This window comes from Cherax quadricarinatus, chromosome 49 (genome assembly GCF_038502225.1).
Source record: "Cherax quadricarinatus isolate ZL_2023a chromosome 49, ASM3850222v1, whole genome shotgun sequence".
Lineage (NCBI taxonomy): Eukaryota > Metazoa > Arthropoda > Malacostraca > Decapoda > Parastacidae > Cherax > Cherax quadricarinatus.
In genome coordinates, this window is record NC_091340.1 from 15405703 (window position 1) to 15549881 (window position 144179).

At 42.7% G+C, this 144179-nt stretch overlaps 1 protein-coding gene across 2 annotated transcripts; it reads left to right on the forward strand.

The window, feature by feature from the left end:
* Window positions 1-6042: 6042 nt before the first annotated feature.
* LOC128696932 (Y+L amino acid transporter 2-like) lies at window positions 6043-117995 on the forward strand. Of its 2 annotated transcripts, none has more exons than XM_070095204.1 (9): window positions 6043-6711; window positions 27350-27571; window positions 32974-33199; window positions 46133-46177; window positions 62653-62776; window positions 78315-78515; window positions 87148-87297; window positions 96627-96804; window positions 117813-117995. In XM_070095204.1, the coding sequence occupies exons 1-9, from the start codon at window positions 6216-6218 to the stop codon at window positions 117872-117874; spliced, it is 1704 nt and encodes a 567-aa protein (XP_069951305.1). In that variant the 5' UTR covers window positions 6043-6215; the 3' UTR covers window positions 117875-117995. The 2 variants fall into 2 exon arrangements, with proteins under 2 accessions (XP_069951305.1, XP_069951306.1); XM_070095205.1 differs by lacking the exon at window positions 6043-6711 and adding an exon at window positions 15486-15623 and having other exon boundaries at window positions 117813-117994.
* Window positions 117996-144179: the final 26184 nt, after the last annotated feature.

The following is a 144179-nucleotide window of genomic DNA, read 5'->3' on the forward strand; positions in this document are numbered from 1 at the left end:
CCTATGGAGAGGGAGCATGGACACAGGGGTCATCCCACAGTTACTAAAAACAACAGACATAGCCCCACTCCACAAAGGGGGCAGTAAAGCAATAGCAAAGAACTACAGACCGATAGCATTAACATCCCATATCATAAAAATCTTTGAAAGGATCCTAAGAAGCAAGATCGCCACCCATCTAGATACCCATCAATTACACAACCCAGGACAACATGGGTTTAGAGCAAGTCGCTCCTGTTTGTCTCAGCTACTGGATCAATACGACAAGGTCCTAGATGCACTAGAAGACAAAAAGAATGCAGATGTAATATATACAGACTTTGCCAAAGCCTTCGACAAGTGTGACCATGGTGTAATAGCGTACAAAATGCGTGCTAAAGGAATAACAGGAAAAGTTGGTACATGGATCTATAATTTCCTCACAAACAGAACACAAAGAGTAGTAGTCAACAGAAGAAAGTCTGAGGCGGCTACGGTGAAAAGCTGTGTTCCACAAGGCACAGTACTCGCTCCCATCTTGTTTCTCATCCTTATATCTGACATAGACAAGGATGTCAGCCACAGCACCGTGTCTTCCTTTGCAGATGACACCCGAATCTGCATGACAGTGTCTTCCATTGCAGACACTGCAAGGCTCCAGGCGGACATCAACCAAATCTTTCAGTGGGCTGCAGAAAACAACATGAAGTTCAACGATGAGAAATTTCAATTACTCCGATATGGTAAACATGAGGAAATTAAAACTTCATCAGAGTACAAAACAAATTCCTTCCACAAAATAGAGCGAAAAACCAACGTCAAAGACCTGGGAGTGATAATGTCGGAGGATCTCACCTTCAAGAACCATAACATTGTATCAATCGCATCTGCTAGAAAAATGACAAGATGGATAATGAGAACCTTCAAAACTAGGGATGCCAAGCCCATGATGACACTCTTCAGGTCGCTTGTTCTATCTAGGCTGGAATATTGCTGCACATTAACAGCACCTTTCAAGGCAGGTGAAATTGCTGACTCAGAAAATGCACAGAGAACCTTCACGGCGTGCATAACGGAGATAAAACACCTCAATTACTGGGAGCGCTTGAATTTCCTGAACCTCTACTGAGTAGAGTCTACTCCCTGAAACGTAGGCGGGAGAGATACATGATTATATACACCTGGAAAATCCTAGAGGGACTAGTACCCAACTTGCACACGAAAATCACTCACAACGAAAGCAAAAGACTCGGCAGACGATGCAACATCCCCCCAATGAAAAGCAGGGGTGTCAATAGCACGTTAAGAGACAATACAATAAGTGTCAGGGGCCCAAGACTGTTCAACTGCCTCGCAGCATACATAAGGGGGATTACCAATAGACCCCTGGCTGTTTTCAAGCAGGCACTGGACAAACACCTAAAGTCGGTACCTGACCAGCCGGGTTGTGGCTCGTACGTTGGATTGCGTGCAGCCAGCCTGGTTGATCAGGCTCTGATCCACCAGGAGGCCTGGTCGCAGACCGGGCCGCGGGTGCGTTGACCCCCGGAACTCTGTCCAGGTAAACTCCAGGAACAGGAAGCACTGGTATGCCAGCAACACAGTAGGACGTATACGGAGACGTCCTGGGGATCAGGACAGTTATAACTGCAGGCTACCTTAGTTTGTCCTGATTGGTTGGAGTGCTGCTTTCAAGTCTGCTTGAATGTGCTTGCTAAACCCGCGTCAGCCACTTGGATATTTGATTGCAGCAGGCAGATAGGCACACAGGAGACACATTCGTAAGAAGAGTGAGGAACAAATCGTGGAGTGCTGGCAGGAGGACTGACACGGGCACTCAAACACCTTTGTGGACTGGCAAAAACCGCCTCTAGAGGCGAATGGCTGAGTTCCAAATCGAGGAAGGAGAGGAGGCAGGCGAGGGGCAGTGAAGGTAGGCCTTCTAAAGCCACTTCAAATCAACATGTTTGTTTCACTAGGTATGTCACTAGTCACAGTTCACACATAAGAGTTCCAGCAGCAATGCAGCTGCGATACCACGATATGAGCCGCATGATGAGTTATCAGTCGGGTAAAGTAAGCAGTTCTGAGACAGAAGGCCTAGGACCTCACTCAACACACACACGTCCTCTTTCCTCAACCACTCAGGCCTTACGGAGAATTTGAGAGAATAGAAGATAACACACAATTCTCTGGGAAGTAGGCTGCCACCACCTGCTCTTTTAATAGCAGAAGAGATAAAAGTAGCTGCAGTCATAGGAGAAGGGGGAAGATACCAAGTTAGTGTTAGAGCAGGAGAAAACCCAGAGAGAAAATAATACAGGATAGTTATAAGATAGTGGTCCTGAAAAGTACTGGCTCTAAGGGTAGTTTGGCCTGAAAATTGAGCAGTAGGCACCTTTCCAGGGGCTTGACTCTCCTAAGAAACAATATTAGTATATTATTCAATTTAAGATAGGACAAATGGACCTTATATACATAGCTCAAAGGGGTAAGTAAAACATACCCAGATAAAACCACTTACAATATAATAAACACATTACAAGGGTATCTGAAATTGTTGGCACCAAAGAAAAAAAAAATACTATCAGCATATACGAAAGGTCTTAGGATCATCCCCAGTATTATAGCAGAACCTGCTTGCTGATATTAAAACTCCCTCCCCACACAGTTGCCAAGGAACTCCCTTGCTGTACCATGCTGTCTGGGGTTACCTCCCTTGTTTTAAGTGCCTTGATGCAGCCCTTCTTCGGGCTGCTACTGAGACCCTCCAAATCCCAGATTACAAGTTGGTGTAGTCTCTGCTGGTATACACTCTGCTGGTGTAGTCTCTGCTGGTGTAGTCTCTGCTGGTGTAGTCTCTGCTGGTATACACTCTGCTGGTGTAGTCTCTGCTGGTGTAGTCTCTGCTGGTGTAGTCTCTGTTGGTGTAGTCTCTGCTGGTGTAGTCTCTGCTGGTGTAGTCCTGGCTGGTGTAGTCTCTGCTGGTGTAGTCTCGGCTGGTGTAGTTTCGGCTGGTGTAGTCTCTGCTGGTATAGTCTCTGCTGGTGTACACACTGCTGGTGTACATTCTGCTGGTGTACACTCTGCTGGTGTACACTCTGTGGTGTACACTCTGCTAGTGTAGTCCCTGCTTGTGTAGACTCTGCTGGTATAGCCTCCGTTGGTGTACACGCTGCTGGTGTACTCTTTGTGGCGTAGTCTCTGCTGGTGTAGTCTCTGCTGGTGTAGTTTCTGCTGGTGTACACTCTGCTAGTGTACACACTACTGGTGTACACTATGCTGGTGTACACTCTGCTGGTCTACACTCTGCTGGTGTACACTCTGCAGGTGTAGTCTCTGCTGTTGTACACTATGCTGGTGTACACTCTGCTGGTGTACACTCTGCTGGTGTAATCTCTGCTGGTGTAGACTCTGCTGGTGTACACTCTACTGGTGTACACTGCAGGTGTAATCTCTGCTGTTGTACACTCTGCTGGTGTACACTCTGCTGGTGTACACTCTGCTGGTGTACACTCTGCTGGTGTAGCCTCTGTTGGTATAGACTCTGCTGGTGTAGCCTCTGTTGGTGTATACTCTGCTGGTGTAGACTCTGCTGGTGTAGTCTCTGGTGGTGTACACTCTGCTGGTGTACACTCTGCTGGTGTAGACTCTGCTGGTGTAGTCTCTGGTGGTGTACACTCTGCTGGTGTACACTCTGCTGGTGTATACTCTGCTGGTGTAGACTCTGCTGGTGTAGTCTCTGGTGGTGTACACTCTGCTGGTGTACACTCTGCTGGTGTATACTCTGCTGGTGTAGTCTCTGTTGGTGTATACTCTGCTGGTGTAGCCTCTGTTGGTGTAGACTCTGCTGGTGTAGCCTCTGTTGGTGTAGACTCTGCGGGTGAAGACTCTGGTAGTTAAGACTCATAGGCAACATTTAGGCAACTTTATTCCGAAACGTTTCGCCTACACAGTAGGCTTCTTCAGTCGAGTACAGGAAGTAGGCAGGAGCAGAGGTTATACAAGACTCTGCTTATATAGCCTCCGTTGGTGTAGACTCTTCTGGTGTACACTCTGTTGGTATACACCCTGCTGGTGTACACTATGGTGGTGTACACTCTGTAGGTGTACACCCTGCTGGTGTACACTCTGCTGGTGCACACTCTGCTGGTGTAGTCTCTGCTGTTGTACACTCTGCTGGTGTAGTCTCTGCTGTTGTACACTCTGCTGGTGTACACTCTGCTGGTGTACACTCTGCTGTTGTACACTCTGCTGGTGTAGTCTCTGCTGGTGTAGACTCTGCTGGTGTACACTCTGCTGGTGTACACTCTGCTGGTGTAGTCTCTGCTGGTGTACACTCTGCTGGTGTAGTCTCTGCTGGTGTACACTCTGCTGGTGTACACTCTGCTGGTGTAGTCTCTGCTGGTGTACACTCTGCTGGTGTAGTCTCTGCTGGTGTACACTCTGCTGGTGTACACTCTGCTGGTGTAGTCTCTGCTGGTGTAGACTCTGCTGGTGTACACTCTGCTGGTGTAGTCTCTGCTGGTATACACTCTGCTGGTGTACACTCTGCTGGTGTACACTCTGCTGGTGTACACTCTGCTGGTGTACACTCTGCTGGTGTACACTCTGCTGGTGTAGTCTCTGCTTTTGTACACTCTGCTGGTGTAGTCTCTGCTGGTGTACACTCTGCTGGTGTACACTCTGCTGGTGTACACTCTGCTGGTGTAGTCTCTGCTGGTGTAGACTCTGCTGGTGTACACTCTGCTGGTGTACACTCTGCTGGTGTAGTCTCTGCTGGTGTACACTCTGCTGGTGTACACTCTGCTGGTGTAGTCTCTGCTGGTGTACACTCTGCTTTTGTACACTCTGCTGGTGTACACTCTGCTGGTGTACACTCTGCTGGTGTAGTCTCTGCTGTTGTACACTCTGCTGGTGTAGTCTCTGCTGGTGTACACTCTGCTGGTGTACACTCTGCTGGTGTACACTCTGCTGGTGTAGTCTCTGCTGGTGTACACTCTGCTGGTGTACACTCTGCTGGTGCACACTCTGCTGGTGTACACTCTGCTGGTGTACACTCTGCTGGTGTACACTCTGCTGGTGTAGTCTCTGCTGGTGTAGTCTCTGCTGGTGTAGTCTCTGCTGGTGTACACTCTGCTGGTGTACACTCTGCTGGTGCACACTCTGCTGGTGTACACTCTGCTGGTGTACACTCTGCTGGTGTACACTCTGCTGGTGTAGTCTCTGCTGGTGTACACTCTGCTGGTGTAGTCTCTGCTGGTGTACACTCTGCTGGTGTACACTCTGCTGGTGTAGTCTCTGCTGTTGTCAGTATTGCATCAAGTGGACCGAGTGTGATCTGAGGCTTCACAGTGTTGACATATGTCGTCTACAAAATGGGTTTATTCAGTTGTTTATTTGCACTAAAATATCTCCTCCAGAGTTCACAGACACAGACCTTCAGCTGACGATTACTTTTACCAATATACATAGCATTACAGCTATGACAATTATATTTGTACACTGCCGAAGACTGTAATTCAACACCTTAGAACTTAAAGGCGTTGTACGGTGTATTTAGGCTTAAATATAACTCCTACTCACTCCTGGAGATAAAATTTTTGTATCAGTTTTGTTAGCTTATTTTTTTTTAAGTAAAGGCAACGATTGTTTAAGAAAGTTATTGGGAACTATATATCTTTTTTGATATGTGGAATGGGGGGTTAGCTCTAATTCCTTGGATACAGAGCTACTCACCAGCATCAAGAAACCCTCTTTAAGGAAGGTGACCTTATAATGTTCTGATAAGCCATCCTAAGTAACATAATAACTCACTACTACATTCTCACAGTTTACATCTTGTTATTATTACACATCACAATCACTTTTATAATTACTCCAGTTTCATTACTAACTTTTTTTTTGAATCATTAAGCATGGGACACTATATTATAAAAACAAAACTCTCCTGTGCTCAAATCTCCTACGTCAGGCAGCATCGTTGGTGACTGGAATACATTTTGTTAGTTAATATGAGGCAGGAGTGAGAGAAGATTCATGGTGAGGCACCAGACAGACAGTGTCAGCTGCTACGTGAACATCATCTCAGGTCCTGACGATTCCGCACCTCCCGAGAGTCCTGCTTCATACCTTAGAAGACTCACAGAACATTAATTGACGAAAGAAAGACAGAAGTCATTTGTGAAAAAGAAGTCATAGAGCACCAGCCAGTTGAGTCTAGTTCTGGGGCCAAAATGAGCAATGGAGATGAACTCAGGATGAAGAATAAAGAACCGAATTTGGCGGGTCCAGTGAGAACGACAGATCTCATTATGGAGAGTAAAGAAAGTGTCCACGCCGAAGGTAGCACTTGCCATCCTCGTGAGCTACACACAACACAAAGCCTCTCAAAACACAGAGCAGAGCAAACAGAAAAGGAATCCCCTGCGAAAACGGAAAGTAAAGCTGATGTACATAAACGGGAGCCATCGGAAGAAAACAATGTTGCAGAAGTTGAAGATGTCAGCAAGAAGTGTAGTGAAGAGCTTGGAGGCTGTGGGATGAAACTCAAGAGGGAGTTGGGATTGCTCGACTGTGTGGGATTCACCTTGGGAGGTATGATAGGCTCAGGTATCTTTGTGTCGCCCAGGATGGTGCTGCAATATACTGGCAGCGTGGGCATGTCTCTGGCGGTGTGGGTAGTCTCTGGGGCTGTTGCCATGTGTGGAGCATTCTGCTACACTGAGATGGGTGAGTACTGCCAACTGATTCTTATTTCCACTCTAGTGTATTGTATCAGGTGGTTAAATTCCCGCTATGGTGGACATTGGGCATGCTTCCTTACACCTGCTGTCCGTGTTCACCTAGCAGTAGTTGCCTGGTCTGGGTCACATCTTGGGGAACAAGATTAAAGAACCACAATAGAAATATGAGAGACAGTCCTCGATAACGCACTGATTTTCTTGGGTTACCCTGGGTGGCTAATCTTCCCCGGGTTACAAATTCAAAGAAATCTTAAATATTGACATGTGTTTATGTGATGAATGGTTTGAAAAAACGACAAGTTGAAGATTGAGACACTTATGCAGCATGAATAAAGATTCCCATATGCTGCATAAGTGTCTCAATCTTCAACATGTGTTTATACACTTGGTTTAACGTATAGCCTCCACTGATTGGCTTCAAACTTTCAGTGCATGAATATCCAACTGAAAAGTTTCCGATTTTTATTGTTGTGTAGTTTACAATTTGATAATTTTATTTTTAAAATGGCTTGTTATAATATTCATCTTAATACATCTTATAAGGACTCGTAGGTTATGCCATGCAGATGCTAATTTGCCAGTTTGCTGATAGTTAATAATAATCATAATTATCTCTATTTGTATAAATACATGATACAACTTATACAGACCAGACGAAGCTGACATTAGTGACATACTGTATAGAAAGCTTCTGGTCATGCAGAGCATGTCGAACACTCAGTGTGTGAGATAAGTGCGCTACCAACCAATAACTGGAAAATGCTTTTTTCTGATAACATTAAATCTTTTTGTAGTGATGTGCTTTGTGAAAGTTAAGACACATGTGCAACATCTGGATATCTTTATTGTAGACGTTTCGCCATCCAGTGGCTTTATCAATACAGATTCTAGGACATAATAGGAAGACAGTAGAACTATATACAAAAGATGAGGTAATCAGTCCCTCGGCCTTGGACTCTTTTGTATATAGTTCTACTGTCTTCCTATTATGTCCTAGAATCTGTATTGATAAAGCCACTGGATGGCGAAACGTCTACAATAAAGATATCCAGATGTTGCACATGTGTCTTAACTTTCATAATGTCGGTATTTTATACCTTTAGTGATGTGCTTTGTTGATCAGGTTCACATTTTACCTGGGCTGTGTAGGTTTCAACTCTCAGTTATATTAAAGAAACTAACATTGCTTTCAGTGCAACATGATCGGCTTCAGGACTTATTTATCTCGTTTATTTTTCCTGGAGGAAGCAAAGAAATCATGTAAATATGTTAGGGAACCTCCTCTGGGAGATATATAATTATATTATTCCCAACTGGTCTTAAAAACTGAAATAAAACTATACAAGTTTCAATCTGCCTTGGACTTACATGAAGTCTTGGACCTACTCAAAGTTTTGGACCTACACAAAGTTTTGGACTTGCACAAAGTTTTGGACCTACTCAAAGTTTTGGACCTACACAAAGTTTTTGACTTGCACAAAGTTTTGGACTTGCACAAAGTTTTGTACCTACACAAAGTTTTGAACTTGCACAAAGTTTTGGACCTACTCAAAGTTTTGGACCTACACAAAGTTTTTGACTTGCACAAAGTTTTGGACCTACACAAAGTTTTGGACTTACACAAACTTTTGGACCTACACAAAGTTTTGGACCTACACAAAGTTTTTGACTTGCACAAAGTTTTGGACCTACACAAAGTTTTGGACTTACACAAAGTTTTGGACCTACACAAAGTTTTGGACCTACACAAAGTTTTGGACCTACACAAAGTTTTGGACCTACACTTTGGTCACACTTCACAGACACGCACATGCATATATATATACATACATCTAGGTTTTTCTCCTTTTTCTAAATAGCTCTTGTTCTTTATTTCTTCTATTGTCCATGGGGAAGTGGAAAAGAATCTTTCCTCCGTAAGCCATGCTTGTCGTATGAGGCGACTAAAATGCCGGGAGCAATGGGCTAGTAACCCCTTCTCCTGTAGACATTTACTAAAAAAGAGAAGAAGAAAAACTTTATAAAACTGGGATTCTTGAATGTGCGTGGATGTAGTGCGGATGACAAGAAAGAGATGATTGCTGATGTTATGAATGAAAAGAAGTTGGATGTCCTGGTCCTAAGCGAAACAAAGCTGAAAGGGGTAGGGGAGTTTCGGTGGGGGGAAATAAATGGGATTAAATCTGGAGTATCTGAGAGAGTTAGAGCTAAGGAAGGGGTAGCAGTAATATTGAAAGATCAGTTATGGAAGGAGAAAAGAGAATATGAATGTGTAAATTCAAGGATTATGTGGATTAAAGTAAAGGTTCGATGCGAAAAGTGGGTCATAATAAGCGTGTATGCACCTGGAGAAGAGAGGAATGTAGAAGAGAGAGAGGGATTTTGGGAGATGTTAAGTGAATGTATAGGAACCTATGAACCAAGTGAGAGTAATTGTGGTAGGGGACCTGAATGCTAAAGTAGGAGAAACATTTAGAGAGGGTGTGGTAGGTAAGTTTGGGGTGCCAGGTGTAAATGATAATGGGAGCCCTTTGATTGAACTTTGTATAGAAAGGGGTTTAGTTATAGGTAAAACATATTTTAAGAAAAAGAGGATAAATAAGTACACAAGATATGATGTAGGGCGAAATGACAGTAGTTTGTTGGGTTATGTATTGGTAGATAAAAGACTGTTGAGTAGACTTCAGGATGTACATGTTTATAGAGGGGCCACAGATATATCAAATCACGTTTTAGTTGTGGCTACACTGAGAGTAAAAGGTAGATGGGATACAAGGAGAATAGAAGCATCAGGGAAGAGAGAGGTGAAGGTTTATAAACTAAAAGAGGAGGCAGTTAGGGTAAGATATAAAGAGCTATTGGAGGATAGATGGGCTAATGAGAGAATAGGCAATGGGGTCGAAGAGGTATGGGGTAGGTTTAAAAATGTAGTGTTAGAGTGTTCAGCAGAAGTTTGTGGTTACAGGAAAGTGGGTGCGGGAGGGAAGAGGAGCGATTGATGGAATGATGATGTAAAGAGTAGTAAGGGAGAAAAAGTTAGCATATGAGAAGTTTTTACAAAGTAGAAGTGATGCAAGAAGGGAAGAGTATATGGAGAAAAAGAGAGAGATTAAGAGAGTGGTGAAGCAAAGTAAAAAGAGAGCAAATGAGAGAGTGGGTGAGATGTTATCAACAAATTTTGTCGAAAATAAGAAAAAGTTTTGGAGTGAGATTAAGAAGTTAAGGAAGCCTAGGGAACAAATGGATTTGTCAGTTAAAAATAGGAGAGGAGAGTTAGTAAATGGAGAGTTTGAGGTATTGGGAAGATGGAGGGAATATTTTGAGGAATTGTTAAATGTTGATGAAGATAGGGAAGCTGTGATTTCGTCTATAGGGCAAGGAGGAATTACATCTTGTAGGGGTGAGGAAGAGCCAGTTGTGAGTGTGGGGGAAGTTCGTGAGGCAGTAGGTAAAATGAAAGGGGGTAAGGCAGCTGAGATTGATGGGATAAAGATAGAAATGTTAAAAGCAGGCGGGGATATAGTTTTGGAGTGGCTGGTGTTATTATTTAATAAATATATGGAAGAGGGTAAGGTACCTAGGGATTGGCAGAGAGCATGCATAGTTACTTTGTATAAAGGCAAAGGGGACAAAAGAGAGTGCAAAAATTATAGGGGGGATAAGTCTGTTGAGTATACCTGGTAAATTGTATGGTAGAGTTATTATTGAAAGATTTAAGAGTAAGACGGAGAATAGGATAGCAGATGAACAAGGAGGCTTTAGGAAAGGTAGGGGGTGTGTGGACCAGGTGTTTACAGTGAAACATATAAGTGAACAGTATTTAGATAAGGCTAAAGAGGTTTTTGTGGCATTTATGGATTTGGAAAAGGCGTATGACAGGGTGGATAGGGGGGCAATGTGGCAGATGTTGCAGGTGTATGGTGCAGGAGGTAGGTTACTGAAAGCAGTGAAGAGTTTTTACGAGGATAGTGAAGCTCAAGTTAGAGTATGTAGGAAAGAGGGAAATTATTTCCCAGTAAAAGTAGCCCTTAGACAAGGATGTGTGATGTCACCGTGGTTGTTTAATATATTTATAGATGGGGTCGTAAGAGAAGTAAATGCGAGGGTCTTGGCAAGAGGCGTGGAGTTAAAAGATAAAGAATCACACATAAAGTGGGAGTTGTCACAGTTGCTCTTTGCTGATGACACTGCGCTCTTGGGAGATTCTGAAGAGAAGTTGCAGAGGTTGGTGGATGAATTTGGTAGGATATGTAAAAGAAGAAAATTAAAACTGAATACAGGAAAGAGTAAGGTTATGAGGATAACAAAAAGATTAGGTGATGAAAGATTGGATATCAGAATGGAGGGAAAGAGTATGGAGGAGGTGAATGTATTCAGATATTTGGGAGTGGACGTGTCAGCGGATGGGTCTATGAAAGATGAGGTGAATCATAGAATTGATGAGGGGAAAAGGGTAAGCGGTGCACTTAGGAGTCTGTGGAGACAAAGAACTTTGTCCTTGGAGGCAAAGAGGGGAATGTATGAGAGTATAGTTTTACCAACACTCTTATATGGGTGTGAAGCATGGGTGATGAATGTTGCAGCGAGGAGATGGCTGGAGGCAGTGGAGATGCCTTGTCTGAGGGCAATGTGTGGTGTGAATATAATGCAGAGAATTCGTAGTTTGGAAGTTAGGAGGAGGTGCGGGATTACCAAAACTGTTGTCCAGAGGGCTGAGGAAGGGTTGTTGAGGTGGTTCGGACATGTAGAGAGAATGGAGCGAAACAGAATGACTTCAAGAGTGCATCAGTCTGTAGTGGAAGGAAGGCGGGGTAGGGGTAGGCCTAGGAAAGGTTGGAGGGAGGGGGTAAAGGAGGTTTTGTGAGCGAGTGGCTTGGACTTCCAGCGGACATGCGTGAGCGTGTTTAATAGGAGTGAATGGAGACAAATGGTTTTTAATACTTGACGTGCTGTTGGAGTGTGAGCAAAGTAATATTTATGAAGGGGTTCAGGGAAACCGGCAGGCCGGACTTAGAGTCCTGGAGATGGGAAGTACAGTGCCTGCACTCTGAAGGAGGGGTGTTAATGTTGCAGTTTAAAAACTGTAGTGTAAAGCACCCTTCTGGCAAGACAGTGATGGAGTGAATGATGGTGAAAGTTTTTCTTTTTCGGGCCACCCTGCCTTGGTGGGAATCGGCCAGTGTGCTAATAATAAAATAAAAACAAAGTTTTGGACCTACATAAAGCCTAGGACCTACATAAAGTCTTGGACTTTAAATTACGATTCATATCTTCTTAATTAGTCAGGATTAACTAACAAGTCGTCTAGTTTCAACTCTAACAAATTGGTCGTAAATTTTTTCCAGTTCCAGTATTATGACTTAAATTCTCTTTATTCCTGAGTATAGTGGGAACGAAGACCTTTATTTGACCTTAATATTGGTCAAATAAAGAGTAAGGAGCAAGTTTCGGCAGGGGGCACATGAAGAGTAGGTAGGCAGATGTTAGTGCTCAATGACTGCTCGACCTTTGATCTGACAGGATGTGCGTGTGTTTTCTCTCTCTAGTTCAGACAACACATCAACCATAGCCTCACAACAGTTACCAGTGAGAAGCATTGTAGCCCAAAAGAGTAAGTAAGTAAGTTTATTCAGGTATACACAAATACATTTATATAGATAATCATATATAGCAGCATATGTGTAGTGAACCTGGGATAACCCAAAAAGTCAGATAGAGTGACTTGTTTCCATTGGGGTCCTTTTACCTTATTATTATTATAATATAAAGGAGATAATATCTTATTATCATACTATTAAGACTATCTACTACGCGAGGGTCATTAAGACTATCTACAATACGAGGATCATTACTAGGAATATGGTAAAATTACACGTGTGTTAGCTACATTCATCAGACACCTTTTGGCACTCTTCTTTAACTGGTTCATGTTATGACTGGCATTGACATGTGCGGGCAGTCTATTCCATTCCTTTATTGCTGCACAATAAAAGGTGTTTGAAGCCTGGCCACTGACTGTGGCTACTACAAAGTTGTGCTCTCTCCCCCTAGTACTATGATTGCTTTGGTTCTCAGCTTCGAGAAAATTGACAGCAAGATATTCTGGACACTGTTTGTGAGCAATTTTATAAACTTGATTTAGATTCAGTTGTTTTACTCTGTCTTCAACATTCAGCATATACATTTGTTGTAATTCATCCTGGCCTACATGTTCTCTTGGACTCAGGTCCAGGATGAATCTTACCATTTTATTCTGGGTGATTTGCGGTCAATCTTTCAGTTTTTTTTTTGTCAAGGCAGAGTACCATGAAGTGCAAGCGTAGTCCATAAGTGGAAGAAGACACTTATGTACAGTTCAGGACATTTATTAAAGGAAACGTTTCACCACGAGTGACTTCTTCAGTTCTAATACAGAGAAAACTAAGAAAACGCGTATATATAGTGGCAGGAGTCAGGAGAAGTGTCGTGTGGGTAGAGGTGGTGGTAGTAGTAGTAGTAGTGGAACTAAGGAGGTGAGACAGATGGTTACAGAGGGACCTGTTGACATCATGTAACAGCAGTTTCCAGAATAGGTAATATCCTGTTGATTAGCAATTTTGAGATACTGTAACTACCGGACTTTTGTTTTATAGTGTTCCTGACAGCAATTAGGGCAGCTTCTATGCATTTTCTTTAATCTTCTTTAGTCTTCTTTAATCACTAGTTTAGCCTCACTGAATTTCATGAGGTGTCCAACATCGTCCCTATGTTGAACACATGCGTTTTTGCGGTCATCATTTCTGCAAGCATTTTTGGGTTCGGTGATCCAAATGTCCAGAGATCTGGCTGTTTTCCCTACATATACTTTGTCACACCCCCCACATGGTAGTGTAAATTCCTGCACTTGTGCCAGAATCATGCTTGGGGTTTTGTATCAGGTTCCTAAGAGTAGTTGAAGAGTTGGTAGATATTTTAGCCAATTTTCTGTCAAACATTTTTGAAACGTTAGTGGCAACGTTGCTGACCGGTAAAACGATGTAACTTGGAGGCTTTTCTTCAACTTCATTGGTGTTGGTCTTGTTGAGGATACGTGTCGCACGTTTCCTGCAGTCACGCATGAAGTGTAAGGGAAAGTGTAGTGAACTAAAGGAACTGGTGATGTATGTGCATTCTTCTTCCAGGAACTGCGGACTGGAAATTCTGTAGGCTCTCAGAAAGAAGCCAATAACTACCCCTCTTTTAATTCTGGTGTCATGGTGAAAGAAGAAATGTGGAAGATCGTTCTTGTAGGTAGGTTTCCGGTAGACTTTAAAAGAAAGTCTGTTTTCGCCAGTCCGTAGGAGAACGTCGAGAAAAGGTAATTGGTTGTCTTTCTCTTCCTCTAGTGTAAATTTAATACTAGGTTCCATAGTGTTGATGGTGTTGAGGAGGCCACGTACATCTAGATTTTTGGGTACAATGACCAAAATTTCATCAATGTACCGCATCCATGTAACTGAACTAGGGATGTTACTGAGGATCCGTCTGGCTTCCAGGTCCTCCATATATAAATTGGCTAGAACGGCGCTAAGGGGGGATCCCCTGGCTAGCCCGAAGAGTTTGTACTTCTTGTCTTAAAACCTAAAGCAGTTATAACGAACACAAAGTTCGACAAGGCTTACAGAATCTTGGCGGGGTACAGGTAACTCTGTATCATCGTCAATCGCCCTGCGAAGATCAATGGCTTGATCAACTGGGACATTGGTGACTAAGGCAGTCCCGTCGAAACTTGCAAGTTTCTTATCACTCATGTCGAGATCCCTGATACGGTTAAGGAGGTCACCCGAATGCTTCAGGTGAGCTTGACTAATTGTACCCAAGAGCTTAGATAAATATTTCGCCAAAACTCCTGCCAGGCTGTGTGGGGCGCTGCCGATTCCAGGTGTAATAGGTCTCATAGGCACATTTGGTTTGTGGGTCTTCGGTAAACCATAAAGCCTTGCTGATTTGGGGTTGGTAGGGACGTTAGTAAGATGCAAGATTTATTAAACGACGCAAGCACATACACTTCCATCCCCGAGCAAACATGGAAGAAAGAAACAGATTCCTTTCTCAGTAAGACCAGCAGCATACTCAGGAAATCAGAAGGCGAAAAGCTCTTGCGCCTCGTCCCTACTAACCCCAAGCCATATAGATATATATATATATATATATATATATATATATATATATATATATATATATATATATATATATCTGGCACCTCTGCCAGAGAGAGGCTGTGAGCATCCTGCTCTGTGTTTTTGGCACAATATCGTCTAATCAAGAACACCTACCAGGATTATTATCAACAGGCTGGTGTGTGAATATCTGCTGCTCGTGTTGGAAAGGGCCAGAAGACTCTGCGTTTCGTCTCTTCCTTCAGAATCAAGAAAAGTGTTGTGTATGTGAATTCAGTGAGGGAACATAACGGTCACCATGGGTAGGTGAGGTCAGTGAGGGAAGGCCTAATGGAGGAGGAGGAGGAGGCGGAGGTTGAGGGGTAATACTGTGTCTCCCCCTTCCCCAAACAGGCGCGCATACACCGTGTGCTCGTGTTACAACAGTGGAGTGTTTGTTCACCGTGTGTCTAGTGTACATAGTGTGTAGTGCGTAGTATGAGCATGGTATGCGCATAGCACGTGTAGTGTACAGCGGCGTCTCGTTTATAGTGGGGGCTGTGCACAAAGCATAGTGGTGTATAATAACAGGTGCACAGAGAATAGTGGCGTATAGTAACAGGTGCACAGAGCATTGAGGTGTATAATGACTTGTCCTGGGAGAGAGTGATTTCCCTACTCCGCCTCATCACACATCTTCCACTCCTCCCTTTCCTCCACCGCCCACCACAAGGAGGGGAGACCCTTCTCCTCCCCCTACCACCACCATGAACTATATGCGGTTAGTTACCATTTTGTCCTAGGCACATGTCGATTAGACACTAGGCCTGTGTGTGTGTGTGTGTGTGTGTGTGTGTGTGTGTGTGTGTGTGTGTGTGTGTGTGTGTGTGTGTGTGTCTCTCTCTCTGTCTCTGCCTCTCTCACAGGTACTCGTAAGTAAAGTTATCATACATAGTATAAATTACCTAGGATAACCCAAATAATCCAGACAAAGTGCTATACAGTGGATCTGTGCTCCAGTGCCCTAAATTAATAATAATATTAATAATTATTATTATTATTATTACAATAATACATATGTACTACTAATAATATTATTAAACTATAATATAATAATTGTGTCCACTCATTACTTACCTTAAAATATCTGTAGTCTTAATGTAGAGTGAGAGGTGAGTAAACAAGATTAAATGAATAAACGAATGAGTGTGTAGAAGGTTGGCGAGTTATGTAAACAAACGTTGTTGTTGTTGTTGTTACCAGTCCGGACACGAATGGTTTCTGTTCACTCTGTCAAGCCGACCAGAAAAACATCTCATATTTGTTAATTTATACGTTATATGTTATGTAGCATGTTTATTATATGATTTTGAAAAAGAAATCATAGATGGATTAAGCAAAATGTCTATATCAACGTTTTATACACATTTAATGTGCCTCAGTGATTATTATTTTGTTATTATCATTATTAATATGGCATCTTCAAGACCAATTGCACTCTTAATGAGTGGCTCTGAGACAGATAAGCAGACAGAAAGACAGACAGGCAGACACAGGTAGACAGACAGACACTCAGGTAGACAGACAGACACTCAGGTAGACAGACACACAGGTAGACAGACACACAGGTAGACAGGCAGACACAGGTAGACAGACACACCCAGGTAGACAGAAAGACACACACAGGTAGACAGAAAGACACACACAGGTAGACAAAGACAGACACACAAGTAGACAGACACACAGGTAGACAGAAAGACACACACAGGTAGATAAAGACAGACACACAGGTAGACAGAAAAACACACAGGTAGACAGAAAGACACACACAGGTAGACATAGACACAGGTAGACAGACAGATAAACAGACACACAGAGATACACAGATACACAGGCAGACAGATACACACAGGTTTATGTGCAACAGTGAAAACAAATAGAGAGTTCGAGAGTAAGAGCCTTTCTTGCCACAATCTCCAGTGCAAGATTCAGACATCTTAGGGGCCATGGTGAAATTTACTGTCCAGTTAGTACAGTTAATACAGTATGATGCTGCTGATAGGACAGGGTTACTCAAACTGATGCTGCCTGCATGATGCATTGCTGCCGCGAGTATTGTCAAATATTGTACAGTGGTGTGCATCAGCCGGCCCAGCCCAGCTGCCAGATGCAAGGTCATAAGTCGAGTGGACGTATGTCAAGCAGGTCGTAAGTCGGATGGTAGGTATTTTGTATTTTGTGCACTATTACGCCATGATCGCACTTGTCAAATGCTTTTACAAAGTCTGTGTATATTACATCTGCATTCTAATTTTCTTCCAGTGCATCCAAGGCCATATCATAGTGATCCAGTAGTTGTGAGAGGCAGGAGCGACCTGCCGTGAACCCATGTTGCCCTGGATTGTGCAGTTTTTGGGAATCCAGGTGGTTTGCAATCCTGCTTCTTAGCACTCTTTCAAAGATTTTTATGATGTGGGACATTAGAGCTATGGGTCTATAGTTCTTAGCTAATGCTTTGCTGCCACCTTTATGGAGTGGGGCTATATCCATTGTTTTAAGTGACTGTGGAATTTCACCCATACACAAGGTCCTTCTAAGGTCCTTCTCCATAGTATATTTAGGACATGCGAGAGGGGTTTCTTGCAGTTCTTAATGAACACAGTTCCACGAGTCTGGATCTGGGGCTGAGTGCATGGGCATGTTGTCAATGGCTTTTTCAAAGTCTATCAGAGTCAGGGTAATGTCGGTAATGCGGTATGTGCCATCCGCCATTTTCTCTTCAGCCTGGGCTTACCACAGAGTTTGAGGTATGGCAGATGATGAAGCCAGCCAGCCACAAAGCCAGGGAAACAGTGCACCCAACAATGAAAGAAGAGGCACATGTCAGGTGTGCAGAGAGTTTCGAGCACGCAACAGGAATGGTCGCATTCGTGCACACAATGGGTATGCGGGATCACATATGCCCCCAGCAGAGAGCAGCCCACAGCCTCCACAGGCAGATGGCAATTCCAATGGCAACCTCCTCACTTGCGATAACCTTCTGTTGGCATTCAAATCCACTGCTAACAGTACCCTATCCCACATCCCTAAAGCGGCTCGCCCATATGCAGCAGGGAAATTCACAGACCTTCTTAAGCAGGTGAATGGAGGTTCCACCAACTTAGAAGCCCGAGGCACCATCCAAGCAGGGCGCAACCTGCTCCTGTTCGGCAATGTCTGTCTTGCAGTTCCTGAGAGACGAGGCAAACTGCTAACCACGTCAGTTATCAAGGCAGTGCGCAACTACCCAAGAACGGATAATTGTGTCCCTCTGCCCCATCATCGCAGGAATCACAAAGGTAGACCCAAGAAAAGCCCCACTGAAAACGAGAAAATTTGCGCACAGGTTAGCAAAAAAATTGAAGAAGGTAACACAGTGGGAGCAATCCGAATAATTACAAGTGACGACACTGTAGCCCCCAAAGATGAGACCACAGCCCAAGCACTAAGAGACAAGCATCCAACCAGGGACACCATAACCATCAACAACAACCCTGAGGAAGACCCCATCATTGAACAATTAATTTTGCCTGAATCGGAAGTCTATAAGGCGATCGTGTCATTTCCTGCAGGATCTGCAGGAGGTTACACTGGAATTCGACCTCAGCACCTCAAGGAGATGGTAAATCCAGTACTCGGTGCATCTGCATCACTTCTTCTCACCGAGTTAACAACTTTCGTCAACAACTGCCTGGCTGGGCGAATCCCAGAAGAAGTTAAACCTTTCTTTTTCGGAGCCTCACTGTGTGCGTTGAAGAAGAAGGATGGGGGAATCAGACCCATTGCGGTTGGAAACACTCTTCGCCGTCTCGTGGCCAAAGCTGCAGTAAGAAACATTCGCCTAGAAGCTGCCAGTTTTCTCCAGCCACACCAACTGGGCTTTGGGGTCCCTCAAGGCAGTGAAGCTGCAGCTCATGCGGCAAGGGCCTACATCAGGGACCTACCAGAAGACAAGGCTGTAGTCAAACTTGATTTTAGAAATGCCTTTAATATGGTAAAGAGAGATGCTGTCTTGCCAGCTGTTCGGGATCGCTTCCCCAGTCTTTTTCCCTTCATCTCAGCTGGCTACAGCAAACCCTCAATTCTTTTGTTTGGATAACATGAAATTCAATCATCAGAAGGTGTTCAGCAGGGTGACCCACTAGCTCCGCTTCTCTTCTGCTTGGCAGTAAGAGAACTAACTTCCAGCCTATGCAGCGAGCTCAACATCTGGTACCTGGATGATGGCACTCTGGCAGGTACTGAAGAGTCCCTGGTAGGGGACCTACAACTGGTGAAAACACAGGGAGAAGACTTGGGACTCATCCTCAATCCCTCCAAGTGTGAAATCATCACAGCGAACCAGGAAATAATCAATGCTGTGCGAAGAATCCTCCCAGAAGTCTCTACTACCACTCCGTCCAACAGTACCCTCCTGGGAGCACCACTGGGTCACCAGGCCATCGACACAGTCCTCAAGGACAAATTGAATGACCTGATGAGAATGGAGGAGAGAATAAGCAATCTTGATGCCCATGATGCTCTGTATCTCCTCACAAGGTGCCTTACTATTCCAAGACTCACTTACTTCCTGAGGTGTGCGCCCTCTTTCGACAACCCAACACTCGACGAATATGACGCACACCTGAGGTCAACCCTTAAGAAGGCACTGAACCTGTCACTAGAGGATCAGCAATGGGATCAGGCAACCCTCCCAGTGCGACTGGGAGGTATAGGGGTGCGCAAAGCAACGCATGTTGCTTTACCTGCTTTTCTGTCTTCGTGTTTGGCTTCCAGTGCATTAGTCAAGAAGATTGTTCCCGAACGCTTGAGAGATGTGGCAGGAGCTCAAGACCCCAGGTTTACTGAAGCAGCGATTCGGTGGGACACCCTTACAGATTCCTCCAGTAGACCAGCTCCTCCCAAAGAACACAAACAGTCCCACTGGGACAAACCGATCATGGAAAAAATCGCCAACACAATGCTCTCCAATGCCTCAGGAAAGGACAAAGCTCGTCTCCTGTCAGTGAAGGCACCACACTCAGGAGATTTCCTGTTAGCTGTTCCCAATTCCTCCTTGGGCACTCGACTAGACCCACAGGCCATTCGGATTGGTGTTGCTCTTCGCCTAGCCGCCCCCATCCTCACCGAACATAGGTGTATTTGCGGCAGGGCGACAGCTGATCAATTCGGACTTCATGGTCTCGTGTGTCACACAGCAGAAGGGAAGTATGCCAGGCATGAGGAGGTCAATGACATCATAAAGAGAAGCCTCGCCACAGCCCGTTGCCCAGCTCAACGGGAACCCCAAGTGCAGAGGTCTGACGGAAGTCAAAAGCGTCCTGATGGAGCCACTATGCTACCTTGGAAGGATGGAAAGCAGATTGCCTGGGACTACACATGTGCTGCCACATTGGCAGACACCTACTTGCCATACTCCGTAGTGGAAGGGGGTGGAGCTGCCAGCCACAGGGAGACCCAGAAGATCCGCAAATATGAAGACCTTCCCTCTTGCTATAACTTCATCCCAATAGGGTCGGAGACCCTTGGAGCATGGGGCAAGTGTGCTCTAAAGTTCCTAATAGAGCTGGGTGAAAAGCTCATCATAGAAACCAAGGACCACAGGGCGACCAGCTTCCTCTTTCAGAGACTCAGTGTTGCAATCCAGAGAGGAAATGCCTGCAGCATTCTGGGCACGCGGCCCACCGCCGGGGAGCTGGACGAAGTATTCGAGATGTAGCTCTGAGTTACCTATGTTGTTTTACTTTCTATCGTATTTTTTGTGAATGTTTTGTCAATGTATTTTGTCTTTAAATAAAATATATATAAAATATAGGGGGTGGTAGGAGAAAATTCTCAAACAGCTTCAGGAAGAACCTTGAGTTTTCCCTGAAGCAAGTTTATTCTTTTCTCTGAGGATGAGGGTCCCTATTACAGTTCTAGAGGTGGTACCTCCCTATATATATATATATATATATATATATATATATATATATATATATATATATATATATATATATATATATATATATATATATATATATATATGCAAAACAACCACAGGGGGGATTAGAATTATAGCTCTATGCCTTTCGTGTTGCAATCAACACATCATCAGGAGCTTGCAAAATTGCCGAAAGGAGGAGGATGTCCAATCAAGTACGTTCCTAGAGGACCGTCTTCTCACCGAACAGGTAAAACTTGCGATTTTGGCTTAAATAGCAACACTCTTTTTGCCGAATAAGGCAATTTATGTCTGCAATAATTTCGCAATAATTGAAACCATTCAGAAAAGGCAGACTCAATTTTTTTTTAACGTGATTTAATAAAATTATAAATACCACACTATTTTACACGTAGATTTAAGAAGGACCTGCACCAGTATGAGCCAGGTCCTTTCTTGTGTTCTTATTTTTACACGAAAATTTGGTAAATGTGCACTAACATATTTTAATTTCACTCTGTCTACATCGAATTAAGAGAAACCATTTCCATCTTTGAGACAAAGTCGGAGAGGATTTTCAAGTTGTCGGAACTGTTCCAGAATGTTAGAAATGGATTCTTCAAGTTTAGTCTTAAGGTTCCTGCACATGAAAAGAGTTTCAAGAATCTTTGCCTAGTTACCGTACACCAACGTGGAAAATTTGAAACTGATCGGATGTCCTTCTCGTGTTATGAACGAAATAGAAACGAAATTAGAAGAAAATTAAATCTTGGCAACCAGTTAAAGGAAGACCTTCTGGAATACCTAACATATATTTATATTCATTCTTTAACTGTATCAAAAACCCACGATGATCATTTACTTAGTTTCTTCGTGCCTCACCACTGGTAGTTTCTTCGTGCCTCACCACTGGTAGTTTCTTCATGCCTCACCACTGGTAGTTTCTTCGTGCCTCACCACTGGTAGTTTCTTCGTGCCTCACCACTGGTAGTTTCTTCATGCCTCACCACTGGTAGTTTCTTCATGCCTCACCACTGGTAGTTTCTTCGTGCCTCACCACTGGTAGTTTCTTCGTGCCTCACCACTGGTAGTTTCTTCATGCCTCACCACTGGTAGTTTCTTCATGCCTCACCACTGGTAGTTTCTTCATGCCTCAACACTCGTAGTTTCTTCGTGCCTCACCACTGGTAGTTTCTTCGTGCCTCACCACTGGTAGTTTCTTCGTGCCTCACCACTGGTAGTTTCTTCTTGCCTCACCACTGGTAGTTTCTTCATGTCTCACCACTGGTAGTTTCTTCATGCCTCACCACTGGTAGTTTCTTCGTGCCTCACCACTGGTAGTTTCTTCGTGCCTCACCACTGGTAGTTTCTTCATGCCTCACCACTGGTAGTTTCTTCATGTCTCACCACTGGTAGTTTCTTCGTGCCTCACCACTGGTAGTTTCTTCGTGCCTCACCACTGGTAGTTTCTTCATGCCTCACCACTGGTAGTTTCTTCATGCCTCACCACTGGTAGTTTCTTCATGTCTCACCACTGGTAGTTTCTTCATGTCTCCCCACTGGTAGTTTCTTCATGTCTCACCACTGGTAGTTTCTTCATGCCTCACCACTGGTAGTTTCTTCATGCCTCACCACTGGTAGTTTCTTCATGCCTCACCAATGGTAGTTTCTTCATGCCTCACCACTGGTAGTTTCATGTCTCACCACTGTTAGTTTCTTCATGTCTCACCACTGGTAGTTTCTTCATGCCTCACCACTGGTAGTTTCTTCATGTCTCACCACTGGTAGTTTCTTCATATCTCATCACTGGTAGTTTCTTCATGCCTCACCACTGGTAGTTTCTTCATGTCTCACCACTGGTAGTTTCTTCATGCCTCACCACTGGTAGTTTCTTCGTGCCTCACCACTGGTAGTTTCTTCATGCCTCACCACTGGTAGTTTCTTCATGTCTCACCACTGGTAGTTTCTTCATGTCTCACCACTGGTAGTTTCTTCATGTCTCACCACTGGTAGTTTCTTCATGCCTCACCACTGGTAGTTTCTTCATGCCTCACCACTGGTAGTTTCTTCATGTCTCACCACTGGTAGGTTCTTCATGTCTCACCACTGGTAGTTTCTTCATGCCTCACCACTGGTAGTTTCTTCATGTCTCACCACTGGTAGTTTCTTCATGCCTCACCACTGGTAGTTTCTTCATGTCTCATCACTGGTAGTTTCTTCATGCCTCACCACTGGTAGTTTCTTCATGCCTCACCACTGGTAGTTTCTTCATGTCTCACCACTGGTAGTTTCTTCATGTCTCACCACTGGTAGTTTCTTCATGTCTCACCACTGGTAGTTTCTTCATGCCTCACCACTGGTAGTTTCTTCATGCCTCACCACTGGTAGTTTCTTCAAGTCTCACCACTGGTAGTTTCTTCATGCCTCACCACTGGTAGTTTCTTCATGCCTCACCACTGGTAGTTTCTTCATGTCTCACCACAGGTAGTTTCTTCATGTCTCACCACTGGTAGTTTCTTCATGCCTCACCACTGGTAGTTTCTTCATGTCTCATCACTGGTAGTTTCTTCATGCCTCACCACTGGTAGTTTCTTCATGCCTCACCACTGGTAGTTTCTTCATGTCTCACCACTGGTAGTTTCTTCATGTCTCACCACTGGTAGTTTCTTCATGTCTCACCACTGGTAGTTTCTTCATGTCTCACCACTGGTAGTTTCTTCATGCCTCACCACTGGTAGTTTCTTCATGCCTCACCACTGGTAGTTTCTTCAAGTCTCACCACTGGTAGTTTCTTCATGCCTCACCACTGGTAGTTTCTTCATGCCTCACCACTGGTAGTTTCTTCAAGTCTCACCACTGGTAGTTTCTTCGTGCCTCACCACTGGTAGTTTCTTCATGCCTCACTGCTGGTAGTTTCTTTATGTCTCACCACTGGTAGTTTCTTCATGTCTCACCACTGGTAGTTTCTTCATGCCTCACCACTGGTAGTTTCTTCATGCCTCACCACTGGTAGTTTCTTCACGCCTCACCACTGGTAGTTTCTTCATGCCTCACCACTGGTAGTTTCTTCATGCCTCACCACTGGTAGTTTCTTCATGCCTCACCACTGGTAGTTTCTTCATGCCTCACCACTGGTAGTTTCTTCACGCCTCACCACTGGTAGTTTCTTCATGCCTCACCACTGGTAGTTTCTTCATGCCTCACCACTGGTAGTTTCTTCATGCCTCACCACTGGTAGTTTCTTCACGCCTCACCACTGGTAGTTTCTTCACGCCTCACCACTGGTCTGTAGTGTCCATCTCTGAACTTTAAATAATCTCCCCCTAACATTCATGAGATATTCTGAAATATACAAGAAAACAATCTGTCTCCTGATCACAAATTATTCATTTTTCCACTTCTGTGATTACCTGGTCTTCTGTTTACTGAAGATTTATTACTGTTTCCTCTACCAACACTTTCCCAGTTTCTTTATCCTGTTCCATGTTCCTATGACAGTTGACTTTACTTTGTCTTGGTTTTGTCTCAGAAAACTTATGACTATATTGTTTTGGGTTCACCGAAGACTTTGTTGTTAATTTTCTACATACAACGAGGCTCTTCTGAACGGCTGTAGACAATCCCTCAAGGAAGGTTCCTTGATGCTGGTGAGGGGAGGCTCTTGATCTAAGGAACTGGACCTGTGCTTATATTCCTTGAATCGAGTCTGAATGCTCTCCATTCCCCCAGGCACTGTATGACTCACGGGTTTAGCGCTTACCATGAATGTAATAATAATATAGACAATCTTTCTTGTACATACTGCATGTGTCCTTCAAAACACTGAAGACAGTCATTCAAATACCTGTGTACTTGGAAACAATGTACACAGCCGATCGTGAACCGGCGTCCTTTGAATTAATGTAGGCAGCTAATTATGTACCTATGTTCTTTGAATCATTATAGACAGTCAGTCATATACCTGCGCCCTTTGAATCATTATAGATAGTTATATACAAACGTTCTTTGAATCAGTATAGATACTTAGTCATGTACCAACCTCTTTTTTTTTATTATCACACTGGCCGATTCCCACCAAGGCAGGGTGGCTCGAAAAAGAAAAACTTTCACCATTATTCACTCCATCATTGTCTTGCCAGAAGGGTGCTTTACTACAGTTTTTAAACTGCAACATTAACACCCCTCCTTCAGAATGCAGGCACTGTACTTCCCATCTCCAGGACTCAAGTCCGGCCTGCCGGTTTCCCTGAACCCCTTCATAAATGTTACTTTGCTCACACTCCAACAGCACGTCAAGTATTAAAAACCATATGTCTCCATTCACTCCTATCAAACAAACTCATGCATGCCTGCTGGAAGTCCAAGCCCCTCGCACACAAAACCTCCTTTACCCCCTCCCTCCAACCTTTCCTAGGCCGACCCCTACCCCACCTTCCTTCCACTACAGACTGATACACTCTTGAAGTCATTCTGTTTCGCTCCATTCTCTCTACATGTCCGAACCACCTCAACAACCCTTCCTCAGCCCTCTGGACAACAGTTTTGGTAATCCCGCACCTCCTCCTAACTTCCAAACTACGAATTCTCTGCATTATATTCACACCACACATTGCCCTCAGACATGACATCTCAACTGCCTCCAGCCTTCTCCTCGCTGCAACATTCATCACCCATGCTTCACACCCATATAAGAGTGTTGGTAAAACTATACTCTCATACATTCCCCTCTTTGCCTCCAAGGACAAAGTTCTTTGTCTCCACAGACTACTAAGTGCACCACTCACCCTTTTCCCCTCATCAATTCTATGATTCACCTCATCTTTCATAGACCCATCCGCTGACACGTCCACTCCCAAATATCTGAATACATTCACCTCCTCCATACTCTCTCCCTCCAATCTGATATCCAATCTTTCATCACCTAATCTTTTTGTTATCCTCATAACCTTACTCTTTCCTGTATTCACCTTTAATTTTCTTCTTTTGCACACCATACCAAATTCATCCACCAATCTCTGCAACTTCTCTTCAGAATCTCCCAAGAGCACAGTGTCATCAGCAAAGAGCAACTGTGACAACTCCCACTTTATGTCTGATTCTTTATCTTTTAACTCCACGCCTCTTGCCAAGACCCTCGCATTTACTTCTCTTACAACCCCATCTATAAATATATTAAACAACCACGGTGACATCACACATCCTTGTCTAAGGCCTACTTGTACTGGGAAATAATTTCCCTCTTTCCTACATACTCTAACTTGAGCCTCACTATCCTCGTAAAAACTCTTCATTGCTTTCAGTAACCTACCTCCTACACCATACACCTGCAACATCTGCCACATTGCCCCCCTATCCACCCTGTCATACGCCTTTTCCAAATCCATAAATGCCACAAAAACCTCTTTAGCCTTATCTAAATACTGTTCACTTATATGTTTCACTGTAAACACCTGGTCCACACACCCCCTACCTTTCCTAAAGCCTCCTTGTTCATCTGCTATCCTATTCTCCGTCTTACTCTTAATTCTTTCAATAAAATAACTCTACCATACACTTTACCAGGTATACTCAACAGACTTATCCCCCTATAATTTTTGCACTCTCTTTTGTCCCCTTTGCCTTTATACAAAGAAACTATGCATGCTCTCTGCCAATCCCTAGGTACCTTACCCTCTTCCATACATTTATTAAATAATTGCACCAACCACTCCAAAACTATATCCCCACCTGCTTTTAACATGTCTATCTTTATCCCATCAATCCCGGCTGTCTTACCCCCTTTCATTTTACCTACTGCCTCACGAACTTCCCCCACACTCACAACTGGCTCTTCCACACTCCTACAAGATGTTATTCCTCCTTGCCCTATACACGAAATCACAGCTTCCCTATCTTCATCAACATTTAACAATTCCTCAAAATATTCCCTCCATCTTCCCAATACCTCTAACTCTCCATTTAATAACTCTCCTCCCCTATTTTTAACTGACAAATCCATTTGTTCTCTAGGCTACCTTAACTTGTTAATCTCACTCCAAAACTTTTTTCTTATTTTCAACAAAATTTGTTGATAACATCTCACCCACTCTCTCATTTGCTCTCTTTTTACATTGCTTCACCACTCTCTTAAACTCTCTCTTTTTCTCCATATACTCTTCCCTCCCTGCATCACTTTTTGAATCGGTATTAACAGTCATGTACCTGCGCCCTTTAAATTATTATAGACAGTCCGCCATGTACCAACATTCTTTGAATCTATACAGACAGCCAGTCATGTACCAACGTTCGCTGAATCAGTATAGACAGTTAGTCATACACCAATGGTTTTTGAATCAGTAGAGGCAGTTACTCATGTACCTGCGTCCTTTGAAATGCTTCGACCAACATTCTTAAAACAAATTCCTATTTCCCAAAGCATTGCAACTAACTAGTCTCCACCGCCAAAATCCTCTACCTCTCTCTCCCTTAAGCATTTCCTCGTAAATGTTTCACTACTCGAAAAAAAAAAATTACTCCATCCTGATGTCGTGCACTTTCTCTCTCAGCCATGATGATTCAGGAGAGCGGAGGAAGCTATATGTACTTACAAGAGGCGTTTGGTCCCATACCTGCATTCATCTACCTGTGGCAGTTACTTATGATCAAAGTGCCAAGCAAGAGAGCCATCGGGGCACTAACCTTTGCTAACTACATCCTAAAGCCCTTCTTTCCAGACTGCCAGGAGCCTCCACAGTCCGCTCTCAGGATCGTGGGAATTCTTCTCATTGGTGAGTGTAAGAAGCGTAAGAAGAGTGTATTGTTTTTGTGAATGTAAAGAGTGAGTAAACCTGCTTTGTAGTCACAGTGGGATCTATGCTAACCAGAGGCTTATATTTTGGGTGTGCTTGGTGAGCGCCGCACACCCACTGAAGTTAGTAAATTCGTCATAAATATTAAATTCACTTAATAATATAATCGTGCATTACAATAGGAAACGATTTTTTGTCCCTTATTATGAAATATTATGGCAGTTCTGAGATTACACTTCACACCCCCATAGCTAGTTGTATCATGATATGACGCTGGGTGGATGGCGGGATAATTGGGAAAGTGACAGAAATAAGGGCCGAAGGGTGAGCGACATTCCACCAGCACACATCCTGTGTTCGTTTCCGTGGTGAAAAGATGTATGCACAAATTCAATGAAAATTCATTACCTGAAACTGATTTTCATTATAATAATTCTGTTCTTGCAGCATCGTGATATAATCTGGTCATAATTTATTTTCAAATCTAATAATACATTCAAACAAAAATTAAGTCAGGTCGAAGTCTGGGCTGTTGACGTTACAATATCAGCTGTTGTTTACAGTAGTCGACGGTAACAGTTTAGCCAAGGAAAGACTAAGGGACCTCAGTTTACTCTCTTTTGAAACAAGTTTACTGAAGCAAAGATTCATTGTATGAAGACGTTAGGTAAAGTTTGTCAGGAAACAGAACAAGTGTTTCCTGACGCGGGTCTTAGATGATGAGCCGCCGTTGGGGCTTTTGGCCATCTGACCGAGGCCTTCTGCTGGCTTACCAGTCCATCCCTTTAAAAATTATAGTCACAGTTATAACCATAAAAAAGGTAGTAGCTTGTACGATGAGATCATAGAACAGTTTACATCTCAAATAAGAAAAGAACCGACGTACAAGTGAATTAAGTAAATAAAATTATCTGGTGCTTTTATTTTTAAATTTATACATAAGATAAAATTTATCTATCATTTTGCAGTTCATACAAGTTATAGAATATTAGGAATTCAGTTTATGAATTCATATCGTTTGCAATTTGCAATTCGCATTATTTATAGAAATAGCCTAAAGTTTGTGTGTTTATTTTTGAGTAATACTTACGCCAGAATAGTAAGGTTGATCACGGTAACAGAGTGCACAGTGCACACACTGTGACAGTAGTAGGTTGATCACGGTAACAGAGTGCACAGTGCACACACTGTGACAGTAGTAGGTTGATCACGGTAACAGAGTGCACAGTGCACACACTGTGACAGTAGTAGGTTGATCACGGTAACAGAGTGCACAGTGCACACACTGTGACAGTAGTAGGTTGATCACGGTAACAGAGTGCACAGTGCACACACTGTGACAGTAGTAGGTTGATCACGGTAACAGAGTGCACAGTGCACACACTGTGACAGTAGTAGGTTGATCACAGTAACAGAGTGCACAGTGCACACACTGTGACAATAGTAGGTTGATCACGGTAACAGAGTGCACAGTGCACACACTGTGACACTAGTAGGTTGATCACGGTAACAGAGTGCACAGTGCACACACTGTGACAATAGTAGGTTGATCACAGTAACAGAGTGCACAGTGCACACACTGTGACAGTAGTAGGTTGATCACGGTAACAGAGTGCACAGTGCACACACTGACAATAGTAGGTTGATCACGGTAACAGAGTGCACAGTGCACACACTGTGACACTAGTAGGTTGATCACGGTAACAGAGTGCACAGTGCACACACTGACACTAGTAGGTTGATCACGGTAACAGAGTGCACAGTGCACACACTGTGACAGTAGTAGGTTGATCACGGTAACAGTGCACAGTGCACACACTGTGACACTAGTAGGTTGATCACGGTAACAGAGTGCACAGTGCACACTGTGACAGTAGTAGGTTGATCACGGTAACAGAGTGCACAGTGCACACATTGACACTAGTAGGTTGATCACGGTAACAGAGTGCACAGTGCACACACTGTGACAGTAGTAGGTTGATCACGGTAACAGTGCACAGTGCACACACTGTGACACTAGTAGGTTGATCACGGTAACAGAGTGCACAGTGCACACACTGTGACAGTAGTAGGTTGATCACGGTAACAGAGTGCACAGTGCACACACTGTGACAGTAGTAGGTTGATCACGGTAACAGAGTGCACAGTGCACACACTGTGACAGTAGTAGGTTGATCACGGTAACAGAGTGCACAGTGCACACACTGTGACAATAACCATCATACGCCACTGATGCGAACCTAATTGTGTTAAGAAATCTACCTTGTTGGTTGAATATTATTAGTTGATTCAGGAGGTGTGGGTGAAGGTGAGGTGATGGGGAAAGTGACGGTGAGGGAGTGGGTGAAGGTGAGGTGATGGGGAAAGTGACGGTGAGGGAGTGGGTGAAGGTGAGGGTGAGGGAGTGAGGTCAGTCGCAGGGATCAGCGTGGGAGGGATTCATTGTGGATATCAGGTTTTGGGGATATCAGGCTCTAGATAGGAGGGAGTGACGCGGGTGGAGGGTCATTGTGGGGAATTAGGTAATCACTCAGAAAATATTTGTCCCGAAAACAGTTACTCTGAATCAGTCATTGTAAGTATATATCACAACTACTACCATGTCCTGTAAGCAGCACATGTAAGACATATATAACATGTTAGGCCAATCACTGAGTAAATGACACCTGTCAGAGCCTCCAGAAAATGTTGAAAGCCTTGTACAGAGATTTGTCCCAGAACACAGTGTTGCCTTGCACAGAGATTTGTCCCAGAACACAGTGTTGCCTTGCACAGAGATTTGTCCCAGAACACAGTGTTGCCTTGCACAGAGATTTGTCCCAGAACACAGTGTTGCCTTGCACAGAGATTTGTCCCAGAACACAGTGTTGCCTTGCACAGAGATTTGTCTCAGAACACAGTGTTGCCTTGCACAGAGATTTGTCCCAGAACACAGTGTTGCCTTGCACAAAGATTTGTCCCAGAACACAGTGTTGGCGAGATAGAGATAGACTGATTTAATAAGGACAACCAGAGTCAAGGTGACATACGTGGAAGATGAAAAAGAGATGACCCAATGTTGGAATGGAATTGTTTAGTCTCAGGAAGGTTGACTAATGGACAGCACAGCATCAAGAGTAACATATATATATATATATATATATATATATATATATATATATATATATATATATATATATATATATATATATATATATATATATATATATATATATATATATGTCGTGCCGAATAGGCAGAACTTGCGATCTTGGCTTAAATAGCAACGTTCATCTTGCCATATAGGACAAGTGAAAATTTGTGTATGCAGTAATTTCGCCAAAATCATTCTGAACCTAACGGAAAAAATATATTTCACTGTGTTTGTTTAGTATTATTTTAGTTTAGTATTATTATAAACAAATCTAAAATATATTTAGTTGGGTTAGGCGAAAATAAATTGTTCTTGTTATAATAAGGTTAGGTAAGTTTTCTAAGGTTCTTTTGGTGCAAAATTAAAAAATTTTACATTAACATTAATGAAAAAAATATATCTTTAAACGTTTAAAAGAAAACTTCAGAAAGAACTTAATTTTACATGAGTTCTTGCTAATTGACCAGTTTTACATATTCGGCACGATATATATATATATATATATATATATATATATATATATATATATATATATGTGTGTGTGTGTGTGTGTGTGTGTGTGTAAGGTATATAAGACATAAAATTAGGCCAGAAATCAGTGATGGTGTTCAGAGTGGTCCTGAAGGTAGGAAAGGATCTGAGTCTCAACCACACAAATACGTCTCTGTCAGAACAATTTGGTAAGCAAGCACACTGATTTTTGTAGAAGAGTTTGTATAAAAAGTAAATATGCAAAACTCAGATGGCAGAAGCACTTTTGGCCCATACCAGGCATGTTCAACTTAAACCAAACCATTCCTTCTCATGTATTTATCAAGTCCTCCCTCAAAGTTATCCAAAGTGTTGGATTCAATAACATTATTATAAAAATTCACAGCTAATCCACAAACTGGAGATGATAACTAGACGACGTTTCGGTCAATTCTTGACTATTACCAATATACTGGAAAAGGCAAGTAACTACGGAGAAGAAAGATTTATGTTAAGATTCTGTATATTATGTTCTACTGAAGATAACATTGTCTGTGAAATATTTGTCTCTTCTTGGTGTGAACACTTTGTTTACTAAGTCTATCAGAAACAGAACAGTCACTTTCACTAATTTATTAAACAAGACAAGAGAAACAGGAGAGGAAGTAACTCCTGTAGTATCACAATGTCAGAAAGATGGCAATTGCATTAATTAGGCGACATGCAAATTATTAAGATTCTAGTAGTCAAAAATATATAATTAAAACAAGGCGCAGGTGTTTTCTCTGAAGAAATTTTTTAAGATGAAAGAAAATCCTCTCATTATGAGAGGGTAATTATGAGAGAGTAATTAAATGAGAGACAAACATGTAGAGAATGATACTCATTTGCAGTGACATATTAATAAGACTAGCTTATTGTTACGACTTTGATGTCGTAACTTAAATAAATATTCCTGGTTCCTAAAGGCTACTCACACTGCTGTCTAGGGGTTATAAAATTACTCTGGAAACACAGCAAACCTTGGGCCAGCATGTACTCATATATTTAACAATATTAATTATTATTAGAAAGGAAGGACAAAAACTCACCTATATAAAAATATACATATAATAGTAAATTACATACAACTTACAATCTACTCCAAAAAACCATCACATCCCAGGTCACATTAACTCACTAGCACACTGCTACTATTGAGTCAAAGAAAATAAATGAACATTTATGAACAGGGAGGCTCCGTGAGATCCTCCCCCCACCCTTTCTGCAGGCTACTTAGCCTACAGTGGAAACGTTAAATACTCTCCAAAACACTGGCCCCTGCATACTAGGGCTTTACAAATAAACATTAGAGCACTTAAACACACTTATAGTATACACTAAAAAACTTACCAAAATTACCTACTCAGATTATCGTCCAAACATAATGGCTTCACCCTGTCACCACCCGTCTGGTACTGAACTAAACACACCACTCATCTGCTCCTGTCCTGGGAACTGCCTGACTGGCAGGAATAAAATGCGTTCGCTTACAGGGAATAATACACGTCCACTTTCCGTATACTACGCGGAAAATGACATTATATATGGAGCGTTATTTTATAATATATTTTTCTGTAACACACTGCGTAACACTAATTACATTCATGATTCATGTGTTTTTTTTTCTAATCCTTGATTTAATTTACCATAATCAGTTTACTACTTTGAGAACTGTTTGTAACGACTGTAATTGTGTGTAATTTGTCTACTTTCAATGTGTATTGTGTGTCCTCAGTAACATTAGCATGGGTCAACTCCAGGAAGATAAAATGGGCTGCCAGAGTGCAGAACATTCTGGCACTGACTAAGGTATTGGCACTCATCATGATCATCACAATTGGTATCTACTATCTGGTGTTGGGACGCACGCACAACTTTGATGATGTCATGGCTGGCACCAACTGGGATCCTGCCTTAATAGCCACAGCCTTTTATCAAACATTTTATACCTACAGTGGCTGGTAAGGATGGTGTTACTGCCTCTTTGTATTTACACTCTCAGCCTTGCCTTAAAAAGTTTAGAATTACTTGCCACGAGATATTTTCAATTTATATGTTGTAATTATTAACAACTATACTGGTTTAAAAATCTTTCTTAATTTCTCTACTTATCGTGTCTTTTTATTTTTAATCTTCAATATGTGTCGTCAAGTGTGAGATGCATTATTATTTTCTTACCATAGTTCATCTAGAGTACTTTGAAACTTTTGGTCTTAAGATTGATGTTGAAAGCTGCAAAGAAACAGTTTCAGCTTCTCAAGGAAGAGAATAAAAAAAAAGATTTAGAAGAGAAAAGGAAGAAGTTGTAGAGTAACAGGTAGAAAGTTGTGGGTGGAAAACTATTGTAGCAATAGATGAAGAAAGTTGAAGAAGTAAGTGAAGGGAGCACATACATCTTCCCTCAGTTTGCTTTATAATGAATGTAGTTTAGTTAAGAATATGGAGAGACACAGGATATTTACATGTCAAGACTGGAATATATTTACTGTTGGAGACCTACAAGTTAAATGTATGGGCAGAGCAGTTTGTAACAGTGATAATTAAATAAAATATAGACTAATCCTGAGATTTTGTATAGCACTCCTTCTTATACAGCTGTACCTCAATACACTTACTGCTACTGATAAATATAACCAATACTATACTATACTATACTGTACTACCACTAATACTACTGTTATTCTTCTACTATAGTTGTGCAATCTGGGGAGAAACGATAGAGAGGCGCTAGAAGGGGCTATCGAAGAGGAGGAAATCTGGAAGGTGCTTACGGAGATGAGCATGGGAAAGGCGCCGGGTATCGATGGTCTACAGTGTGAATTTTGCGTGCAGCATAGGGAGCTGATGCGGGGATTTCTGGTTCAGTTGATGAATTTGACGAAAGAGAGGGTTACGTTGGATGAGATGCAGGCCAAGGTGGTGGTGGTGCGGGTGCTGAAGGGGAAGCAGCAGCCTACCCTTCGGGATTACCGAGTCATTTTGTTGTTGTACACTGACTACAAGCTGTTCGCGAAGGTCTTAGGGAACCGCGTCAAATGCTTCGTAGGGAGGGTGGTGTTGGAGAGTCAATTTGGGTTGCCAGGGAGGTCGATGGTCACAGGGCACAGGATCCTTAAGGGGTTCGTGGAAGAACTGGAAAGGGGGAGGGGGGGTTGTTAGCATTTGATTGGCAGGGGGCATATGATAAAGTGGAAAGGGGGTCTTTGAGGAGCATCCTCCTCCAAGTGAGTTTCAAGGAGGAAATCGTGGGGTGGGTAGAAACGTTGTACAGGTGTGTGGGTGTGGCGGTCAGCAGGGCTGTCCGATGTCGCACCTCTTGTTTGCATGTGTACAGGACCCCTTTTACAGGTTGGTTGAGGATTGTATATGTGGGGGAGAGGTGTAGGCGACAGACTGATCTGGCCTGGTTTGGTGGGATATGGTGATAACATGACTGTTCTGGCGAGGGAGGGGACACGGTTGGGGGAGTTAGAGGAGGTTGTACCCACGTTTGGGGGTGCTATGGGCATGGAAGTGTACTTTGAGAAATCGTCGATCATGGGGTTGGGGAATGGATGGGAAGAGTGGAGTGGGGATGTGCCGTGGTGCAGTGGCAGGCCGGAAGTTTAAAGATCTGTAACATCATCTATGAGGGTGACCTGGGGGCAGCAAGAGAGGCCAACTCAGTTCAGATGGTGGAACGGGTGAAGCAGCGTCTTTACCATCTGACCCTCGTACAACGAGCTATCATGGTCAATGTCTTACTTTTTAGCACCCTACACCCACCCTACACCACCACCCACATACTGCAAACTTGGTTCGTATAAATACATCTTGCATATTACTGGCACCAGCAAGAGAAAGGTAAAGTGGAAATCAGTTTTCTTCCGTGGCATACAGTGTAGTAGGATACAGACAGGATGTCAGCACAGCATATCTGTGGGACATGTAAAAAAATCCTTGGAAGGAAATCCAGAATCACATGCAACCTATGCTCTTCCAAACACCATATCTCTTGTACTAGACTAAATACAGCCTCAAAAAATGACCTCGAACTAGCAAGGTGCTTCTGGTTGTGCAATAAAGATGTAGAACTTTGGGCAGGTATCAGAAAGGTACTAAGGAGAGTAATAAATGATAAAAATAATCAAGAAAACAAGGATGACCTCTTGGATAGTCTACCAAAAATATATAAAACATGGGAGCAAGAGATAGTGTATCAAAAAATGCAGAATGTCCATACCACAACAGATGACTCGAAACTATCTAGTCACCCACATGGTGCTAAGCCAGGCCCATCCCCCAGTCATAGCACTAATACCCACAGTGCTGGTGCTGGCCCAGGCTCCCCCAGGCATAGCACCAATACCCACAGTGCTGGTGCTGGCCCAGGCTCCCCCAGTCATAGCACTAATACCCACAGTGCTGGTGCTGGCCCAGGCCCAGCCGCTGACCCAGACCCAGCCCCACCCCCCAGCCCCAGTGCTGACCCAGACCCAGCCCCCAGCCTTACTGCCAGCCCAGACTCTCCTAGCGACACTACCCAAACCACCACAAAAACAGTAAATATACAACCATCATTGCACAAGACCGTGGCCCACAGTACAGATGTTGGAGAGGAGTCTCCTCCTTCCTCTACTGGGGAAAGTAGATGGAATCCAGGACGGGGTGGCCCTGGCTTGGATACTGAGGATTATAGTGCAGTCCCAGAACCTGCAGAAATTGACAACACACCTCCCAACAATTCTCAACCAAAGGTGAATTTGTGCAAATATTATGCTTGGGGCATCTGTAAGCATGAAATAACAGGGGAAAAAATGGGACATGCAACTTTGACCATCCCAAAAAATGTAGCGACCTCCTGTCTAAAGGAGTGTGTCGTTCTTCTTCCTGTACTTTCTTTCACCCAAAAATGTGCCACTCCTCGGTCCTCCCGAAGCAGTGTTACAACATCGAGTGCCCTGCATACCATCTAAAAGGGACCAGGAGGCACAGACTCCACAAGACAAACAATAGTAGCTACGACAACCCAACTCCAGGTGATTTTTTAGTGGCAGGAAACGAAAAAAGAAAATGGAAGGAAATAACAAAAATAGTCCACCACCTTGGAGCCTTGTTGGACTGGAGGCGCAGCCAGTGGCCACCCATGGCCCTCCAGAATTACAACTACTGATGCCAATAACAAAATCCCCCCAACAAACACAGAATACAACCTCGTTCATATTTGCTAATATACAGGGCCTTAAGCCATCCACCAACAACAAAATACCTTTTATCAGTGGACTTCTAGTGGAGTCTAATGCAATGTTTGCAGCCTTCACAGAGACTCACACAAAAGATCACTTTGACAGTAAAATATGGATAAGTGGTTACAACCTTTTTAGATGTGACAGAAAAAACAGGCAACAAGGGGGGGTTGGCCTGTATGTCAAAGAGTCCCTTATCTGCATGGAGTTGCTGAACACCACAAATGAGGTAGTTGAAGTTCTATCAATAAAGATCGAGAACCAAAACCTAGTCATTGTGGTTGTATACAAGCCACCAGATGCAACCTCCCAACAGTTCAAGGAACAGCTACTGAAAATCGATTACTGTTTGGAAAACCTTCCAGCTCCATCCCCAAACATCTTACTGCTTGGTGATTTCAACCTAAGGCATACAAAATGGAAGAATGTAGCAAATAATGTTATAGCTGAAACAATCCCTGGAGGTAGCGCAGATGAAAGGTCACACACACATGAGCTACTAAGTCTCTGCGAAAAACACACCTTAAGCCAGCAGATAGTGGAGCCAACAAGACTAGAAAACACACTTGACCTTATCTTCACAAATAATGAGGACCTGATAAGAGACATAAGAATATCAAAAACAACTGATTCCGATCACAATCTAATCGAAGTCCAGACGTACATGCATAGGGGTCCTGAACAACAGAATGCATGTACCTGTGAAGGTGTCTTCACAAAATACAATTTCAACAACAAGAACATCAACTGAGACCAGGTAAACCATGTCCTAAACGAAACATGTTGGGAAGATGTCTTAAATGACATGGATCCAAACCAGTGCCTTGAAAGGATCAACTTCCTGGTAGCCGAAGCATGTTCTAGGCATATTCCCCTAAGAAAGAAGAAGAGCAGGAGTAAACTGGAGAGAAAAAGACGCTCCCTCTACAGAAGACGACGAAGAGTCACTGAGCTCCTCAGGAGTGCTAGAATATCTGATACACGAAAGGAGGCGCTGACCAGGGAAGTGGAAACTATCGAACTTAAGCTAAATGACTCTTACATGAACCAGGAGAGGCAGGAGGAGCTTAAAGCTATTAGTGAAATTGAAAGAAATTCAAAATATTTCTTTTCATATGCCAAAAACAAGGCAAATACCACATCTAGTATCGGGCCCTTACTCAGACAGGATGGGACTTACACAGATGACAACAAGGAAATGAGTGAAATATTGAAATCCCAGTACGACTCTGTGTTTAGTGAACCACTAATCGGTCTGAGGATCGACGACCCAAATGATTTCTTCATGAATGAGCCTCAAAACTCCATAAATGTATGCCAGATTTCCGACATTACCCTAACTCCGATAGATTTCGAAAAAGCCATTGACAACATGCCTATGCACTCAGCCCCGGGCCCAGACTCGTGGAACTCTGTTTTCATTAAGAACTGCAAGAAACCCCTCTCGCGTGCCCTAAGTACACTATGGAGGAGGAGCTTGGACATGGGTGAAATTCCACAGTCACTTAAAACAACGGATATAGCCCCACTCCATAAAGGTGGCAGCAAAGCATTAGCTAAGAACTATAGACCAATAGCTCTGACGTCCCACATCATAAAAATCTTTGAAAGAGTGCTAAGAAGCAGGATTGCAAATCACCTGGATTCCCAAAATCTGCACAATCCAGGGCAACATGGGTTCAGGGCAGGTCGCTCCTGCCTCTCACAACTACTGGATCACTATGACATGGCCTTGGATGCACTGGAAGAAAATCAGAATGCAGATGTAATATACAAAGACTTTGCAAAAGCATTTGACAAATGCGATCGTGGCGTAATAGCCCATAAAATACGTGCTAAAGGAATAACTGGGAAAGTGGGGAGATGGATCTTCAACTTCCTAACAAATCGAACACAAAGAGTAGTGGTCAGCAGAGTTAAATCGGAGGCTGCCATAGTGAAGAGCTCTGTTCCACAAGGCACAGTACTCGCCCCCATCTTATTCCTTATCCTCATATCAGACATAAACAGAGATATACACCACAGCACCGTATCATCCTTTGCGGATGATACTAGGATCTGCATGAGGCTGTCATCTGCTGAGGACGCGGTTAACCTCCAAGAAGATATAAACAAAGTTTTCCAGTGGGCAACGGTAAACAATATGATGTTCAATGAGGACAAATTCCAACTACTCCGTTATGGAAAACTGGAGGAGATAATAACTAGAACAGAGTATACTACTGACTCCGGCCATACAATAGAGTGGAAAAATAATGTAAGGGACCTGGGAGTAGTAATGTCTGAGGATCTCACTTTCAAGGATCACAACAGTGCCACGATCGCACGTGCAAAGAAAATGATAGGATGGATAATGAGAACTTTCAAAACGAGAGATGCCAAGCCCATGATGATCCTTTTCAAATCACTTGTTCTCTCTAGGCTGGAATACTGCTGTACATTAACATCTCCATTCAAAGCAGGTGAAATCGCAGATCTAGAGAGTGTACAGAGATCCTTTACTGCACGTATAAGTTCTGTCAAGCACCTTAACTACTGGGAACGCTTGGAAGCACTTGACTTGTACTCGTTGGAACGCAGGAGGGAGAGATATATCATAATCTACACTTGGAAAATCTTGGAAGGAATGGTCCCAAATCTGCACACAGAAATCACTCCCTACGAAAGTAAAAGACTGGGCAGGCGATGCAAAATGCCCCCAATAAAAAGTAGGGGCGCCATTGGTACACTAAGAGAAAACACCATAAGTGTCCGGGGCCCAAAACTGTTCATCAGCCTCCCATCAAGCATTAGGGGAATTGCCAATAAACCCCTGGCTGCCTTCAAGAGAGAGCTGGACAGATACCTAAAGTCAGTGCCGGATCAGCCGGGCTGTGGCTCGTACGTTGGACTGCGTGCGGCCAGCAGTAACAGCCTAGTTGATCAGGCCCTGATCCATCGGGAGGCCTGGTCATGGACCGGGCCGCGGGGGCGTTGATCCCCGGAATAACCTCCAGGTAACCTCCAGGTATAGCGGCAGTGTTTCTGTTGATAGGGACGGCAATTACGCATATTCTCAGGCGAGTGTTCAAATTCTTGTGGGGTTCGGGGTGTGATTGGTTGCATAGAGTGCTAGTGACATTGCCTGTATGTTCAGAGTGGGTTGGGTTTAGTGGACCTGTTTTAGCACATCAACTGTGTGTTTATTTGGTGGGAGGTGTTACATGTAGGAGGTTCTCATGGGAGCAGATGGGCAGGGTGCATGACTGGCTGTGGGGATTTTGTGTAGAATGATTGTATGTAGGGTAGTGGTGCCGGTGGAGGGGATTTTCCCAATGTACACATGGGGGTACATACAGCACTGTTTCAGCAAATTGCGGTTGCATCCCAGGGCTTGCAAGGTCATGTATCATTTCCTGCATGGTATTTTGCCGACGGGAGCGGTAGTTACAAACAGATGGGTCGTGGAGGGAGGGAGGTGTGGGTTATGTGGGGGGGGGGGAGGAGACAGCGTATCATGTGGTACATTTTTGCCAGGGTTTGGGGGGCCATAGGGAATGGATGAGTAGGGTGGTGGTGAGGGTTGGATGGAGGGGAGGTGTCGGTGCTGTGAGCGCTTATTCTTGACGTAGGGGGGTGGACGTGGGTGTAGCCAAGGCCCTAGCATATGTAATGGTGGATTTTGTATATATTTCGTGGGGAATGTGGGGGAGGAGGGTGGGAAATGGTGGGGGGTAGCATTTTCGGAGGGTTATAGAGCTCTCACTGTAAGGGACTTCCTGGCATTGTGAAAGGAGAGGTAGAGTGTAAGGGGGGGGGGTCTGCTGAAGTCATGAGGGAGGGGGGTTCTCAGAGGTTGCAACGATTTCACCTCCTGGGGTGTGTGAGGTGTGATATGTGGTCGTGCATGAGCGGAGGTGTGTTGTGTGTACCGCGAGTGGTCCGAGGACCTAATATTTCTCATTAGTGGATGTTGTTACATGGTATATTGTATTTACATGTCTGTACCATTTTTTTCTGATATTTTGCTTTCACCTTTCATTGTTACTCATGTCAGGATGTGAGTAGGTGGATGGGTGGAAAACACAACTGGGGGGTGGGGGAGTTTTCCCGCCTGGTTGTGCAGGTGTGAGTTTAGATTACAAAAGATTTTCATATCTGCTGAAAATCAGTTATGTGTGATTTATGTATTTCCATGTTGTTGTATTGTATTGGTTTCAATAATATGTACCTAAACCAAGAATGGTGGCTGAGGCTTGTGCAAGCGGTCTGTGACCACATATTGCCCAACGGTGGATGGCAAGCTAACTGGACTGTTACTGTATATATGTAATCATTTATGACGGTTAGTTAGTTAAAGATTAGCCGGTATTCTCCCGGCCCGGGCCTTGTCCAAGTGGTGGCCCGGCCTTGGCTCCCTCTTTAGGGAGTGTCTGAGACCTAAGTCTCCCATGGGAGGAGGCACAAGTACCTCCTCATCTTTGGGACCAACTGTCCCCAGGCCTAGCCACAAGCTAGGCCTCTCTGGTCTGCCATCCCCGCCCCAAGGGGACTAATGGGAATGACAGTCTTATGAGCTAAAGGCTCGGGCTCAGGCACCTACCCTACCCTAGAAGGGTTAGGCATGGTGTCGATGATTTTTTATGACGGTTGTTATTTCACGTTCCTTTGTAAACCATGTCAGGTTTAGCACAGTTGTACGGGTGGGGTCCTAGGGGGGTGTAGTTCCCACAGGCAGTTGTGCGTCTGGTGTGTTTTTAGGCAACAGACGGTTATCATACCTGTTGTAGGCCAGTTTATGTGGAGTTTTATTTTTTTTTTTGATGCATTGTAATGTTTTAAGTCAAATAAAAAAACTACTACTATAGCAGTAAGCCTGTTTAGATACAGCTGCTTAAGAGCGTCGTATGGGTACGGAACAATGAAACAACTACTGAAAGGCACAGACGAACTAATTAAAATATTCATTGCCACCAAATATTTTATTAAAATTACTGTTAACAGAATCTAAGAGATACTTTCTAAGTTTGGAATAAATATCTGTATCACTTAGATGATTATTCGTTTTACCTTGGTAATCGGTTTCTTTCAAAATTACTACTGTATTTATTGTATATGCTTTGATAATGTGCAAATTTGTATTACTAATAAGTTTTTCATAAGATTTAACAAAATCGTTGAGAGTAATTGGGAATATTCTGTTAAATTATAGAACTATAAACCATCCCGTTATTCATGTTAATTTTATCACTGGATGAGTTATTAGATTTTTCTAACTTACAAAAATGCTTTTGCAATTTTCACAGATTGTAGATGAAGATATCATGAAGATTTATGAAATTACTAATGATTTAAAATACCTAAAATACTCAATTGATAAATATTTTAAAATTGCGAGAAATACTTTCTGCAATCCAAACAAGGACAAACAATTTTATTCAACTAAAAATATGTTGGTTTTCCCTCACCATGAAAACTTTCTTCATATACCTTCTTAAGAATTTTAAAAACTCGATACAGCAAAATAAAAAAAAATATTAAAAATTCTCCAAAAAAGGCTGAGGGCTGGGTCTACAAGATCCCTTGTAAAAAATGTGATAAAGTTTATTTTGGTCAAACTGGGAAAAGTCTTGAACTAAGATTAGAACATAAGAACATAAGAAAGAAGGAATACTGCAGCAGGCCTACTGGCCCATGTAGGGCAGGTCCGTATTCTGGGCACCTCTGCAAAAACAGTGATTATGTGTGAGTGAGGTGAAAGTGTTAAATGATGAAAGTATTTTATTTTGGGGGATTTTCTTTCTTTTTGGGTCACCCTGCCTCGGTGGGAGACGGCCGACTTGTTAAATATATCTATATATATATATATATATATATATATATATATATATATATATAGGGAGTGGTAGGAGAAGAGGTACGTTTATTGTCTTCTCTGAGGATGAGGGTCCCCAGTCCAGGTATAGAGGTGGTACTTCCCTATATATATTGTAATATATATATATATATATATATATATATATATATATATATATATATATATATATTATATATATATATATTTTTTTTTTTTTTTATTATCACACTGGCCGATTCCCACCAAGGCAGGGTGGCCCGAAAAAGAAAAACTTTCACCATCATTCACTCCATCACTGTCTTGCCAGAAGGGTGCTTTACACTACAGTTTTTAAACTGCAACATTAACACCCCTCCTTCAGAGTGCAGGCACTGTACTTCCCATCTCCAGGACTCAAGTCCGGCCTGCCGGTTTCCCTGAACCCCTTCATAAATGTTACTTTGCTCACACTCCAACAGCACGTCAAGTATTAAAAACCATTTGTCTCCATTCACTCCTATCACACACGCTCACGCATGCCTGCTGGAAGTCCAAGCCCCTCGCACACAAAACCTCCTTTACCCCCTCCCTCCAACCTTTCCTAGGCCGACCCCTACCCCGCCTTCCTTCCACTAATCCCATTTATTTCCCCCCACCGAAACTCCCCTCCCCCCTTCAGCTTTGTTTCGCTTAGGGCCAGGACATCCAACTTCTTTTCATACATAACATCAGCAATCATCTGTTTCTTGTCATCCGCACTACATCCATGCACATTTAAGCATCCCAGTTTTATTAAGTTTTTCTTCTTCTCTTATATATATATATATATATATATATATATATATATATATATATATATATATATATATATATATATATATATATATATATATACATGCAAGATTTCAGGTACGTCTTGCTACTTCTATTTACACTTTGGTCACGTTACACATGCATGTACAGGCATATAAATAAATACACACACCCCTCTATGTTTTCTTCTATTTTCTCACTAGTTTCTGATCTTGTTTATTTCCTCTTATCTCCATGGAGAAGAGGAACAGAATTCTTCCTTCGTAAGCCATGCGTGTCGTAAGCCATGCGTGTCGTAAGCCATGCGTGTCGTAAGAGGCGACTAACATGTCGGGAGCAAGAGACTAGTAGCCCCTTCTCCTGTATACATTAATTAAGTTAATATGAGAACATTTTATTTTTCATTTTCGACCACCCTGCCTCGGTGGCCCACCCTGCCTCGGTGGCCCACCCTGCCTCTGTGGGCCACCCTGCCTCGGTGGGCCACCCTGCCTCGGTGAGCCACCCTGCCTCGGTGGGCCACCCTGCCTCGGTGAGCCACCCTGCCTCGGTGGCCCACCCTGCCTCGGTGGGCCACCCTGCCTCGGTGGGCCACCCTGCCTCGGTGGGCCACCCTGCCTCGGTGGCCCACCCTGCCTCGGTGGGCCACCCTGCCTCGGTGGGCCACCCTGCCTCGGTGGGCCACCCTGCCTCGGTGAGCCACCCTGCCTCGGTGGCCCACCCTGCCTCGGTGGGCCACCCTGCCTCGGTGGGCCACCCTGCCTCGGTGGGCCACCCTGCCTCGGTGGGCCACCCTGTCTCGGTGGGCCACCCTGCCTTTGTGGGCCACCCAGCCTCGGTGGGCCACCCTGCCTTGGTAGGTCACCCTGCCTCGGTGGGCCACCCTGTCTCGGTGGACCACCCTGCCTCGGTGAGCCACCCTGCCTCGGTGGCCCACCCTACCTCGGTGGGCCACCCTGCCTCGGTGGGCCACCTTGCCTCGGTGGGCCACCCTGCCTCGGTGGGCCACCCTGCCTCGGTGGGCCACCCTGCCTCGGTGGGCCACCCTGCCTCGGTGGGCCACCCTGCCTCGGTGGCCCATCCTGCCTCGGTGGGCTACCCTGCCTCGGTGAGCCACCCTGCCTCGGTGGGCCACCCTGCCTCGGTGGGCCACCCTGCCTCGGTGGGCCACCCTGCCTCGGTGGGCCACCCTGCCTCGGTGAGCCACCCTGCCTCGGTAGGTCACCCTGCCTCGGTGGGCCACCCTGCCTCGGTGGGCCACCCTGCCTCGGTGGGCCACCCTGCCTCGGTGGCCCACCCTGCCTCGGTGGGCCACCCTGCCTCGGTGAGCCACCCTGCCTCGGTGGCCCACCCTGCCTCGGTGGGCCACCCTGCCTCGGTGGGCCACCTTGCCTCGGTGGGCCACCCTGCCTCGGTGGGCCACCCTGCCTCGGTGGGCCACCCTGCCTCGGTGGGCCACCCTGCCTCGGTGGGCCACCCTGCCTCGGTGGCCCATCCTGCCTCGGTGGGCCACCCTGCCTCGGTGAGCCACCCTGCCTCGGTGGGCCACCCTGCCTCGGTGGGCCACCCTGCCCCGGTGGGCCATCCTGCCTCGGTGGGCCACCCTGCCTCGGTGAGCCACCCTGCCTCGGTAGGTCACCCTGCCTCGGTGGGCCACCCTGCCTCGGTGGGCCACCCTGCCTCGGTGGGCCACCCTGCCTCGGTGGGCCACCCTGCCTCGGTGGGCCACCTTGTCTCGGTGGGCCACCCTGCCTCGGTGGGCCACCCTGCCTCGGTGGGCCACCCTGCCTCGGTGAGCCACCCTGCCTCGGTAGCCCATCCTGCCTCGGTGGGCCACCCTGCCTCGGTGGGCCACCCTGCCTTGGTAGGTCACCCTGCCTCGGTGGGCCACCCTGTCTCGGTGCGCCACCCTGCCTCGGTGGGCCACCTTGCCTCGGTGGGCCACCCTGCCTCGGTGAGCCACCCTGCCTCGGTAGCCCATCCTGCCTCGGTGGGCCACCCTGCCTCGGTGGGCCACACAAACACACACACACACACACACACACAGTGTGTGTGTGTGTGTGTGTGTGTGTGTGTGTGTGTGTGTGTGTGTGTGTGTGCGTGTTGAATTTTTATTATTATTATTACAATTATTATTATTATTATTATTATTATTATTATTATTATTATTATTATTATTATTATTATTATTATTAGAGGAAATTACCTGCAGGAGGTTTACAGGACATCACCCGAATTATTGCCTGCAAGTAATTTGGGTGAGGTAAGTGGGACTTACCACAGTACGTCACTGACCTGCAGATCCTTGGACTGCCCACTTCTTCACCACTATCACAAAAGGCTAGACCTGACATTAAATTAAAAATTATAATGTCAAAACCAGCTACTCTGGTGCACTTTAGTGGACTGTATGGTATTTTGGTTTACTTGCTTGTTGGTTACACAAAAACATAATTATTAGTGCAAAGAATTTTGTATTACCACTTACCATGTAATTACTGTAGATGGATCGCACCATATCACCTGCCTAACATCTAGGCTCTACACTGGCCAACTAGTGATCTAAATGCAAAGACTATGGTGCACTTCCTTGTTAGCGATGACCACATTTATTTCACCATCCGCACATAATTCTTGAGGTCCCGCAAATTTCCTGTCCTAATTCTTCAGCAGAGGACATTAACACTGGTTCCTATTACAACTGCAGACCGACACACCCCATTATGGCCTCGATGACGCAGGATTGCCACAACCAGTGTACACACATAATATTCAATATGTCGTCTCTCACCCCGGCGTCCCTACTGGCTGTTCCACACCTCCCCTTCACTTAAAATTTCTCGAAGGTTCCAGACAGCATCATATTTTATTAAACTATTATATTATTTAGGAAATTATGTAAAAAAATTGCAGATTATTATTATTGTCATTATCAGTAGTAGTAAGAATCTTCATAACCATCATCATCATCATCATAATCTTCTTCATTATATAGACACTATAATATTTGACATGTAACTCACAATAAATTAATGTTTCAGGGGAAGCACCAACGTGATCTTAGAGGAAGTTAAAGATCCAGTAAGGTAAGTTTTTCTACTATTTTCTTATACATTATGTCCTGGAGTTTACCTGGAGAGAGTTCCGGGGGTCAACGCCCCTGCGGCCCGGTCTGTGACCAGGCCTCCTGGTGGATCAGAGCCTGATCAACCAGGCTGTTGCTGCTGGCTGCACGCAAACCAACGTACGAGCCACAGCCCGGCTGATCAGGAACTGACTTTAGGTGCTTGTCCAGTGCCAGCTTGAAGACTGCCAGGGGTCTGTTGGTAATCCCCCTTATGTATGCTGCGAGGCAGTTGAACAGTCTCGGGCCCCTGACACTTATTGTATGGTCTCTTAACGTGCTAGTGACACCCCTGCTTTTCATTGGGGGGATGGTGCATCGTCTGCCAAGTCTTTTGCTTTCGTAGTGAGTGATTTTCGTGTGCAAGTTCGGTACTAGTCCCTCTAGGATTTTCCAGGTGTATATAATCATGCATCTCTCCCTCCTGCGTTCCAGGGAATACAGGTTTAGGAACCTCAAGCGCTCCCAATAATTGAGGTGTTTTATCTCCGTTATGCGCGCCGTGAAGGTTCTCTGTACATTTTCTAGGTCGGCAATTTCACCTGCCTTGAAAGGTGCTGTTAGTGTGCAGCAATATTCCAGCCTAGATAGAACAAGTGACCTGAAGAGTGTCATCATGGGCTTGGCCTCCCTAGTTTTGAAGGTTCTCATTATCCATCCTGTCATTTTTCTAGCAGATGCGATTGTTACAATGTTATGGTCCTTGAAGGTGAGATCCTCCGACATGATCACTCCCAGGTCTTTGACGTTGGTGTTTCGCTCTATTTTGTGGCCAGAATTTGTTTTGTACTCTGATGAAGATTTAATTTCCTCATGTTTACCATATCTGAGTAATTGAAATTTCTCATCGTTCAACTTCATATTGTTTTCTGCAGCCCACTGAAAGATTTGGTTGATGTCCGCCTGGAGCTTTGCAGTGTCTGCAATGGAAGACACTGTCATGCAGATTCGGGTGTCATCTGCAAAGGAAGACACGGTGCTGTGGCTGACATCCTTGTCTATGTCGGATATGAGGATGAGGAACAAGATGGGAGCGAGTACTGTGCCTTGTGGAACAGAGCTTTTCACCGTAGCTGCCTCGGACTTTACTCTGTTGACGACTACTCTCTGTGTTCTGTTAGTGAGGAAATTATAGATCCATCGACCGACTTTTCCTGTTATTCCTTTAGCACGCATTTTGTGCGCTATTACGCCATGGCCACACTTGTCGAAGGCTTTTGCAAAGTCTGTATATATTACATCTGCATTCTTTTTGTCTTCTAGTGCATTTAGGACCTTGTCGTAGTGATCCAATAGTTGAGACAGACAGGAGCGACCTGTTCTAAACCCATGTTGCCCTGGGTTGTGTAACTGATGGGTTTCTAGATGGGTGGTGATCTTGCTTCTTAGGACCCTTTCAAAGATTTTTATGATATGGGATGTTAGTGCTATTGGTCTGTAGTTCTTTGCTGTTGCTTTACTGCCCCCTTTGTGGAGTGGGGCTATGTCTGTTGTTTTTAGTAACTGTGGGACGACCCCCGTGTCCATGCTCCCTCTCCATAGGATGGAAAAGGCTCGTGATAGGGGCTTCTTGCAGTTCTTGATGAACACAGAGTTCCATGAGTCTGGCCCTGGGGCAGAGTGCATGGGCATGTCATTAATCGCCTGTTCGAAGTCATTTGGCGTCAGGATAACATCGGATAGGCTTGTGTTAATCAAATTTTGTGGCTCTCTCATAAAAAATTCATTTTGATCTTCGACTCTCAGTCTGGTTAGCGGCTTGCTAAAAACTGAGTCATATTGGGACTTGAGTAGCTCACTCATTTCCTTGCTGTCATCTGTGTAGGACCCATCTTGTTTAAGTAGGGGCCCAATACTGGACGTTGTTCTCGATTTTGATTTGGCATAGGAGAAGAAATACTTTGGGTTTCTTTCGATTTCATTTATGGCTTTTAGTTCTTCCCGCGATTCCTGACTCCTAAAGGATTCTTTTAGCTTAAGTTCGATGCTTGTTATTTCTCTGACCAGTGTCTCCCTACGCATTTCAGATATAATGACCTCTTTTAGCCGCTCTGTTATTCTTTTCCGTCGCCTGTAAAGGGAGCGCCTGTCTCTTTCTATTTTACATCTACTCCTCCTTTTTCTTAGAGGAATAAGCCTTGTGCATACATCGAGTGCCACCGAGTTAATCTGTTCTAGGCATAAGTTGGGGTCTGTGTTGCTTAGTATATCTTCCCAGCTTATATCGGTTAGGACTTGGTTTACTTGGTCCCACTTTATGTTTTTGTTATTGAAGTTGAATTTGGTGAATGCTCCCTCGTGACTAATCTCATTATGTCGGTCTGGGGCTCCGCGCATACATGACTGAACCTCAATTATGTTGTGATCTGAGTATATTGTTTTTGATATGGTGACATCATTGTTAGTGAAGATGAGGTCTAGTGTATTCTCCAGTCTAGTAGGCTCTATTATTTGCTGGTTTAAATTGAATTTTGTGCAGAGATTTAAAAGCTCGCGTGAGTGTGAGTTTTCATCAGAGCTGCCTCCTGGTGTTATTACTGCAACAATATTATTTGCTATATTCCTCCATTTTAGGTGCCTTAAGTTGAAATCCCCCAGGAGCAAGATGTTGGGTGCAGGAGCTGGAAGATTTTCCAGACAGTGGTCAATTTTTAACAGCTGTTCCTGGAATTGCTGGGATGTTGCATCCGGAGGCTTGTAGACTACCACAATGACTAGGTTTTGGTTCTCGACCTTTACTGGTAAAACTTCCACTACATCATTTGAGGCATTTAGCAGTTCTGTGCAAACAAGTGACTCTGCAATGTACAGGCCAACCCCCCCCCCCTTTTGCCTGTTCACTCTGTCACATCTGTATAGGTTGTAACCTGGGATCCATATTTCGTTGTCCAAGTGATCCTTTATGTGGGTCTCAGTGAAAGCCGCGAACATTGCCTTTGCCTCTGCAAGCAGTCCACGGATGAAAGGTATTTTGTTGTTTGTTGCTGGCTTTAGACCCTGTATATTTGCCAAGAAGAATGTTATCGGACTGGTGGTATTGTTGGTACTGGGGGGGGGATTTTTTTCCGGCATTAGTATCTGTATCTGTTGGTTTGGAGTGGAGGCCATCGACTGTGGTTCCACTCCAGGAATGACTGGATTTGGTGTACGATTTCTGCCATTTCCTGCCAGTTTTTTTTCCTTCCTGGCACTAAAAAACCTCTCCGTCTTGAGTGGCTGTCGCTACCCAGGTTTTCCCATGGCCTGGATGTTTTGTATCTTTTTGTCCCCTTTAGATGGTATGCCTGTCAATTTAAGTTATAGCACAGTCTTTCCTGTACTGAAGAGGTACACAGTTCAGGGTGAAAAAGCTTACAGGAAGGGAGTTTGCATTTTCCTGTTGTCATATGGGCATGGCATTTTCTAGGGTGGTCATAGTTGCACGTCCCATCTGTTTTTCCAGATTTCCCATGCCAGCAGATAACGAGTGCATAGTATGTGCACAGGCTTGGTTTCCGTTTGCCTTGGGTTTCTGTGACTGTATTCCCTGTTGGTGCATGTTTCCCTGTCTTACTTCTGTCCTCCCTAGCACCAACAATGGAGCTCCCACCAGTTGTTTTTGGTAATATATCCTCACTATTGCTAGTGGAGTCCTCTTGTTTGCTATTTCCTGCGGTATTTCTAGTTTGCAATATTGGTTTTATCTTATCTTTGACTACACTTGTTTCCCTACTATGGCTCCTGTCCCCTATGAGGTCATTTATATGTATTCCTTCCTGCGTATAATTTCCGACTACCTGGACAAAATCTCCAGCTTCACCATTACTGTCTCCCAGGACAGCATCTCCAGCTTCACCATTACTGTCTCCCAGGACAGCATCTCCAGCTTCACCATTACTGTCTCCCAGGACAGCACCTCCAGCTTCACCATTACTGTCTCCCAGGACAGCACCTCCAGCTTCACCATTACTGTCTCCCAGGACAGCACCTCCAGCTTCACCATTACTGTCTCCCAGGACAGCACTATCAGCCCCACATTTACTGACTACCAGGACATCATCTCCAGCCTTACAGTTTCTGACTACATGGCCAGTATCAAGGGCAGTACCATTCAGCCCAGACTTTTTATGTTCCCATCTGTTGTAGAAAGCTTCCAGGTTTTCTATGAAAGCAGCTTTGATGTTGACCTCTTTTAATACCCTTGTGATTTTAGTCCACAGATTTATCTCATTTGGGCATACCCAAAAACACTTCCCTGTTTTAATACTGCTTGTAGATAGTTCTTGGATATCTGCACAAGGGGCGTGACACCAATTTCCACAAAAATGACAATTTATGCATGTAGAAGCTCGTTTGTTTGACTGACCACAGACTACACACAGCTTCATAATGATTTGAATGGTTGATTTACTGCAATTCTACTAGCAACCTCTTGAATATTCTATTAATAACCTCCTTAAATGAAGCTCTAGCTATTTGTATTTCTGTTTCTAACTGTTTTTGTATATTGGACAGCTTACCGTGCACGTTCCTGGTATATATTTAATGTTTGTGTTTATAAGGGCGCCTACAACCCCATCCGTTTACAGTCTGCTTTATTGTCCAACGAAACCGTTTGAAACCAGTCAAGGGTTCGGACCAGTCAAGGGTTCGGACCAGTCCAGGGTTCGGACCAGTCAAGGGTTCGGACCAGTCGATCTGATCTGATCAGTGGGTCACTTATTTAAACCATACTGGTCGGTGATTTGAGCTAACACATGAAGGATCTACTGGAAATTATCTACCTGAGTAATCGGTGATTTGATTGATACAAAAGTATAACTTGCGTGTTGAAGAGCCGGTGATTGCTGGCAGCTCCTACAATGACGAACGGTCGACCCTTGTTTATCATTCTCTGTATCTAGCTTTTCTATTTTTTTTCCGTCTCCACCACAAAGTTTCAAATAAAACTGTTAATTAAATGCTTTTTAATTATTGCCTATTTTTTAGTTAAATACTTTAACATTTGCAATTATTTGTTACCTAATTTTGTATGTATCTATTTTCAGTTAAAAATACAGACGTGTTCATGGTGTTGTATCTATACCATTTAATATATAACTAGATCCACCATATCATATAACTCTCGTTCCTGAAAACTGATACCTGGAGTATACCTGGAGTATACCTGGAGTATACCTGGAGTATACCTGGAAGATGTTTTTGGGGGAGGGTCAACGCTCCTGCGGCCCGGTCAATGACCAAGCCTTGCAGTGAATCAGGGCCCGATCAAACAGGCTGTTACTATTGGCCACATGCAAGCTGTCGTACAAACCAGAGACTGACTGGCCAGGTAGTGACTTTAGGTGCCTGTCCAGCTCCCATATCCTAATTTGATAGATAAAATTGACAAATTTACACATACGAAGTCCAAAAGTAACTCGCATTATTAGCTTAGTAACTCACAATATAGTAACTCACAATATAGTAACTCACAATATAGTAACTCACAATATAGTAAGTCACAGTATAGTAAGCCACAATATAGTAACTCACAATGTAGTAACTCACAATATAGTAACTCACAATATAGTAACTCACAATATAGTAACTCACAATATACTAACTCACAATATAGTAACTCACAATATAGTAACTCACAATATAGTAACTCACAATATAGTAACTCACAATATAGTAACTCACAATACAGTAACTCACAATATAGTAAGTCACAATATAGTAACTCACAATATACTAACTCACAATATAGTAACTCACAATATAGTAACTCACAATATAGTAACTCACAATATAGTAACTCACAATATAGTAAGCCACAATATAGTAACTCACAATATACTAACTCACAATATAGTAACTCACAATATAGTAAGCCACAATATAGTAACTCACAATATACTAACTCACAATATAGTAACTCACAATATAGTAACTCACAATATAGTAACTCACAATATAGTAACTCACAATATAGTAACTCACAATATAGTAAGCCACAATATAGTAACTCACAATATACTAACTCACAATATAGTAACTCACAATATAGTAAGCCACAATATAGTAACTCACAATATAGTAACTCACAATATAGTAAGTCACAATATAGTAACTCACAATATAGTAACTCACAATATAGTAACTCACAATAGAGTAACTCACAATATAGTAACTCACAATATAGTAACTCACAATATACTAACTCACAATATAGTAACTCACAATATAGTAACTCACAATATAGTAACTCACAATATAGTAACTCACAATATAGTAACTCACAATATACTAACTCACAATATAGTAACTCACAATATAGTAAGCCACAATATAGTAACTCACAATATACTAACTCACAATATAGTAACTCACAATAGAGTAACTCACAATATAGTAACTCACAATATAGTAACTCACAATATAGTAACTCACAATATACTAACTCACAATATAGTAACTCACAATATAGTAACTCACAATATAGTAACTCACAATATACTAACTCACAATATAGTAACTCACAATATAGTAACTCACAATATACTAACTCACAATATAGTAACTCACAATATAGTAAGCCACAATATAGTAACTCACAATATACTAACTCACAATATAGTAACTCACAATAGAGTAACTCACAATATAGTAACTCACAATATAGTAACTCACAATATACTAACTCACAATATAGTAACTCACAATATAGTAACTCACAATATACTAACTCACAATATAGTAACTCACAATATAGTAACTCACAATATAGTAACTCACAATATACTAACTCACAATATAGTAACTCACAATATAGTAACTCACAATATAGTAACTCACAATATACTAACTCACAATATAGTAACTCACAATATAGTAACTCACAATATAGTAACTCACAATATAGTAAGCCACAATATAGTAACTCACAATATACTAACTCACAATATAGTAACTCACAATATAGTAAGCCACAATATAGTAACTCACAATATAGTAACTCACAATATAGTAAGTCACAATATAGTAACTCACAATATAGTAACTCACAATATAGTAACTCACAATAGAGTAACTCACAATATAGTAACTCACAATATAGTAACTCACAATATACTAACTCACAATATAGTAACTCACAATATAGTAACTCACAATATAGTAACTCACAATATAGTAACTCACAATATAGTAACTCACAATATACTAACTCACAATATAGTAACTCACAATATAGTAACTCACAATATAGTAACTCACAATATAGTAACTCACAATATAGTAACTCACAATATAGTAACTCACAATATAGTAAGTCACAATATAGTAACTCACAATATAGTAACTCACAATATAGTAACTCACAATATAGTAAGTCACAATATAGTAACTCACAATATAGTAACTCACAATATAGTAAGTCACAATATAGTAACTCACAATATAGTAAGTCACAATATAGTAACTCACAATATAGTAACTCACAATATAGTAACTCACAATATAGTAACTCACAATATAGTAAGTCACAATATAGTAACTCACAATATAGTAACTCACAATATAGTAACTCACAATATAGTAACTCACAATATAGTAACTCACAATATAGTAAGTCACAATATAGTAACTCACAATATAGTAACTCACAATATAGTAACTCACAATATAGTAAGTCACAATATAGTAACTCACAATATAGTAACTCACAATATAGTAACTCACAATATAGTAACTCACAATATAGTAAGTCACAATATAGTAACTCACAATATAGTAAGTCACAATATAGTAACTCACAATATAGTAACTCACAATATAGTAACTCACAATATAGTAACTCACAATATAGTAAGTCACAATATAGTAACTCACAATATAGTAACTCACAATATAGTAAGTCACAATATAGTAACTCACAATATAGTAACTCACAATATAGTAACTCACAATATAGTAAGTCACAATATAGTAACTCACAATATAGTAACTCACAATATAGTAACTCACAATATAGTAACTCACAATAGAGTAACTCACAATATAGTAACTCACAATATAGTAACTCACAATATAGTAACTCACAATATAGTAAGTCACAATATAGTAACTCACAATATAGTAACTCACAATATAGTAACTCACAATATAGTAACTCACAATATAGTAACTCACAATATAGTAACTCACAATATAGTAACTCACAATATAGTAACTCACAATATAGTAAGTCACAATATAGTAACTCACAATATAGTAACTCACAATATAGTAACTCACAATATAGTAACTCACAATAGAGTAACTCACAATACAGCAGAATCCCAGAATCAGCAGATTTGGTTCGCAAGTTCCAGTTATCGGCGGCGGTTTTTACCACAACTCAAAAATATCAAGGAGGTTTCAATTTGAGTTTTCTCTTTAATATTTATCATCCATGTTTATTATTATTAGTTTTTACTTTATGAATAAGGATACACAAAACATAATGCTGAACTGGATATGAAAGTTGTCAGAGTTCATTGTGATAATGAAAGTTGTTGGTCAGTGAGTCTCTGTCTGGAATGTAATGTTGAAGTTTAAAGACGTTAAGTAAAAGGACATAAATGTAACTAATGTGATATTTTATTGTGGCGAGAGCGAAACGTTGCCACAATAAAATTTCATAAGTTGCATTTGTGTCCTTTTACTTAATATTGGTAGAATTACCGACAATATGTTAATACAAGGTGAAAGTCGTCAGAGACGAAAGAAGAGAATGACTGATGAGAACTCAAGAGACGCTGAGTTGACAGCAAAGTTGGCAGCTGAGTTGATAGCTGAGTTGACAGCTGAGTTGGCAGCAAAGTTGGCAGCTGAGTTGACAGTTGAGTTGACAGCTGAGTTGGCAGCAAAGTTGGCAGCTGAGTTGACAGTTGAGTTGACAGCTGAGTTGGCAGCAAAGTTGGCAGCTGAGTTGACAGTTGAGTTGACAGCTGAGTTGACAGCAAAGTTGGCAGCTGAGTTGACAGTTGAGTTGACAGCAAAGTTGGCAGCAAAGGAGGAAATAGAAAGTCATGAAGGGAACACTTGACCACCATCACAGAGTCATGAAGGGAACACTTGACCACCATCACAGAGTCATGAAGGGAACACTTCACCACCACCACCACCACCACCACCACCACCACAGAGTCATGAAGGGAACACTCGACCACCATCACAGAGTTATGAAGGGAACACTTGACCATCACAGAGTTATGAAGGGAGCACTTGACCATCACAGAGTTATGAAGGGAACACTTGACCATCACAGAGTTATGAAGGGAACACTTGACCATCACAGAGTTATGAAGGGAGCACTTGACCATCACAGAGTTATGAAGGGAACACTTGACCATCACAGAGTTATGAAGGGAACACTTGACCATCACAGAGTTATGAAGGGAACACTTGACCATCACAGAGTCAGGAAGGGAACACTTGACCATCACAGAGTTATGAAGGGAACACTTGACCATTACAGAGTCATGAAGGGAACACTTGACCACCATCACAGAGTCATGAAGGGAACACTTGACCACCATCACAGAGTTATGAAGGGAACACTTGACCATTACAGAGTCATGAAGGGAACACTTGACCACCATCACAGAGTCATGAAGGGAACACCTGACCACCATCACAGAGTCATGACGGGAACACCTGACCACCATCACAGAGTCATGAAGGGAACACCTGACCACCATCACAGTCATGAAGGGAACACTCGACCACCATCACAGAGTCATAAAGGGAACACTTGACCACCATCACAGAGTCATGAAGGGAACACTTGACCACCATCACAGAGTCATGAAGGGAACACTTGACCACCATCACAGAGTCATGAAGGGAACACTTGACCACCATCACAGAGTCATGAAGGGAATACTTGACCACCATCACAGAGTCATGAAGGGAACACTTGACCACCATCACAGAGTCATGAAGGGAACACTTGACCACCATCACAGAGTTATGAAGGGAACACCTGACCACCATCACAGAGTCATGAAGGGAACACCTGACCACCATCACAGTCATGAAGGGAACACTTGACCACCATCACAGAGTCATGAAGGGAACACTTGACCACCATCACAGAGTCATGAAGGGAACACTTGACCACCATCACAGAGTCATGAAGGGAACACTTGACCACCATCACAGAGTCATGAAGGGAACACTTGACCACCATCACAGAGTCATGAAGGGAACATTTGACCACCATCACAGAGTCATGAAGGGAACACTTGACCACCATCACAGAGTCATGAAGGGAACACTTGACCACCATCACAGAGTCATGAAGGGAACACTTGACCACCATCACAGAGACATGAGGGGAACACTTGACCACCATCACAGAGTCATGAAGGGAACACTTGACCACCACCATCACAGAGTCATGAAGGGAACACTTGACCACCATCACAGAGTCATGAAGGGAACACTTGACCACCATCACAGAGTCATGAAGGGAACACTTGACCACCATCACAGAGTCATGAAGGGAACACTTGACCACCATCACAGAGTCATGAGGGGAACACTTGACCACCATCACAGAGTCATGAAGGGAACACTTGACCACCATCACAGAGTTATGAAGGGAACACTTGACCACCATCACAGAGTCATGAAGGGAACACTTGACCACCATCACAGAGTCATGAAGGGAACACTTGACCACCATCACAGAGTCACAGTAACGACCTAAGAAGTGCGAAAATTTGGGTGAATTGTACAGTTGTGGTACTGATGGACAGCAGCTATAGGAAGAAATTTTGGATTGAAGAATGCTGCTATATAGTCGGATCAATATGAAAATATCAAAATGTTAAGAGCTTCTTGAATTTATTTTTCAATATGGAGATAAGAATGTCTTCCCCAATCTTCATGTTACTATTCAGATAATGTTAACCATCGCAGTTTCCATCGTCAGTGGTAAGAGATCATTCAATAAGTTAAAACTAATATAGTCATACTGGAGAACCTCCATGAGTCAAGACAGACTCTGTCATCTTGCTTTGCTCAGTGTACAAACAAAAGAAAATGAAAAAAACTGAATTTGAGCGCATCATAAGCCAGTTTGGATCAGTGAAAGCAAGGAAGGTGCAGTTGTAATTTTAACATAGTGCCGTAATTTGTTAATTAAAATATTAACCCGCTTGACTAGTATTTTTGACCTGATATCATGGTAAGAGTTATCTAAAAGGTAAGTGTCAGATGCTGTGACAGGGTTCCAGTATCAGTGCTTTCCATAGGCACTATTTTCCAGATATGGTCCTGTTGGTGTAGTACTTTTAATATCCTGCAACATTTTCTCATTTAAAGTAAGAGCCTTAAGATTCCTCTTTTTATCACAACATTCCTTAGATGCCACTGTAACACAAAAATAGTATATGTAATATACATAATAACTTTAAACACTTGAAATTTTGGAAAGTTTCCAGTCAGAACCAAGACGCAAAGTGCTGACGGCACAACACCCAGGTTCACTTTTATTATTATTATTATTATTATTATTATTATTATTATTATTATTATTATTATTATTATTATAAGACGCCGTGGGAAGGTTCTCCATAAATGTGTATATGATGTCAGTGTTTTGAGTAGGCAGTCGTATTTACAATTATTTCATACGTGTGCACCTGCCGTTATTATGTTCGTCTCTCTGTAAACATAAGTTTGTGAAGTGTTTATCTATCTTGGTAATGTGAATCATCTAAGCAAGAAGTTCAGTAAGGTATTGAACTGATGATGGCAACATAGCCAGAAGATGTTCACCTCAAACTTACTGGTGAACTTTTGCACTTCACTTGTTCATGAAACAAAGTCATAGGCCTACAATTAAAATTATATACAAGGAAAGAATGGACTTCCATAATGTTGAAGCAATCTTGCAGCTATTTCTTAGGTTAATGGTCACTAACTGCCAGAGTGTGTTAATGGTCACTAACTGCCAGAGTGTGTTAATGGTCACTAATGGCCAGAGTGTGTTAATGGTCACTAATGGCCAGAGTGTGTTAATGGTCACTAACTGCCAGAGTGTGTTAATGGTCACTAACTGCCAGAGTGTGTTAATGGTCACTAACTGCCAGAGTGTGTTAATGGTCACTAACTGCCAGAGTGTGTTAATGGTCACTAACTGCCAGAGTGTGTTAATGGTCACTAACTGCCAGAGTGTGTTAATGGTCACTAACTGCCAGAGTGTGTTAATGGTCACTAACTGCCAGAGTGTGTTAATGGTCACTAATTGCCAGAGTGTGTTAATGGTCACTAACTGCCAGAGTGTGTTAATGGTCACTAACTGCCAGAGTGTGTTAATGGTCACTAACTGCCAGAGTGTGTTAATGGTCACTAACTGCCAGAGTGTGTTAATGGTCACTAATTGCCAGAGTGTGTTAATGGTCACTAACTGCCAGAGTGTGTTAATGGTCACTAACTGCCAGAGTGTGTTAATGGTCACTAACTGCCAGAGTGTGTTAATGGTCACTATTGGCCAGAGTGTGTTAATGGTCACTAACTGCCAGAGTGTGTTAATGGTCACTAACTGCCAGAGTGTGTTAATGGTCACTATTGGCCAGAGTGTGTTAATGGTCACTAATGGCCAGAGTGTGTTAATGGTCACTAACTGCCAGAGTGTGTTAATGGTCACTAACTGCCAGAGTGTGTTAATGGTCACTAACTGCCAGAGTGTGTTAATGGTCACTAACTGCCAGAGTGTGTTAATGGTCACTAACTGCCAGAGTGTGTTAATGGTCACTAATGACCAGAGTGTGTTAATGGTCACTAACTGCCAGAGTGTGTTAATGGTCACTAACTGCCAGAGTGTGTTAATGGTCACTAACTGCCAGAGTGTGTTAATGGTCACTAACTGCCAGAGTGTGTTAATGGTCACTAACTGCCAGAGTGTGTTAATGGTCACTAACTGCCAGAGTGTGTTAATGGTCACTAACTGCCAGAGTGTGTTAATGGTCACTAACTGCCAGAGCGTGTTAATGGTCACTAACTGCCAGAGTGTGTTAATGGTCACTAACTGCCAGAGTGTGTTAATGGTCACTAACTGCCAGAGTGTGTTAATGGTCACTAACTGCCAGAGTGTGTTAATGGTCACTATTGGCCAGAGTGTGTTAATGGTCACTAACTGCCAGAGTGTGTTAATGGTCACTAACTGCCAGAGTGTGTTAATGGTCACTATTGGCCAGAGTGTGTTAATGGTCACTAATGGCCAGAGTGTGTTAATGGTCACTAACTGCCAGAGTGTGTTAATGGTCACTAACTGCCAGAGTGTGTTAATGGTCACTAATGACCAGAGTGTGTTAATGGTCACTAACTGCCAGAGTGTGTTAATGGTCACTAACTGCCAGAGTGTGTTAATGGTCACTAACTGCCAGAGTGTGTTAATGGTCACTAACTGCCAGAGTGTGTTAATGGTCACTAACTGCCAGAGTGTGTTAATGGTCACTAACTGCCAGAGTGTGTTAATGGTCACTAACTGCCAGAGTGTGTTAATGGTCACTAACTGCCAGAGTGTGTTAATGGTCACTAACTGCCAGAGTGTGTTAATGGTCACTAACTGCCAGAGTGTGTTAATGGTCACTAACTGCCAGAGTGTGTTAATGGTCACTATTGGCCAGAGTGTGTTAATGGTCACTAACTGCCAGAGTGTGTTAATGGTCACTAACTGCCAGAGTGTGTTAATGGTCACTATTGGCCAGTGTGTGTTAATGGTCACTAATGGCCAGAGTGTGTTAATGGTCACTAACTGCCAGAGTGTGTTAATGGTCACTAACTGCCAGAGTGTGTTAATGGTCACTAACTGCCAGAGTGTGTTAATGGTCACTAACTGCCAGAGTGTGTTAATGGTCACTAACTGCCAGAGTGTGTTAATGGTCACTAACTGCCAGAGTGTGTTAATGGTCACTAATGACCAGAGTGTGTTAATGGTCACTAACTGCCAGAGTGTGTTAATGGTCACTAACTGCCAGAGTGTGTTAATGGTCACTAACTGCCAGAGTGTGTTAATGGTCACTAACTGCCAGAGTGTGTTAATGGTCACTAACTGCCAGAGTGTGTTAATGGTCACTAACTGCCAGAGTGTGTTAATGGTCACTAACTGCCAGAGTGTGTTAATGGTCACTAACTGCCAGAGTGTGTTAATGGTCACTAACTGCCAGAGTGTGTTAATAGTCACTAACTGCCAGAGTGTGTTAATGGTCACTAACTGCCAGAGTGTGTTAATGGTCACTGCCAGAGTGTGTTAATGGTCACTAACTGCCAGAGTGTGTTAATGGTCACTAACTGCCAGAGTGTGTTAATGGTCACTAACTGCCAGAGTGTGTTAATGGTCACTAACTGCCAGAGTGTGTTAATGGTCACTAACTGCCAGAGTGTGTTAATGGTCACTAACTGCCAGAGTGTGTTAATGGTCACTAACTGCCAGAGTGTGTTAATGGTCACTAACTGCCAGAGTGTGTTAATGGTCACTAACTGCCAGAGTGTGTTAATGGTCACTAACTGCCAGAGTGTGTTAATGGTCACTGCCAGAGTGTGTTAATGGTCACTAACTGCCAGAGTGTGTTAATGGTCACTAACTGCCAGAGTGCGTTAATGGTCACTGCCAGAGTGTGTTAATGGTCACTAACTGCCAGAGTGTGTTAATGGTCACTAACTGCCAGAGTGTGTTAATGGTCACTAACTGCCAGAGTGTGTTAATGGTCACTAACTGCCAGAGTGTATTAATGGTCACTAACTGCCAGAGTGTGTTAATGGTCACTAACTGCCAGAGTGTGTTAATGGTCACTAACTGCCAGAGTGTGTTAATGGTCACTAACTGCCAGAGTGTGTTAATGGTCACTAACTGCCAGAGTGTGTTAATGGTCACTAACTGCCAGAGTGTGTTAATGGTCACTAACTGCCAGAGTGTGTTAATGGTCACTAACTGCCAGAGTGTGTTAATGGTCACTAACTGCCAGAGTGTGTTAATGGTCACTAACTGCCAGAGTGTGTTAATGGTCACTAACTGCCAGAGTGTGTTAATGGTCACTAACTGCCAGAGTGTGTTAATGGTCACTGCCAGAGTGTGTTAATGGTCACTAACTGCCAGAGTTAAGAGAGGTTGTTCACACTGAACATTCTGTGAACTGAAAGTTACGAACTTACACAAATTTTGATGAACTTTTGGATGATTTTCTATGAGGAAGGATAGGAAAAAAAACTTTTTTAAGTCCTAGTGCATTTCTTCATATATATTTTAAAAGAATATATATATTTAAAGATTATAAAATTAAACTTACAATTTTATTTTCTCCCAAAAATCCTGTTTAATCTATAAAAAGTTTTATGAAGTTTTTCGCTGTTAATTTTTAACATTAATGTTTTATTCAGTCTCTACGATATTTAACAATAACATGTTATGCACTTTACAGGAGGAATTGTTAATTGTGTAATGTTTAACACCCGTCATCATCCTCGACTTTACTGAATGTTGTTTAAAACATTCTTCCTCTAGTGGGGGGGGGGGAAGGGGGAGGTTGTGAGGCGCCTCACAAGTGGAACAACCTAGGGCACGGGTGGGCACGGGTGGGCACGGGTGGGCACGGGTGGGCACGAGTGGGCAACCTTTGTAAGTGTACGTGCCAAAGTCGGCCATATCTTTAATACAAAATCTCTGGAAACATATGGGGATTATTTCCCCGCTTTTCTTGGAACGAATACGTGATAAATGTCGCATTTTTCTTTTTTGGGGATGAAACCAGAGGTTAGTGTGCCGGAAAGAAGTCGTTGGCGTGCCAGGTTAGGCACTCGTGCTAATGGTTACCCACCCCTGGCCTAGGGCTTCTCTTCATCTAAATCCGTCACTGTGTGTAGATGTCAGTTTTATCGGAAAAAATACATTAAATTTTACTCCTTTAAAAATATACAATAAAAGAGTCCTATTTTTTTTAGTTTATTGAATTTTAAATATTACAACTTCTTGAGCCTATCACAGAGTCCACTATATTTTTCACTATTGTTGTTAACTTCCACAAAATTTCCTCCAAGGCTTTTAATTTTAACTTGATAACATCATAAGTGATTAGCTACAAATTTTCAACCTTTGTGAAATATATCAAGTGGAAGGTTTATGGACGACTTTACAAGTGCAGGTTCCATCTATTTAGTTTCATATAGACTCTAATAACCTTAGAATACCTCTTGTGTATTGTTGCTGGAAGATGATTCTTATTGTTGAAGTGTGTAGGTGTTATTTTGCCACTTTTAATATCGAAATTTTATAGTTCTGTTTTGGATTAAATAACCTGAGTTTACATCATGTTTTGAGAACATACCTAAAACAAGTATATTCTGCAACATGTATCTCAATCTTCACAATTCACGGTAATATGCCATTTTATCCTAGTTGATGTTTCGCCCTTCCGGTAACAGGAACGTGCCGAGGGCCATTGCTATCTCGCTCATCAGCGTCACAGTGATCTATGTCCTCACCAACATCGCCTACTTCGCTGTGCTCACACCCAGCCAGATGCTCTCCTCTGCTGCTGTGGCTGTAGTGAGTCTCCTGTTTTTGTTTATTAAACAAAACTATACCATGTCAAGGAAAACACGCGGTATAGAAAAACCTTATATTGCGACAACGCTTTTCTCTGTATAGAGCTTTATCAAGACTTGATAAAGAACAACACAGAGCAAAACTGTGTCCCAATAAAAGTTTGATCCACAGGTGCCTTTCCTTCTCTATTGTCAGCAGCACGCCACTTTGATCTTGCTGACAGTCTATTATTTGTGATACACAGTGAAAACAAAATCTAGATATAATTCCCTGTCTTATTCTATCACGCGGGTTAGGTATTTTACGTTACGTAATAAAGTCTTCCAACCTGAGATGGGTGACGTCAGTAGAATACTTCCAAGGTTTACACTAAGTGTTAGGAAGCCATGGGATCTTCAGAATTTTCGTTCTAGGGTACTTCAAGTTATCCTTGTTATCAACCCTTAAATTGTCAGTGTTGGTTAACAGCACAGAATGCGATGTATACGGAATGTATATGTATGACTGTGACATCGACACCATGCCTAACCCTTCTAGGGTAGGCTAGGTGCCTGAGCCCGAGCCTTTAGCTCATAAGACTGTCATTCCCATTAGTCCCCTTGGGGCGGGGATGACAGACCAGAGAGGCCTAGCTTGTGGCTAGGCCTGGGGACAGTTGGTCCCAAAGATGAGGAGGTACTTGTGCCTCCTCCGATGGGAGACTTAGGTCTCAGACACTCCCTAAAGAGGGAGCCAAGGCCGGGCCACCACTTGGACAAGGCCTGGGCCGGGAGAATACCGGCTAATCTTTAACTAACTAACTAACTATGACTGTGATATTCCTTGTCTTACCCACAGTACGTCAATACACTTCTTGTATTTAATTTTAATAATAGGAGGTTAGTTCTTCCCACACATGTGCCTCATATGTTAGATATATTGTGACGCTCAGGTACAAGCCATAAATATTTCCTCTTATATATTTTACTAATGTATGTGCATATAATGCCATCGACAATTCTTCCCTTACAGTCAAGTGGAGACATTAGAGATTGTAACATCCTATGGCAGTCTCAAACATGATGCGAGATAATAACAGGAATGCAATATATATATATATATATATATATATATATATATATATATATATATATATATATATATGTCGTGCCGAATATGTAAAACTTTTCAATTAGCAAGAATTCATTTAAAATTATGTCCTTTCTAAAATTTTCTCTTATACGTTTAAAGATATATTTTTTTCATTAATGTTAATGTAAAAATTTATAATTTTGTACCAAAAGAATCTTAGAAAACTTACCTAACCTTATTATAACAAGCGCAATTTATTTTAGCCTAACCCAACTAAATATATTTTAGATTTGTTTACAATAATTTAATACTAAACAAACACAGTGAAATATGTTTTTTTCGTTAGGTTCAGAATGATTTTGGCAAAATTATTGCATACACAAATTTTCACTTGTCCTATATAGCAAGATGAACGTTGCTATTTAAGCCAAGATCGCAAGTTCTGCCTATTCGGCACGACATATATATATATATATATATATATATATATATATATATATATATATATATATATATATATATATATATATATATATATATATATATATATAAACTTATTCTGTTCAATCTACTTTGTTTTATGAATAGATGAGATATACAAAATAAAATGGAATTTGGAAATGCTGAAAATATCACAAAAATAAATATTAAGAATTTAGATTCAATAATGTACCAGCAGCATTTTCTCACGCATCACCACCACCACTACAACTTTACCTCCCAATTGTTTGTCGACTTAATAAGGTCTCCCGACTGTCTGGAGCCACAGGGATAAATAGAAAAATGCAATAATAAAGGCTTTTATTCATAGAACGTGTTCAATGTGTCCAGTATTATAACTGATATACGAATACAGATGTATCCAGCCAACAAGTACACGGTGAATGGTATTAGTAATGATGGAGTTACATGCATCGCTGATATAAAGTAATTTGTAACTTCGCTACTTACAACGATGCATGATGCAATCTGTTCTACAATGGGATGTCAGTATTTCTATGCAGTTGTCTGAGATGGCACTATGGTTTATCAGGATTAGGGATACATTTCTCATCATGATTAAGTGTCCATACATAGTTCCACGCAAAGTAAGGTTGTGTTTGGACTCTTTGAATATTTACGGTCTATGCTTTGGTAGCGTGCCCTAATTATGAGGAATTTCAGGGCATCACCCGTTTCTGGTAATAGGTCCGGCTTCCTTGCTCTAGAGAAAAGTAAATATCGAGCACAGTTGCTTGTTTCCACGGAATTTGGCACATTTCACTCCTTGTATAAAAAATTTTCAACCAAGTCAATATCTTCCTGTGTTAGAGCGCCTTCACTTTGGCCACAGATGCTGTTTCACAGTCGTGATCGCAAGAAATTGAATAAGATCCTGTGACCATGCAAGCTGTAGCTGAGAATGCGCCTGTTTGATCAGAATAGCTCACAACAATCCATCTCATAACAATTCATCTCATGAACGCAGTGAACAGTATGAGGCAGCTTGTATTCTTTGCCTTGACAACAAGTGTCTGTTTCATTGTGTGTGGCTTCCAACACATTCGAAGAAGCATGCCCAAGGAGAGGGACTCATTGTAACATTGTAACACTGGTCTTCACCACCAACAATGACAGTCTTGTTGAAAGTGACCTTGATTATCATATCTTTGGACAGCAACACAACCAGAACTGCCGTTTCTGTCAGAAGGTTCTCAAGTTTTTCCACTTGATTGATAAAGATAGGCCATGGGTTTTAATAATGCTGCAGGCAGTCTTAGTTGTTCTGGTCCTTCTTTAGCGCAGCCATAATGGAATCATTCTTATACCTATCAAATACAGCAAACTCTGTCACGCGCCTTACTATTATAACTGTAGCAACTAAATTATCTGCCAAGTCTCCAAATGACTTGTATTTTGGTGGCTAACCCTCCGCAGGTACTAGTGCCTGACCATCTATGCCGGCTATTCGGTATAATTCACTAAATATTCAACAAGAACGGCGCTGGAAGCAGTTCTAAGGGATCCATTTTTCTCACCAAGTGAAAGTGGCACTGACATTTGCTCGTGTTCAAATGTTGGATGCTCCGGATAACTTTTATAGTTGTGATGAATGGTTTGAAAAACCGACAAGTTGAAGACTGAGACACTTATGCAGCATATATAAGCATATATGCTTATATATGCATATATAAGCCACGTCTACGGCCCTATGCAGTACATTCTACAAGATTGATGGACTGAACACATCGACTCCAGGTTGAGGGACTGATTACCTCATTCTCCTCCTCTCCTTACGCCTTCCTCTTTGTATTGGACTGATGAAGCCACTGTGTGGCGAAACGTTTCCTGAATAAAGATTCCCATATGCTGCATAAGTGTCTCAATCTTCAACTTTTATAGTTGCATACTATGTCTTCGACATAGTATGCATTATTCTTCCTGATTTTATTATGGAAGAGTTTCATGGTTGGGCTCTCACTTTCTTCTGTAGCTTTGATATGCCTATGTTTAGCAATATTTGTTATAATTCACGAAATCTTAGTAAAGCCAGCTGGCCGAGTGGTTAACGCACTGTCCTGTGAATTTTAAGACTCACTTGCCATGGGTTCAAGCCCAACCTGTTCCCTGATTTGATTAATATTGTTTTAATAAACCTAACCTTGAGGCATTCAGTAAAGATTCACAGATTTTTTCCTATGACCAAGTTTTCCATGGCATTTCTTTGCAAAACATCTAAAAGGTCTGCACCTCAGAAAAAATGAAATCACTTTAAAACAGAAAGAATGATGTTTTCTACTGTATTTCCTTCTGTCTGCTTGAGGAATCTTTACTATGAGCTGATGCAGCAATATGAGACCTAATATAGCAGTAAAACAACAAGTGAAAATATTTAAGAATGAAGGAAGAGAGATAAAATGTAACAGCAGAGACGAATATGAAGGACTATACAGGAGTTTCAAGGTGTTTAAAGAGATAATACAAGAAGAGCCAGATTTAATGGGTGATAACAGGGGTAATTGACCAGGGACATTCCCCCCCCGCCCCCACACACATTAGGGACTCCAGGGACATTCCCCCCCCGCCCCCACACACATTAGGGACTCCAGGGACATTCCCCCCCGCCCCCACAGACATTAGGGACTCCCTTTGATGAGTAATCTATACTTCTAAAACAAATATTAATTTATAATGGATAATAATAATAATAATAATAATAATAATAATAATAATAATAATAATAATAATAATAACACCAGGAAGGAGTACCTTCAAATGACTACCTGACAATAAAAAAATCGTCCTCCTAAACCGTCGTTTATAACTTAATGCCACATTTGAGAGTTTCTTCTGAACAGCTATATTAATACATTCAAGAAAGATGTATTCTAATTAGAAAAGGGTTAGGACTGTCTTTTTTTTAGTGTGTAGGTTAGGTTAGGTTAGGTTAGGTTAGGTTAGGTTAGGTTAGGTTTGTCCGGAAACAGGACAAGTGTTTCCTGACGCGGGTCTTAGTCATATGATGACCCACAGCTGGAGCTTTGACCATCTGACCGAGGCCTTCCGCTGGCTTACCGGTCCACCCCTTCAAAAATTACGATATATATATATATATACATATATATATATATATATATATATATATATATATATATATATATATATATATATATATATATATAATGTCGTGCCGAATAGGCACGTCTCCCACCGAGGCAGGGTGACCCAAAAAAGAAAGAAAATCCCCAAAAAGAAAATACTTTCATCTTCATTCAACACTTTCACCACACTCACACATTATCACTATTTTTGCAGAGGCGCTCAGGATACAACAGTTTAAAAGCATATACGTATAAAGATACACAACATATCCCTCCAAACTGACAATATCCCAAACCCCTCCTTTAAAGTGCAGGCATTGTACTTCCCATTTCCAGGACTCAAGTCCGACTATATGAAAATAACCGGTTTCCCTGAATCCCTTCACTAAATATTACCCTGCTCACACTCCAACAGATCATCAGGTCCCAAGTATCATTCGTCTCCATTCACTCCTGTCTAACATGGTCATGCATGCTTGCTGGAAGTCCAAGCCCCTCGCCCACAAAACCTCCTTTACCCCCTCTTTCCAACCCTTTCGAGGACGACCCCTACCCCTCCTTCCTTCCCCTATAGATTTATATGCTTTCCATGTCATTCTACTTTGATCCATTCTCTCTAAATGACCAAACCACCTCAACAACCCCTCTTCTGCCCTCTGACTAATGCTTTTATTAACTCCACACCTTCTCCTAATTTCCACACTCCGAATTTTCTGCATAATATTTACACCACACATTGCCCTTAGACAGGACGTCTCCACTGCCTCCAACCGTCTCCTCGCTGCTGCATTTACCACCCAAGCTTCACATCCATATAAGAGTGTTGGTACTACTATACTTTCATACATTCCCTTCTTTGCCTCCATAGATAACGTTTTTTGACTCAACATATACCTCAACGCACCACTCACCTTTTTTCCCTCATCAATTCTATGATTAACCTCATCCTTCATAAATCCATCCGCCGACACGTCAACTCCCAAGTATCTGAAAACATTCACTTCTTCCATATTCCTCCTCCCCAATTTGATATCCAATTTTTCTTTATCTAAATCATTTGATACCCTCATCACCTTACTCTTTTCTATGTTCACTTTCAACTTTCTACCTTTACACACATTCTCAAACTCATCCACTAACCTTTGCAATTTTTCTTTAGAATCTCCCATAAGCACAGTATCATCAGCAAAAAGTAACTGTGTCAATTCCCATTTAGAATTTGATTCCCCATAATTTAATCCCACCCCTCTCCCGAACACCCTAGCATTTACTTCTTTTACAACCCCATCTATAAATATATTAAACAACCATGGTGACATTACACATCCCTGTCTAAGACCTACTTTTACCGGGAAGTATTCTCCCTCTCTTCTACACACCCTAACCTGAGCCTCACTATCCTCATAAAAACTCTTAACATCATTTAGTAACTTACCACCTATTCCATATACTTGCAACATCTGCCACATTGCTCCTCTATCCGCTCTATCATATGCCTTTTCTAAATCCATAAATGCAATAAAAACTTCCCTACCTTTATCTAAATACTGTTCACATATATGCTTCAATGTAAACACTTGATCTACACATCACCTACCCATTCTGAAGCCTCCCTGCTCATCCGCAATCCTACATTCTGTCTTACCTCTAATTCTTTCAATAATAATCCTACTGTACACTTTTCCTGGTATACTCAGTAAACTTATTCCTCTATAATTTTTACAATCTCTTTTGTCCCCTTTCCCTTTATATAAAGGGACTATACATGCTCTCTGCCAATCCCTAGGTACCTTCCCCTCTTTCATACATTTATTAAACAAAAGTACCAACCACTCCAACACTATATCCCCCCCCTGCTTTTAACATTTCTGTCATGATTCCATCAGTTCCAGCTGCTTTACCCCATTTCAGTCTACGTAATGCCTCACGTACCTCCACCACACTTGCATTCTGCTATTCTTCACTCCTAAAAGATGGTATACCTCCCTGGCCAGTGCATGAAATTACCGCCTCCCTTTCTTCCTCAACATTTAAAAGTTCCTCAAAATATTCTCGCCATCTACCTAATACCTCCCTTTCCCCATCTACTAATTCCCCTACTCTGTTTTTAACTGACAAATCATACTTTCCCTGGGCTTTCTTAACTTGTTTAACTCACTCCAAAATTTTTTCTTATTTTCATTAAAATTTCTTGACAGTGCCTCTCCCACTCTATCATCTGCTCTCCTTTTGCACTCTCTCACCACTCTCTTCACCTTTCTTTTACTGTCCATATACTCTGCTCTTCTTATAACACTTCTGCTTTGTAAAAACCTCTCATAAGCTACCCTTTTCTCTTTTATCACACCCTTTACTTCATCATTCCACCAATCACTCCTCTTTCCTCCTGCACCCTCCCTCCTATAACCACAAACTTCTGCCCCACATTCTAATACTGCATTTGTAAAACTATTCCAACCCTCTTCAACCCCCCCACTACTCATCTTTGCACTAGCCCACCTTTCTGCCAATAGTCGCTTATATCTCACCCGAACTTCCTCCTCCCTTAGTTTATACACTTTCACCTCCCTCTTACTTGTTGTTGCCACCTTCCTCTTTTCCCATCTATCTCTTACTCTAACTGTAGCTACAACTAAATAATAATCCGATATATCAGTTGCCCCTCTATAAACATGTACATCCTGGAGCCTACCCATCAACCTTTTATCCACCAATACATAATCTAACAAACTACTTTCATTACGTGCTACATCATACCTTGTATATTTATTTATCCTCTTTTTCATAAACTATGTATTACTTATTACCAAATTTCTTTCTACACATAGCTCAATTAAAGGCTCCCCATTTACATTTACCCTTGGCACCCCAAATTTACCTACTACTCCCTCCATAACATTTTTACCCACTTTAGCATTGAAATCCCCAACCACCATTACTCTCACACTTGATTCAAAACTCCCCACGCATTCACTCAACATTTCCCAGAATCTCTCTCTCTCCTCTACACTTCTCTCTTCTCCAGGTGCATACACACTTACTATAACCCACTTTTCACATCCAATCTTTATTTTACTCCACATAATCCTTGAATTTATACATTTGTAGTCCCTCTTTTCCTGCCATAGCTTATCCTTCAACATTATTGCTACTCCTTCTTTAGCTCTAACTCTATTTAAAACCCCTGACCTAATCCCATTTATTCCTCTCCATTGAAACTCTCCCACCCCCTTCAGCTTTGTTTCACTTAAAGCCAGGACATCCAGCTTCTTCTCATTCATAACATCCACAATCGTCTCTTTCTTATCATTTGCACAACATCCACGCACATTCAGACTTCCCACTTTGACAATTTTCTTCTTCTTATTTTTTTTAGTAATCTTTACAGGAAAAGGGGTTACTAGCCCATTGTTCCCGGCATTTTAGTTGACTTTTACAATATGCATGGCTTACGGAGGAAAGATTCTTATTCCACTTCCCCATGGATATAAAAGGAAAAGTAATAAGACCAAGAACTATTAAGATAAAATCAAAAGAAAACTCAGATGAGTGTGTATAAATAAACGTGTACATGTATGAGTAGTGTGACCTAAGTGTAAGTAGAAGTAGCAAGACATACCTGTAATCTTGCATATTTATGAGACATATATATATATATATATATATATATATATATATATATATATATATATATATATATATATATATATATGTCGTGCCGAATATGCAAAACTGGTCAATTAGCAAGAACTCATTTAAAATTAAGTCCTTTCTAAAATTTTCTATTATACGTTTAAAGATATATTTTTTTCTTTAATGTTGATGTAAAAATTTATAATTTTGCACTAAAAAGAATCTTAGAAAACTTACCTAACCTTATTATAACAAGAACAATTTATTTTAGCCTAACCCAACTAAATATATTTTAGATTTGTTTACAATAATTTAATTTAAACACAGTGAAATATATTTTTTTCATTAGGTTCAGAATGATTTTGGCGAAATTTTTGCATACACAAATTTTCACTTGTCCTATATGGCAAGATGAGCGTTGCTATTTAAGCCAAGATCGCAAGTTCTGCCTATTCGGCACGACATATATATATATATATATATATATATATATATATATATATATATATATATATATATATATATATATATATATATATATATATAGGTATATATATATATATATATATATATATATATATATATATATATATATATATATAGGTATATATATATATATATATATATATATATATATATATATATATATATATATATATGTGTGTGTGTGTGTGTGTTTGTACTCACCTATTTGTACTCACCTATTTGTGGTTGCAGGGGTCGAGTCTTAGCTCCTGGCCCCGCCTCTTCACCGGTTGCTACTGGGCCCTCTCTCTCCCCGCTCCATGAGCTTTATCAAACCTCGTCTTAAAACTGTGTATGGTATGTGTGTGTGTGTGTGTGTCGTGCCGAATAGATAAAACTTGCGGTTTTGGCTTAAATAGCAACGCTCTTCCTGCCGAATAAGGCAAACGAAAATTTGTGTTTACCTGGAGTTTACCTGGAGAGAGTTCCGGGGGTCAACGCCCCCGCGGCCCGGTCTGTGACCAGGCCTCCTGGTGTATGCAGCAACAATTTCGCAAAAATCATTCTGAACCTAACGAAAAAATGTATTTCATTGTGTTTGTTTGTTATTAAATTATTGTAAACTTAACTAATATATATTTAGTTGGATTAGGCTAAATTGAATTGCGCTTGTTAAAATAAGGTTAGGTAAGTTTTCTAAGGTTCTTTTGGTACGTATTTATTATTTTTTATATTAACATAAATTAAAAAATATATCTCAGAATTTGTAATGAACTCAAAAACAAACTACAAAGAAAATTAGACATTTTAATTGAAAACAATGATTGGACAAAGCATGTTAATAACAATTTTGCAGTTAACCTATCAGAAGAAATATTAGATAAAAATACAACTGCTGCTATAGGTTTTCCAACTTCAAAAAAACTTAACGATGTTGAAAATTGCAGAAGCCTTTTGTAACTTAGAATAATTCTCTGATTTATCCACTGATGAAATTAATATTAGGAAGTGGATGGTATATTGCTCTATGTTAAAATATTCCCAATTGCCCTCAAAGATTCTTTTAGTCATAAAAATTTGCATCTTACTAGAGCAGATAAAATAAATGCAATAGTAATTTTGAAAGAAACTTGTTACCAAGATAAAATTAATAAACTCTTACACGATACAGAAACTTAGAAAGAATTCCTTAGAATCTGTTAACAGTAATTTCAATAAAACTATAAAAAGTCTACTCAAAGGCGAAGATGAATTAATTAAAAAATTTACGTCAACTAATCCATCTTTACCCTCTATGTATAGATTAATAAAAACACACAAACCAGGCAATACAGTTAGACCAATTATTAGCTCCATAGGTTCAATTTTCTATAAATTATCTAAATGGCTTGTCGACATTTTGAGCCCTATTGTTGGCAAAATTTCTAACTTTAATATTAAAAACAACATACATTTAGTGGATAAATTAAGCACCTTGACTGACTTCAATGGTTTCAACATGGTTAGTTTTGATGTTACTTCCTTGTTTACAAAAGTTCCAGTTGATGATTCATTAAGTTTCTTATCTGGAGAACTTGTTAATTACGATTTACCATTGCCAGTTCCTACTAGCATTATATATATATATATATATATATATATATATATATATATATATATATATATATATATATATATATATATATATATATATATTTACTGTTGAGTTCGAAGCAAATAACTCATTGACTTTCCTAGATGTTTTAATTATTAAAGGTAACAATGATTTTAAATTTAAAATTTACAGTAAACCTACAAATAACTGTTCCTATGTACACTATTATTCTTCACGTCAAGAGTTAAACTGTCTGTTTTCCATCACTGTTTTTGAGAGCTTTGTATATTTGTAGTCCAGAGTTCATAGATGAAGAAATCTCCAAAATTTATCAAGTAGCTAATGATCTAAAATATCCAAGAAACATCCTTGATAAATCCTTTAAAAAAACTAGAAAAACTTTTTACGCTCCAAAAAGGGACAACCAGCCTTATTCAACTAAAAATCTGTTGGTTCTCCCTTACCATGAAAACTTGCTTGATATGCCTTCTCTTCTTAAGACTTTTAATATCAAAGTTGTATTGAAAAAACTTAATAGAGTAAAAAAAAATTGATAAAAAATTCCCCCCAGAATCCTAACGGATGTATCTATAAGGTTCCATGTAAAATATGCAATAAATTTTATTACAGTTAAACTGGTAAAAGTCTCGAACTACAGTTAATACAACATAAATTTAGCATTAAAACTGGACAAGATCCTAATGCTCTATTTATTCATGTGAAAGATTTTAACCATCCAACTGATTTTTAAAAGACTGTGAAAGTTGTATCACGCAAGTCGATGGCTGCAGGAATATAATAGAATCATGGTTCATAAAAAGCAGTTTTTAAAATAATATGAATATTTCTTTTGGCTTATATAAATTGGATTCATTTATAATTAATAAAATTTAAAAAGAATTTAACGATACATTAGACAGGTAAAAAAGCTTAATGCTTGGGTAGAGTATCAGGTGTGTTTCACAGAGTCGGGTGCTGTCACACGACTGTGAGGTGTAGTCTTGTTGTGGTGACGTGATTGTGAGGTGTACTCTTGCCCTTTATATCCCTTCCTGTTGATGTTTTGTTTTTTATAGTTCCTTGATAATGTTAGAAATCACGAAACGCTTGGAATTTCGCTCATTGGTTGTTTTTGCATATTGTGATATCACCTGTTTACTGTGATCTTATTGTTTGTATATATATATATATATATATATATATATATATATATATATATATATATATATATATAATATTTTATTATTAACACACTGGCCGATTCCCACGGAGGCAGGGTGGCCCGAAAAAGAAAAAATTTCACCATCATTCACTCCATCACTGTCTTGCCAGAAGGGTGCTTTACATTACAGTTTTTAAACTGCAACATTAACACCCTTCCTTCAGAGTGCAGGCACTGTACTTCCCATCTCCAGGACTCAAGTCCGGCCTGCCGGTTTCCCTGAATCCCTTCATAAATGTTACTTTGCTCACACTCCAACAGCACGTCAAGTATTAAAAACCATTTGTCTCCATTCACTCCTATCAAACACGCTCACGCATGCCCGCTGGAAGTCCAAGCCCCTCGCACACAAAACCTCCTTTACCCCCTCCCTCCAACCTTTCCTAGGCCGACCCCTACCCCGCCTTCCTTCCACTACAGACTGATACACTCTTGAAGTCATTCTGTTTCGCTCTATTCTCTCTACATGTCCGATCCACCTCAACAACCCTTCCTCAGCCCTCTGGACAACAGTTTTGGTAATCCTGCACCTCCTCCTAACTTCCAAACTACAAATTCTCTGCATTATATTCACACCACACATTGCCCTCAGACATGACATCTCCACTGCCTCCAGCCTTCTCCTCGCTGCAACATTCATCACCCATGCTTCACACCCATATAAGAGCGTTGGTAAAACTATACTCTCATACATTCCCCTCTTTGCCTCCAAGGACAAAGTTCTTTGTCTCCACAGACTCATAAGTGCACCACTCACCCTCTTCCCCTCATCAGTTCTATGATTCACCTCATCTTTCATATATATATATATATATATATATATATATATATATATATATATATATATATATATATATATGCGTGGTAAGTTTTTTCAGCTGATGTCATTCTGTTCTTGCTCTGTCTCGGTGTTGGAACACCCTCTTGTATGTTGATGATTCATTTGGCAATGGTTTCTCTTGCAGGATCCTGTTTTGCTCTGTTTCTGTCTTGTAAATCAGCTTGACCAGCCAATTTCTTCCCTTTAGGTACCCCTCTATTCTCTGAAAATTTACTATCTCAGTCCTGTCCTCCTTGCCTATGCCTTTGATGATGTTTTCAATCTCCCGTTTTCATTCATGCCATCTTTCATTGTATATCTTCCCCTCACCCATGAATAAACACTGATTTTTCCTCTCCTCCTCCCATTGCCTTTCCCTCTGTGTCTCTGTGTCTCTGTGTCCCATTTGTACAAGGCCATTATTTTATGCTATAACTCTTGGTGGCATGGGCATGCCTCTGCAAGGGACCCATTCCCCTCTCCAAATTTTCCCACTCTCTTACTGCTATCCCTGCTCCCAACTGCTCTCCCCCTAAACTTCTTAGCCCAGCTTGGTGAACTGATAGGGCCTTAGCTTAAGTCATGTCTTCTTACTTTCCCTGTAACTCACTTCAGCATATTTACCTTACATTCTAGGGCCTCCATCCTGGCTTTTGTGGCTTCAGCTTGTGATTCCCATTTCTTCTTCTCTGCCTCCATCCTCTTCTCCATTTTTTGCAGTAAACTCACCTAGTTTGCTCTCCCACTCTTTTTCCATCCTTTTACATTGCTCTTCCATCCATCCTTCCTTACCAGAACCATTTTGCTTTGATCCCCTGAGCCTTTGACTTCCCTTTTGAGCCACCATTTTTTTTGTGTGTGTGAGTAGGTCAGTAGATATCATTTTATTAATTTTGAGTAAAAATAAGGTGAAATTTATTTTCCAATAAATTATATAAAATAAAATTGAAAATACCTCCTTGGAAAAGTTTTAGTATTTAATATTTTATGTAGGTGTAAATTTGTCAGCTTTCTTAAACAATTGAAAATCTTTGGTATAATAACTGGAGAATGTCTCTTCTGGTGGGTTTTAAACTTTTTAGCACTGATGTGTTTTATATAACGATACGTTTGTATTATTACTGCATTACATTGGTCTCAGTTTTCCCATTTCTCAGGTAATTATATTGATGGTCATTCAATAAGCAATCAATGGATCATTTGAATGACTTCATTATATAATACTGGTGGAATTAATATAATCCTGATGAATTTAATATAATACTGATGGATTTAATACAATGCTAATTAATTTCATGCAGTGCTGATGGATTTAATACAGTGCTGATGGATTTAATACAGTGCTGATGGATTTAATACAGTGCTGATGGATTTAATACAGTGCTGATGGATTTAATACAGTGCTGATGGATTTAATACAGTGCTGATGGATTTAATACAGTGCTGATGGATTTAATACAGTGCTGATGGATTTAATACAATGCTGATGGATTTGATTAGAAAGATAATATCCACCGAGTTTAGTCTGCGTAGGTGTAAATTTGAAATTTTACTGACATTGTTAAAAAAAAAAACTGGAATAATTGGATACTGACTCATTTCTGGAGAATGTCTTTTCTGAAAGACTTAAAACTTTCAGTGATAGCTGGCTTCATTAAAAGAGCGCTTAATATTCACATTTGCATTGTATAAATTTTATTGTGACAATTTTAAGCAAAAAATGTTTTCCATGTATTAAAAAAGTAACAGCAGTTCTCATCAGTGTCATCTTATTTGGAAGTATTTTTGTAATGAATTTATGCGCTGTTGGAGCCAAGTTGACAATTTTACTGAAAACAAATATCAGATTCCATAGCAATTGTACATTAATTCCTTTGTCCCTAATTTTTGAGTATCTATACCTGGCTTCCCCAATGAGCATGTTGTTGGAGTCATTATATGAGCCAAGAGCCTTCAATGATGACATAGAATCAGTAATGATGATAGAGTCAAGCTCAGTGTCATAGGTTAGCTTCAGCGCCATTAGGATTGCAAACAATTCAGTTTGCAGTGTAGACGCCCAGTTGTTAATTCTTATGCCTAACTCAACAAATTTATTATCGTTCTTAACTAGGGAGGTGGCAACAAGAGCAGATTGGACCTTCTTATAAAGTTAAATATTTTCTCTCGTAGAATTGTAAAGGCTTTTAAATATATAACCAAGAAATGAAAACTAAGAAATACAGTATAGAAAAGTTGTGCTTTTATAAGTGTAATGAGCCCTTAAATACTGTATTTTTATACGATTTTACACTGAAGCCGGCACACTATCTTTCTCCAAGTCTTTCGTATATAATTAAAGAACAACTTATCCGATTGGCTTGAAATTTTCAACCCTGATGAATTATAACCAGGAAGGAAAGTTCATGGAATACTTGGCAAGTGAAAATGTTTGTGATAACTTCAGAAAGCCTCTTCAGATTGTCTTCAACCTTTCATATTCATGTTTCCTAGTTAGAGGAAGATTGGTGTTGTTATTGAAATTTGGAGTTGCCATTTTGCAAATTTTAATTTCGAAATGGTAAATTATTGCTTAAAATTTAACATAGAAGCAACATCCATAAAATAAATAATACAATCAGGTCCTGCTTATACAGCAAATTAGGTTCCAGATTAGTGCTGTAATGTGAAAATTGATGTGAAACAGGTTTTTTCAATTTCAAATGAATATAAAAATCTTAATAATATGTTTACACTATCATATATTAAGTGAGCAATAGAGCTAGGCCTAAAAATGCAAATACAGTACACATATTACTTACCTTAATATATTTTCTTCCTTAGCTTATAGTGAGGGGAGATTATATTTATTGTAGGAAGTCTGAATAAATGAAGAATGGGAATAATTGAAAACCGCTGCATTAATGAAACATTGTAAAGCAAAGCGCTGTAAAGCGGGACCTGCCTGTATTTTATTTTTCGTGTCATTCAAAAAAAAATTCAGCATTTTAAAGGTAAGATGTTTCTTTTATGTATAATCATAACTAATTTAATTACTAAATTAGAAATGCTAATGTTTTCCAGAAGGAAAAATATCTAACAAACAGATGGCGGTTATTAAATACACACAGATAATTTAAGTAAAATATCCACAAATACCTTCTCAACCGCAGGTTTTCGGCAACCTAACTATGGGTGTGATGGCATGGACAATACCCTTCCTTGTGGCGTGTTCTACAAGTGGTGCTTCCAATGGTGCCATCTTTACCAACGCTAGGGTGCTGTTTGTTAGCTCGAGGCGCGGCCAGATGCCCCAGATGTTCTCCCATCTCCACATCCACAACCACACTCCTATCCCTGCCCTCTTCTTTGTTGTAAGTTGCTTCTCTTTCAGTGTTGTGATAAGTATTCTGTAGGTTGAGTGTCCAGAGTAACAATGTATCGGAGTAAAGAAGTAAGACTGGGAAACAGTAGACCGTCATGATCAGACGATTAAGTTACAGTTCCAGAGGAAGCATGTTTAACTGCTACAGTCAAATCAAAAGTTGCTGTAGTAGGATTTAGGGCTCGGACGAACTTAGGACAGGTAACACTCTTCTGCAGAAATCTGTAACCACAACCGATATTAAGCGTCACATGGAGAGTAAGAGTCCCAAGAAGGCAAGTCCTGGCAGAGAAAATCTAGAACAAGAAAGTAGTTGGCCGTCCTTGTCGAGCTGGTAGGGATACTATTGGCAGGAAATGATGGGCAACCATCTTAAATTGATAAATGTGAGCCTTAAGTCACTGCCATATACAGACTCGGTTTCGGCGTCACACATATGGACAGGGACCGTCAGTGAAGGAAAAGAAGAACCTGTGTTGGTCGGTCTAAGTCCAGTGGCATGACTCACGAAGTCGTGGTGACACGATTGCAAATAAACCATACCACGAACGATAACGCGTCGGTCTGGAGTTTTACAACTTTCTGACCGCAAGTTCAACCCCCACCCATGGTACGGTTTCCAGTGGCATGCTAAAAGTTAGAGTGAGTAGGGAAGGCCACTTTGTCTTTAATTTCATTTCATTCCCAGAACCTATTGCAATGAGATGGACTAGCCTGGGATAGAGATCAAGAAAGTGAGAAGTTCTGTACTGAGAATTAAGAAGTAGAGAGGTCGAGATTTAGAAGTGAAAAAAGTCAGGGAAGATTGCGAGTTAGTACAGAGGAGAAAAGCAAAAAATTTTTACTGAGAGACAAATGCAAGAATATAAAGAAAATAAAGCCTGATGGATGAGAAAGAGCTCTGCCTCCCTTCCACGCACAAGAACGGAGCAGGAGAGGTCCAGCCTCCTGATCTGCCAGAGGAAAACTTCTGACAGAAGGAAGTGGAAGTAAGAGTGAGATTTCAGAGATCTTTTATTATGAGCATTATAAGGAAAGCTGCAAGAGGTAAAAAAAAATATATCAACCTATGAAATGATGATGATATGTGTCTTATAGTTTTGGTGTCTAAACTGAATAAAAAAAGTAATAATCTAAAAAGAGTGCAAAGAATTTTCAACAAAACTTTTTTCTTTAAGAATCAAAACAATCTAGGTTAGAACAGGACTCACGAAATCGTAATGACACGATTGCAAACAAACCATACCACGGGCGGGGATAGAACCCGCAATCAGAGAGTCTCAAAACTCCATGTGGCTAACGCGATGGTCTGGAGTTTTGAGACTCTCTGATCGCGGGTTCTATCCCCGCCCGTCGTATGGTAGGTTAGAACAGGTTACATTAAAGACTAGCTAAATATACAGCTTTAGCCAGGCATTACCACTTAAACCTAGACGTTAGTTCCGGAAATACTTCAGGACATTTACAAAGGAATTTTGAGCACATCAGAGGTATCTGCTACGTCTGAAAATTATCAAGCACGAGTGATAGATATGATAACAGATCATAGAAAGTGGATAAGGAATATCACTGCTGAGTAAGGTGCACAGCACATTGTAATTGTGCCAGTGGGTTTAGGTATGTATATCTGACAAAAAAGTTAAATCACTTCATGGAAATGTTTCACATATCCACTACAAATGCTTTTCCTATCAACACATGACACAGTAGTGAAATCTTTTAACTACGATGAGGCATCGTAATTAGTCCTTGATTACCTCAAAGTACAAACACTTATTAGCAAGATGGTGGCACTCAAACTACACGAGATGGCAGACGCTGATGACTATGGTAGCAGGTTAGACGGCTCTGGACCTGAGTAAGCAAAACACATAAACAGTAGGGCCTCGTTTATACGGCGGATTAAACTCCAGACTACCGCCATAAAGCGGTAGCCTGGAGTTTAATCCGCTTATTTACTTATAAATGCCTGATAACATAGAACTAGACCTAAAAAAATTAATAAAAAAGTAATATGCACATACAGTACACTCATTACTTACCTTAAAATATTTTTGGCCTTAACGAAGGGTGAGAGGCGAGTAGTATTTATTACAGGAAGTCAGGAGATGAAACCATCCTCTGCTAACTTCGAATTTATCTTCAGCAGCTTCCTCACCTCTCTCTCAGCATTCAGAGAATTGTAGAGACTTAGGGCCTTGGACTGGATAATTGGCTCGGAAGGCAAATTGTGACTAGCTGGATCATCAGTCCACACCAGTAAAACAATAAGGCTATTATTTTTTTCTTATAGCTTTAGTGTTCACTAGTGTAGCACTCTTAATTTCCTGCAACAATTTCTCCTGAGAGTTCATTTAAAGTAAGAACCATACGACATAATAACTTTAAAACACTTGAAACTTTGGAAAGTTTCCATATGAAACCGAGAGACATACAGAGCTCATGGCAACACACCCAAGTTCACTTATTATTATTATTATTATTATTATTATTATTATTATTATTATTATTATTAGTAGTAGTAGTAGTAGTAGTAGTAGTAGTAATATTCAATTCAATTCAAAGTTTATTCTCTATAAGGATTACAATGCTGAGTTTACAGAAATTTGGTTATTGTGAGGTTTACATGTAGTAAAATTGTGATTACAGAGTGTACCACTAGAACGCTTAGCATGGCTAGGCATTTCGGGCATACTTAGTTTTATTCTTAATTGTAAAATATTACAAATTATGAGGTAAGTTGGTATTATGGCTAAGTGACTAAATACTAGTTTGTAAGTTTAGCAATGTGAATGCTTTTGTTTTGGCACAGTACATAGTTTCAGTGTTGGAGTATCACAGGATTCATTATTTTAAGATTGAGATTAATATTTCTGTTTATGGTCAAATGAGTGAGTGAGTGTAAGTGTGAACCACCAGGTGGTATTCGTGTAGTTAGTTGATGGGGTGTATCAGGGAGATAAGATGTTTTCTAATGGTAGTTTTGAAGGTGATGAATGTGTCTGCAGTTCTAGAGTTCTCAGGTAGGGTATTCCAGATTTTAGGGCCTTTGACATACATTGAATTTTTGTAAAGGTATAGTCGGACACGGGGAATGTCGTAGAGATGTTTGTGTCTGGTGTTATGCCTGTGAGTTCTGTCACAACTATCAAGAAAGCGTTTTAGGTCAAGGTTGATATTAGAGTTTAAGGCCCTGTAGATGTAGATTGCACAGTAGTAAGTGTGGATGTACTGAACTGGGAGTAAGTTTAGGTCTATGAAGAGTGGGGGGGTGTGTTGCCAGGGATGGGATTTAGTGATTATTCTTACTGCAGCTTTTTGTTGGGTTATTATTGGCTTTAGGTGTGTTGCTGCAGTTGATCCCCAAGCACAAATAGCATAGGTGAGGTATGGATAAATAAGTGAGTGGTATAGTGTGAGAAGGGCATTTTGCGGCACATAGTATCGTATCTTGGAGAGGATCCCAACCGTTTTGGATACTTTTTTGGTTATATGCTGGATATGGGTGCTGAAATTCAGGTTGTTGTCAAGGTATAAGCCTAGGAATTTTCCCCCATTATTTCTGGTAATTAGAGTGTTGTCAATCTTAATGTTAATTTGTGCATCTCCTGCTCTGCTACCAAACATAATATACTAGGTTTTGTCAGTGTTAAGCGTAAGTTTATTGGCTGTCATCCAAGTCGATATTTTAATCAGCTCCTCATTCGCAATGGTGTTGAGGGTGGCAAGATTAGGGTGAGAGATGACATAAGTCGTGTCATCAGCAAAGAGAATGGGTTTCAGGTGTTGGGATACGTTTGGAAGGTCATTGATGTATATGAGGAAGAGCAGGGGACCAAGGACACTTCCCTGCGGAACTCCAGTATCAAGTGGCCATGTTGCTGATGCTGTGTCTTTAATGGTGACGTACTGATACCTATTAGTAATGTAAGATTTGAAATAAGCAAGCGCATGGCCTCTTATACCGTAATGATCAAGTTTGTGGAGTAGGATGTCGTGGTCTACTGTGTCAAAAGCTTTTCTTAGGTCAATAAAAATTCCTAGTGGATATTCCTTATTTTCCAACGCTGTGTAAAGCAGATCTAGCATTCTTATGATTGCATCATTAGTGCTTTTATTTTTCCTGAATCCAAATTGGCAGGGGTTGAGTATGTTGTGAGACGTTATAAATGAATACAGTCTCCTGTGCACGAGTTTCTCAAAGATTTTGGATAGCAATGGTAAGTTAGATATTGGCCTATAGTTGTTTAAGTCTGTAGGGTCACCACCTTTATGTATTGGTGTAACCCTTGCCATCTTGAGTAGTTTCGGGAAGGTGCTAGTCTCTAGTGACTTGTTAAAAAGTAATGAAATTGCATGCAAAAGGACATGGGCCGCTCGCTTGTACAGTAAAGGTGGGACATGAGACAGATTCCCAGAGTTATTTTTAAGTGACTTTATAATCTCAATGACTTCTGTGGGCTCAGTTGTTGCAAGATAGAAGGAATTAGGGAAATTCCCATCTAGGTAGTCCCCGGCATGGGCATTGGTATGTGGGATTTTACTGGCGAGATTAGATCCTATGTTTGAGAAGAAGTCGTTTATCTTGTTAGCTGTGTCATTGGGATGTAGTGGTGTTTCATTAGGTTTAGTTAGGACAATATTCTTGGTTTTTCTCAGTTTGTGGGTCCCTAGAATCTGAGAGAGTGTTTTCCAGGTCTTTTTTATATCTCCTCTAGTGTCTGTGAATCTACTGGAGTAGTATAATTGTTTGGCTTTCTTTATTACTTTGGTGAGAGCTGATGAATAGTGTTTAAGAGTCTCTTTGTGTATTAAGCCCTGTCTATATTGCTTTTCATATTGGTGTTTCTTGTCAATGGATTTCAGAATGGTGCTGGTTAGCCATGGGCAACCAAGCCGTTTGTTTGTGATCTGTTTTGTTTTTATAGGACAATGTTTGTTGTATAGTCTAAGTAATTTGTTAAGAAAAATGTCTGTCCAGTCATTAATACCATTGGCCTTGGAGAATTCTGTAGGCCAATCAACAGTCTCTAGGTCAGCTGTGAACTTCCTTACTGAGGCCTCGTCATGGAGTCTAAATGAGACTTTGTTGTATTCAAGTGGTGGTTTACTAATGTTTGTCAGGAGGAAGGTAGGGTAGTGGTCTGTAGTGCTATCTGTGATTATCCCTGATTTAAGGGGGGCTAGTATATTGGTCCATATGTGGTCTATTATGGTTGCACTTGTCTCAGTGAGCCTGGTTGGTTTAGTTATTGTTGGTATGAGAAGTGTGTTGTTCATATTGTTGATGAAATCAGTTACAGGCTGATCATCTAGTAAGCCAAGGTTGATGTTGAAGTCTCCAGCTAAGAGAAGGTGGTGCTTATTCATTTGTCTGTTTGTTATTAGTGACTTTAATTTCTCACTGAAATTTGGGATGTTTGTGTGAGGTATCCGGTAAATGGCACCGATTGTTATAGGCGTCTTAAGGTTTTCTACAGTAAAATTAGCAAAAATGTATTCCCCATATTCATCACTAAAGCAAGTGGTGCTAAGACAAGATAATTGGTTAGAGTAATAGATTGCAATACCACCCCCAACTTGGTTTGGTCTGCAGTTGTGAATTGCTGTGTATCCTGGTAGAGGGTAGATATCTATTGTGTCCTGTTTAAGCCAGGTCTCAGTAAGAATAATGCAGGAGAAGGGTGTCTTTAGTGATTCAAGGAGTGCTAGGAGGTCATCATAGTGTTTGCTTAAGGACCTGATGTTGTAGTTAAGTACTGATAGACTTTTAGCATTGTTTAGGATAGTGGTGGCTTGTGATGTTGTGTAATAAAGGCAGTTACTTTCCAATAGGTTTTGATTGGGTGTCAGATTATGGAGGTTTAGATCAGGGTCAACGTGATCAATCATCTTCTAGGTTTAAATTATGGTTATTTATATCCTGAGTTGTGTGTTGAGTTCTAGTACTGATATCTGTAGTGGTAGGAAGTTTGGACAAGTATATAGCTAGAGTATTTTGGTCATGTAGGGTATAGTCACTACTACACATAATGAAGTTGATGTTGTCTATGTGTTGTGCTGGAATGAACTAAAGTACAACTAGGTATAAACTAGTAATATAAAAATACAAATTAAAAATAGAACAAGACTCTCACTTGTAATTGCACTAAGGTCTAATAATGACTTTTGTGGAGTCTATGTTTTGAGCTAGAATGAGCTAAAGTACAATAGGTTTAATCTAATAATATAAAAATACAAATTAAAAATAGCACTAGTCTCTCACTAGTAATTGCACTATGGTCTAATATAGTGAATTTGGTATTGACTATGTCTTGAGGTAGAATGAGCTATGGTACAACTGAATTTAATCTAATAATATAAAAATACAAATTAAAAATAGCACCAGTCTCTCACTAGTAATTGCACTATGGTCTAATATAGTGAATTTGGTATTGACTATGTATTGAGCTAGAAAGGGCTATAGTACAACTAGGTTTAGTCTAATAATATAAAAATACAAATTACAAATAGCACCAGTCTCTCACTAGTAATTGCACTATGGTCTAGTATAGTGAATTTGGTAATGACTATGTATTGAGCTAGAATGAGCTAGAGTAAAACTGTGATTAATTTAATAATATAATAAAGGAACAAGACTCTCAATTGTAATTGCACTAAGGTCTTATATAAGTTGTTTACAAGAATTAGAGTATAATTAGATTTAAATTGACTGGATAAAATACACAAATTAAAGGTAGCAAAATAATAATAAATAAAATGATAAAAATAAAGATGGCAATGACTTGGTTATAATATGCTAGTAAGATGGTAGACAGGATAATATAAAAGTTGTAGTTGAAAATACTAGTTTAAAAAAGTATGGAATAAAAATGGTCAATAAAAGAAGTTTACAATAAGTTTGATCAATATAGTTTAAAGTAAAATTGGGCAATAATAGGGATTTAGAATAAAATTGGGCAATTGAGTATTTTTTAAAGTGAGGTAGAATTATTGAGGAAAAGTTATGGTTAGTTTATAATAAAATAAGATAGAACAGTGATGTGGTAAGTTGTAAAAAAGGAGATAGATTCTGTAGATATTAAACACAATTAAGACTATGAGGTAGAATGGTCGTTGAATACAATGACAATTAAAAGTAGTTGGGGTATTAGAATTTTAGGGGGGCACAAATTTATGACAATATAACACTAACGGTGGACTATGGGTATTATCTGCACTTTACTCTGATTCTGTTAGTCCAGCCTCACTTAGGAATGTTTTAAGGTCATGTTCTGTAGAGATGAAGTATCTCTTCCCAGTGGGCTGTTTCCTAACTGCGATTTTTCCATCCCTCACAAAGCACTAGTGGATTTTTTGGGCATAGCGCAATTTTCTTTTTCTTCTTATTATTATTATTATTATTATTGTTGTTGTTGTTAGTATCATTATAAAACACCGCGGGGAGGGTGCTCCCTAAATGTGTATATAGTGTTAATGTTTTGGGTGGACGGTCGGATTTATACTTGTTCCATACTTGTGCACTTGCCATTGATACAAGTTCATCTCACATTATGCATACGTTTTTGAAACATTTTACCCATAACACAAGCAACTTACACTGTGTACAAGTTGTCTTCACGTTGTTGCAGTAGAAGACGTAACAGCAACACTCTCATTCTCTTGCAACACAGAACACACCCTTTTATAGAGCGAATGATGCTACAAGTAAAGGCATAAGAAAGAAACTTTTTTTCTATAGTTATTCCCCAGTAACATTATACACAGATTCTTTAGTGGTGTTGTACTAAAGAAAACGCATTTTAGTAATTATTATCATACACTCTTTTTAATCTCTCCCGGCTACCTACCTCACAATTATGTTAATTTGTTCTAGTATGGTTGCCAGAGACATACCTTACTCACTGTGTTTTATCATTTCTAACTTTGCTCTTAAAGTGTCTTACGACTTTTGTTTTTATCACAACTACCCATAGATGTCATTGTAACATAAGAGAATATATATATATATATATATATATATATATATATATATATATATATATATATATATATATATATATATATATATATATATATATATATATATATTTATATATTATGCAGTAACTTTAAACACTTGAAACTCTGGAAAATTTCCAGACAATTGAGAGAGACGCCGAGCTCATGCAGGATGTAAAGAAATAAGGTGGCGTGTGTAAGCCATAATAGCAAATCAGGGGCCGTATAAATGAATTCTTGGGTATAATTTATCCATAATAGCAAAGCACAATAAAACGAAGTGCTGTAAAAAGGGGGCCTGCCTGTAGCACAGCTCGATGTGTCCAGTACCGTGTGAGTACTACGTATAGTTTCCACAACAACATTTTTCAGACATCGAGAGGTACGGTACAGCTGTTTCGGAAAAAGTGCAAAGGCCGCACTAAATTGCATTTCTGTGCCTCTGAGCTACCCGAGTGTGAGAATGTATACTTGTCTGTACGTACTTTTTTATTTATGCATGAGTCTATACGAATTTGTATACGTTCACAAGTATGTACACTTTAGTATAGTTTGGTGTGTGTGTGTATGTATACAGTACGTGTGCGTGAATTTATTTCATGTATTCATGTACTCTTCAGGCTACCATCACCATGGTGATGTTCGTGACTTCAGACATGACAGTCCTCATTAACTACTTCTCCTTCGCCAGTAATCTATTAGAATTGGGGACCATTGGAGCATTCTTCTGGTTCCGCATCAAGCAGCCGGACCGTCACAGACCCATCAAGGTTAGTGGAGCACATGTTCAGTTCACGATGATTTGCTCTTGTAATTATTTCTGTTGTGTTTATTATTATTATTATTATTATTATTATTATTATTATTATTATCATTGGGAAGAGCTAAACTGAAAATTATTGCAACTCACTTTGGAACTGGGATGTCTTCGGGCTTGATCCAAGTAAAGGGAGGTTGGTTGGTTCTGACCTGAGGGTTGGTGAGGATGGGAAGGAAGAGGGAGGGGAGGGCTTGAAAAATGGAAGAGGTTGGGAGGGTAGAGTAGGAGGTGGGGTAGCAGAGGTGAGTGGCCCGTCCACTTTGGAGCGTGATGTGTAGGGGTACTGCAGGAGGTTGTGCTGGAACGAGATGTGCTGGTGGCAGCAGTGTCAGTAAAGTGGGGCTGGTACTCAGGCGCCTGGCGGGAGATGGCTGGTGGTGCCCAGGAAAACAGGGTCATTTTGGAGCCACACCCCAGCTTTAGCTAAATAGCAAAGTGCTGGGGGACTTCAGCTTGGTGGTGGTTGGTTATACACATGATCCGTGGCAGACTGCATTGAATCTTGTTCTGGAGAGGTGTAGCAAGGTGAAGGGGGAGTTGGAGTCATGTGAGCGGTTGTTGAGTTTGTGGATTATCTGTGTGGAAATTTATTTGGTCCCTAAAGTTCCACAGGACAGATCTGGCATGGCCGTAATGGAACGGCTGAGCTGGGTGGCTCTTAAACCCACCCAAACAAAGCATTCTCTCGAGTTGGTGTGGATTGTTGGTAAGCTTATTTAATTTATAGATTTACCCTTCAGGGAAGGAGTAGGTAGTTTTACTGGTAGTACACTAATATTAGGTTTACTAAGGCAACTGTAGATAATAATAATAATGTAGACCTGAGACCTTAACATAGGTAGTAATAGGCCGATAATGTAGGCAAACACTAGGACAAGTTAGCTAGGGAGAACTGGCAGCCCTAGTTTGAACGAAGAAATGAGGGTCTGGAAGAGAGACCAGCTCGTTCGTCTTAAGACAGACACCAACTGGACAAGACGTGCCGTGATCAGCAGACGGCGCCCCCCACGTGTCTTCACATTTGAGACCTAGGGAAATCTGGTAGAGGCACCTCGATGTACCGTAGATGACCTCCGTCAGGCCCATACAGTAAGACAAGACCTCCACTCTATCTCGTAGATTTCTGGCCAGTGTCTGGGGAGAATTGTGAGTGAGTTTGAACTGTGTGCCCGGTGTGCAGCAGGCAGTGCATGCCCAGTAAGTACCAGTGTCTCTTGGCAGTCTGGAAGCTAGTGTCCATGTCTGCATAGTTATACTAGGGGATACACACCCTCTTGGATATAGGAATTTCTGAGGTGCAGGCAGGTCACTAATAATGATTGAATATTGCAGGAATTAAGGCTCCCGGTTGCACGTGGTTTCTGAGGGGAAGTCCAAAGGGGCTAAGGCTAAGCTTAGGGAAGTTGAAGATCAGGATATATGCTGCAACACCAAGCAAGTTAGTCCTTTATACGTGTATGCAGGCGAGTTTCTTGCAACATCAATCATTTGTGAAAATCTGTCCTATAAGCCACTTGTGAGGCTGAGGTACCCACCTCAGAGCTCGGTGTCAACAGAGTTTGCCAGGGTAGGCGACTCACTTGGAGGCAGTCCACACAAATTTTTACAAAAAGTGGTCCTTCGCAACCATGATGTGGAATAGCTAGGTTAAGCTATCATAGCTAGGCCACAGTTAGGAACCAGTTTAACAGAGTTAGGTTAAGTTAGCACACCTAGGCCCAGAGTTACACAGAGGCTAGGCCAAGCTGACTATACACAGAAGTTGTTATTTGCAGTAATTTACAGGCAGGCCAGGTAGGCTAGAGAAGCTTGTGAATTTAATTATTTACAGTGATTACAAGTAATCCAGAGTAGGAGACTTGTGTGTTAATTACTTACAGTGGATTTGCAAGGTAGCCACAGTTAGGCTAGGCTTGTAAAATATTTACAACAGTTATAGTAGCTAGGACAGATTTAACTTAGTTATTATTTACAGGGAGTTCTAAAGCCAGGTTAAATTAAGCTATAGCACACTAGTTAGGTTAGGATTTACCTTATCCAACCATCCACGCTAGACTGAGTAAGCTAGGTCAAGCTGTTTACACACATTATTCATTTACTGTTTCACAAGTTGAATTGTTGAATTTATTTGTGTTAACCAAGTGATTTTAATTTGTATACTGCACTTTTTATTGTGTGATTTTCATTGTCTTTGATTCATGTTAATGTGGGATTTGTGAATTGTACCTGAGACTAGGTTAAGTCCTGTAATTATTTGCTGGCATTGTACAGGAAATTGCTAGGTTAAGCTTTCACACCAATACACATTTTGATTGGGATTTGAGAGCTAACAGTGTACATTTTTTATTCATAGTAGAATCAATATAACAAAGGGAATTGTTAAGCTTGTTGAGAAGCCTTGAGACTCGTTCATTCTTACCTAACACCGTGACGTGCTGTGGGGTGGACTGGGTAAAGTACATTTAGTGTCACACTCCTCATTAAACTTCGACAATGGCAGATGGAAGTTCAGGAGAGTCTGGTTCAGTGTTAGCAAAATTAAAACAATCAGTGGCGGCATACAAAGGGCATCTGAACAGAACGCGTAACAGGTGCAAGGCTACTTGCCAACGCAGTAACGTAGACTGCGATGATTTGCAAGACTGCTTGAAGAGTTTGGGGGAAAAATGGGAAGCCTATGAACAAGCATTCTCAGCATATGAGCTACAGGCTATTGAGGATAATGAATCCCAGGGTAGTCTTCAGCAGGCTCTGGACGAATTCACTAAGGATGATGTAGATTGTCATCAGGAGATGAATACGTACAAAGATAAGTTAAGTACATTAAAGGCTAGTTAGTATTCCAAGGGTGGTGTCGAACACCGTAGGTACCCCAAACAGCCACACACCTGTCAATATGTTGCCCAGGTTGCCCCAGTTGAATTCACCGACATTTGACAGAACCCTGAGTACATTGCTTTCTGGGATCAGTTTAAAGCCCAGATAGATGACAGGAACGATTTGTCAGATGCCGTCAAATTGCAGTATTTGCGGTAGCAGCTCAAGGGTAAAGCCTTAGACCTGGTCCGGCACTACCAGATTACTGACACTAATTACCAACATGCCAAAGACCAATTAGAAGGCATGTTTGGCAACACTGAAGAGATAAAGGTAGCTATACTTTATCGGTTGTTGGATCTAGAGGCTTGCCGACATGACCGTCAAAACCTAGAGAAGTTCCGTATTGAAATTATGAGCTTGACAAATAGTTTCAGAGATTTGCATGATGAGGATGATTCAGAATGGGTCCTTAGCCAGGTGATTCAGAGGAAACTGGCTAGCACTACAATGCATGAGTTACACTTAAAATATCGGATGAATAGTTTCACGATAAAACAAATTGTTGAGGGGTTGGGAGATCTCGTTTCTCATTTGAGTATAGGTGTGAGAGAAGAGTCACCACCATCGCCACATAAAAACCCAGAAAGTTGCTCAAAGATCTCGAGAGATCAGTCTAAAGCTCATACGACTAAGGTTGGAGTGTACTATGGTAAAGAAGTGTCTAAGGTAAGAACCTCTAAGCAGAACCTCAGAGGCACTCATGCCAGAATATGCATGTTCTGCGAAGGCGAACATGCTAGCACGAGTTGCCCGGAGTATATAACACTGAGCAGTAGGCAACAGAGACTAAGGGAGTTGAGACTCTGCTTCAAGTGTTGTGGGGAACACTTTGCGAGAGACTGTGGCACCCAGCTCAGTGAGTGTCGAGTCTGTTGCAAAGGTAAGCACCATACTGCACTATGTCCCAATAATTTAAGGGAACCCCAGGCTAGTAGGGATATCTCTCAGGTAGAGATAGAAAGTGAGTCTGAGCCTGAAATGGTAGCCAGCGTGATTAGTGGGAGTGAAGTCTCTAATCTGAGTGAGAAACACGGAGGTGCTGCCCTACCTACAGTCATGGCAAAGGTTGTGAATGGGCTCAGGTCCGAAACAACCCAATTATTCTTTGACCCAGGAGCACAAGTATCCTTGATAACAAAGAAGTTGGTGGCTAAATTAAAGTTGAAGGCCACAAGGCAAGTTAGTATGATGTTGGGAGCGGCTATAAGTCAGGCCCCACGCAAATCTTATGATGTGGTTGATGTCACAGTCAAATTAGGTGGACATCACAGAGACATTACAGCCTTGGTGGTAGAGACATTACCCACGGCAATTACAGCAAGAGGTCTTGCTGCAGCAGCTAAGCGATTGAAAGACCTTAACGTGAAGCTGGCAGACCAGGGAATTACCACTGACACAGTCAGAAATATAGGTATCCTGGAAGGAGCCAATCATATAGATGACTTCCTGTCTACATGACGGACGTTTAAGGAAGGAATTGGTTTATACAGATCCCCAGTAGGATACATCATAGGCGGCAGGATTCCACCTGAATTCCCTGCCACGCCAGATAGAGGAGAAGCTGTCCCCATGATAGCTGGGGGAGTAGTGATAATGAATACCAGTATACACTATGAACCGCCAGGGAAGCTGAACCAGGCAGGTAGTGACGAACACTCCGCCACCTTGGGAAAACACTTTTACAGGGTACATAAAGAGGGAGATAGATTGCCATTAAATCTAGGGAACCTTGTAACAGTGGGAGGAAAGGCTACCAAGGCATGTGGGCCACTGGGTGGGAAAGTACAGAGCCACTCAGTCAAGGCTAGACATATGAAAGACGTTAAAGTTAAAGGAAAGGGTGCTAAGACCACCGGAACCAACAAGTTTACACCCCCAGAGGTCCACACAGGAGAAACTGGACGGTTGAAGTTAGACCGGAGTCTGCTCGACGAGAGTGGCCAGACGGCACTCGTGTCCAGGGTCCGCTGTGGGGGCTCGCGGAAGGTGAACTTGATTTAGACTTAGTGCCTACCTTCGCCGGCGGTAGGATGTGGAAATTTATTTGGTCCCTAAAGTTCCACAGGACAGATCCGGCATGTCCGTAATGGAACGGCTGAGCTGGGTGGCCCTTAAACCCACCCAAACAAAGCATTCTCTCGAGTTGGCGTGGATTGTTGGTAAGCTTATTTAATTTATAGATTTACCCTTCAGGGAAGGAATAGGTAGTTTTACTGGTAGTACACTAATATTAGGTTTACTAAGGCAACTGTAGATAATAATAATGTAGACCTGAGACCTTAACATAGGTAGTAATAGGCCGATAATGTAGGCAAACACTAGGATAAGTTAGTTAGGGAGAACTGGCAGCCCTAGTTTGAACGAAGAGACGAGGGTCTGGAAGAGAGACCAGCTCGTTCGTCTTAAGACAGACACCAACTGGACAAGACGTGCCGTGATCAGCAGATGGCGTCCCCCACGTGTCTTCACATTTGAGACCTAGGGAAATCTGGTAGAGGCACCTCGATGTACCGTAGATGACCTCCGTCAGGCCCATACAGTAAGACAAGACCTCCACTTTATCTCGTAGATTTCTGGCCAGTGTCTGGAGTTTACCTGGAGTTTACCTGGAGAGAGTTCCGGGGGTCAACGCCCCCGCGGCCCGGTCTGAGACCAGGCCTCCTGGTGGATCAGAGCCTGATCAACCAGGCTGTTGCTGCTGGCTGCACGCAAACCAACATACGAGCCACAGCCCGGCTGATCCGGAACTGACTTTAGGTGCTTGTCCAGTGCCAGCTTGAAGACTGCCAGGGGTCTGTTGGTAATCCCCCTTATGTGTGCTGGGAGGCAGTTGAACAGTCTCGGGCCCCTGACACTTATTGTATGGTCTCTTAACGTGCTAGTGACACCCCTGCTTTTCATTGGGGGGATGGTGCATCGTCTGCCAAGTCTTTTGCTTTCGTAATGAGTGATTTTCGTGTGCAAGTTCGGTACTAGTCCCTCTAGGATTTTCCAGGTGTATATAATCATGTATCTCTCCCTCCTGCGTTCCAGGGAATACAGGTTTAGGAACCTCAATCGCTCCCAATAATTGAGGTGTTTTATCTCCGTTATGCGCGCCGTGAAAGTTCTCTGTACATTTTCTAGGTCGGCAATTTCACCTGCCTTGAAAGGTGCTTGAAAGGTGTCTGGGGAGAATTGTGAGTGAGTTTGATCTGTGGGCCCGGTGTGCAGCAGGCAGTGCATGCCCAGTAAGTACCAGTGTCTCTTGGCAGTCTGGAAGCTAGTGTACATGTCTGCATAGTTATACTAGGGGATACACACCCTCTTGGATATAGGAATTTCTGAGGTGCAGGCAGGTCACTAATAACGATTGAATATTGCAGGAATTAAGGCTCCTGGTTGCACGTGGTTTCTGAGGGGAAGTCCAAAGGGGCTAACGCTAAGCTTAGGGAAGTTGAAGATCAGGATATATGCTGCAACACCAAGTAAGTTAGTCCTTTATACATGTATGCAGGCGAGTTTCTTGCAACATCAATCATTTGTGAAAATCTGTCCTATAAGCCACTTGTGAGGCTGAGGTACCCACCTCAGAGCTCGGTGTCAACAGAGTTTGCCAGGGTAGGCGACTCACTTGGAGGCAGTCCACACAAATTTTCACAATCTGGTTGAGGGTAGTTGGTTTTTCGTGGCAGGTGAATTTTGCAGTGTTGCTGAATTGTTTCATGGTGTAGAACGTGACTCCTCTGAATTTGAGGGTTGGTTGAGAAGGTGGAGGAGGTGAGGAAGGTGGAGAAGGCGATTGTGGAGGTGAGGAAGGAGGAGTGGATGGTTGGTCGTGGTGGATGTGGGAGAGGCTGGAGGTGGGCTCTCATTGGTGAGGTTCTGCTGTGGTTCAGTGGTCTCTGATTGGTCGAACTCTTGAGCGGTCGGTGGTAGTGGAGGAGCAGATGCGATGTTGATTATATTGTTAGTGGACGTCACAATGTCGCTTGACGGTGGTGATGCAGGGAATATAATGTTGGGCATGTTGTTGAGTTGGAAGAGTTCGTTGATCGTGGTGTTGAAGGAGCCTGGTGCCGCAGTATTGTGGACGTGGGCATACATGATGCAGTATAGGATTTTGGTGGAGTCACCCACGGACAGTGGTGATGTAGTCGTGGAGGCCTGGAGGACTCGGGTGGAGTCAAGTAGATTCCTGGTAACGGTAGCGTATGAGGTTGCTTGGGTAGTTGGAGTCTGCTGTTGTTCAAGCTGTTTTTTCAGTAGTTCCCGTCTGGTGGGGCATCTGGCCGCCAAGGTGTGGTGGTCGTTTATGCAGTTGAGGCATTTGGGTGGTGTGGTGGAGGTGCATGACTTGAAATCGTGGCCTTCTGTGCCGCAGGTAGGGCAGATCTTCTTGTCTATGGAGGGGCAGTTCCTCGTGGTATGCTGGTAAGAATAGCAGTTGTAACATTGAGAGATGTATTTAAATTTCTCTGCTTCAGTGAATGTTGGATGGATGTGGAAGTAGAAAATGGCCAGGCCCTCCTTGAGAGCTTGGGTTGCCATGCTGACGTCACTGAAGGTGACCTTCAGCATGGAGGAAGCATTGAGAATTCTAGTGATGTGTTCTATCTTGGCCCAGGTGTTTTTTCTTCGATTGATGATTTGGTTTCCGAGATGTCTTGGGTTGTGATGAGTTTGTCGAGCTTTTTGAGAAACAGTTCTCTTGGCTTTCAGGGCTGGGGATGTCAGGACTTGGAATCCACGTTGGTCGAGAGTGGAGATAGCTTCTGTGATGGTTAGTTTTTCCGCCTCGAAGTCATCTGTACAGATGACCACAAAAGCGTCCTTGAGAGAGAGGATTGCGTTGCACTTGACTCGCAGAGTACCACTGATGGTAGCTGCAAGGGCTAGTTTGGACGAGTCGTTGACTGTCCCACTCACAGGTTTGATCTTTACCCTGTTAGAGTAATGCATCGTGAGTAAGCAGTGTTTCCCTCCCCAACGGGGATCGTCTGTGTCTGTGTCAGTAAAGGCAGGGTAATTCCAATTCCTTGGATCAATGTTGTCTAGACTTTTACCTCCTCGTTGACCGGGTTTCTGAATAAGGTTAACGATGATGGCTACATTGAGCTGATCAGGTGTGTCGTCTGACATGAGTCTTCACCAGGTGATAACCCAGTAATTAACGCTGATATACCGGTGTTGAGTATCTTTAATAAAGTAGCCACTTAATTGTTGAGTCTAATAAGTAGCCACTTAAATGATGAGTCTAATAAAGTAGCCACTAAATTGTTGGGCATCAGTAATAAAACATTTGTACCTTACAAAAGACTGTTTGTATCTCACAAAAGATTGTTAAGAAAAGTGGCAGCACATTGTATAGGAGGTAAACTTTTAACAGGTAAACTTCTTCAGTCCAATGCAAAGAAAAGTGGAGAGTGAGGATGAGTTTGAGGTAATCAGTCCCTCAACCTAGAGTCGATGTGTTCAGTCCACCAGTCCTGATAAAAGTGCATCATATTCATGGAGACGGAGCATATATACTGCTGATAGATGAGGTGCAGCAGTGTCAGGCGGAGTCATCAGTGGAAATATCCACTAGTGGAAGAATATGTGAATGTCTACCTTGGAGAAACATTGTTTCTATTATCAGTTACGGCTACGGACCTCTGTACAATGATTCATTTACTTAACTTCTGGTAATTTTTCACAGTAAATCTAGTCACATCCATGGCAACGGAATTTCATAAACCCAAACTTCTTCATCTGTGTTATGCATATATTTTTTCTTAGTGAGTTCACAGGTGGTAGAGGAAGTTAAGCCAGCTACTGTGTTCTCACCTTGTTTCAAAATTATTATGATATTGTAGGCGTCGTTATATGTAGGGAAAAATTATGTATCAGCTTACATTCTTTTCTGTTTAAGGATGAAGGATGTTGGATAATACAGTTTACTAAAAATAATTATTTGGTTTCTCACCCATCAAGGAAACACAGGTTTCACATCCTGTACTGACATAAAAAACACCTGATCATTACATCTTTGCTTCTGTACTGTACGTAAATAATCAAGTACGTTAGTAAGTATTAAAGAAAGATATTAAGGAAGTTTTTTTTTTAAACTTTCTGTATACTGTATAAAATACATTTTTTTTACAATAATATTAAAGTAAACAGATGTTTTAGACATACAAAAGTACATTATGTAGATTTAACTTTGATTAATCAGATAAAGTCAAACACTGTGACTTTTTTCTGATCAGAAGAAACATTCTGAAATAACTTTAAAAAACTAATTTGATTAATAAAAATTACACATTAAAACTTACACAACCTAAAATTAAGATAAACCTGAAACATCTCACTTTCTTTTCATCACAACATGACTGATAATTTAACGATTCTCATTTTAGTCATTTTCATCCCTTCAAGGTGTGGATCATCTTCCCCATAATATACTTCATAGTTTCTGTGTTCCTGACGGTGCTTCCAGTGATCCGTCAACCTCTGGAGGTGATGATGGCAGTGATCATCATCATCACAGGTCTTCCAGTCTATTACTTCACCATCCACAGACACAACAAACCACACAAGTTGCTTCACGTTATGGGTAAGTCAGCCAGACACTAATATAAATTTTTTTTTAACTCGGATTATTTTTTCTTTTTCACATTCTAAGGCTATGTACAATGAATAATTATTATAATTATTTCAGAGTATAATACTCATCAAAACATGGAAATTATTCCCACTGACTTTATTGGGTTATCCTGCGTTAAATATACATAATATACTTCGTGGCTGAATTCCACTAAAGAAAAAATGGCACAATACCGTGAGTGGAACAATACACAAATAACCCACACATAAGCGAGAGGAGCTTACGATGACGTTTCAGTCTAACTTGGACCATTTACAAAGTCACACTAAAAGAAAGGTGATGAGGCAGTATATATAGGTGAGCTGGCAGGGACGGGACAAGAGAAGTGGGAGTAGTAGAGTAAGGCAGGAAATGTAAATAGTAGTAGTAGTAGTAGTAGAGTAAGGCAGAAAGTGTAAGTAGTAGTAGTAGTAGTAGTAGTAGTAGTAGTAGTAGTAGTAGTAGTAGTAGTAGTAGTAGTAGTAGTAGAGTAAGGCAGGAAGTGTAAGTAGTAGTAGTAGCAGAGTAAGGCAGGAAATGTAAGTAGTAGTAGTAGTAGCAGTAGTAGTAGAGTAAGGCGTGGTGGTGGTGGTGGTGGTGGTGGTGGGTGTGCGGGAGTGTGAAGTGGTGGTGGTGGTGGTAGTGGTGGTGGTGGTGGTAGGTGGAGCAGGAGTGTAAATTAGTAGTGGTAGTAGTGGTGGTAGTGGGAGTGGGAGCGGGAGTGTGAAGTGGTGAGTGGTAATTGGTGGTAGTGGTAGTGGTGGTGATGGTGGGGTGGGCGGGGGTGTGAGTGGTGGTGGTGGTGGCGGAGTGGGGCGGGAGTGTAGAGTGGTGGTAGTGGTAGAGTGTTGGTGGTGAGTGGGCGGGAGTGTGAAGTGGTGGTGGTGAAGTGGGCGGGAGTGTGAAGTGGTGGTGGTGGCAGGGAGTAGTGGTGGTGGTGGTGGGAGTGGGGGCGGGAGGTGTGAAGTAGTGGTAGTGATGGTGGTGGTGCTAGTGGTGGTGGTAGTGGTGTGGAGTGGGGCCAGGAGTGTGAGTAGTATTAGTGGTGGCAGAGTGGGGCAGGAGTGTAAGTGGTAGTGGTGAGAGTGTTAGTGAGTGGGGTAAGGCGGGAGTGTAGGTAGTGATGGTGGGAGTGGGGGCAGGGAGTGTGAGTGGTGGTGGTAGTGGTGGTGTGGTGGTGAGTGGGAGCGGGAGTGTGAGTGGTGGTGGTGAGTGAGTAGTGGTAGTGAGTGGTGGGTGGGCCCAGGAGTGTAGTGGTAGTGGTAGTGTGGAGTGGAGCGGGAAGTGTGAAGTGGTATTAGTGGTGGAAGTGTTGGTAGTAGAGTAAGACGGGAGTGTAAAGTAGTAGTAGTGGAGTGGACGGGAGTGTGAGTGGTGGTGGTGGTGAGTCGATGGTGGTGGTGGGTGAGATGGGGGTGTGAGTGGTGGTGGTGGTGGTGGTGGTGGTAGTGGTGAGTGGGTGAGGCGGGAGTGTGAGTGGTGGTGGTGGTGGTGGTGGTGGGAGTGGGGATGGGGGCGCAGGTGTAGAGTGGTGGTGGTGGTGTGGTGGTGGTGGCAGTGGTGGTGGTGGTAGTGGTGGTGGTGGTGGTGGTGGTGAAGTGGTGGGGTGGACCCGGGAGTGTGGTGAGTGGTAGTGGTGTGGTGGTGGTGAGTGGTGGTGGTAGTGGTAGTGGTAGTGGGAGTAGGGCGGGAGTGTGAAGTGGTGGTAGTGAGTAGTGAGTAGTGGGTAAGGCAGGAGTGTGAAGTAGTAGTAGTGGTAGTAGTGGGGTGGAGCGGGAGTGTAAGTGGTAGTGGTGGTAGTAGTGGTAGTGGTGGTGGTAGTGGGAGTCAAGGCGGGAGTGTGAGTGGTGAGTAGTGAGTGGTGGTGGTGAGTAGTGGTGGGGTAAGACCCAGAGTGTAGAGAGTAGTGAGTAGTGAAGTGAGTATTGGTAGTGGGTGGGGCAGGGTGCAGAGTAGTGGTGGTAGTGGGAGTAAGGCAGGGAGTGTAAGTAGTAGTGGTAGTGAGTGGGGCAAGGCGGAGTGTAAGTGGTAGTGGAGTGGAGCCAGGAGGTGGGGGGTATGAAGTAGTGAAGTAGTGGAATTAGGGCGGGAGGTGTGAAGTAGAGTGAGTAGTGCTAGTGGTAGTGGAGGAAGGTGGGCGGGAGTATAAGTAGTGGTAGTGGTAGTGGGTGGGCGGGGTGTGAAGTGGTAGTGGGAGTGGGGCGGGAGGTGTAGAGTAGTGGTGGTGGTAGGTGGTGGTGTTGAGTAGTGTGGCGGTGGCAGTGGTGGTGGGTGGGCCAGGGTGTGAGTGGTGGTGGTGGTGGTGGTGATAGTGGTGGTGGGTGGGACGGGAGTGTGAGTGGTGGTGGTGGTGGTGGTGGGGTGGGTGCGGGTGTGAGTGGTGGTGGTGGTGGTGGTGGTGGTGGTAGTGGTATTGGTGAGTAGTAGTAGTGGGTGTGTGGGAGTGTAAAGTGGTATAGTGGTAGCTGTGGAGTGGGCGGGAGTGTGAGTAGTAGTGGTAGTATTGGTGAGTGGTGGAGTAGGGCCCGGGAGTGTAGTGGTGGTGGTGGGTGGACGGGAGGTGTGAAGTGGTAGTGGTAGTGGTGGTGGTGGTGGTGGTGGTGATGGTGGAGTAAGGCGGGAGGTGTGAAGTGGTGGTGGTGGTGGTGGTGGTAGTGGTGGTGGAGTGGGCGGGAGTGTGAGTGGTGGTGGTAGTGGTAGTGGTGGAGATAGGGCCAGAGGTGTAGTGGTGGTGGTAGTGATAGTGGTTGTGTGAGTGATGAGTAGTAGCAGTGGTAGTAGTAGAGTGGGCCCAGGAGGTGTGAGTAGTGAGTCCGTAGTAGTAGTGAAGTGATGGGAGCAAGGCGGAGGTGTAAGTGGTAGTGGTAGTATTGGAGATTAGTGGTGGGAGTAGGGCAGAGTGTAGTAGTAGTAGTAGTGGTGGTGGAGTGAGACAGGAGTGTAGAGTGGTAGTGGTAGTGGTGAGAGAGAGTGGTAGAATGGGCGGGAGTGTAAGTAGTGGTAGTGAGTAATAGTAGTATTAGAGATTAGTAGTAGTAGCAGTGGTATTGATGGAGTGGAGCGGGAAGTGTAAGTGGTAGTAGTGGTAGTGAGAAGTAGTAAATTAGGGCGGGAGGTGTAGTAGTAGTAGTAATGAGTAGTGGTAGCAGTGTGGTAGTGGGTGGGGCCGGGAGTGTAGGTAGTGAGTAGTGGTGGTAGTGGTGGAGTGGGCGGGAGTGTAGATGGTGGTGGTGAGTGAGTGGGGCGGGAGTGTAGTGGTGAGTGGTGAGTGAGTGGTGGTGGTAGTGGAGGTGAGGCGGGAGTGTAGTGGTGGTGGTGGTGGTGGTGAGTGGGGCGGGAGTGTGGTAGTGGTGGTGGTGGGAGTGGGGCGGGAGTGTGTGAAGTGGTAGTGGTGGTGGTAATGGTATTGGTGGTAGTGGGTGGGGCGGGAGTGTGAAGTGGTAGTGGTAGAGTGGGAGCGGGAGTGTAGTGGTAGTATTGAGTAGTGGGAGTAAGGCGGGGATGTAGTGATGGTGGTGAGTGAGTGACGGTGGTAGTGGTGGAGTGGGAGCAGGGAGTGTGAAGTGAGTGGTGGTGAGTGGTGGTGATGGTGGGTGGACCAGAGGTGTGAGTGGTGGTGGTGGTAGTGTGGTAGTGGTGGTGGTAGTGGTGGTGGTGAGTGGTGGGGTGGGCCGGGAGGTGTGAGTGGTAGTGGTGGTGGTGGTAGTGGTGGTGGTGGTGGAATGGGGCGGGAGGTGTGAAGTGGTGGTGGTGGTGTTAGTGGTAGTGGCAGTGGTAGTGGTGGTGGTGGTGGTGGTAGTGGTGGTAGTGAAGTGGTGGAGTGGGCGGGAGGTGTGAGTGGTGGTGGTGGTGGTGGTGGGTGGGGGCCGGGTGTGGGTGGTGGTGGTGGTGGTGGTGGTGGTGGTGATAGTGGAGTCAGGGCGGGGTGTGAGTGGTGGTGGTGGTGGTGGTGGTGGTGAAGTGGTGATGAGTGAGGTGGGAGTGGGCGGGAGTGTGGAGTGGTGAGTGGTGGTGGTGGTGGTGTGGTGGTGGTGGTGGGGTAGGGCGGGAGGTGTGAAGTATTGATAGTGGTAGTGGTGGTAGTGAGTAGTAGTGGTAAGTGGTCAAGACCCAGGAAGTGTGAAGTAGTAGTAGTAGTGAAGTAAGGCAGGAGTGTGAAGTGAAGTAGTGGTAGTACAGTGGGCGGGAGGTGCAGTGGTGTGGTGAGTAGTGGAGTCAGGGCGGGAGTGTAAGTGGTGGTGGAGTGGGCGGGAGTGTAGAGTGGTGGTGGTGGTGCAGTGGGGCAGGAGGTGTAGTGGTGGTAGTGAGTGGTGGAGCCAGGGCGGGAGTGTGAAGTGAGTAGTGGGAGTGGGTGGGAGTGTGAGTGGTATTGGTGGAGTGTGGAGGGTGTAAGTGTGATGGGAAGGCCAGAGGGTGTGAGTGGTAGTGAAGTAATTGGTAGTGGTAGTAGTGGTAGTGTAGTGAGTAGTGGTAATGGTAGCAGTAGTGAGGTAAGGCGGGAGATGTAGTGGTAGTAGGTAGGAGCGGGAGTGTAGAGTGGAGTAGTGGTGGTGGTAGAGTGGGGTGGGCCAGGAGTGAAGTGGTAGTGGTAGTGGTGAGTGGAGTGGGAGCGGAGTGTGAGTGGTGAGTGGAGTAAGGCGGGAGGTGTAAGTGGTGATGGGAGTGAGGCGGGAGTGTAAGTGGTAGTGGTAGTGGTGGTGGTGGTGGTGGTGTTTCGTGGTGGTGGTGGCAGTGAGTGGTGGGTGGGCGGGAGTGTGATTCATAAATAATGCAAATGCCAAGAAATGTAAGTAGTGTCAGTGGTGGCAGTGGTGGTGAGTGGGAGCGGGAGTGTAGAGTGGTAGTGGTAGTGGTAGTGGTAGTGGTGGCAGTGAGTAGTGGTAGCGAGGTGGTAGTGGAGTGGGTGGGTGTGATTGGTGGTGGTGGTGTGGTGGTAGTAATGGTGGTGGTGGGTGGACGGGAGGTGTGAAGTGGTGGTGGTGGTGGTGAGTGGGGCGGGAGAGTGAAGTGGTGGTGGTGGTGGTGCTGGTGGTGGTAGTGGTGAGTGGTGGTGGTGGTGGTGGGGTGGGCGGGGTGTGAGTGGTGGTGGTGGTGGTGAGTGGAGTGGGGCGAGAGTGTAGTGGTGGTGGTGGTGGTGGTAGTGGCGGTAGTGGTAGTGGTGGTAGTAGTAGTAGTGGTGGAGTGGGCCAGAGTGTAAGTGGTGGTAGTAGTAGTAGTGGGTAGGAGCGGGAGTGTGAGTGAAGTAGTGGTGGTGGTGGTGGTGGCAGTGGTAGTGGAGTGGGCGGGAGTGTAAGTGGTGGTGGTGGTGGTGGTGGAGTAAGACTGGGAGGTGTGTGAGTAGTAGTGGTGAGTGTGGTGGTGAGTGGTGGGAGTGGGCGGGGTGTGAGTGGTGGTGGTGGTGGTGGTGGTGGTGGTGGGTGGGACCCAGGAGTGTGAAGTGGTGGTGGTGGTGGTGGTGGTGGTGGTGGAGGTGGGGTGGGGGTGTGAAGTGGTGGTGGTGGTGGTGGTGGAGTGGGGCGGGAGTCAGTGGTGGTGGTGGTGGTATTAGTGGTGAGTGGCGGTGGTGGTGGTGGTGGTGGTGGCGGCGGATGGGGCGGGAGTGTGAAGTGGTAGTGGTGAGTAATGGTGGTAGTGACAGTAGTGGTAGTGTAGTAGTGGTGGTGTGGTAGTGAGTGGAGCGGGAGTGTGAGTGGTGGTAGTAGTGGTGGTGGTAGTGGTGATGAAGTGGAGCGGGAGGTGTAGTGGTGGTGGTGGTAGTGAGTAGCGGTGAGTAGTGGGGAGGTGGAGCGGGAGTGTAGTAGTGGTAGTGGTGGTGGTAGTGGTGAGTAGTGAGTGGGAGCGGGAGTGTAAGTAGTAGTAGTAGTAGTGGTGGTAGTAGTGAGTAAAGGGCGGGAGTGTGAAGTAGTAGTAGTAGTGATAGTGAGTGGAGCGGGAGGTCAGTGGTAGTGGTAGTGGGAGTAAGGCAGGAGTGTAAGTAGTAGTGAGTAGAGTGGGCCGGGAGTGTGAAGTAGTAGTGGTGGTGCAGTGGGCAGGAGTGTAGAGTAGTGAGTGAGTGGTAGAGTGGGGCGGGAGTGTAAGTGGTAGTGGTAGTGGGAGTGGGGCCCGGGAGGTGTAGTGGTGGTGGTGGTGCAGTGGGGCGGGAGGTGTGAAGTGGTGGTGGTGGTGGGTGGGCGGGAGTGTGAGTGGTGGTGGTGGTGGTGGTGGTGGTGAGTGGTGGTGGTGGTAGGTAAGGCAGGAGTGTAAGAAGTAGTAGTGAGTAGTAGTAGTGGGAGTGGGCGGGAGTGTGAAGTGGTATTAGTGGGAAGTCAGGCAGGAGTGGTAGTAGTGGTAGTATTAGTAGTAGTGGTGGTAGTGGGAGTGGGGCGGGAGTGTAGTGGTAGTGGTGAGTGGTGAGTGGGGCGGGAGTGTGAAGTGGTGGTGGTGGTGGTGGGTGGGCGGGAGGTGTAGAGTGGTGGTGGTGGTGGTGTGGTGGTGGTGAGTGGGCCGGGGGTGTGAGTGGTGGTGGTGGTGGTGGTGGTGGTGGTGGTGGTGGTGGTGGTGGTGGTGGTGGTGATGGTGGTGGTAGTGTTGGTAGTGGTGGAGTGGGGCCAGGAGTGTGAGTGGTGGTGGTGGTGGTAGTGGTAGTGAGTGGTGGGTGGGCCAGAGGTGTGAGTATTGGTGGTAGTATTAGTGGTGGTGAGTGGGTAGGGCCAGAGAGGGTGTAGTAGTGGTAGTGATGAGTAGTAGTAGTAGTAGTGGTAGTAGTAGTGATGGACAGTAGTAGTGGTGGGAGTGGAGCGGGAGTGTGAAGTGAGTAGTGGTAGTAGTGGTGGTGGTGTTGAGTGGAGCCAGAAGAGTGTGAAGTGGTGGTAGTAGTATTAGTAGTGGTAGTAGTGGTAGTGGTAGTAGTAGTAGTGGTAGTAGTGGTGAGTGGGACGGGAGTGTGAAGTGGTAGTGGTGGTAGTAGTGGTAATAGTGTGCAGTGGTAGGAGTAAGGGCAGGAGTGTAGTAGTAGTGAGTAGTATTAGTAGCCCAGTGGGTGGGCAGGAGTGTGAAGTAGTAGTAGTAGTAGTGAGTGCAGGAGTGTGAGTAGTAGTAGTATTAGTGGCGGCAGTAGTAGTGGTAGAGTAAGGCAGAAGGAGTGTAAGTGGTAGTGGTAGTGAGTGGTGGTGAGTGGTGGAGTGGACGGGAGTGTGAGTGGTGGTGGTGGTGGAGTGGGGCGGGAGTGTGAGTGGTGGTGGTGGTGGTGGTGGTGGTGGTGGGGTGGGGGCGGGAGTGTGGTGGTGGTGGTGGTGGGTGGGCGGGGTGAGTGAGAGTGGTGGTGGTGGGTGGGCGGGGTGTGAGTGGTGGTGGTGGTGGTGGTGGTGGTGGTGGTGGTGGTGGTGGTGGTGGTGGAGTGGGGCGGGAGGTGTGAGTGGTGAGTGAGTGTGGTGGTGGAGTGGGCGGGAGTGTGGTAGTGGTGGTGGTGAGAGTGGGCGGGAGTGTAAAGTGGTGGTGGTGGTGGTGGTAGTGGTGGTGAGTAGTGGGTGGAGCAGGAGGGTGAGTGGTGGTGGTGGTGGTGGGTGGGGCGGGAGTTGTGAGTGAGTGGTGGTGAGTGGTGGGGTGGGGCGGGAGGTATGGTGGTGGTGGTGGTGGTGGTGGTGGTGAGTGGGGCGGAGGTGTGGAGTGGTGGTGGTGGTGGTGGTGGTGGTGGTGGTGGTGGTGGTGGTGGTGGTGGTAGTGGTGGTGGTGGTGGTGGTGGTGGAGTGAGGGCGGGAGTGTGGTAGTGGTGGTAGTGAGTGGTAGTGGTGGTGGTGGAGCTGGGCCCAGAGGGTGTGAGTGGTGGTGGTGGTGGTGGTGGTGGTGGTGGTGGGAGTGGGGCCGGAGGTGTGGAGTGGTGGTGGTGGTGTGGTGGTGGTGGTGGTGGTGGTGGTGGTGGTGGTGGTGGTGGTGGTGGTGGTGGGTGGGGCGGGGTGTGAGGTGGTGGTGGTGGTGGTGGTGGTGAGTGGTGGAGTGGGGCAGAGGATGTAGTGGTGGTAGTGGTAATGGTAGTGGTAGTGGTGGTAGTAGTGGTGGTAGTGGTGGTAGTGGTAGAGTGGAGCCAGGAGGTGTAAGTGAGTGGTGGTAGTGGTGAAGTGATAGTGGTGGCAGTGATGGGGTGAGGCGGGAGGTGTGAGTGGTGGTGGTGGTGATGGTGACGGTGGGAGTGGGCGGGTGTGAAGTGGTGGTGGTGGTGGTGGAGTGGTGCGGGAGTGTGAAGTGGTGGTAGTGGTGGTGGCGAGCGGTGGTGGTGGTGGGAGTGGGGCGGGAGTGTGAGTGGTGGTGGTGGTGGTGAGTGGTGAGTGGTGGGGTAAAGACGGAGGTGTGAGTGGTGGTGGTGGTAAATAGTGGTGGTGGTGGTGGTAGTGGTAGTAGTGGTAGTGGTGGTAGTGGTGGTAGTGGTGGAGTGGGAGCGGGAGGTGTGAGTGGTAGTGGTAGTGGTGGTAGTAATGGTGGTAGCGGTGGTGGAGTGGGAGCGGGAGTGTGAAGTAGTGAGTAGTGGTATTGGTAGCGGTGGAGTGGGCGGGGTGTGAAGTGGTGGTGGTGGTGGTGGTGGTGGGGTGGGCGGGAGGCGTGAGTGGTGGTGGTGGTGGTGGTGGTGGTGGTGGTGGTGGTGGGGTAGGGGCCAGAGGTGTGAGTAGTGGTGGTGTTGGTGGTGGTGGAGTGGGTGGGAGTGTGAGTAGTGGTGAGTAGTGGTGGTGGTGGAGTGGGCTGGGAGTGTAGTGGTAGTGGTGGTGAGTAAGACGGAAGTGTAAAGAGTGGTGGTATTGGTAGTGGGTAGGGCGGAGGTGTGAAGTGGTAGTGGTGGTAGTGAAGTGGGCGGGAGTGTGAAGTGGTAGTGGTAGTGATGAAAGTGAGGCGGGAGTGTAAGTGGTGGTGGTAGTGAGGTAGGGCGGGAGGTGTAAGTGGTAGTAGTGGTAGTAGTGAGGTCGTGGGAGTGGGCCAGGAGTGTAAGTGGTGGTAGTGGTAGTGGTAGAGGTGGAGCGGGAGTTGTGAGTGGTGGTATTGGTGGTGGGAGTGGGGCGGGAGTGTGAAGTGGTAGTGGTGGTGGTGGTGGTAGTGGGAGTAGGGCGGGAGGTGTGAGTGGTATTGACGGTAAAGTGAGTGGTGGTGGTGGTGCTGGTGGGGTGGGCGGGAGTGTAGTGGTAGTGGTGGTAGTAGTGAGTGGTAGTGGTAGTATTAGTGGTGGCGTGGTGGAGTGGGGCGGGAGTGTGAGTGGTGGTGGTGGTGGTGGTGGTGGGAGTGGGGCGGGACTGTGAAGGTGGTGAGTGGTGGTGGTGGTGGGTGGTGGCGGTGGTGGGGTGGGCTGGGAGGTGTGAGTGGTGGTGGTGGTGGTGGTGGTGGGTGGGGCCGGGAGTGTAGGAGTGGTGGTGGTGGTGGTGGTGGTGGTGGTGGGATGGGTGGGAGTGTGGTGGTGGTGGTAGTGGTGGTGGTGGCCGGTGGTGGTGGTGGTGGTGGTGGTGGTGGTGGTGGTAGTGGTGGTAGTGGTGGTGGTGGTGAGAGTGGTGGAGTGGGGGCGGGAGTGTAGTGGTAGTGGTAGTGAGTAGTGGAGTGGGCGGGAGTGTGGTGGTGGTGGTAGTGGTGGTGGTAGTGGTGTGGTGGAGTAGGGCGGGAGGTGTGAGTGGTGGTGGTGGTGGTGGTGGTGGTGGTGGTGGTGGTAGTGTGGTGGTGGTGGGGTAAGGCGGGAGTTAACTGAAGTGGTAGTGAGTGAGTAGTGGTGGTAGTGGTAGTGAATGGTGGAGTGGGCGGGAGTGTAAGTGGTGAAGTGGTGGAGTGGGGGCCCGGGAGTGTGAGTGGTGGTAGTGGTGCAGTGGGGCAGGAGGTGTGAAGTAGTGGTAGTGATATTAGTGGTAGTAGTGGTAGCAGTGAAGTAGTAAGTGGAGCAGGAGGTATGAGTGAGTAGTAGTAGTAGTGGTAGTAGTGGTGGCAGTGAGTAGTGGGAGTGGGGCGGGAGGTGTGATTAGTGGTAGTGGTGGTGGTGAGAGTGTGGTGGTGGTGAGAGTCAAGACAGGAGGTGTAGAGTGAGTGGTAGTGGTGGTGGTGGGAGTGGGAGCCCAGAGTGTAGAGTGGTAGTGGTAGTGGTAGTAGTGGTGGTAGTCAGTATTAGTGGTAGAATTACAGACGGGAAGTGTAAGTGGTGCTAGTGGTGGCAGGAGTAAGACCCAGGAGTGTAAGTGGTAGTGGTGGTATTGGTATTGGTGGTGAGTGGGCGGGAGTGTAAGTGAGTAGTGGTAGACTGAAATTAAGGCAGGAGTGTGAGTGGTGGTAGTAGTGGTGCTAGTGGTGGTGAAGTAGTGGTGGTAGTGGTGGTGATCAGGTGGGGCGGGAGGGTGTGGGGTAGTGGTGGTGAGTGGTGGGGTGGGCCCGGGAGTGTGGTGGTGGTGGTGGTAGTGCTGGTGGTAGTGGTGGTAGTGAGTAGTGGGGTGGAGCGGGAGTGTAAAGTGAGTAGTGGTGGTAGTGAGATAGGGCCCAGGGAGTGTAAGTGGTATTAGTGGTAATGGTAGTAGTGGCAGTAGTAGTAGTAGTAGTAGTAGTAGTAGTAGTAGTGGTAAGAGTGGGCAGGAGTGTAAGTAGTAGTGAAGTGAGAGAAGTAGTAGGTAGGGCGGGAGTGTGAGTGGTAGTGGTAAATGGTAGTGGTAGCAGTGGTAGTGGAGTGGGCGGGAGGTGTGAAATTAGTGGTGGTGGTGGTATTGAGTAGTGATGGTGGTGATGATGATGATGGGCCAGGAGTGTGAAGTGGTAGTGTAGTGGTAGTGGTGGTAGTGGTAGTGGGGTAAGACAGGAGGTGTAAAGAGTAGTAGTGAGTAGTGGCAGTAGTGGGAGTAGGAGCGGGAGGTGTGAGTAGTAGTGAGTGGTGGAGTAGGGCCGGGAGTGTAGTAGTGGTGAGTGTTGCAGTGAGACAGAGAGTGTGAAGTAGTAGTGATGTAGAGTGAGACGGGAAGTGTAAGTGGTAGTGGTAGTAGTGGCGTGGTGGTGGTAGTAGTGGAGTGGGCCCAGGAGTGTAAGTGAGTAGTAGTGGTGAGTAGTGGTGGTGGTGGTGATGAGTAAGACCCAGGAGTGTGAAGTGGTAGTGGTGGTGGTGGTGGGTGGGGCGGGAGTGTAGAGTGGTAGTGATGGTGGGGTGGGCGGGAGTGTGAAGTGGTGGTGGTGAGTGAGTGGTAGTGAGTAGTGGTGGGAGTGACTGGGAGTGTGAAGTGGTGGTGGTAGTGGTGGGAGTGGGCGGGAGGTGTAGTGAGTAGTGATGATGTGATGGGGCAGGGAGGTATAGGTATTAGTAGTAGTGGTAATAGTAGTAGTGTAGTAGTAGGTGGAGCGGGAAGTGTAAGTGGTAGTGGTAGTGGTGGAGTAGGGCGGGATGTGAAGTAGTGGTAGTAGTGGTAGCGGCAGTGGTGAGTGTGGGAGTGGGTGGGGTGAAGTGGTAGTGAGTAGTGGTGATGGTAGTGATGATGGGGAGTGGAGCCAGAGGGTGTAAGTAGTGAAGTAGTAATGGTAGTAGTGGTAGTATTAGTAGTGATAGTGGGTAAGACGGGAAGTGTGAAGTGGTATTAGTAGTGAGTAGTGAAGTAATAGTAGTAGCAGTGGTGAAGTAGACAGGAGTGTGAAGTGGTAGTAGTAGTAGTGAAGTAGGGCCAGAAGAAGTGTAAGTAGTAGTGGTATTGGTAGTGGTAGAGTGGGCGGGAGGTGTGAGAGTAGTAGTAGTGGTAGTGTGGTGAAGGCGGGAAGTGTGAAGTGGTAGTAGTGGTAGTGGGAGTGGGGGCAGGAGTGTGAAGTGGTGGTGGTGGTAGTGGGAGTAGGGCGGGAGGTGTAAGTAGTGGTAGTGGTGGAGTGGGGCCAGGAGTGTGAGTGGTGGTAGTGGTGGTGGTGGTAGTAGTCGTGAGTGGGCGGGAGTGAAGTGGTGGTAGTGGTAGTACAGTGAAGGGAGTGAGGCGGGAGTGTGAAGTAGTGACAGTAAAGTGGTAGTGGTGGTAGTGGTAGTGGTGGTGAGTGGGCCCGGGAGATCATGAAGTGGTAGTGGCAGGTAAAGTGGTGGTAGTAGTGGTAGTGAGTGGTGGGGTGGGGCGGAGTGTGAGTGAGTGTGCAGTGGTGGTGAGTGGTGGAGGAGTTTAGGTAGTGGTGGTGGTGGTGGTGGGTGGTGGTGGTGGTGGGTGTGGGCCGGGAGTTGCAGGTGGTGGTGGTGGTGGTGGTGGTGGTGGTGGTGGTGATGGTGAGTGGGGCGGGAGGTGTGAAGTGGTGGTGGTGGTGGTAGTGATAGTGGGGTGGAGCGGAGGGAGTGTAAGTGGTAGTGGTAGTGAGTGGTGGAGTGGGCGGGAGGTGTGGTGGTAGTAGTGGTGGTGAGTGGTAGAGTGGGCCCAGGAGTGTAGTGGTAGTGGTAGTGGTGGTAGTGGGAGTGGGCGGGAGAGTGTAAGTGGAGTGGTAGTAGTGGTGGTGGTAGTGGTGCTGGTGGTGGGTGGAGCGGGAGGTGTAAGTGGTGCTAGTGGTGGAGTGGGGCGGGAGTGTGAAGTGGTGGTGGCGGTGGTGGTAGTGGTGGTGGTGTGGTGGTGGTGGTGGTGGTGGTGGTGGTGGTAGGTAGGGCGGGAGTGTAGTGGTTGGTGGTTGTGGTGGTGGTGGTGGTGGTGGGTGGGGCGGGGTATCGTGGTGGTGGTGGAGGTGGGCGGGAGTGTGAGTGGTGGTGGTGGTGGTGGAGTGGGCGGGAGTGTGGTGGTGGTGGTGGTGGTGGAGTGGGCCGGGAGTATGAAGTGGTAGTGGTGGTAGTGGGGTGGGCGGGAGGTGTGAAGTGGTGGTGGTGGTGGTGGGAGTGGGAGCGGGAGGTATGAAGTGGTGGTGGTGGTGGAGTGGGCTGGGAGTATGGAGTGGTGGTGGTGGTGGAGTGGGGCGGGAGTATGAGTGGTGGTGGTGAGTGGTGAGTGGGCCAGGTTTAGGTGGTGGTGGTGGTGGTGGTGGAGTGGGGCGGGAGTATGAGTGGTGGTGGTGGTGGTGGGGTGGGCCCGGGGTGTGAGTGGTGGTGGTGGTGGTGGGAGTGGGCGGGAGTGAGTGGTGGTGGTGGTGGTGGGGTGGATGGGAGTATGGTGGTGGTGGTGGTGGTGGTGGTGGTGGTAGTGGTGGTGGTAGTGATAGAGTAGTGGAGTGGGCCAGGAGTATAGAGTAGTGATGGTGGTAGTGGGGTGGGGCGGGGTGTGAGTGGTGGTGGTGGTGGTGGAGTGGGAGCGGGGTGTGAGTGGTGGTGGTGGTGGTGGCGGCGGTGGTGGTGGTGGTGGTGGTGGTGGAGGTGGGCCCGGGAGTGTCGTGGTGGTGGTGGTGGTGGTGGTGGTGGTGGTGGCGTGGTGGTGTGGTGGTGGAGTGGGCCAGGGTATGAAGTGGTGGTGGTGGTAGTGGGGTAGGGCGGGAGGTGTAGAGTGGTGAGTGAGTGGTAGTGGGAGTGGGGGCCAGGAGTATAGAGTGGTGGTAGTGGTGGTGGTAGAGTGGGGGCCAGGAGTGTGAAGTGAGTGGTGGTAGTAGTAAGTGGGCGGAAGTATAAGTAGTAGTAGTAGTAGTGAAGTGGGCAGGAGTGTGAAGTAGTAGTAGTGGTAGTAGGTAGAAGGCGGAGGGTAAGTAGTAGTAGTAGTAGTAGAGTAAGGCAGGAAGTGTAAGTAGTAGTAGTAGTAGTAGTAGTAGTAGTAGAGTAAGGCAGGAAGTGTAAGTAGTAGTAGTAGTAGTAGTAGTAGTAGTAGTAGTAGAGTAAGGCAGGAAGTGTAAGTAGTAGTAGTAGTAGTAGTAGTAGTAGTAGTAGTAGTAGTAGTAGTAGTAGTAGAGTAAGGCAGGAAGTGTAAGTAGTAGTAGTAGTAGTAGTAGAGTAAGGCAGGAAGTGTAAGTAGTAGTAGTAGTAGAGTAAGGCAGGAAGTGTAAGTAGTAGTAGTAGTAGAGTAAGGCAGGAAGTGTAAGTAGTAGTAGTAGTAGTAGTAGTAGAGTAAGGCAGGAAGTGTAAGTAGTAGTAGTAGTAGTAGTAGAGTAAGGCAGGAAGTGTAAGTAGTAGTAGTAGAGTAAGGCAGGAAGTGTAAGTAGTAGTAGTAGTAGTAGAGTAAGGCAGGAAGTGTAAGTAGTAGTAGTAGTAGTAGTAGTAGAGTAAGGCAGGAAGTGTAAGTAGTAGTAGTAGTAGTAGAGTAAGGCAGGAAGTGTAAGTAGTAGTAGTAGTAGTAGTAGAGTAAGGCAGGAAGTGTAAGTAGTAGTAGTAGAGTAAGGCAGGAAGTGTAAGTAGTAGTAGTAGTAGTAGTAGTAAGGCAGGAAGTGTAAGTAGTAGTGGTAGAGGTAAGGCAGGAAGTGTAAGTAGTAGTGGTAGAGGTAAGGCAGGAAGTATAAGTAGTAGTGGTAGAGGTAAGGCAGGAAGTATAAGTAGTGGTGGTAGAGGTAAGGCAGGAAGTGTAAGTAGTAGTGGTAGAGGTAAGGCAGGAAGTATAAGTAGTAAGACAATAGTTGTAGTGTGAAGTAGGGAGAGTGGTTATTAGGACAAGAATAGAAAGAGATAGAGAACAAAAGGAGGCAAAAGTGAAGGTAGGAGCCAAAAGTAGTAGGAAAGGAAGTAGTAATAGTGAGGCAAGTCAAATGCCAGGAAAGAGTAGCACTACAGGAGAGCTCAGGACCCACAGCAGGTAAGATCAAAAACACAGGGACGGGGGGGGGAGGGGGAAGTAAAGGACCAAACACCCAAGGCAGAAGAAAGAAAACCCAAAACAAGAAAAAGGGAAAATAGGAAAGGAAAAAGGGTAGAAAGAGGAGAAAAAAGAATCAGATTAAGTCACGGGTGTTCTGAAGTTTGGAGCATTTTACGATGTAATAGGAGAGGAAGACATCTACAGAGACAAAGCCACGACTATAATTCATACAAGGAAAATTATGTATGAGGGAGAATTCAACAAGACGGCGACTGTAAAAGTTAGAAGCAGGGTAGACTCTTAGTATCATGAAATTGTTATAAATTTGGACTAAGTAAATCATCTTTGAGCAAACTGCGCATCTTGTTTGCTGGTTGGGAAGGTGATTGTGGAACAACAGCTCCTGGTTCCTTTATATACTTGTGCTAGTGAGGCGAACTAGCACATCGTACATAGAGTCATCAGCCGAGTAGTTAAACATGATACATGTCTACAGTCACTGTAAGATTTGTTTAATGATGCAGGAAAAAGAAGAAACAACTTCCTATAACAGTGTTTCTAAAGCATTATTATAAGTAATCTTGAGATAATTTAAAGTATACGGGAGGATGTGAGTAGGTTATGTGCAAATACCACGCCATTTTATTCAAGGGACTTGAACATCGGCGGATTTTGGTATCCCCGGAGAGTCCTGGAACCTATACCCCGCGGATACCAAGGGACGACTGTCCCCACTCAGGATTCTGTACTCAATGGTTCTATTTGACTATTCTACATAGTCTTTGTAATTGAGTTTTTAATGGTGATGGGAAGCTCGTTGCTACGTTAAAGTTGTTATTAACTAGTGCTGCTTGCTCGGTTATTTTACTTAGTTCCAGAGCGTCCAGCTACCTTAGCGATTTAGCTCACACTCTTAACAATCAAATTTCACAATTTTCCTTTGTTCATAATAAATAAATGAAAGATAGGGATTACAATAAAATTTCTAACACTTAAGTCCTGTAGCTGGGTTGGTAGCGCACTCATCTCACACACTGAGTGTCCGTGTTACATCCCAGGTACGGTTAGCCGAAAATAACGAAAAAAAGGCACAGTACCGTCACTGGAACGATACACAAATACCCGCACATAGAGGAGAGGAGCTTACGACGATGTTTCGGACCGACTTGGACCATTTACAAAGTCACACTAACGAAAAGGAGAGGAGGAAGTATATATAGGCCAGGAGGTGGTGGAGATTGTAATGGTGGTGGTGGAGCCAGTCAAATACTAAGAAAGAGGAACACTGCAAGGGAGCTAGAGGCCCACAGAGGGTAGAAACAAGAACACAGAGGGAAGGGGAAATAATGAAGGAACAAATACCCAAGGCAGAAGAAAGACAACTCAAAGGAGAAAGAGAAAAGAGAAAAGGGGAAGGGGGAGAAGAAGAAAAAGAAATCAGGTTAAGTCACGGGTGTTCTGAAGTTTGGAGCATTTTACAATGTAGTGGGAAAGGAAGGCATCTACAGAGGCGAAGCCACGACTAATATTCATACAAGGAAAGTTGTGAATAAGGGATAATTCAACCAGACGGCGACTGTAAAAGTTGGAAGTAGGGTAGACAGTTTTAGCAGAAGACCAGTCAGTACGATGACTGTGATCTCTGGCATGATAGAAAAGAACAATGTTGGTGTCGACAAGCCTAACACTACTATTGTGCTCCCTAAGTCTGTCAGAAAGAGATAGGCCAGTTCCTCCAAAGTACTGGAGAGCACAGAGGAACAAGAAATAGAGTAGACCGGAAATGTAGGGAAGGCAGAGGACAGGAGAGTTCCCAGGAGTAGAGAGTTTGGGAGAGAAGAAAGTCTGTTTAATACGTGAGAAGGCAGAGTCTATGAAATGGGAAGAGTAGCCAAGACGGGAAAATGAATTATGAAGAGTGGAAATTTCTGATTCAAGTAATTGAGGATCGCAAATGCGGAGGGCACGGAAAAAGAGGGAGATAAGAACACTTTTCTTGACAGAGGAAGCATGATAAGAAAAGTAGTGAATGTACATGCCACTGCGGTACATGCCATTGCGGTACACGGAAAAGGCATAGACTGTATCTGATCGGTGGACATGAACATCAAGGAAACGAAGCACTAGAGACTATAGAGTCATGAGGCCCAAGAGCAAAGATGTCATCTGTCATCTACACAGCGGAGCCAGAGTGAAGGGCGCACATCAATAGTAGGAAGAAGAACAGTCTCGAAGTATTCCATGTAAAGATTACCAAGAACAAGAGATAGAGGAGAGCCCATAGTGACACCGAAGATTTGAGAATAATATTTGCCTCTTCTCTATGTGCGGGTTATTTGTGTATGGTCAGCCGGCTGGTGTGGGTCGCCCGAATTACTCTACATAACCAGAAGCGTTCTGTATAGTATGTCACTGATGTCAGCTATGGTCTGTATAAGTTGTATCATGTACTCGTAGAAATAAAGCTTATTGTTATTATTCATAATAAATATACGAAAGACTGGGTAACTAATTCCTTGTTCCAGGAACGTTGTTGGATTAAGAACCGATAAGTACAGACAGGAAGGCCAAGATTAAATGTAAACTGAAATACCTATCATCTGTTATTATTAAGATAAATTAAAATATTTAAAAGGAATTTGTTAGGTCTGTGAGTACAGATTCTTATAAAGTTATATTAATTTTATTTCACGGGTTTCAATTTTATGTTTAATTATCATTTTATCATCACACCGGCCGATTCCCACCAAGGCAGGGTGGCCCGAAAAAGAAAAACTTTCACCATCATTCACTCCATCACTGTCTTGCCAGAAGGGTGCTTTACACTACAGTTTTTAAACTGCAACATTAACACCCCTCCTTCAGAGTGCAGGCACTGTACTTCCCATCTCCAGGACTCAAGTCCGGCCTGCCGGTTTCCCTGAATCCCTTCATAAATGTTACTTTGCTCACACTCCAACAGCACGTCAAGTATTAAAAACCATTTGTCTCCATTCACTCCTATCAAACACGCTCACGCATGCCTGCTGGAAGTCCAAGCCCCTCGCACACAAAACCTCCTTTACCCCCTCCCTCCAACCCTTCCTAGGCCGACCCCTACCCCGCCTTCCTTCCACTACAGACTGATACACTCTTGAAGTCATTCTGTTTCGCTCCATTCTCTCTACATGTCCGAACCACCTCAACAACCCTTCCTCAGCCCTCTGGACAACAGTTTTGGTAATCCCGCACCTCCTCCTAATTTCCAAACTACGAATTCTCTGCATTATATTCACACCACACATTGCCCTCAGACATGACATCTCCACTGCCTCCAGCCTTCTCCTCGCTGCAACATTCATCACCCACGCTTCACACCCATATAAGAGCGTTGGTAAAACTATACTCTCATACATTCCCCTCTTTGCCTCCAAGGACAAAGTTCTTTGTCTCCACAGACTCCTAAGTGCACCACTCACTCTTTTTCCCTCATCAATTCTATGATTCACCTCATCTTTCATAGACCCATCCGCTGACACGTCCACTCCCAAATATCTGAATACGTTCACCTCCTCCATACTCTCTCCCTCCAATCTGATATTCAATCTTTCATCACCTAATCTTTTTGTTATCCTCATAACCTTACTCTTTCCTGTATTCACCTTTAATTTTCTTCTTTTGCACACCCTACCAAATTCATCCACCAATCTCTGCAACTTCTCTTCAGAATCTCCCAAGAGCACAGTGTCATCAGCAAAGAGCAGCTGTGACAACTCCCACTTTGTGTGTGATTCTTTATCTTTTAACTCCACGCCTCTTGCCAAGACCCTCGCATTTACTTCTCTTACAACCCCATCTATAAATATATTAAACAACCACGGTGACATCACACATCCTTGTCTAAGGCCTACTTTTACTGGGAAAAAATTTCCCTCTTTCCTACATACTCTAACTTGAGCCTCACTATCCTCGTAAAAACTCTTCACTGCTTTCAGTAACCTACCTCCTACACCATACACTTGCAACATCTGCCACATTGCCCCCCTATCCACCCTGTCATACGCCTTTTCCAAATCCATAAATGCCACAAAGACCTCTTTAGCCTTATCTAAATACTGTTCACTTATATGTTTCACTGTAAACACCTGGTCCACACACCCCCTACCTTTCCTAAAGCCTCCTTGTTCATCTGCTATCCTTTTCTCCGTCTTACTCTTAATTCTTTCAATTATAACTCTACCATACACTTTACCAGGTACACTCAACAGACTTATCCCCCTATAATTTTTGCACTCTCTTTTATCCCCTTTGCCTTTATACAAAGGAACTATGCATGCTCTCTGCCAATCCCTAGGTACCTTACCCTCTTCCATACATTTATTAAATAATTGCACCAACCACTCCAAAACTATATCCCCACCTGCTTTTAACATTTCTATCTTTATCCCATCAATCCCGGCTGCCTTACCCCCTTTCATTTTACCTACTGCCTCACGAACTTCCCCCACACTCACAACTGGCTCTTCCTCACTCCTACAAGATGTTATTCCTCCTTGCCCTATACACGAAATCACAGCTTCCCTATCTTCATCAACATTTAACAATTCCTCAAAATATTCCTTCCATCTTCCCAATACCTCTAACTCTCCATTTAATAACTCTCCTCTCCTATTTTTAACTGACAAATCCATTTGTTCTCTAGGCTTTCTTAACTTGTTAATCTCACTCCAAAACTTTTTCTTATTTTCAACAAAATTTGTTGATAACATCTCACCCACTCTCTCATTTGCTCTCTTTTTACATTGCTTCACCACTCTCTTAACTTCTCTCTTTTTCTCCATATACTCTTCCCTCCTTGCATCACTTCTACTTTGTAAAAACTTCTCATATGCTAACTTTTTCTCCCTTACTACTCTCTTTACATCATCATTCCACCAATCGCTCCTCTTCCCTCCTGCACCCACTTTCCTGTAACCACAAACTTCTGCTGAACACTCTAACACTACATTTTTAAACCTACCCCATACCTCTTCGACCCCATTGTCTATGCTCTCATTAGCCCATCTATCCTCCAATAGCTGTTTATATCTTACCCTAACTGCCTCCTCTTTTAGTTTATAAACCATCACCTCTCTCTTCCCTGATGCTTCTATTCTCCTTGTATCCCATCTACCTTTTACTCTCAGTGTAGCTACAACTAGAAAGTGATCTGATATATCTGTGGCCCCTCTATAAACATGTACATCCTGAAGTCTACTCAACAGTCTTTTATCTACCAATACATAATCCAACAAACTACTGTCATTTCGCCCTACATCATATCGTGTATACTTATTTATCCTCTTTTTCTTAAAATATGTATTACCTATAACTAAACCCCTTTCTATACAAAGTTCAATCAAAGGGCTCCCATTATCATTTACACCTGGCACCCCAAACTTACCTACCACACCCTCTCTAGAAGTTTCTCCTACTTTAGCATTCAAGTCCCCTACCACAATTACTCTCTCACTTGGTTCAAAGGCTCCTATACATTCACTTAACATCTCCCAAAATCTCTCTCTCTCCTCTGCATTCCTCTCTTCTCCAGGTGCATACACGCTTATTATGACCCACTTCTCGCATCCAACCTTTACTTTAATCCACATAATTCTTGAATTTACACATTCATATTCTCTTTTCTCCTTCCATAACTGATCATTTAACATTACTGCTACCCCTTCCTTTGCTCTAACTCTCTCAGATACTCCAGATTTAATCCCATTTATTTCCCCCCACTGAAACTCTCCTACCCCCTTCAGCTTTGTTTCGCTTAGGGCCAGGACATCCAACTTCTTTTCATTCATAACATCAGCAATCATCTGTTTCTTGTCATCCGCACTACATCCACGCACATTTAAGCAACCCAGTTTTATAAAGTTTTTCTTCTTCTCTTTTTTAGTAATTGTATACAGGAGAAGGGGTTACTAGCCCATTGCTCCCGGCATTTTAGTCGCCTCATACGACACGCATGGCTTACGGAGGAAAGATTCTTTTCCACTTCCCCATGGACAATAGAAGAAATAAAAAAGAACAAGAGCTATTTAGAAAAAGGAGAAAAACCTAGATGTATGTATATATATACGTATATGCATGTGCGTGTCTGTGAAGTGTGACCAAAGTGTAAGTAGGAGTAGCAAGATATCCCTGTTATCTTAGCGTGTTTATGAGACAGAAAAAGAAACCAGCAATCCTACCATCATGCAAAACAGTTACAGGTTTTTGTTTCACAGTCATCTGACAGGACGGTAGTACTTCCCTGGGTGGTTGCTGTCTACCAACCTACTACCTACAACCTACTACTCTAAAATTAAGACTTATGCCCATTGTTTACAGACAAAGTGAGGTACCTGTGTCAGATGGTGTTCCTGACAGTGCCGGAGGAGAAGACTGTGTGAGGACATGTCAGCTGGTGTTTCTGACAGTGCTGGAGGAGAAGACTATGTGAGGACATGTCAGCTGGTGTTTCTGACAGTGCTGGAGGAGACTATGTGAGGACATGTCAGCTGGTGTTTCTGACAGTGCTGGAGGAGAAGACTATGTGAGGACATGTCAGCTGGTGTTTCTGACAGTGCTGGAGGAGAAGACTATGTGAGGACATGTCAGCTGGTGTTTCTGACAGTGCTGGAGGAGAAGACTGTGTGAGGACATGTCAGCTGGTGTTTCTGACAGTGCTGGAGGAGAAGACTATGTGAGGACATGTCAGCTGGTGTTTCTGACAGTGCTGGAGGAGAAGACTATGTGAGGACATGTCAGCTGGTGTTTCTGACAGTGCTGGAGGAGAAGACTATGTGAGGACATGTCAGCTGGTGTTTCTGACAGTGCTGGAGGAGAAGACTATGTGAGGACATGTCAGCTGGTGTTTCTGACAGTGCTGGAGGAGAAGACTGTGTGAGGACATGTCAGTTGGTGTTTCTGACAGTGCTGGAGAAGACTGTGTGAGGACATGTCAGCCACTACACAAGTTTCATTGTTACACTGTGGAAACAGACAAGATTATTGTGCAGTAGATTTAGTAGCTTGACACAGTGTGTTTAATAATTTTAACTTGGACCAATTTCCAGTGGATATTAGACTTTTCAACGTTACAGTTCTGTTTTTCACAGACAGACTACACAGTTGCAAGAGTTTTCTAGACTACAAAACACTACAAAGTACATTGTGCCTGTAAGGTAAGGTTGTTGTGGGTAGCTTCACGGGTAGCTCCCCACTTACCCGCTTGGGCAAGGTTGCTGTGGGTAGCTTTCCGGGTAGCTCCCCACTTACCCGCTTGGGCAAGGTTGTTGTGGGTAGCTTCCCAGGTAGCTCCCCACTTACCCGCTTGGGCAAGGTTGCTGTGGGTAGCTTCCCAGGTAGCTCCCCACTTACCCGCTTGGGCAAGGTTGTTGTGGGTAGCTTCCCAGGTAGCTCCCCACTTACCCGCCTGGGCAAGGTGGTTGTGGGTAGCTTCCCGGGTAGCCCCCAACTTACCCGCCTGGGCAAGGTTGTTATGGGTAGCTTCCCGGGTAGCCCCCAACTTACCCGCCTGGGCAAGGTTGTTATGGGTAGCTTCCCGGGTAGCCCCCAACTTACCCGCTTGGGCAAGGTTGTTATGGGTAGCTTCCCGGGTAGCCCCCAACTTACCCGCCTGGGCAAGGTTGTTATGGGTAGCTTCCCGGGTAGCCCCCAACTTACCCGCCTGGGCAAGGTTGTTATGGGTAGCTTCCCAGGTAGCTCCCCACTTACCCGCCTGGGCAAGGTTGTTATGGGTAGCTTCCCGGGTAGCCCCCAACTTACCCGCCTGGGCAAGGTTGCTGTGGGTAGGTTCACAGGTAGCTCCCCACTTACCCGCCTGGGCAAGGTTGTTATGGGTAGCTTCCCGGGTAGCCCCCAACTTACCCGCCTGGGCAAGGTTGTTATGGGTAGCTTCCCGGGTAGCCCCCAACTTACCCGCTTGGGCAAGGTTGTTATGGGTAGCTTCCCGGGTAGCCCCCAACTTACCCGCCTGGGCAAGGTTGTTGTGGGTAGCTTCCCGGGTAGCCCCCAACTTACCCGCTTGGGCAAGGTTGCTGTGGGTAGGTTCACAGGTAGCTCCCCACTTACCCGCTTGGGCAAGGTTGTTGTGGGTAGGTTCACAGGTAGCTCCCCACTTACCCGCTTGGGCAAGGTTTTTTTAGTTTAAAAAAAACTAGGCTTGACCTGGCACACATTTCATCAAGGTATTCAAAACAAATTTCAATATATTTCTTAAAATTTTTGTGAAATGTTTGTGTACATGCGTCTTGGCTGTTCCAGTGTGTGGCACTTGATACTTGTGGTGGCAGTTCCTCCTCCCTCAACCAACCTTCAGGCAACTGATGGGCCCTAAAATACTCTGGCACTGCAACAATATTATCTAGCTCTGATTTGGGAGATTTTTGTTATTAAGATTTAAGTAATGCAAGTATCACAGGTCACATCCTGCTGCAGTACCTACTTTCTTCAGATTTATCCTTCTAACCACCAGGTTCCTCTCACTGTCAAGAAAGAACTTTAGGGCGATTACTAAACCAAGCAAAGGAAGAATGGGAGATCCTAAGAAGGAAACAATTGCTTTATGATCACGTAGCTTCATTATCTGAAAGACTCGAAGAATCCATCACTAATGATGGTGGATAAACGAGGCACTAATTATAGTTAAAGGTTTACTGTTCGATAAATGATGTATTCATGTATTTAGTGTTCATGTATTAATGTTCCTATTACAACAAAATAATTTGAAACTTGGATTTCTAGCATTATTGTCTACAAGAAATAAATGATAAATATGAAAGAAGAACAACTGTATTAAAAGTTTACCTCCACCATTATTTATATTAATAATGGGACTCTTTGAAGCTGTGAAGAGGCTTTTGGTCTGAGAAATTGTACTTTTCGGTCTTCTTCCTCCGACTGAACCTAATTATCTCCATTCCACCCTTTCCTGCCCCATCCTTCCCATTCCTTCTCTCCCATTCCTCCTTTCTTCATCCCTTCCCTCTCTGCCCTCTCTTGTTTTTGGCCTCTGGGGTCTTCTGAAGTTCTAGCTCCTAGGGTGCGTTTGAATTAGTGTTGTTGTCCTTCCCATTCCACTGAGGTACTTGGTGGTGATGTAGTTTACCATGGAATCTGGATCATCTGGGGATGTCCTGACTCCTCTCCAGAGATCCAGGGGGCCACTTACGATGAAGTATGCCTTGTGGCAGGTTTCCAGCCGACCTCTCTTTTGTTCACCTAAGTGGCTCGGTGGATGTGAGGTTACTATCCTGGATTGTTGGTTTACCTGCATGGAGGGAAGAAAAAACCGGCAGAAAACGACAAAAATACACCACCTCGGATCACTACTGGAGTGGAGTAACAATCAGTGTCCCCTTTACAGGACAATAGATAAATAGCAAAAAAGGCACAATACCTTGACTGGAACGATACATAAATAACCCGCACATAGAAGAGAGGAGCTTACGACGACGTTTCGGTCCGACTTAAACCATTTACAAATTCACACTAACGAGAAGGAGAGCAGGATGGTTATATGTAGGCAGGAGGTGGTAGTAGTAGTAGTGGAAGAGGTGATGGTAGTAGTGGAGGTGGAAAGAAGTAGCGGGGAGGTGGTAAGAGTAAGAGGGGCCAGTCAAATACTAAGAAAGAGATATTAGTGCCGGAAAATAAAGCCTCCCTACACACCACCAATACGATAACATGTGTATTTTTCAATTATACAGGGTTTAAAGCTATCAACAAACAAAATGCCTTTCATCAGTGGATTCCTCACAGAGTCCAATACAATGTTCGCAGCTTTCACAAACACACAAACAAAAAGATCACTTTGACAACGAAATATAAATCCCAGGGTACAACTTATTCAGATGTGACAGAAAGAACAGGCAACAAGGGAGGGTTGGTCTGGTTGTCACACAGTCACTTATTTGCTCGAAATTACTGAACACCACAAATGATGTAGTTTAAGTTTTGGCAGTAAAGATTGAAAACCAAAACATTGTCATTGTGGCTGTATACAAGCCTTTTGATACAACTTCCCAACAATTCAAGGAACAGCTTTTGAAAATTTACTGTCTGGAAAGTCTTTCGACCCCAGCCCCAAATATCTTGTTGTTGGGTGATTTCAACTTAAGACACTTAAAATGGAGGAATGTGGCCAAAAGATGTCTTAAATGAAATGGGCTCTAACCAGTGCCTTGAAAAGATCAACTTCCTGGTAGCTGAAGTATGTTCAAGGAATATTCCCCTAAAAAAAAGAAGAGAAGAAGTAAATTGGAGAGAGATGCTCCCTCTACAGGAGAAGGCGAAGAATCACTGAGCTCCTCAAGAACGCCAGATTATCTGAAACACGGAAGGAAAGTGGAAAATATTGAGCTAAAGTTAAAGGACTCATACAGGATCCAGGAGAGGCAAGAGGAGCTAAAAGCGATTAGTGAAATTGAAAGAAATTCGGAATATTTCTTTTCATATGCCAAACACAAGGCCAAAAACTACTTCTAGTATAGGGCCCCTGCTCAGACAAGACGGATCCTACACAGACGACAACAAAGAAATGAGTGAGATACTGAAATCTCAATATGACTCTTGTGTTCAGCGAGCCACAAATCAAACTGAAGATAGACAATCCAAACAATTTTTTCATGAATGAGCCTCAAAACCCTGCCAATGGATGCCAAATTTCTGACATAAACATAACTCCACTAGATTTTGAGAAAGTCATCGACGACATGCCCATGTACTCAGCCCCAGGCCCAGACTCGTGGAACTCTGTGTTCATTAAGAATTGCAAGAAACCCCTCTCACGGGCCCTAAGTATGCTATGGAGAAGGAGCTTAGACACAGGCGAGATTCCAGTCACTACAAACAACGGATATAGCCCAACTCCATAAAGGTGGCAGTAAAGCAAGAGCTAAGAACTATTGACCAATAGCTTAACGTCCCACATCACAAAAATCTTTGAAAGAGTTCTAAGAAGCAGGATTGCAAACCACTTGGACTCCCAAAAACTGCACAATCCAGGGCAACATGGTTTCAGAGCAGGTCGCTCCTGCCTTTTACAACTGCTGAACCATTATGATCTGGTCTTAGATGCACGGGAAAACAAACAGAAATGTAGTATACACAGATTTTGCAAGAGCGATCATTGTGTAATTGCACATAAAATGCGTGCTAAAGGGACAACTGGCAAAGTAGGCAGATGGATCTTCAACTTGCTAACCAATCGAACACAAAGAGTAATGGTAAACAAAGTTATATCGGAAACTGCCATAGAGAAGAGCTCTGTTGTACAAGGCACAGTACTCGCACCTATCCTGTTTCTCATTCTCATATCAGACATAGACAGAGATGTAAACCATAGCACCGTATCATCCTTTTCAGATGATACTAGGATCTGCTTGAGGACACGGCAAATCTCCAAGAAGATATAAACCAAGTTTTCCAGATACTAATGCAGGGAAAAAAAATCAGATATGGATCCCAGGTTACAACCTATACAGATTTGCAAGAGCTAGATCATTATGCCTAGAACAGATTAACTTGGTGGCACTCGATGTATGCACAAGTGTAATGGTCAGAGAAATAGCAAGCATCGAACTTAAGCTAAAGGAATCTTATAGGAGTGCAAAGAAACCCAAAGTATTTCTTCTCCTATGCCAAATCATCGAGAACAACGTCCAAACTTAAACAAGATGGGTCCTACACAGATGACAACAAGGAAATGATGCTCAGTGCAGGCGATAAATGACATGCCCATGGATAACTGTGCAAAGTAGAAGCAGATGGATCTTCAACTTGCTAACAGTAGAGCAATCGAATAGCACAAATCCCATATCATAAAAATCTTTGAGTAATGGTAAACAAAGTTATATCACTACGACAAGAAACTGCAGATGTAATATATACATAGAGAAGAGCTCTGTTGTACAAGGCACAGTACTCGCACAAGGCACAGTATCCTGTTTCTCATATCCGACATAGACAAGGATGTCAGCCACAGCACCGTGTCTTCCTTTGCAGATGACACCCGAATCTGCATGACAGTGTCTTCCATTGCAGACACTGCAAGGCTCCAGGCGGACATCAACCGAGTCTTTCAGTGGGCTGCAGAAAACAATATGAAGTTCAACGATGAGAAATTTCAATTACTCAGATATGGTAAACACGAGAAAATTAAATCTTCATCAGAGTACAAAACAAATTCTGGCCACAAAATAGAGCTCAAAGACCTGGGAGTAGGATCTCACCTTCAAGGACCATAACATTGTATCAATCGCATCTGCTAGAAAAATGACAGGATGGATAATGAGAACCTTCAAAACTAGGGAGGCCAAGCCCATGATGACACTCTTCAGGTCACTTGTTCTATCTAGGCTGGAATATTGCTGCATAGACACGGCGCGCATAACGGAGATAAAACACCTCAATTAGATGTTCCTGAACCTGTATTCCCTGGAACGCAGGCGGGAGAGATACATGATTATATACACCCGGAAAATCCTAGAGGGACTAGTACCGAACTTGCAAAAAGACTTGGCAGACGATGCAACATCCCCCCAATGAAAAGCAGGGGTGTCACTAGCACGTTAAGAGACCATACAATAAGTGTCAGGGGCCCGAGACTGTTCAACTGCCTCCCAGCATACATAAGGGGGATTACCAACAGACCCCTGGCAGTCTTCAAGCTGGCACTGGACAAGCACCTAAAGTCGGTTCCTGACCAGCCGGACTGTGGCTCGTACGTTTCTTTGCGTGCAGCCAGCAGTAACAGCCTGGTTGATCAGGCTCTGATCCACCAGGAGGCCTGGTCACAGACCGGGCCGCGGGGGCGTTGACCCCCGGAACTCTCTCCAGGTAAACTCCAGGTAAATGGGCAACGGAGAACAATATGATGTTCAAATAAGACAAATTCCAACTACTCCGTTATGGAAAACTGGAGGAAATAATAACAATAATAACACAGTAGAGTGGAAAGGCAATGTGAAGGACCTGAGAGTGGTAATGTCGGAAGACCTCACCTTCAAGGATCACAACAATGCCACTATCACATCTGCGAGGAAACCGATAGGATGGATAATGAGAACATTCAAGACAAAAGGTGCCAAGCCAGTAATGATCTATTTTAAATCACTTGTTCTCTCTAGGCTGGAATACTGCTGTACATTAACATCCCCATTCAAGGCAGGTGAAATTGCAGATCTAGAGAATGCACAGAGAACCTTTACTGCATGTATAAATTTCATCAAACACCTTAACTACTGGGAGCGCCTGGAAGCACTTGACTTGTACTCACTGGAGCGCAGTCGAGAGAGATATATCATAACCAGAGACCAAACAAAACGTTACTCGTCAATCCTAACCAGCCTGATAAGAAGGGCTAAAAAACTGTATTATGAGAACAGATTATCCAACTTACTAGGTGATATAAAAAAAGCCTGGAAAACCCTATCAGAAATTCTGGGAACAAAACAGATATCACGAAATAGCGAAATTGAATTAACAAAACCAGATGAACCCCAACTCCCACCAACTTAAACAGCAAGCAGGCTCAATAATTTCTTCTCCACTGTAGGAAAAAACCTTGCCAATAAAATCCCAAGCTCAGATACCCAACGCAATGACTACCTCACTGGCAACTACCCGAACACACTGTTCCTAGCTCCGACTAACCCATACGAAGTCTCCCTTATTATCAACGCACTAAAAAACAAGGCAGGAGATTTAAATATCTTACCACCCTTTATATACAAAAAAGTGTCACAAGTGCTGTCACCAATCATTGCAACACTCTTTAACAAATCCATAGAATCCTCTACCTTCCTACAGTTCTCAAAATAGCAAGGGTCACCCCGATCCATAAAGGAGGAGATCAAACAGACTTGAATAACTATAGGCCAATATCCAACTTACACCCTCTCTCTAAAATCTTCGAAAAATTAATTCATAGGCAAATCTATTCCTACCTCATCTCCCACAACATACTCAACCCCTGTCCGTTTGGGTTCAGGCCTAATAAAAATACTAATGATGCTATTATACACATGCTAGAACACATATACACTGCAATAGAGAAAAAAGAAGTCCCACTGGGGATCTTCATAGACTTACGTAAAGCTTTTGATACAGTTGACCATGACTTGCTCCACGTAAAATTGTCACACTATGGTATATGAGGGCACTCCCTCAACTACCTCAAGTCATACCTCAGCAACAGAAGCCAATATGTGTACGCAAACGGAGCAAACTCTTCAGCACAGCCAATTACAGTTGGTGTCCCAAAGGGAAGTGTCCTTGGCCCTCTTCTCTTTCTCATATACATAAATGACCTATCAAATGCATCGCAACTACTCAAACCCACACTATTTGCAGATGACACTACATACGTTTTCTCTCACCTGAGCCCAGTCACGCTAGCCAGTACTGTGAATACCGAATTACAGAAAATATCTACTTGGATTATAACTAACAAACTTACTCTGAACATTGACAAAACCTACTTCATTCAGTTTGGTAACAGATGTCCCTCTTAACATAATGATAAACGGATCACCTATCACAAAATTCACAGAGGGAAAATTCTTAGGAATCCACCTTGATAATAGACTCAAATTTCAAACACATATACAACAAATTTCCAAGAAAATTTCCAAGACCGTAGGCATACTATCGAAGATACGGTACTATGTTCCACAGTCAGCCATCCTGGTCCTATATCACTCTCTTATTTACAACTATCTCACCTATGGAATTTGTGCATGGGGCTCAACAACAATAAACCATCTCAGACCACTAATTACCCAACAAAAGGCTGCAGTCAGAATGATAACAAATTCCCACTATAGGCAGCACACTCGACCAATATTCAAAACTCTAAACCTACTCACCATACAAAACATCCATACTTATTACTGCACCTACTACATACATAGAACACTTAACTCTGATATAAACCCTCCCCTCAAACGTCTCCTTGCCAACCTCAACAGAACACATGACCATAACACAAGGCACATATCACTCTTTGATGTTCCTCGAGTCCATCTCACGCTATGCAAAAACTCAATGCACATAAAAGGCCCTAAAATCTGGAATTCATTACCTGTGAATATAAAAGAAACACTGTCTGTTTATAAATTCAAGTCTCTTCTCAAAAATCACTTACTCACCCACAACTAAATAAATACTGAAAAATTGTATCTCATAAATTGTATCTCGTAAATGTTTCTCATTATTGTATCTCATAAATGTCTAACCTGAGACCCAATCAAACTTTATTTTTTAAATTACATTACCTAACAGAATACTCCATTCTACTGATTACACAGCAACACAGTAATGACCATATGACCTGTTTTTGTAATACTCATTTGTGCTAAATTGTTATCTGTTTACAATAATGTTTTTACTACTGAATATATCATTGCTTAGTTAATCTTAAGTTAATTTTAAGCTGCCCATAATGCTCTGCATGAAGGGGCTTTGGCATGTTACACTGTAATAACTGTATTCCTTTGAACTTCACTGTATCATGTTCAGATTAATAAATAAATAAATAAATAAATCTACGCCTGGAAGATTCTGGAGGAACTGGTTCCTAATATGCACACAGAAATCACTCCATACAAAAGCAAAAGACTTGGCTGGGGATGCAACATACCCCCAGTGAAAAATAGGAGCGCAACTGGTTTATCTGGAGTTTACCTGGAGAGGGTTTCGGGGGTCAACGCCCACGTGGCTCGGTCTGAGACCAGGTCTTATGGTTGATCCGGGTCTGATCAACCAGGCTGTTACTGCCGGCCGCACGCAAACTGACGTACGAACCACAGCCCAGTTGGTCAGGTATTGACTTTAGGTGCCTGTCCAGTGCCTTCTTGAAGACAGCCAGGGGTATATTGGTAATCCCCCATATGTATGCTGGGAGGCAGTAGAACAGTCTTGGGCCCCGGACACTTATTGTGTTGTCTCTCAGTGTACTCGTGGCGCCCCTGCTTTTCATCTGGGAAATGTTGCATCTCCTGCCGAGTCTTTTGCTTTTCTAGGGAGTGATTTCGTGTGCAGGTTTGGTACCAATCCCTCCAGGACCTTCCAAGTGTATATTATCATGTATCTCTCTCGTCTGCATTCCGTTCCCAGTAATTTAGGTGCCTTATCGTACTTATGTGTGCCGTGAAAGTTCTTTGTACACTCTCCAGGTCTGCAATGTCGCCAGCCTTGAAAGAGTCAGTTAGTGTACAGCAGTATTCCAACCTAGAGAGCACAAGCGATTTGAAGAGAATCATCATGGGCTTGGCGTCCCTAGTTTTGAAGGTTCTCATTATCCATCCTATCATTTTCCTAGCGGATGAGGTAGGTACATTGTTGTGGTCTTTGAAGGCGAGATCCTGGGACATTATCACTCCCATGTCCTTAACATTTCTTTTTCGCTCTATTGTATGGTTAGAATTTGTCGTATACCCTGATACATTCTTAATTTCCTCGTGTTTTCCATATCAGAGAAGTTGAAATTTCTCTTCGTTGAACTTCATATTGTTTTGAGTGGCCCATTTGAGAATTTGGTTGGCGTCCACTTGGAGTCTCGCAGTGTCTTCGATGGAGGTCACTGCCATGGTGATCCTGGTGTCATCCGCAAAGGAAGACACGGAGTTATGGCTTACATCTCTATTTCAGGAATGAGGATGAGGAATAGAATGGGAGCGAGTACTGTACCTTGTCGAACAGAGCTTTTTACCATGGCTGCCTGGGACTTTACAATGTTTACTATTACTCTTTGTGTTCTATTTGTCAGGAAATTGTAGATCCATCTACCAAGTTTTCCCATTATTCCTTTATCGCGCATTTTGTGCTATTACACCATGGTCACACTTGCCGAAAGCTTTTGCAAAGTCTGTGTATACTACATCTGTATTTTGTTTATCCTCTACAGCACCCAGGACCTTGTCATTGTGGTCCAGTAGCTGGGACAGGCAGGAGCGACCTGCTCTAAACCCGTGTTGCCCTGGGTTGTGTAACTGATGGGTATCTATGTGGTTGGCGATCTTGCTTCTTAGAACTCTCTCAAAGATTTTTATGATATGGGATGTTAGTGCTATCGGTCTGTAGTTCTTTACATTTGTTTTACTGCCTCCTTTGTGGAGTGGGGCTATGTCTGTTGTTCTTAGTGTGTGTGGGATGACCCTTATGTCCATGTTCGCTCTCCATAAAATGCTGAAGGCACACGATAGGGGCTTCTTGCAATTCTTCATGAACACGGAGTTCCATGAGTCTGGGCATGGGGCAGAGTGCATGGGCATGTCATTTATTGCCTTTTCAAAGTTTTGTGGAGTTAGAATAATATCCGAGATTTTTGAGATGACCAAATTTTGTGTTTCGTTCATAAAGAATTCATTAGGATTGTCGACCCTTAGTCTGGGCAGCTGCTTGCTAAACACTGAGTCATATTGGGACTTTAGTATCTCACTCATTTCTTGGTTGTCATCTATATATGTCCCATCCCACCTAAATCTGCATGACAGTGTCTTCCATTGCAGACACTGCAAGGCTCCAGGCGGACATCAACCAAATCTTTCAGTGGGCTGCAGAAAACAATATGAAGTTCAACGATGAGAAATTTCAATTACTCAGATATGGTAAACATGAGGAAATTAAATCTTCATCAGAGTACAAAACAAATTCTGGCCACAAAATAGAGCGAAACACCAACGTCAAAGACCTGGGAGTGATCATGTCGGAGGATCTCACCTTCAAGGACCATAACATTGTATCAATCGCATCTGCTAGAAAAATGACAGGATGGATAATGAGAACCTTCAAAACTAGGGAGGCCAAGCCCATGATGACACTCTTCAGGTCACTTGTTCTATCTAGGCTGGAATATTGCTGCACACTAACTGCACCTTTCAAGGCAGGTGAAATTGCTGACCTAGAAAATGTACAGAGAACCTTCACGGCGCGCATAACGGAGATAAAACACCTCAATTACTGAGAGCGCTTGAGGTTCCTAAACCTGTATTCCCTGGAACGCAGGAGGGAGAGATACATGATTATATACACCTGGAAAATCCTAGAGGGACTAGTACCGAACTTGCACATGAAAATCACTCACTACGAAAGCAAAAGACTTGGCAGACGATGCACCATCCCCCTAATGAAAAGCAGGGGTGTCACTAGCACGTTAAGAGACCATACAATAAGTGTCAGGGGCCCGAGACTGTTCAACTGCCTCCCAGCACACATAAGGGGGATTACCAACAGACCCCTGGCAGTCTTCAAGCTGGCACTGGACAAGCACCTAAAGTCAGTTCCTGATCAGCCGGGCTGTGGCTCGTACGTTGGTTTGCGTGAAGCCAGCAGCAACAGCCTGGTTGATCAGGCTCTGATCCACCAGGAGGCCTGGTCACAGACCGGGCCGCGGGGGCGTTGACCCCCGGAACTCTCTCCAGGTAAACTCCAGGTAAGCAGGAGCCCAATACTGGATGTTGCTTCTCGCTTAGATTTGACATAAGGGAAAAAGTTTTTTTTTTTTCAATTTCCTTTATGGCTTTTAGTTCATCCTGTGATTCTTGTCTCCTGTAAGATTCCATCAGTTTGAGTTCGATATTTGCAATTTCATTGTCTAGTGCCTCCCGTCGTATTTCAGATATATTTACCCCACTCAGCAGCTCTGTGACTTTTCGCCTTCGTCTGTATAGGGAGTGTGTTTCTCTAGTTTATATCTTCTCTTTCTTTTTCTTAATGGAATGTATCTTCAGCAGATCTCAAGAATCACAGAGTTCATTTTTTCAAGCAAATGTTCGGATCCGTGATGTTTAGGATATCTTCCCAGCTTGTTTCATTTAGGACATGGTTTACTTAATCCCATTGTATGTTTTTGTTACTGAAATTGAATTTTGTGAAGAGACCTTCATGACTGCTTACATTTTGCTGGTCCGGAGCCCTGTGCATACATGTCTGTACCTCTGTTATGTTGTGATCTGAGTGTATTGTCTTTGATACAGTTATATTACGTATCAGATCATCATTGTTAGTGAAGATGAGGTCCAGCATATTTTCAAGTCTTGTAGGCTCTAATATGTGCTGGTTTAAGATGAATTTGGTGCAGAGATTTAATAGTTCGTGTGTGTGTGAATTTTCACCTGAGCTGCCTCCCGGGGTGATCTCTGCTAAACATTGTTTGCAATACTCCTCCATTATAGGTGTCTCAGGTTGAAATCTTCTAGTAGTAAGATGTTTCTGGCAAGAGTTGGGAGATTTTCCAGACAGTGGTCAATTTTCAAAAGCTGCTCCTGGAATTGCTGGGAAGTTGCATCTGGAGGCTTGTATACTACCACAAAGACAAGGGTTTGGTTTACAGTCTTTACCGCCAAAACTTCAACTACATCATTTGGGGTGTTTAGTAGTTCTGAGCAAATGAGCGACACTCTAAAGTACAGGCCAACCCCCTCCCCCCCCCCTTGCTGCCTGTTTAGTCTGTCACATCTGAATGGGTTATAACCTGGGATCCATATTTCGTTGTCATAATGGTCCTTCATGTGGGCCTCTGTGAATGCTGCAAACTTTGCATTTGACTCTGTGAGCAGTCCCTTGATGTAAGGAATTTTGCTGTTTTTTGACAGCTGTAGACCCATATGTTTGCAAAGAGAAATGTCGTTATATTGGTGGAATTTAGGGTTTTTTTTATTTGCTGGCTCTAATATCTGTTGTTCTGGGGTAGAGGCCAATGTCCGTGCCTCTGCTCCAGAAGTGTTTTCAGTTGGTGTAGGATTATTGTCACTTCTTGCCAGTCTTTTTTCCCTCCTGGCCCTAAACAACCTCTGTCCCTGGAGAGGTTGTGGCTCCCCGCTTTTGTTTCCCATAGTCTGGCTGGTCTGTGTCTTCTCGTCCCCTTTAGATTATGTGCCTGGCAGTATGCAGTGTAGCATTTTCTTTCATAGATTGATGAGTGACACATTTTTGGGTGAAATAAATTGCAGGAGGGGAAGTTGCACTCACCTGTTGTCATGTGGGTGCGGCATTTTTTGGGATGGTCAAAGGTGCATGTCCCACCTGTTTTACCAGATACACCGTGCCTACAGATACTCAAGGCATAGTATTTACATAGATTGGACTTCTGTTTGCTAGGATTCATTGTAGCTGCATTCACTGCTGGTGCGTTTTTTTCTGTTTCCTCCCTATCTATCACCCTTGTATGGACATCAGTGCTTCTATTACGCTTTGCTGGTAATATGTCGACACTATTTTGTATTTCTGTACTGAATAGCGTTGCCTTTACTTATTTCATCACCAGGGCCAATGTCTTCTTTTGGTTCACTTTCCTCCGGGACAACACTGGCACCCTCAGGAGCACTGTCCTCTAGGACAACACTAGCACCCTCAGGAGCACTGTCCTCCAAGACAACACGAGCACCCTCAGGACCACTGTCGTCCACCCATCTTATTTTCCCAGTTGTCATACCATGCTGACATGTCTTTCAAGAAGAATCTTTTATTAATGTTCTTGTCTTTTAATATAGATGTAATTTCCTCCTACAGGTGTATCTCGTTTTACAGACCCAAAAGCATCTCTCTGAGTATATGAAATGTGGTCACTGATTTAAAATCCCTGCATATACCATGGGACCATTGACCACACAGATTGCAAGCAATTCAGGCCTGTTTTCGTCCCTTACCCTTTCTGCAGACTACACAGATCTTCATGGTGATGGCCATCTTACAACTCTCCTAGCTAGAAAGTCTATAATTTCTCGAAGTATTTAGTTGTCCGGGGCCCACCAGCCATAAGGGGAATTACCAATAGACCCCTGGTTGTCTTCAAGAGGGACCTGGACAGATACCTAACTCAGTGCCAGATCAACCGGGCTGTGGTTCGTACGTTGGGCTACGTGCGGCCAGCAGTAACAGCCTCGTTAATCAGGCCCTGATCCACAAGGAGGCCTGGTCATGGACCGGGCCGCGGGGGCATTGATCCCCGGAATTCCGTCCAGGTAGACTCCAGGTAGGTAGCAGAGAAAACCCCAGGAGGCAGATCATATGAAAATCCACACGCATGAGCTATTAAATCTCTGCAACAAATTCACCTTAAGAGAGCAAATATGATATGACACGAAACATCAGTATCAAAGACAATATACTCGGATCACAACTCAGCTGAAGTACAGACATGTAAGCGCAGGGCTCCTGACCAGTTATGAAGGTACCTTCACCAAACTCATCTTCGATAACAGAAACATAGATTGGGATCGAATTATAAATGAACTAAATGAAACATGCTGGGGAAAATATCCTAAACAATGCGGATCCGAACCTTTGCCTAAAAAGAATTAACTGTGGCACTTTAGGTATTCTCAAGGCACATTACCGTAAGAATAAACAAGAGAAAGAGCTGCTCAAAGGGGCCAGTCTATCTGAAATATGGAGGGAGGCACTGGCCAGACAAAAAATAAAATATCAAACATAAGCTTAAGGGATCACACAGGAGCCAAGAAACACAGGAAGAACTTAAAACCGTAAATGAAACTGAAAAAATATTTCTTACGCCAAATCTGGGTCAAAAACCACATCCAGCACTGGGCCCCTGCTTAAACGAGATGGGACTTACATAGATGAAAACAAAGAAATGAGTGAGGTACTGAAGTCCCAATATGACTTTGCCCCAGGACCAGACTCGTGGAACTCTGTGTTCATCAAGAACTGCAAGAAATTCCTTCCATGTGCCTTTAAATGTACCGTGGAGAGGAAGTGTAGACACAGGGGTCATCTAGTAGTCACTACAAACAACGGATATAGCCATACTTCACGCAGAAACAAGCGAATATTTACAGGGAAAGATGGCAGTCAGCAGGATTCGAACCCAATATAGGAAGACCGGCAATGTTCTCAAGATAACTCTCTTTTCCACTCAGTCTCAGGCATGGTTTCTAGCTATTTTATTCTCCTCTTGTATGTTCTGACCTCGCAAGCGATTTTTATATGAATGCGCGCACACACACACACACACGCACTTTATATATATATATATATATATATATATATATATATACGCTTATATATATATATATATATATATATATATATATATATATATATATATGTCGTGCCGAATATGTAAAACTGGTCAATTAGCAAGAACTCATTTAAAATTAAGTACTTTCCAAAATTTTCTCTTATACGTTTAAAGATATATTTTTTTCATTAATGTTGATGCAAAAATTTATAATTTTGCATCAAAAGGAACTTAGAAAACTTACCTAACCTTATTATAACAAGAATAATTTATTTTAGCCTAACCCAACTAAATATATTTTATTTTTGTTTACAATAATTTAGTAATAAACAAACACAGTGAAATATATTTTTTTCGTTAGGTTCAGAATGATTTTGGCGAAATTATTGCATACACAAATTTTCACTTATCCTATATGGCAAGATGAGCGTTGCTATTTAAGCCAAGATCGCAAGTTCTGCCTATTCGGCACGACATATATATATATATATATATATATATATATATATATATATATATATATATATATATATATATATATATATATATATATATATATATATATATATATATAACGATATTCCATAGGATTTCTAAAGAATTTATGGCCTGAGTCTAGGGGATGTTCAGTATGCAAAATACACATGGGAAATCGTAATAAGAAACTATACATACTGATATAATTCAATCTCTTGTGCGGGTCAGTTTTAGTATTAAGGGGATAAGGGGATAGAAAAAAATCATAAAATATCTAAATAAATAACAAAAAGGCACAATACCATGACTGGAACGATACACAAATAACCCGCACATAAAAGAGAGAAGCTTATGACGACGTTTCGGTCCGACTTGGACCATTGACAAAGTCACACAGTGTGACTTTGTCAATGGACCGAAACGTCGTCGTAAGCTTCTCTCTTTTATGTGCGGGTTATTTGTGTATCATAAAATATCTCTTTTAATATAACGTATATTACTTTATGGTCTAAAAGTATTGTAATGATACTTTTTATTTATCAATTAGATATAAACACTTTAACAGACTTATAATAATATGTTGTTACAATGGCCGCCATTCTGGCTGACTGGGTAGACTGGATAAAGATACAGTCAATTTCCTGAGACGATCAATGTTTTAAACAGTTATAATTTGACGAGTGTAACTGAGATCTGTGTAACACAGGAGAACTACTAAGTGGAAGTGTCACAAGTAGTCGCACTTGTGGGACACTAAGTGGAAGTGTCACAAGTAGTCGCACTTGCGGGACACTAAGTGGAAGTGTCACAAGTAGTCGCACTTGTGGGACACTAAGTGGAAGTGTCACAAGTAGTCGCACTTGTGGGACACTAAGTGGGAGTGTCACAAGTAGTCGCACTTGTGGGACACTAAGTGGAAGTGTCACAAGTAGTCGCACTTGCGGGACACTAAGTGGAAGTGTCACAAGTAGTCGCACTTGCGGGACACTAAGTGGAAGTGTCACAAGTAGTCGCACTTGCGGGACACTAAGTGGAAGTGTCACAAGTAGTCGCCCTTGCGGGACACTAAGTGGAAGTGTCACAAGTAGTCGCACTTGTGGGACACTAAGTGGAAGTGTCACAAGTAGTCGCCCTTGCGGGGCACTAAGTGGAAGTGTCACAAGTAGTCGCCCTTGCGGGACACTAAGTGGAAGTGTCACAAGTAGTCGCCCTTGCGGGACACTAAGTGGAAGTGTCACAAGTAGTCGCCCTTGCGGGGCACTAAGGAATAATGGTACTCTCAGGTAGTCTCTTAATCAAAGTAAATGAGCAGGAAAGGAAGACCTCGAGACTGAGAGAGGTGTTGTACTGCCTCCTCTACTCCACTCACCTCCGACGTAAGCTTGCGTCAGGCGAGTAGCAATACTCACCTCTGACGTAAGCTGGCGTCAGGCGAGTAATAACACTCACCTCTGACGCAAGCTGGCGTCAGGCGAGTAGCAATACTCACCTCTGACGTAAGCTGGCGTCAGTTGAGTAGTAACACTCACCTCTGACGTAAGCTGGCGTCAGGCAAGTAGTAACACTCACCTCTGACGTAAGCTTGCGTCAGGCAAGTAGTAACACTCACCTCTGACGTAAGCTGGCGTCAGGCGAGTAGTAACACTCACCTCTGACGTAAACTCGCATCAGGCGAGTAGTAACCAGAGGTGAGGTCATAAATGGTTGTTATCACTGGTAAATGATGCATCAGCGCAAAATACATATATATATATATACATAAAATGAAAAATGAGGAAGATGGAAATGAATATGTTATATTATAAAGCTGATTTTCGTTGTTTTAGCTAATAACGACGATAATCACAATTTAATATTAGATAGATGAACCAAATTGTAAGACATATTTAGAGAAATCGCAAGTCAGCGTAACAATATATATATATATATATATATATATATATATATATATATATATATATATATATATATATATATATATATATATATATATAGGGAAGTACCACCTCTATAGCTGGAATGGGGACCCTCATCCTCAGAGAAGACAATAAACGTACCTCAGGGAAAACTCAAGGTTCTCCCCGGAGCTGTTTGAATATTTTCTTCTCCTACCACCCCCTATATTTATATTCTATGTGAACATTTATTAATAAACAAAATACATTTACAGAAAAAAAACATAAACATGAATACAATGGCACAATGTATCAAAGATGATGAATTTCCTCCAGCTCCTCCGAGGCTGGACGTGAACCAAGTATGCAGCAAGCATTTCCCCTCTGGATGGCGACGCTGAGGCGCTGGAACATGAAAGTGGCTGCCCTTGGGTCCCTGGTGGTGTCGATGAGTCTGGAACCCAATTCTTTAAGGAAACGTGTGGCATTTTTTCCCCCATGATCCCAAGGTCTCTGATCCCACTGGGACAAATTGATACTGTTGGCTAATGTCCCTGTACTTGCTGATCTTGTACTCCTCCCTGTGGTCAGCAGCTCCTCCCTGTCGCCCCACACTGTGATGGATATAGGTGTCAGCCAGTGTGGACACACAGGTATAGTCCCATGCTAAGAGCTTGCCATTCTTCCAAGGATAGATGGTGATCCCGTCGGGGCGGTTTGCTGGGTTGTGGGTATTGTTTGCTGCAAGTGATCGTGGCTCCCTCTCGGCAGGGCATCCAGCTGTAGCAAGGGTTCTCTTAATGATGTCGTTGACCTCATTGTGTCTTGCATGCCAGCCCTTGGTTTTGGAACAGTTAAGACCATGTAGACCGTATTGGTCTGCTTGCACTTCGCCGCAAATACACATATATTCTGTGTGAGTATATATATATATATATTATATACATTATATATATATATATATGTATACATTATATATATATATATATATATGCAAAACAACCACTCTGAAAGAATAGAGAAATTCCAAGCGCTTTCGTGGCTACTCACATTATCAAGGAACTATGAAAGTGAAGCATCCAAGGAAGCTATATAAGGGGTCCGGCCAGCACCTCACTATCAGATCCCACAACGGTTAAACACGTGACGCGCGGCGACCCAACTTGGATAGGTCCTTTGCACAACTCACCCCTAAGCTATTCTACCCAAGAAAATTTAAAAATTATTTGTCCAGTGTATTATTAAATTCTTCCCAAATTCTATTAATTATAAATGGATCTAATTTATATAAACCAAAGAAAATATTCATATTATTGTCAAAACTTCTTTTTATGAAACAAGATTCAATTATATTCCTGTCGACCATGGACTTGCTTGATACTACTTTCTCAACTTTTTGAAAATCAATTGGATGGTTAAAATCTCTTACATGAATAAATAGAGCATTGGAATCTTGTCCAGTTCTAATGCTATATTTATGTTGTTTTAATCTTAGTTCGAGATTTTTACCAGTTTGACCGTAATAAACTTTATCGCAAATTTTACAAGGAATCTTATAGACACATCCATCAGCATTTTGGGGGGAATTCTTTATCAAAAGTTTTTTTACTGTATCAAGATTTTTGAATACAACTTTAATATTAAAAGTCTTAAGAAGAGAAGGCATATCAACCAAGTTTTCATGGTAAGGGAGAACCAACATATTTTTAGTTGAATAAGGCTGGTTGTCCCTTTTTGGATTATAAAAAGTGTTTCTAGCAACTTTAAAAGATTTATCAATTACATTTCTTGGGTATTTTAAATCATTACCTATTTCATAAATTTTGGATATTTCCTCATCTATGAACTCAGGACTACAAATTCGTAAAGCTCTCAAAAACATTGATGAGAAAACAGACAGTTTGACTCTATCTTGATGCGAGGAATAATAGTGGACATAGGAACAGTTATTTGTAGGTTTTCTGTAAATTTTAAATTTGAATTCATTATTACCCTTAATAATTAAAAAATCTAGAAAAGGCAATGAGTTATTTTCTTCAAACTCAACAGTAAAGTTTATAGAATGGGCTAAGCTATTTAATTTTCCAAGAAAATGGTGTATATCTACATTTTTGGGCATAAGACACAAAATATCATCAACATATCTGAACCATTTAGCTCTATTAGGGAGGATTGTGTTAAGCAACCTTGTTTAAAAAAATTCCATGTATAGGTTACTAAGAACAGGTGAAAGAGGATTTCCCATTGCCATACCAAACTTCTGAGTGTAAAACTTATTATTAAATACAAATTTTGCATCAACAATGCAAAGTTTAATAAGTTTAATGATAGTAGGAACTGGCAATGGTAAATCATAGTTAACGAGTTCTTCAGATAAGAAACTTAATAAATCATCAACAGGAACTTTCGTAAACAAGGAAGTAACATCAAAACTAACCATGTTAAAATCATTTAAGTCAGTCAAGGAGCTTAATTTATCAACCAAGTCTATGTTGTTTTTAACATTAAAGTTAGAAATTTTGCCAACAATAGGGCTCAAAATACCAACAAGCCATTTGGATAATTTATATGAAACTGACCCTATGGAGCTAATAATTGGTCTGACTGGATTCCCTGGTTTGTGTGTTTTTATTAGTCCATACATGTAAGGTAAAGATGGATTAGTGGAAGTAAATTGTTTGACTAATTCATCTTTGCCTTTCAGTAGAAGTTTTATTGTTTTATTGAAATTGCTGTTAACGGTTTCTAGGGGATTTTTCCTAAGTTTAGAATAGGTTTCAGTATCATCTAAGAGATTATTCATTTTTTCTTGGTAATCATTTTCTTTCATAATTACTATTGCATTTATTTTGTCTGCTTTAGTAAGGCGCAATTTTTTATTGTTATTAAGTGTATCATAAGACTTAAAGAATCTTTGAGGGCAATTGGGAATGTTTGGTTTTAACATAGAGCTATATACCATTCCTTTACTAATATTAATTTCATCAGAGGATAAATCAGAAAATTTTTCAAAGTTACAAAAGGCTTTTGCAATTTCAACATTATTAAGTTTTTTTGAAGTTGCAAAACTTAGGCCAAAACCTAGAGCAGCAGTCGTATGTTTGTCTAAAATTTCATCTGATAAGTTAATTACAAAATTGTTATTAGCATGCTTTGTCCAATCACTATTTTCAATTAAAATGTCTAATTTTCTTTGTAGTTTGCTCTTGAGTTCATTACAAATTCTTCTGAGTTTATTATAGCAATGATCCAACATACTGTGTTTCCATTCTGATGGAATGGCCTGATTAAAAGAGTATTTTTTGTTTCTCAATATTTTGAATGCTTCCTTCTCCTGTATTTTAGTTATTTCAATATGTTTCTGAAGAATAATTCTCATAAAATCATCAAAAGGACGATCTCTCATGTCAAGGAGTCTATTGGGTAAAAGAGACTTGGGCAGAACTTGTTCATTTAAACAATTTTTTAAAAAATTATGTCGAATTTTTAACTTGTGGGACTTGATCAGTGCAGAAGAAAACTGTGAAACAAAAGATATATGATTAGGAAAGCTTATCGATAACATTCTGAAGAGTCGTGTGGTATCCATTAATGCAATAAGATCACAGTAAACAGGTGATTTCAAAATATGCAAAACAACCACTCTGAAAGAATAGAGAAATTCCAAGCGCTTTCGTGACTACTCACATTATCAAGGAACTATGAAAGTAAAGCATCCAAGGAAGCTATATAAGGGGTCCGGCCAGCACCTCACTATCAGATCCCACAACGGTTAAACACGTGACGCGCGGCGACCCAACTTGGATAGGTCCTTTGCACAACTCACCCCCAAGCTATTCTACCCAAGAAAATTTAAAAATTATTTGTCCAGTGTATTATTAATGTGTATTATTTAATGTTAAAAACAACATAGACTTGGTTGATAAATTAAGCTCCTTGACTGACTTAAATGATTTTAACATGGTTAGTTTTGATGTTACTTCCTTGTTTACGAAAGTTCCTGTTGATGATTTATTAAGTTTCTTATCTGAAGAACTTGTTAACTATGATTTACCATTGCCAGTTCCTACTATCATTAAACTTATTAAACTTTGCATTGTTGATGCAAAATTTGTATTTAATGATAAGTTTTACACTCAGAAGTTTGGTATGGCAATGGGAAATCCTCTTTCACCTGTTCTTAGTAACCTATACATGGAATTTTTTGAAACAAGGTTGCTTAACACAATCCTCCCTAATAGAGCTAAATGGTTCAGTTATGTTGATGATATTTTGTGTCTTATGCCCAAAAATGTAGATATACACCATTTTCTTGGAAAATTAAATAGCTTAGCCCATTCTATAAACTTTACTGTTGAGTTTGAAGAAAATAACTCATTGCCTTTTCTAGATGTTTTAATTATTAAGGGTAATAATGAATTCAAATTTAAAATTTACAGAAAACCTACAAATAACTGTTCCTATGTCCACTATTATTCCTCGCATCAAGATAGAGTCAAACTGTCTGTTTTCTCATCAATGTTTTTGAGAGCTTTACGAATTTGTAGTCCTGAGTTCATAGATGAGGAAATATCCAAAATTTATGAAATAGGTAATGATTTAAAATACCCAAGAAATGTAATTGATAAATCTTTTAAAGTTGCTAGAAACACTTTTTATAATCCAAAAAGGGACAACCAGCCTTATTCAACTAAAAATATGTTGGTTCTCCCTTACCATGAAAACTTGGTTGATATGCCTTCTCTTCTTAAGACTTTTAATATTAAAGTTGTATTCAAAAATCTTGATACAGTAAAAAAACTTTTGATAAAGAATTCCCCCCAAAATGCTGATGGATGTGTCTATAAGATTCCTTGTAAAATTTGCGATAAAGTTTATTACGGTCAAACTGGTAAAAATCTCGAACTAAGATTAAAACAACATAAATATAGCATTAGAACTGGACAAGATTCCAATGCTCTATTTATTCATGTAAGAGATTTTAACCATCCAATTGATTTTCAAAAAGTTGAGAAAGCAGTATCAAGCAAGTCCATGGTCGACAGGAATATAATTGAATCTTGTTTCATAAAAAGCAGTTTTGATAATAATATGAATATTTCCTTTGGTTTATATAAATTAGATCCATTTATAATTAATAGAATTTGGGAAGAATTTAATAATACACTGGACAAATAATTTTTAAATTTTCTTGGGTAGAATAGCTTGGGGGTGAGTTGTGCAAAGGACCTATCCAAGTTGGGTCGCCTCGCGTCACGTGTTTAACCGTTGTGGGATCTGATAGTGAGGTGCTGGCCGGACCCCTTATATAGCTTCCTTGGATGCTTCACATTCATAGTTCCTTGATAATGTGAGTAGTCACGAAAGCGCTTGGAATTTCTCTATTCTTTCAGAGTTGTCGTTTTGCATATTTTGAAATCACCTGTTTACTGTGATCTTATTGTATATATATATATATATATATATATATATATATATATATATATATATATATATATATATATATATATATATATATATATATAGAGAGAGAGAGAGAGAGAGAGAGAGAGAGAGAGAAGAGAGAGAGAGAGAGAGAGAGAGAGAGAGATGGGTAGAATGAGAAGGGGTAAAGCAGCTGGGATAGATGTTAAAAGCAGGTGGGGATATAGTTTTGGAGTGGTTAGTGTTTTTATTTAATAAATGTATAGAAGAGGGCAGGGTACCTAGAGGTGGCAGGAAGCATGCATAGTTCCTTATATAAAGGGAAGGGGGACTAAAGAGTGTAAAAATTGTAGGGTAATAAGTCTGTTGAATATACCTGGTAAAGTGTATAGTAGAGTTATTATTGAATGGATTAAGAGTAAGACGGAGAATAGGATAGCAGATGAACAAGGAGGCTTTAGGAAAGGTAGGGGGTGTGTAGACCAGGTGTTTCCAGTGAAACATATAGGTGAACAGTATTTAGATAAAGGTAAAGGAGTTTTTGTGGCATTTATGGGTTTGGAAAGATGTGTGATAGGATGGACAGAGGAGCAAAGTGACAGAAGTTACAAATGTAAGGAATAGGAGGTAGGTAACTGAAAGCAGTGAAAAGTTTTTACGAGGATAGTGAGGCTCAAGTTAGAGTATGTAGGAGAGGAGATTATTTTCCAGTAAAAGTAGGCCGTTGACAGAGATGAGTGATGTCACCATGGTTGTTCAATATATTTACAGATGTGTTGTAAGAAAAGCGAATGTTCGGGTGTTGGTAAGAGGTGTGGAATTAAAAGATAAAGAATCAAACACAGAAAGTGGGAGTTATCACAGTTGCTCTTTGCTGATGACACTGTGCTGCTGGGAGATTCTAAAGAGAGGTTGCAGAGGTTGATGGATGAGTTTGGTAAGGTATGTAAAAGAAGAAAATTAAAAGTGAATATAGGAAAGAGTAAGGTGATGAGGATAACAAGTTTGGAGGGATATCAGGTTGGAGGGAGAGAATATGGAGGAGGTGAATGTATTCAGAAAAGAAGGGAGGAGGTAGGAGGGAAATTTGGACTGCGTAATATATCTTAAATCGCACTCTCATAAATACATAGCAATGGAGATTTAATTCCAAGAATACTAATAACTAAGAATACACACTTGAAGTAGTCTCACTGTAAAACTACTGTAACATCATAAACTCTGCTTCACTTGCACTGAACAACACCTGATAAATATATGTAGACTCAGGATGAGAGGGCCAAAGCTAAGATACGTTACATTGCATTAATGTTACTGAGCTCCAGGTCACTAGGCCATGTTGCAGTAAGGTTAGAAAAGGCACACCACGTTAGCTCTTCGTTGCATATATACATCACACTCATATGAATGTAATGGCTACATGTATAATTGAACACATATATGCTTGCACAACCATATTATACAGAGTACAATGTGTATAATATGGTTTGTGTACAATATGATTTGAATAGACCGATGCGGTGGTCGGAGAGGTGGCAAATGCAGTTTAATATAGACAAATGCAAAATTCTAAATGTTTGACAGGAAAATAACCAGGCCACTTATAAACTAAATAATGTAGATCTTAATATTACTGATTGTGAAAAGGATTTATGAGTTCTGGTTAGCAGTAATCTGAAACCAAGACAACAGTGCATAAGTGTTCGCAATGACGCTAACAGAATCCTTGGCTTCATATCAAGAAGCATAAATAATAGAAGTCCTCAGGATGTTCTTCAACTCTATATATCTTTGGTTAGGCCTCGTTTAGATTATGCTGCACAGTTTTGGTCACCGTATTACAGAATGGATATAAATTCTCTGGAAAACGTGCAAAGGAGGATGACAAAGTTGATCCCATATATCAGAAATCTTCCCTAGGGGGATAGACTGAGGGCCCTGAATCCGTACTCTCTGGAAAAGCGTAGAATTAGGGTGGGGGGATGAATTTGCTTGAGGTGTATAAATGGAAAACAGGAATTAGTATCTAGCATAGATAGGACTCGCAGCAATGGTTTTAAATTGGAAAAATTCAGATTCAGGAAGCATATAGGAAAGCACTGGTTTAGTAATAGAGTTGTGGATGAGCGGAACAAACTCCCGAGTACCGTCATAGAAGCTAAGACTTTGTGTACTTTTAAAATAAGGTTGGATAAATACATGAGTGGGTGTGGGTGAGTGTGAGTTGGACCTGACTTTCTTGTGCTACTAGGTCAGATGCTGTGCTCCTCCCTTAAGTGAATGTGACTGACCTGACTAGATTAAGACATTGACTTAAGCCAGTGGGAAAATTGGACCTGCCTTGCATGGGCCAGTAGGCATACTGCAGTGTTCCTTTTTTCATATGTTCTTATGTTTTTATTATTGTAACCACGAACGAGTGGTATTGATCAACAACAGCACTGCACTAGCCAAGGACTCGAACCCATGTTGTACTGGCCCGCCTCATGGTGAGTTAGAGCCACATGACGCCTGAACCCACAGGACCACCCAATCCTACAAAGATTGTGCAGCCAGCAGAGCTAGCTGTTATTGATGAATACCAATCGTTCGTGGTTACAATAATATACATATATATATGCTGATTCGTGGACTAGTACACCAAACAGGGGTGAGGATGAAAATTAGCCCAGAAGTTCCAACAACCTCGAATGTCCTAGGATGGCGGTAAAACAGATAGCTCTGCTGGCTGCGCCATCTTTGTAGGATTGGGTGGTCCTGTGGGTTAAGGCGTCATTTGGTTCTAGCTCACCATGAGGAGGGCCATTACAACATGGGTTTGAGTCCTTATCTAGTGCAGTGTTGCTATTGATATATATATATATATATATATATATATATATATATATATATATATATATATATATATATATA

Excerpts from the sequence above, each read along its gene's own strand:
- LOC128696932 (XM_070095204.1), top strand. The coding sequence starts at position 6,216 with ATGAGCAATGGAGATGAACTCAGGATGAAGAATAAAGAACCGAATTTG. Across the intron at positions 27,572-32,973 it reads CGTGGGAATTCTTCTCATTG|TAACATTAGCATGGGTCAAC; the intron begins GTGAGTGTAAGA and ends GTGTGTCCTCAG. Across the intron at positions 78,516-87,147 it reads TCCCTGCCCTCTTCTTTGTT|GCTACCATCACCATGGTGAT; the intron begins GTAAGTTGCTTC and ends TGTACTCTTCAG.